Below are 144,179 nucleotides of genomic sequence, written 5' to 3'. Positions count from 1 at the left end.
CCTGCACGAGTACATGACAAAGACCTCCACTCAAGGAGTAAAGACAGATTTAAGGGCTTACCAGCTCTGTTCATGGTTGGTAGGGTCTAAGTTTGAGGCTTAGAGTCAAGGTCGATTGATGTGGCAACAATAGAGGACTCTCTAGTTTAGGAATCGGGTTCTAAATTGGCCTCAAAACTGAAGAGAAGCGAAGGGAATATGTGCAAAGCCCTCGAGGTGGGAAAAACCTGACAGGGTACAGCCAGAAGAAGGCAGCCATGACCAAGGGCATTTGCAAGGACAGAGCAGAGTAAGATGGCAAGAAGGGCAAAGGGCTTAGACTCATTCTGGTGACAATGGGAAGCCTTTGGAGGATCTCAAGGCAGGAAGTGGCCTGATCTTTTATAAGGCATCTTCTGGCTGCCTGTTGTAAGAAGGTAGCAGAGGGAGATGGTAAAGCAGGTGGGGCTGGGATGTCACTGAGCTAGACATGTAAGAGAGACAGCAAGAAGGAAAGATGCTCCCAGGTTTTAGGTTAGGTTGTTCAGGTGGCTGTCATCCTAGAGAAAGGGGGAGGATGGAGAGAACAAGGAATCAGAGCTTTAGTTGCAGATGTGGAGGCGAGTTAGAGGCATGATTATAGCAGATGTGCTGTTCTAGACAATGCATGGGCATACACCATCCAGCTGGGTCAGGTCAACTAGAGCAGGGGTCAGCAAACCCAGCCTGGCCACTGCTACAAGGGCAGAGTTGAGTAGTTGCAAGGCTGAAACTGTTTACTTATCTGGCCTGTTATAGGAAAAATTTGCCAACTCCTGATCTAGAGTGGGAGGAGGGCCAGGGACCAAGTCCTGGGGGCTCTAACATTCAGAAGTTAGGCAGAGCCTGCCAAGAAGACTGAGAAGAAACGGCCCATTTGGCAATAGAAAACCAGATTTGGTGTCACAGATATCAGGGAGGGCTTTTTCAAAAGGAAATGGCTGACTACTAAATAAGACTAGGAGGGACAGTAACTTTAGGGCTGAGAAGCAGTGGCTGAGTTTGATGACCTGGAAGGAGCTGATTGCCACCACTAACTACAAAGAAGTAGGGGCAGAAAACAGTGGCTTCAACACTTGGGAAGCTTTATCGTGTCACCAAACTTTTGAATCTAGAGGCAGGTTAGGAAGACACTGGTCCTCGAATAGAAGATCAGAAATATGGTGCTAACATGCCAGTAGAATTATAGATTCGTGGGAAGACCAAGTAACTCCTGCTTGATCTTTTTGTCAATGAAAGATAAATTAGGTCACCCATTGAGTACAGTGGGGGAGGACATTATCAAGCATACAAGGAAACTTCCATCTAACACTTGAATGTGGAATAGAAAGCTCATTCTGTGTCCCTAATACACTTCACTGCCTAGAACAAGTTTCTATTTGAAGCTCAAAAGCTTTGGTTCATGCTGATCAATAATATTGATCAGAGACGGTAAGAGCACGCTGCAGTTTGCGTTTTTTCTCCTTTACACCTCATGCTGGAAGCAATCTCCTTGTTATAGATCACGTTTCTGCGGAACATCACATGGACCTTGTCCAACCTGTGCCGAAACAAGAACCCGTACCCTTGCGAGAAGGCGGTGAAGCAAATGCTGCCCGTCCTCTTCTACCTCCTGCAGCACCAAGACAGCGAAATTCTGTCGGACACCTGCTGGGCCCTGTCCTACCTCACCGATGGCAGCAATGAGCGCATCAGCCAAGTAGTCAACACCGGGGTCCTGCCCAGGCTGGTAGAGCTCATGACCAGCTCAGAACTCAGTGTCTTGGTAAATGTCGTCCTGGGTCCTTCAGGTTAGAGTCTGAGTCACGTGCACTTTAGCAAGTTCTGTTCCCCTGACCCCAGATCTTCTGGAACAAAGCTTGTTATCTGCATTTCCCTTGTCTTTGCACTCTCTATCCAAACATTTGAATCTATTTTGATCTGAAATCCTAGTGGGTCTTGTTTTTCTTAATCTGATAACTAAAAAAATACAGAAAAGCAGCAAGTGCAATTGCCTATCATCCCACCATCCAGGGAACTAGTCTTACATCCTTTCCTTCTAGTGGTCTGTGAATGTAGCCTTTGACAAGTTGGCTTACGGGGGGTGTGTGTGTGTGTGTGTGTGTGTGTGTGTGTGTGTGTGTGTGTTGGGTATGTGCATAGAGCTCATCACATTCAACTTTCTTACCCAAGTATAAAAGAAAATTTTCTCTTGTCCTCTCCGCAGTTTACTCTCTTAGACTACCTCAGATAGAGGCGAAAAGCGAGGAAAACCATTATCAAACACTTTGCTAGATTATTCTACATGTTTCACCTAATAACACACTGCTTTGAAATGTGGGTATATTATATTGAAGATGCCTCCACTCTGCCTCCCTTGGTTTCTATGCCTAATATTGTATGTTGTGCACCCTTAGTGATCATCATCCTGAGATTAGCAGGGTATTTCACAGACATCAGGGTTGGTTTGAGGCTAGAGCTGGGGGGTTGGAAAGAGTGAAGAGAGTAAGAAAAACAGCGATCCAGGGTTCTGGGCCCAGTGAGGCCTCCTAGAGAGGCTGTGATTGGCCTATAGTTCCACTTCCATTCTCATGTGAGTAGCAGGTAGGTAGCCTAATAGACTAGGAACACTCTAGAACTGTTGATGGGCTTCCCTGGGGCTGCCACTACAGTGCGAAGAAACCCAAATAGACCCAGTCAGCCCTCCTAGGACAGGTGTCATTTTGAGCCCAAAGATAGACCCGTCCTGGGGACCTTGAGTTATTATGAAGGGGTTTGCGACTATACCAAGAAATACGATTGGGATCTCATTAGCTCCAATTAAATATGCACCAGAAACTCGGCACTGGTGCAAAATACAAAGTCAGTAGAAATCATCACATGATAAACGCTAATCAATTTAAACACTAATCAATTTAGCATTTCTTCCCAGTTGAAAGCATACAAAAAGGACAACAGTATATCTTGATAATGGTATCCCTTTGACCTCTAGCTTTCTTGAGCCAGAACTATTGGAAGCTGGCACATTAGCTTTAAACTACATAAAAACAGGGAAGGATGCATTGAATTAACAAGGATCATGGACATAATCGTTCCCAGGCTTGCAGAGAACCATTGGCATGGCGCGTCTAAGGTTGGGGAGGGCACAGAATTTGGTGTGATCGTCACCTTCTCCTGGGATAGATTTGCAACACTTAGACTTCTCACCTTGTTCTTCCAGACCCCCTCTCTCCGCACCGTGGGGAACATCGTCACGGGAACAGATCAGCAGACCCAGATGGCCATCGACGCGGGCATGCTGAAGGTGCTACCCCAGCTCCTGAGGCACGCTAGGCCCGCCATCCAGAAGGAGGCGGCCTGGGCCCTGAGCAACGTGGCCGCGGGGCCGCGCCAGCACATCCAGCAGCTGATTGCTCACGACATCCTACCTCCCTTGGTGGCTCTACTGAAAAATGTAAGTGGCACACTTGGCGTCCGTGACAAAAGGCTATTTTCCAATGGCCCTAGATTGAACTCCTGTAGGAATTCAGACATAGGCTAAGAAGCAAATTAATTGAGATCACAACAGAGCTATGAAACATTAGATTCCTAGCTCTGCCTGAGAAAAGGAAGGGGCATTTCATTCCAAAGAACCCACTATAGATTTGGAAGACTCAACAAGCTGTTCAATGAAAAGGTGACTCCCATGGTTCAAACATCCAGACAACTCTTGAGCTAGTAATATTGGCTCATTTCTAAGCAGTGTTCAAAGAATGTGCCATCTATTTTCTACCTGCCAAAAGAGGGTGGAGGTTTTGTTTTAGGAGGAGAAACACATCAGGCTATGGTGATGTCATAAACTAAAGAAAAGTGGCCTTTTCTGTGTATAAATTGATTAAGCTGGCAACATAAACAGAAAATCCACATATAAAATTAGAAATACAGTAAAGCTTCTGTCGCCTCCTGACTCCCACTCTGCCTCCCCAGAAGTAGTTACTATCATCAGCATTTCCTTTTGCCACCTTTTAATGAATGAGCCTTTTAAACCATCCACAATCAGGAGTGGTTACCTGGGGCTGTGGCCGGGGAGAGGGGTGGAGTAACGTGGGGAGGAGAAGCTGCTGGCGGCGCCTCTGTCCTCAGGTTGGATGGTGGTTCCCACGTGTGCATCAGGTATGAAAAGCCAGGCAAGGGGGAAAGACCAGGTGTGCAGCCCCAAACCACAGCATCTTCTGACCTACTTGGCACTTCCTATTCTGCATTCTACTGTGAGTCTGTGCATATTCTAATAAGACACATCCAGTTATAAATCAAAGAATATTCGTATTTCAAACTGTGCCTTTTGAACTATGACTTGCTGGGAGCCTTAAGTTTTGTTTTTTGGTTTTTACACTGAAGTCATAGTTTTCCCGAGCCATAAAATGGGAATAAGCCCTGCTCAGAGATGAAGGATGCGTGATAAATCAGTGCCATATCTCTGGGCCAAGAGCACTTTATAAACACAACAAATTCATTGTGTGATATTTCAATGTCCTCCTCTTTCCCCTATGGACTGGCTCAGACCCCTAGATCACATCTGTGTGCCAGCCTTATAGCTTCTCGTCCAGAGTTTTAGTGGGTCAGAAAGATTAGAAATGTAGGCATGGGCCATTCATTGTCATCTAAAACTCCAAGCCTAATTCCTAGTCTATGCAGATTACCTGGACTGGTTTATGTTCTATTTTTCCCCCATAGCCCGACATAGGGAAATGAGTCTATTTGATCTTATAACCTCCAAGACCCCATTTGAGTCTGCCTGCCAGCTTTTTAGCTTCTCAAAGATGCTGTCTTCTTATCAAGCACTAGAGGCAGGTCGTTAAGGCATTCTATGTAAATTGCACGCATGGTCCTGGCTGTCACCAGCCTCCCTACAGAGTGAACCAAGTTGGCATCTCTATAGTTAGGTTTTTCAGGATCTGTAGAGAATGTAAATGTTCTTGTCATGCAGGGAGAATTTAAAGTCCAGAAAGAGGCTGTCTGGACGGTTGCTAACTTCACAACTGGGGCCAACTTGGATCAGCTGATCCAGCTTGTCCACTCTGGAGTCTTGGAGCCACTGGTGAATCTGCTCACTGTCCCAGATGTTAAAATCGTTCTCATCATCCTCGACGTCTTCGCTTACATTCTCCAGGTGAGCTCTTCTGAACAGGTCAGTTTGTAAACAGCAGTGTCCAATGTGATGAGGACATTTAATTTGGTTCTTAAAACCCAAGTTGGATTCTCTTTCCTTCCCATTCTCCCCACCCTCCCCTGCCCATGCTTCCTGAGGATAAACACACAAAGCAGCATCTCAAAGAAGGACCATCGCTTTCATTTTCTCAAATGAATGTCTTTGTGCCAGGCACTTTTGGGGATGTTCACAAGATGACAGTGCAAAGTCCTTGCCCTAATGGAGCTTTATACAGGGAGGGAAGAGAGGGCACACACACCAGGTAGAGAGTTATGGATAAAGTCAATCAGATAAAGGCAGAGTCACTAATAGATCCAGGGGTGGGGTGTAGCTGTCTTATATATGCATTAGCCAGGAGAAGCTTCTCCAAAGAGGAACATTTAAGCAAAGATCTGAAAGGAGTCTTGTGGATCTCTGGGGAGGATCATTCTAGGCAAAAAGAACAGGGTGGGTGTGGTGGCTCCTGCCTGTAATCCCAGCACTCTGGGAGGCCAAGGTAGGAAGATTGCTTGAGGCCAGGAGTTCAAGACCAGCCTGAGCAAAATCAAGATTCTGTCTCTACAAAAAAATAGAACAAATTAGCTGGATGTGGTGGTACCTGCCTACAGTCCCAGCTACTCGGGAGGCTGAAGCAGGAGGATCACTTGAGCCCAGGAGTTTTAGGTTGCATTGAGCTATGATAATGGCACTGCAGGGTGACAGAGTGAGACCTTGTCTCAAAACAAAACAAACAAAAAATAGCAAGGAAGTGTAAGTATGGCCAGAACAGAGAAGAGGGATAGAAAATGCTGAGAGATGGAGCTTAAGGCAGGCAGGGACTGGATCACAGAATCTGTGAGAACTTTGACTTATTCTAGTGAGGCAGAGAAACCAATAGGTTTGAAGCAGGAAGAAAAAGCCAGGAGTCACGTGGTTTAGGCCAAAACACAGGATATTCTTCGAACAACGAGAGGTTAACAGGGATAGGTCTTGAGGGGCTGCTCTGAAGCTGTTTTGTTCAGCTGTATGGCTGGGGAAATGGACTACAAAGCGTTTTACTAGAATTCTAGAAAAGTCTTAGTTTTGAAATCAAAGTGAAACCAATATTTACGTACTGCTTATATGCCATATTGCTGTGTGACAGATGATCCCTTAGAGGCTTAAAACAAATATTTAGTATCACACGTCATTTCTGGGGTTAGGAATCTGGGTCTGGCTTAGCTGGATGCTTCTGACTTTAGGGTTAGATAAGGTGTGGTCAAGGTGTCACCGAGGACCGCCATCATCTGCCAGCTCAATGGGAGCTGAAGGATCAGCTTCCAAGGTGGCTTCCTCGATGGCTGGTAAGTCCCTCTTGCCACGAGGACCTCTCTGTGGGGCTGCTTGCGTGTCTTCACGTCACGACAGCTGGCTTCCTATGCGCCAAGTCACCTAAAAGCAAGGTGAAGGCCACAATGTCATTTATGACCTGATCTTGGAGGTCACACTCTGTCATTTCAGCAACATCCTGTTGGTTACACAGACTGGCCCTACGAGATATGAGGGGGAGCCACACAAGGGCAGTCAGTGACCACCAGGGCCAGCGTGGAGGCTGGCTATGTTCATTTGGTTAAAGTGTTTTCATAGGCAACTGTTTATAAAACTTCAAAGGAACACCAGGGAGCTCCTTTTCAAAGCCTACCTTAAATAATCCTTTTCACAGAACTGTCTTGGAAAGGACTGGCCTGAGTTGAGACCAGATTTGAAACCCAGCCCAATTACACCCTGAGACTTTGAGCAAATTGCCCAGAGAAAGAGCAGAGATTCTGCAGCTAATAGACAAAGTTGGACGTGACGAGTTTGTGAAGGCACACTTATGGGCTACAGAAATATGGCTTCATCTGCCTCTTTTGAATTCAACACTTGGGGTGTTGTCTTCAGAAAGACTGGCCAGATCCCATGAATGCCTGAAGCCCCTATATCCATAAAGGGCCAGGGGACAGCCAGTTATCAATCGGGGTCAAGGTGGGGTAGCTGGAAGCCTCAGGTGGGCAGCAGAGTGCCACTGAGGTCCTGTGAACTAACTTTTGGGCTGTTTGCTGTCCCGTCAAGGTCCAAAATCCTTCTCCAGGGTGCTGGCTGCCCTGGGTTGCCCCCTACTGCCCAGTTTTCTTTCTGAGGCTGACTTAGGACTTTGGTTCCTGCCTCGGTTGCTGTGCTCCAAGCCAGTAACTCATTTTGGACTCACAAATAGGACTAGAGGGTTTCAAGGCTTAGATACACAGTTCCAACTCTCACCAGCTAAACCATGTGGCTCAAGTCATATTTAATTTGATCTATAGGATGTTTTTTAAAATCACTGTTCACAAAATAACAGAGCTCTTCAGGATACGACGTCAAGTATAATACTGTCTCTCTCTCTCCACTTCCCCCAAATATGCTGTTTAGCTGAACTACTTCCTCTTTGAGTGATAGGCAACATTTGTATTCCTTCAAACCTTTGTCCTTGTTCCTTCTTTTGGGAATGCTATTATCCTATCCTGGCAAAGTACTATTCATTAAGAATCTGTGATACCTTCCAAGCCTTCCGTATCTATCTTCTATAATTTAAAACTGAGCATTCACAATATTGCATTTTTAATACTATAACAGTTACTTACTTGTCAGAGTTATGAAGAGACCTTCTCCAAATCTCATCTGTATCTCTGGTTCTGTGTGCCTTGCCCATAGCATTTGCACAAACATTTGAGTAAATGAATAGTCCTGGATGCCTAAACCAATGACTGGTGTTGAATTAAATCCACTGGTGGTATTTGTTCCCAGGGACTTCATTGTTTGCCACAGTGTGGCTTCTGAGACTGAAAGTCTCTTGTCTTATCACTTAAGGCTTTCCAGGTAGTGCAGGACCAGAACATTTGCATTTGCATGGCATTACTTGAACATTCTTTCAAATTATATTTAAAACAATTTCTGTTAATTAGAGAGGGCTATCTCCTAAATAATGATAGTGATATATTTGCAGGTGGTACTATGTTTAGCAAAATAATCCATCCCTTATAAGCTGATAGTCTAGAAGTATTATATTTTATACAATATATATAAAAATGAAATTTTATAATATAATATAAAAATTTATAAATATAAAATACAGTTATATTTTATATGAACATATTTATATATGATTTATATATGTATATATATATATGCATCTATGTCATAAATCTCAGAAATGGGAGGACGACCACATAGTTTTCAATCAATTTGGGAAAAGTGAAACTGCAGCTGCCCCTGCTGGAATGGTATGAGAGAAGCTCCCTGGAGGGCTGGCGGAGGTTCTACCTCCTAAGGGCTCCCGTCAGGGGTCTCATGTTCTCTTGAACTTGCTCACAGGCAGCAGAGAAACTATCTGAGAAGGAAAACCTGTGTCTTCTGATAGAAGAACTCGGTGGGATTGATAGAATTGAGGCTTTACAACTTCACGAGAACCATCAGATTGGCCAGACTGCCCTAAATATCATCGAGAAACACTTTGGCGAGGTAAGTGACTTCAGAGCGTGAAGGAGTGCCTGTGTGTCCTAGTGGGCCGCCTCAGTGGATGGTCACCTTTCGGGGCCTATCTAAGAGTTGGATGTGCCTCTGTCCTGTGGTGACCTCTGAACTTAGCTCCGAGGGGCTCCCATGTCTGTGCTGTATGGGCCGCCTGTGAACATCAGTTTCTGGGCACCTGAGAGCTGTTCTAGCCCCATGGGAGCTTGTCCTGCTGCCTCTGGCTTAAAACTCCACTTTACTGGCCTCCTTTTTTGGAAGGGTTTTGGGGAGGAAGAGGGTATGACACTAAAGTGACTTCCTGCCCAAGAACGCAAATGGTAAAGACAGCAGGCCTTTCTTTTATAAAAACCATTTTGCTACTTACTGAATTTTGTCTCTTTCCAGAATATAGTGTTTAGGGATGAACTGTACAAAAAACTTCTCTAAGATTTCTGCAGGAGCAGGAAATAATGATCAAATAGCATTAGACTTTTTTTTTTTTTTTTGAGACGGGTCTCACTCTGTTGCTCAGGCTAGAGTACAGTAATGTGATCGTTGCTCACTGCAGCCTTGAACTCCTGGACTCAAGTGATCCTTCTGCCTCAGCCTCCCAAGTAGCTGGGACTACAGGCCCACATCACCACACTTGGATAATTTTTCTTTCTTTTTTTAGAGATGGGATCTTACTATGTTGCCCAGGCTGGTCTGGAACTCCTGGCCTTAAAGTGATCCTCCAGCCTTGGCCTCCCAGAGTGCTAGGATTGCAGGCATGAGCCACCACTCCTGGCCCATATTAGGCATTTTTAAAAATTTTTTTTTGTGGTAAAATATATATAATATACAATTTACCACTTTAGCTATTTCAGTATAAATAGTCCAGTGGTGTTAAGTATGTTGACATTGCTGTGTAATCGTCATTGTCATCCATCTCCAGAACATTTTCACCCTCCCAAATGAAACACCACACTAACTCCATACTAACTCCCCATCACCCCTTCCCTCCAGCCCTTGTAACCACCATTCTACCTTCTGTCTCTGTGACTTTAACTACTCTAGGAACCTCATAAGTGAAATCATACAGTATTTGTCCTTTTGTGATCAACATATATCCACTTGGCTTGTCTTCAAGGTTCATCATGTTAATAGCATGTGTCAGAACTTCATTCCTTTTTAAGACTGAATAATATTCCATTGAATACATAGACCACATTTTGTTTATCCATTCATCCAGCCATAGACACCTGGGTTGCTTCTACCATTTGGCTATTGTGAATAATGTTGTAATGAACATGTGTGTGCAGATGTTTGTTACAGTCCCTGCTTCCAATCCTTTTGAGTTTATACCCAGAAGTAGAATTGATGAATCATATGGTAATTCTCTTTTTAATTTTTGAAGAACCCCGCTATACTGTTTTGCATAGCGGATGCACCATTTTGCATTCCCACCAACAATGTATGAGGGTTCCAGTTTCTTCAGTCTTGCCAACACTGTTTTTCAGTTTTTTCGATAATAGCCATCTTCATGGGTATGAAGTGGTATCTCATTGAGGCTTTAATTTGCATTTGCATTACACTTTTCATATGAGGAAGGAGAAGATCAGTTATTAAATGGCCAGCTAAATATGGGATTAGGAGTCTGTAGAGTGAGTGACACTTCTGTTAGATGTCAAACTTGAATTATCAGCAAAATCCACGACTATGTGGTCAATATGACCAGCTTGGTGGTTGTGGCTAACTGGAGGCAGCTAATCTTGATTTTGGAACAAGAAAATGTTCTCCAAAGCAGAAAAGATACAGAACAGTGAGTATTTTCTGGGTTTAACGGTTCTTTGAAAACCTCATAAATAGGAGACTCATCCCTTAAAGGGAGTTAGATCCCTGGGTCTTATCCAAGAGCTCCAGGTTAAAGACTTTTGATCTAGAAGTAACAGCTATACCCATTATATCCATACTCATTGTAAGGATTATGCTGCTCTATGTATATCAAAGCTGCATTTAAAAATAAGGCAGTCACAAAAGGACAAATACTGTATGATTCCACTAACATGTGGTACCCAGAATAGCTGAACTCAGACAGAAAAAGTAGAATGGTGGTTTCCAGGCTCTGGGTAGAGGGGAATGGGGAGCTATTGTTTAATAGGTATAGTTTCAGTTTTGCAAGATGAAAAAGTTCTAGAGTCGGGCAGTGATGATTATTGCACAACACTGTACTTAATGTACTTAAATGCCACTGAAATGTCTGCTGAAATGTGGTTAAGATGGTAGATTTTGTTACGTATATTTTACATAACATTCAAGGTCCATTCTGAGAAGTACTTCAACGCTCCTTTCAATCTCCTCTGAGGGAGCCTCAAGGCTGACTTAAAGCAAATTCTAATCCATAGAAGATGTTAGAGTCGGATGTGCAGTAATAACACACACTGAGAGCCTGGAAGTATAACAGTCTATTCTCCCCCAAAGGAAGAAGATGAGGGCATAATTTTACTGGACCAACTGCTGGACCAAGATAATGAATTTATAAACGCATCACAAAAAACTAGCAAAGCTCCACGACTTCTACACCAACCACCAAACACTCAAGGATAACTTATTGAGCACTCCTATATCTTAGTGTGTCACAAATGTAAAGCTTTTAAAACTTAATAAAATGTTCAACACTTCCACCTTTCTCTATCTAAAATTCAGTTAAACCACTTGCATCTCAAAACCATGTGGAAATTCATCTCTTAGGAACATTTGACTTAGTGATTACCTTGGAATATCATAAAGTAATAACTTCAAAACAGAGTAGAGGGGTCTGTAGCCATCTGGACAAATTTTGACTTGTAGATACAGTATCACTGGTTCTCAGTACTACAGGGACAGTGTGATGGCTTGGCTTTCTTTCCTCTGGCAATTAGTATTGTGACACAATGACAATGATCTAAGATAATTTTCCTAGAAACTCAAAATCTCTCTTCCTTCCTGGATAGTTCAAGTGTGAGATTATATATATATATATATATATATATATATATATATTAAATTTAAGCAACCATCTATAGTTTATGGCAGTGGTTCTCAAGCTTGGGTGTGCACCTGAATTCCTGGAGGGCTTGTTGGACCCCACTGCCAGAAGTGCTGATTCAGCAGGTTTAGAGTAAAGCCTGATAACTTACATTTCTAAGGAGTTCTCAGGTGACACTGTTGCTGCTGATCCAGGGACCACACTTTGAAAGCTACTAGTCTAGGGAGTGGTCAGAAAACTATGCCCTGTGGGCCAAATTTGCCTATTTTATAAATAAAGTTTTATTGGAACACAGCCATGACAATTTGTTCGCATAGTTCTAGATCATAGCATTTCATGCTACAGTAACAGAACTGAGTCGACGGAGACCATGTGGCCTTTGAGGCTGCTGAAAATATTTACTCTCTGGTTATTTACAATAAATGTTTGCTGGCCCCTGGTATCTGGAAGTAATGCATCAATGTACCTTCCTTCCCTGCTGGTTACTTAGGTATTTCACTTTTTAGAAAGAGTTTTATCATTTGCACACAAAATGTAGGTAGTTAAAGAGCTAAACTACGTGTTCAGATGTGATCATGAAGGATCCTATGGCTTGTGGCTTAATCTGTGCCCTGAGTTCTCTCCAGTTGTCTGTGATAGAGGCAGGAGTGCAGATGAGATCACAAAAGACAATCAAAAGCTCACCTCTGCTACTTTAAGCAGGCCAGAGAATGGGGAAGGACTTTTGAAATACTCAAAGTAAGATTTGCCACCTAACTAATAAAGCAGTGGCAAGATAGTTGGAAATCTGGCCTTGCCTCTGAAGGGGAAGGACTGTTAAATGAACAGTACATAAGCACTTAACCTCTCATTCCTAGTTTTGCATCAGAGCAATGCTCGTTCCCACTTAGTATCTCCGGAAGTTATTTCCCCTAGCAAAGTTAGTTCATCTACTGCTATCCCCATCCCATCCCTATACCTGGTTTAACAGGTATACCATGTTTGGATTTCTTATTGGTTATCTTTGTATATTTAAACAATATACTTGTCTCCCTACATTTCTTGCTCTATCAACTTTAGTTAGTATTTTACTTCATCTTGGTGGCAGATCAATTGTAAAAATGGCCCTAGTTCTCTATCCCTCCTCATATCCACAGTCTGCACACTGTGACTTTATAGCTCCCTCACGCCCCCAGCCCATCAAGAGGTGAAATCTGTTTCCCTACCCCTTCAAGCTGATCTTGGCTATGAACTTGCTTTGGCCAGTAGAATGTGGCTAAAGGATTAGTTCTAAGCCTAAGCCTCAAAGGTCTCACGGGCTGCTGCTCTCTGAGCTCTGCCACCGCCATTGCAGAGGCTGAAGCTCATGCTGGAGCATGAGGCACCATCCTAGACCAGCCAACAGCCAGCCAGCCCCCAAACAAGTATGAGTCCCACCAGCATCAGCAGAGCTGCCTCTGATACACAGAGGCGTGAAGGAGCCCAAATGAGGTGACAGTGATCTAGTTGACTCATGTACTTGTGAGCAATAATAAAGACTGACTTTAAGCCACTGGGTTTTATTATTATTCAATAGTGATTAATAATTAACTATTCAGCATCCTACCTCTCTACTTTTCTTCATCCCTGCTTCTCTCAGATGCTATTTTACTTGACTTTCATATTGTCACAGATAACTTAAAATCTGCTGTAGACCTCAACAAGGCTCTGGGCTCTTCAATATATTCAAATTGGAAAAAACTCCCCCAAACCCAGCATTTACGTAGTTACAATGGAACTGTCTGGTGCTAGATCTAGTAGTGCCTCTAGGATTAAACTTTCTCCTGTCTGAGTCCAGTGGTATGACTTTGGGTTGGCTTGAAAGAAAATGTTCCCAGTTTCAAAGTTAAAGGTCCCCCAGTGGCTTAAATCATGTAACTTTTTAAACGTTTTATGTTTAGACCATGACATTCTTATACAACTTTGTTTTCGTAATTTAAGTGAACTTTGATACAACTTACATAATACCATACAGAGCTATAGACTTCAAAGGAGAGGAAGAGCACAGCTGCCTCTTCCCACCTCCAGTCCACGTTGTTTGTCCCTAGAGGCCAGAACTTTCTATTTAGATCAATTTCTTCTAGTATTCACTTTCATAATTCTAAACATGCTTATGATGCATTTAAAGATTTTCAAATCTATAGGAGAGATATGTTTTTATACCACCTCCCTGTCTTCCTGTCATAGATATCCAATTTTTGTTAGCTTGATGTCAGTTTTTTTATCACGATTATGTAAATTCTATGCAGAATTGTGTTTTCCTTAGAATTAATACACATCTTTACTCATACGCTTTGTTTTCCTGGGACTTATCTTATGCCAAACTCTCGGCTACAAGTATAAACCTAATCCTGAATGTGTGCAGCACATCAGTAATCTATCAATGTCCTTGTCATCTACATGCACCGGAGAGCTCTCTTCCTGCTCCAGCCTACAGCAGCTGCCCATACCTCCAGCACACTGTCATCCTGGGGGCTCCTGGGTTGACTTCCCTGTTTCTTGGATCTCAGGTCTACCTTGACTTGTCGTCTTTTAGCAGTGAGCATTCTCAAGTAGCTTCTGAGACAGGGTTCATGGGAGGTTAAGTCTCAGACATTGCTCATCTGAAAACATGAATTTTATTTACTTTGACTCTTGTTTGATAATCTGGCTGGATATAGGTTCTAGATTGGAAACTCAGGGCTTCAGAATTTCACAGGCATAGCTCAATATCTTCTAGTTTTCAGTGTTGGGCTCAAAGTCTTCTACTCTGATCAATGATTATTTGTGTACAACTCCCCTCCCCACGCCCAGCACCACTGGCTGGTTTGTTGAGTTTGCTTTCAGCATGCTCAAATGTGCTGCAGCGACTATGTAGAAACCTATTTTCTATATATCCAAGTATATATAGAATTACATCCTGGCCAGGCGCAGTGGCTCATGTCTGTAATCCCAGCACTTTGGGAGGCCAAGGCGGGAGAATTGCTTCAGGTTAGGAGTTCGAGACTAGCCTGGGCAGCATAGTGAGACCCTGTCTCTATAACAAATGACAAAAATTAGCCAGATGTGATGGTGCTTGCCTGTAGTCCCAGCTACTTGGGAGGCTGAGGCAGGAGGATCACTTAAGCCCCGGAGTTTGAGGTTACAGTGAGCTATGATGACGCTGCTACACTCTAGCCAGGGTGACAGAGCAAGACCCTGTCTTAAAAAAATTACATCCTGCAATACTTTTTAAAAATAGAAAGAAAGAATTATTTCTCCACCTACTCCACCATTTTCTTTTCTGGAACTTCCATTCAGTTCTTGGCCTTCCTCAAACTGATTCTCAATTTTCTTGTCCCTTTCTCTCCTATTTTCCTTCTTTGTCTTTTACTTTCTGGGGTATTTATTCCACTTTACCTTATCTTTTCTTCCAGGCTTTTCATTCCTGCAGGCACTCAACTGGAGAAATTTTGTTTATATAGATTTCCCTTTTAAAGCCACCTCTATCATTAATGCAAAATCCCATCTCTGGAGCTACAGACACTAGCTTTGTTTGTGCATTGACTCTTTGAAAGGAGATCTCTGTTTTTAGTTTGGTATGACCATGGCAAAGGGTTCCTTCTAATGTCTATTGTCCTTGGCTCTCTGCTCCTGTTAGAAAGGTTCTCAGGCCAATTGGAGCTGTGAGTGGGACTTGTCATTGGTGACTGGTTATTGGTGGACTTGTAATTGGTGGACTTGCTCTTGCTCAGGCTGGTCTCCTGGCCTCAAGTGATCCTCCTACCTTAGCCTCCCAGGATGCTAGGATTATAGGCATGAACCACTGTTCCTGGCAACATTTAGAATTTTTATAATGTGAAAAATGTATAATACAAATTATATACATATAATAGTATATGTACATAAGATATGTATAATATATAAAATATTTATTAAAAATAAAATTAAGAATAGAAAAAAATGATGCTACTACTCCAATACACCAATTTGTATGTTTGCATTTCCCTTCTAACTTGAGTCTACATTTCGTTTCTAAAATCTGATTAGAATCAGATTGTTTTTCAACATTTTAAAGCATCCCTTTTTCCCTTATCAGTAGACTGAAGTTGAAGTTGAGGCAGAAGGTGAGATGGTTTACAAAACTATGATTTTGAGAAAAAAATATTTTTAACTAAGAAAGTTGGAAACCCTGTGGAGCTTAGTCACTGTTGCCCAAGTGGTCTAATCTTGTCGGCTCACCATACACGGAGGCTCTTTTTCTCTTCTTTCAGCCAACCATTCACTACCATAATTGCATAACAAACAAGCCTTTGTCAGTTTGAAGATACTGATACTAACTTGTCTAGCAAGGTTTTTAAAAAAGAAGCAATTTGCCTTTTGTACATGGCCTGGGTGCAAAGAGAGGGTGTTAGTCACCTTCTGGCTGGGTGCCATGTGCTTGGACTTGGCGTATTGGACTGACTGGCACAGGCAACAAAGAGAGGAAGGAAGGAGTGAATGGCTGTGGGTTGGCGTACAGTGTCAATGCTGAACTTGAAGAACTCTGACCTTGCATTTGCCCAAAATCTTTCATGTACCAGAGAGGAACGCAATTTTCTTGGGTAACCATGCACAATACATAATTTACCTGCTGACTGTTTTTTTTTTCCTGAAACATGGACTGTGTTAATGATAATAGCTTACATTATAATGTAGTACATGATACTTCAGGCACAGTAGGGAGAATAACTTGACTTGGAGCCACAAGCCCTGGGCTGTTCTTCCAAATAGTTAAAGCCTGGACAAGTCATGTCATTCCTCTGTCTGGTAAGTGCCCCATCCATCAATGCTTTCCTGTCAGTTTCTTTGGGCTTCAGTTTTTCCATCTGTAAAAGAAGGCATTCAAGTGTCAAGTCAGGTGATGCAAAAATAGTAATCCTCCATTTCCAAGTACAAAAACCGGCACTCAACGGTTAGCCAGCTTGCCCTGTATCTTTCAGTAAGTGACAGAGAAGGGACTTGGGAACAAAGCCCCATGAATTAGTTATTTATGATCTAACAAATTTTTCAGAAATGTAGCTTTAAAAAAATTACTGGGCATAGTTTCTGTGGGCCAAGAATCTGGGGATAGTTTGGGTGGGTGGTCCTGGTTCAAGGTCTTTTATCAGGTGGCACTCAAGCTGTTAGCCAGAATGTGGCCTCATCTGAAGGCTCAACTGGGAGAGGGCCTGCTTGTGAGGTCACTCATGTGGCTTCAGTTCCTCAGTGGCTATTGACTGGAGATTTCAGTTCCTGCCACAGAGGCCTCCCCATTGGCTGCCTGAATCTCCCCGAGCAAGCGATCTGAAAGAGAGAGAATGTGCACAGGAGAGAGAGTGCCTGAGACAGAAGCCACAGTCCTTTATAACCTAATCTTAGTGGTGACATACCATCGCTCTGCCATATGCTGTTGGTTACAGAGACTAACTCTGGCAAGGTATGGGAGGGGCTGCACAGGGCATGAAGAGCAGGAGACAGGGATCACTGGGAACCACCTCAGGTGCTGCCTACCCCACTCTTCCTCTCCACCATGTGTCTTCATCGGGAAAGACATCATTTAGATGATAACCTGGAGTCACTAAAGTCTTAGCAAAGAAATGGAAGAGATAAAGAAGGACCAGATTGGGGTGTGTATGTGTGTTTAAAAAAACAAGACAAATGGAAATGTTAGAGCTGAAAAATGCAATAGCTGAAATTAAAAATTTTATTGGATGGGCTCAGCAGCAGAAAGGAGGAGACAAGAAAGAATCAGTGAACTTGAAGATAAAACAAAAGGAAGAAGCAATTAAACCTCTAGATCCAGCTACTAGTTTATAAGAAATATAAAAGAGAAAAATGCCAAACTCCATTTCAGAGAAGCAATCAGCAAAATCCAAACCCTGAGAAACTCTGCAGGACAAATAGCTCAGTGCCGCCTTCTAATAAATTCCAGCTAAAAAATTGTTCTCTATAAATTTAGAGAGACTTAAAAGACACATTGGCCAGCTAGGATATGGGGATCTCATTTGTATTCTGACTCCAACAAACAACTGAGAAAACACATGTGACATTTATGAGATAATTGGAAACTTGCACATTGAATGGAAGTTTGATACTATTAAATAATTGTTTAGGTTTAATCATCGTATTGGGGGTTATTAATTAAAGTTAAAATCCTTTTAGAGAGGGAGGAGAGGAGATGAGCAAAAACCTACCTAACAGGTACAATGAACACTGTCTGGGTGATGGGCACACTTATAACCCTGACTCAAGCATTACAAAAGCAATCCATGTAACCAAAAACATTTGTAGCCCTGTAATATTTTGAAATAAAAATTATGGTTCCATTAAAAAAGTCCTTTTAGAGAAATGTACTAAGTGATCACAGATGACATATGATGTTTGGAATTTGTTTCGAGGTAATAAGGAATAAGGAGAGTGGAAGAGAGATGTGCGTGGAGCAGCATTGGCAATGTGATGATAGTTGGTGACTGGTCTGTGGGAGTTGTTATATGCCATTCTATTTCTTTCTGTGGATATTTGAAGTTCTTTATATATAATGTTAAAAAGAAAATAAAAAGACATTATATCCCCCTATTGCACGAAGCTGACTCAACTGCCCCTTCCCCACCCTGGCAGTAAACTAGAAGGCTATTCTCTTAATTGGGTATGAAGGGTGTCTGTATTGGAATACACTGGGCATGCCTGAAAGCAGATTTATGGTGCTGAATGCAAGGAGACTAAGTATACGAGCAATAGTGAGCCCCCCTCATCTGCACAACCCAACTGCTTCTCTCACTGGGTAACTGGAATGCTACCAGCCAGGCATATATTCTCCAGGCAGGAGACAGGAAGGTCCTTCTCTGACCATCCCAAGAGGAAAGATCTAGAGACACTGACATTATGGGTTCCATAGGAAATAACCCAGCTAGGCTACCCAAGGGTCTCATGGTTTCTGATCAGCTTTTTAATACCTCGCTGTTAAATGAACAGACCAATAGTCCAATAATCACCAGACACTTGAGGAAGACCTCTGACATAGTAAGCACAAAAAAAAACTGAAGATGGGGGGAGTTGGAAGTAAAGAAGCCACACAAGAAAAATGAAAACAAAATCCTAGTAGTAGTAGCACACTCAAGATATAAGAGAAGTCTGGGTGTGGTGGCTCATGCCTGTAAGCCTAGCACTCCAGGATGCCAAGGCGGGAGGATTGCTTAAGCTTAGGAGTTCAAGACCAGTTTGAGCAACATAACAAGACCCTGTCTCTACAAAAATTAGAAATATTAGCCGGGCATAGGGGCACAGGCCTGTAAAATAAAATTTAAAAATAAGAGAAGGCATTGATTTTATGAAGCAAAGAATAGGATGCTGTTAAAGTTCCATGAACAAAGAGGACTCCTGGAAATTACAAATATAAAATAGTAGAAATGAAAAACTCAACAGTAGGATTGGAAGATGATATTGAGGAAATTTCTCATAAAGTAGAGCAAAGTGACAAAAATAAAAAATAGAAAAGATGAGATTATATAATGTCCAGACCTAGAGGTCTAAAATCTGAACAGGGAGTTTCGAGAAATAGAGAATTAAAAAAAAAAAAATAGAAGAAAGGAAGTTATCAACAAATAATTCAAGAGCTTTTTCCAAAACAGAAGAAAACTGCTTTCCAAATTTAAAGGATTGAATGAATGGCCTGGAAAACTGGATGAAAACTGCATTACCAAAGCACATCACTGTGAAATTTCAAAATGCTGGTAAGATCCTACACATTTCCAGAAAGTAAAAGTCGTACCAAAGATCAAGAATCAAAATGGCTTTCTTTCTCACCTGCCAGTCAAGAAATCTTTTTTTTTTTTTTTGAGACAGAGTCTCACTTTGTTGCCTAGGCTAGAGTGAGTGCCATGGCGTCAGCCTAGCTCACAGCAACCTCAAACTCCTGGGCTCAAGCAATCCTTCTGTCTCAGCCTCCCAAGTAGCTGGGACTACAGGCATGAGCCACCATGCCCGGCTAATTTTTTCTATATATATTAGTTGGCCAATTAGTTTCTTTCTATTTATAGTAGAGACGGGGTCTCGCTCTTGCTCAGGCTGGTTTCGAACTCCTGACCTCGAGCAATCCACCCGCCTCGGCCTCCCAGAGAGCTAGGATTACAGGCGTGAGCCACCGCGCCCAGCCTAAGAAATCTTTTATCATCAATAGAGCATCCAGTCAGCTAATCTATTCATGGGAGAATCCTAATAAGAACAATAGTTGTGTGTAAACAAGAAACCTGAATGAATTGTCCAGAAAAATCAACCCATGCTCTCATTCTGAAATACAAATGATCAGACACAAGAAAACCTGCATGATGGAAGAGAATGCCCAAGGCAAGTGAACAAAACAACTGTCCCCGGAAGAAACAGTCATAATTCGGAAAAGCTGGGAGAATTCAAACAACCCTTTAATTTATATTCTCAACAGATTTGAGAAGATATCACAGCCATGAAACAAGAAGGTGCTATGAAAAAGGAACAATCTCAGAAGTTAAATGGTTGCCAGGAAAAAATTCAAGAGGAAGATTTGAAGTTAAGTTAAGGAAATCTTTCAGAACATAGACCAGAAACTTACAAAGAGATGAAAATTTTGGGAGAAAAATAAGAAACCTAGAAGTTCAGATCTGATCAGATTACCATCTGAGTAACTGGAGTTCCAGAAAAACGACAGAAAACACAGAGAAAGACATTATCGAAAAACTCATAAAAGAAAATTTATCAGAATTGAAGGAAATAAATCTCTAAGCTGAAAGGGCTCATTGAATGCCAGGCAGAATAAATGAAGAAAGATCAATCCCTGGATTCAAGGCAGTGTAATTTCAGAATAACAAGCATAAACAGAGGATCCTAAAAGTTTTCAGAGAGGAAAAATAGGTTACCTATAAAAGAATGAGAATCAAACTGACATCAGATTTCTCTTTAGGGACATTAAATGCTAGAAGATAATGGAATAATGCTTTCAAAGTTCTGAGGGAAAATTGTTCAGAACCTAGAATTCTACAGCCATATAAGGCATAATAATCATATTTTCAGATATAAACTGAGAAGGATTACCTTTCAAGTACTAAATTATTTGAGAATGGTACACCATCAAAAAAGGATGAAATAATTTATCCCCCTCCAAAAAAAGAGAAACACATACAGTGTGAGAAATATGGTGGAACCAACCTAGAAGTCCACTGAAAAGCACTCCCAGAGCAAGAGTGGTGCAGTTATTTTTCCCACAGTAGGACAGAGAGGCAGGGCGCTCCAGGTAGATGTCTGCAGGAGAAAGATTAAAATAGATTCCAAGAAATAGACAGAATGGCTCAGACACCAGATGATATTAATGATTTGATGAAGAAAACATAAGTCTGTTTCTTTTATCAGTAAGAAGAAAGGTAATTAGAAAAAATAGGAAAAAAAATTTATGCAAGAAACTCGAGATCCAAATGTGAAGCAAACTGAAATGTGGCTTGATTTTGGTCTCAATTCTAAAACAGTCAATTCATAGAATCAACAGACAAAACAGAAAAGACAGCTGTGCATCCTGAAGTGCATGTGAATGTTGTCATCCTTGATGCGGTCAACTTTCAGCTGACAGAGACAAAGGTGAGAGGAGATGTGGAACAGATTGTTGGGCACCAATATCGTTGTCTAACACAGAAGAAATCACAAGTTACAAGCTCTGATAGAAGAGGACATACAGATTCAAACAAAATATTTAAAAGTACAAATAGAAGAACTGAAAATAGTAACTATAAAAATGGAGGCAGGAGAAGGGAAGTGTTAGCTAACCCCTCATCTTTCATAATGGTGAAACAACAGTGTTTTAAATTGGTGAAATATATATATATATATATATATATATATATATATATATATATATATATATATGTCACACATAAATAATTTGTAAAAAATAGGATGCATCTGGTAGATATGTATAGAAAAAAATTCTGGAAACATGTTCACCAAATTGCTGGCTCCTGGCTGGGATATAGAATTGAGGAGGTATCTCCATTTTGTCATTGGTAGTTTTTTATTAATTAAAAATTTAAGAAAACTTCAAATACATTAGAGTTGTATAATCTCATGGTGTATTACATGAATATGGATTCAAAACCTAAGTTTCTGAAGCATATCTGCATGCAATGAAAGTCTGATAAATGACCTGGGAGTTACTTGGAATAAAAAGCCATTTCAGCGTGTGAGCTACTCTCCTGCAAAGTAAACACTCTTTTACTCACTTTGGGTTAATCATAAATGGGAAAATATTCTACATCCTTGAGTTACTTATCTTTGAGAAGTGTGATTATTTAGAAAACTTTTAAAGTGTTTTTTTTTTTTGAAGGGGGGAGAAGGATCATAACACTTAACAATTATTAAAATTATAGGAAATTTTATTATTTATAAAGGTCTTGTCACTATCTATATACCCAGTTGAGTAAATATATGAGGGAAACCGAAGTCTCTTTCTGGACACTTGCAGGTTACTCCGATGTCAAAAACTATCACTTGTATGACATTTTTAGAAAGAACTTCCACAGATGTCATCTTCTATATTATTAATAGTAATGTTTATGATCACATTATAGATGAGGAAATTGAATCTCAGAGATTTAAGAGAATCACCCAAGATCACTTTGTCAGCAAGTAGGAGAGCATTTAAGTCCATTCTGTTAATGCGAAATCGACTCCAGGTTACATTCCTAAAATGTAAATTGCCAGGGAATTAATTGCTCTGAGGTTCATCCTGGTTCTTATATGCCTTGAGTTTTTGGTTCTGCATGCATTTGGAGGGAAGAAAATTCTAATGTTTGTTGTATGCCTACTGTTGTTTGTGTACCGTAAACAGTTGGTGGTATGTCTCCAGTTTTGAGGAAAAGTAGGGAAATTAATGTTTGGGTGATCAAGAAATCATAATTCAAAGGAGGCATGAAAACCAGATTGTCTTCCAACAATGACAGTGAGTGACCTAGGGTCAAGGTAGCAACTTTTTCTTTTGATCTTCAGGCCAATTTTGTTTTTGATGGAACAACCTAATGCTATCCAAATACCATATTCTAGGCAAGTGGTAGGTTCATAGCTTTCCTAAGTCATTCATTGTTGGCATCAATCCTCCACCCACCCTCTTTCTCCTTCCACTTGTATAAAAATTATTCTGCAAAGAACTGCATTCAGGGAACAGAAATTCCTTCAGAGAAGGATGCGTTAGTCTAACAGGTTCCATGGAATATTCCTAATGTTACCCTGGCCACTTTCCAAGGTAAGCATTCTCCTAAGACCATCCCATTATCATCAAAATATTCCATTCAGATGTACGGTGGCTTGCAACAATTAACATTCAAGCCTTCTCTTAATTTTTGTCAATGAGTTGAAAGAATCCAACCATAATCCTTAAATTCAACTAAAGTGAGTACAGTCTTCCCTCTTAGCAGCAGTACTTTCCTTAGTGAAAATAAAACTGTTTTCTCATTTGATTCTGAGGACTCTTGCTTATTAAAGTGAGGCATGGTAGCCTTGGTCCTGTGCTCAGTTAAGACATCACAGACCTTGCTCTCTGAGCAGATTGTGGTGTCTAAAATGATTATACTTTTAAGTGACAACCCGAGATGAAAACCCACAGCAGAAATAGATGCAGCTTGTAGAGACAGTGCAAGCCTTTTAAAAAGCAAAGGTTGGGGGTTGTCTTACAAGAAATAAAGTTACCAAAGATACATCCCAAGTATATTTAAATTGGTGATGCTCCTGATTTAATCACTGCTAATTTTTGAATCTCTTTAGAAACTAAGATAAGCAGTACAAACACCCAGCGAGCATGTCACCGTCTGCATTGCACCCTGGAGAAATTTCCAAACTCTTCCTTTCCTCTACTGATACCCATGACATATTGGTGTCCACAGAGAAAGGGAAGGTATCAGTCTGGCTCTTCTGCCACATTTATACATTGTTTCAATGATCTGATTATGTGGTGGGCTCCACGACTAGATGTGAGCCACAAAATGCAGGGACTATACCTTGTCAACTGTTTAAAATTCCCTGCACATTAGTATACAGCCTGGTACACAGGAGGTTCTTAATAAATGTTTGCTTAATATTCTACAGTGCAACAAAGAGAGGAAAGATAAATTAACATTACTAACAGTTGCATACTAATGACAAAACTGTTTTCCCAAATATGGTTCCTGGGAAGAAAAAAATCAAAGTCTTAAAGCCATTGCACGGACCAAGTCCCATTATCCAGAGAGGTCCCCGGCAGAGATGAGATTGCTGTGGGTTATAGAGAAGTATAGATGGACAATGTGTTGGCTTTCAGCACACTAGAGGCACTGAAAAAAGAGGATGAACTTGGATTGGAGATATCCATCCCTGAAAATCTTTATCATGTTCCCTAAGTAGGAACAGTAGTGATTAATTATATAGCATGACTCCCTCACACAATCCAGATGCTATTAAACCCCAAATTAACTTGTTTATATTAATGCCTTTAAGTAATGAGGTACAGCTCCCACCCCTTTCTTGGTACTAGGGGAATCTTCATTACATTTATCTGTACTTGTTTCTAATTTTGCACAATCAGGGTAAGATTAGAGCCTCGCTGGGTTTCAGCAGAAAGATGAGTTTGATTTAAATACTCTGCAAATGCATAGAGCAATGATTTGGTTATTGGTGCAGCACGTCTGCTGGACTGGGGGAATTGGGTCACCTCCTTGCCAGCAGAAACTGTGGTTACTACTTGCCACAGCCGGAACTTACTGCGGTTCTTTTTGACAATTAGCGCAAGAGGATCTGATTAATGAATTTTCCAGTTTGTTTAAAATCACAGGCTCCTTCAGCCTTTCCTCTTGTTAGGCTGCCTCCATTTCTGTACTAGAGTTAGTGTCTGCTTGGGGAACCAAAAACTGGACTCTAATTTAAATGCTGGTATGAGTTTAATCCAACTATAGGAAATGTCAATCTGCTGCCCTCCTTCGCCCATCATGTAACTGAGGCAGACATAAGCCATTTGGGGACTATTCAGTCCCCTTCCTGTTTGGGGAAAAAAAGCCCACAGGGTGTATTTTTGGCAAGAGGTGGTGCTCCAGCTCCCACTGCAAAAGTAAAAGGGGCTCCGTCTTTGTTTCCAAATGTCCTCAGGCAGCCATGGGTGTTGGTATGTATTGATCAGTTTTCTAGCATAGAATCTAGCAAGGATCCTATGACCCACACCTGAAATTCTTCTAATATATTCCCATTTTTGCCTAAGTTACCTAGAGTTGTTGTTAACATCCTACCAAAATACCTTTGTTTTGGATTTTGTACATCACTGCTCTTTTTTTTTTAGTTAGACTAATGAAAAGGTAACTGTTTGCCTTTAACAGTGGTTCTCAATCCCAAGCCTGCATCAGAATTGCCTGAAGAATTTGTTAAAACACAGATTGCTGGGCCCCACCCCCCTCCTCCCTCTGACATAGTAAGTCTGGGGTGGGGCCTGAGAAATTGCATTTCTGATAGTTCCCAGGTAATACTGCTGGTACAACTATTCTGGTGACCATATATTATTTATTTATTTATTTTGAGGCAGAGTTTCACTTTGTCACCCCGGCAAGAGTGCGCTGCTGTCATCATAGCTCACTGCAGTCTCAAACTCCTCAAGCTATCCTCCTGTGTCAGCCACCCAAGTAGCTGGGACTGCAGGCACACACCACCATGTCTGGCTAATTTTGCTATTTTTTGTAGAGATGGGGTCTCACTCTTGCTCAGGCAGACTCAAACTCCTGATTTCAAGTGATCCTCCCACCTTGGCCTCCCAGTGTGCTAGGATTATAGGCATGAGCCACCTCACCCTGTCAATACTTTCAAGAATCATTGGCTTAAATGTAGCAGGTCTTCCTCCAACCCGGTCCAAAAAGCAGACAAATATTTAGCTAATAAACAATAATCCAGGGTCTCTCTTGGGATTTCTTTGGATTAGTTAATTTCCCTGGTTATTGTTGCTTTTATACTATTGATGAGATACAATGAATTTGGAGAGCTTTTTATCTTATTTTCCTGGACCAGTTAAGATTATAAAATCTTGAAGGAGTAGCCAAAGCCTGGACATGCCCTTTGTTTATTTACAATTATTATATTCTTAGTAGTGTTTTCATTATCTTTAGTAAGATAATCAATTTAATTGTTTAAAATACTACCCACCTCTGTGGGAACTATTCCATAAACAAAATCAAAATTTTAAATAAAGAACAGCAATTCAATGGTTTTCCTATTTTCACTCATGACCTTGGCTGCTTCTGAACATATACGGTGTGGTTCAATTAGGGTGTTTAAAGATAGACTTTGGAACTTTTTAAAAAAATGGCCTGTCATTTCCTGGCTGTATATATTTGAAGAAATACTTTGTATCTCAAATAATTTCATAACCATAAAACACAACAATGACACATGTATCAGGATGGCTAAAAATAAAAATAGTGACAAAACCAAATGCTGGCAAGGATGCTAGTGGGAAAAGAAAATGCTACAGCCACTCTGGAAAGGAGTTTGGCAGTTTCTTATAAAACTAAACATGCAGTTTCCCTATGACTCAGCAATTGCACTCTTGAGTACTTATCCCAAAGAAATGAAAACTCGTTCACATAAAACCTGTACATGAATGCTTACAGTAGTTTATTTGTGCTAGCCCAAAGCTGGAATGTCAACCCAGATGTCCTTCAAAGCATAAATGGTTAGACAAACTGTGTGATACATCCATATCATGGAATACTACTCAGCAGTAAAAACGAACCAACTATTTTTTCTTTTCTTTAAATGGAATCTTGCTCTGTTACCCAGGCTAGAGTACAGTGTTGTCATCATAGCTCACTGCAACCTCAAACTCCCGGGCTCAAGTGATAGTCCTGCCTCAGTCTCCTACCTGTTAGTAAATGTAATGACTCAGGTGAATTGCCAGGGACTTATGCTAAGTGGAAAAAAAAATCCTAAAAGATTATATCTTGTATGATTCCATTTATATAACATTTTTGAAATGTGTTAGAAACAAAGGACATTTCAAGTTTCGAGGAGCAAAAATCGATACAACTCCCCCCTCCCCCCAAAAAACACGAACAAAGGACAGATTAGTTGTTGGCACACGTTAGAGGGTGGGGTTATAAGAGAGCCATGGGAGGGGATTGGTGTGCTGTAGGAACTGCTCAGAATGTTGACTGTGGTGGTGAATAAATGAACATGTGTTAAAACCGTATAGAACTTAATAAACCCATTAGTATGAATAAAACTGGGCAAATCTGAGTAGGATAATTAGATTGTATCAATGTCAGTATCCTGGTTGTGATAATATTCTACAGTTTTGTAAAATGTTATCATTGAGGGAAACTGAGTGAAACATACAAGGGATCTCTCTGTTTTATTTCTTGTAACTGCATGTGGATCACAATGATCTCAATACAAATTTCAATTAAAAAATAATAAGCCTTACCAATGATAGTAATATAGCAAGACTCATATATTGGTAATATTTAGTTGAGGTTGTAATTTAGCGAAAGATTCCAAAGACCTCTAGGCATAAAAGAATAAAGAGATACACTAATTAATCCCACTTTTGTACATTTGATTGTTTAAAAAACTTAATGTTCAGGTGGAAAGCAAAAGGAGCCTAGATCCTAAATGTAGAAAAGACCTTAAAAGCTAATGTGACCCAGCCACTGGCCTCAGAGGCACCAGCTCAGTACAGAAAGGTGTTCTAGCTGTCCACCCCCATCAGGGATCCTCTGCACAGTGTCCCAAACGCATTTCCTCAGGGTAACAGCACTAGAAGATTTGGGAGCAAAGACTACCACACATATTTTACATGTACTGATAAGCACTACTATTTTTGGAGAGCCTGCTGTATTAGACAGCTAAATCTATCTCTGCGATTTGGTTTATGCCTCATCAATAACTTTCAGGGAGAGGTATTATCTCCGTTTTACAGATGAGCAAAATGAGGCTAGGTGAATTTCATTAATTTGCTCCAGCTGATGATGTGGTGGAGCCAGGTTAGAGTGTGGGTCTTCATGGGTCACAGATGCTGTGTTCACACCCCACTACCTTTACAAGGGGCTACCCCTGTCTTCCTTGCTCCTGCACACATACATATGGGATATTCCCAGTGTCATTTGCTTGATACTTTCCTTTAAATTCTTAGTCTAGGGACTATGGTTCCTTATAAGATCCACAAATTGGTTTCAGGAGGTCATAAACCCACTGAAATTGGATACAAATTTTGATATGTATTTGCACATATGAATTTTTCTGGGAGAAAGTTTCCATGAGCTTCTCAAAAGGGTTTGGGACTCAAAAACAGGTTAAGAACTATAGCAGTCAAAGAGATTTTTTTCCACTGGAAAATGTCTCAAATGCCCAATAACACCGACACTGGGAAGTGATACATTTGGGGGAAATAAAATCAGCTGCCAAATCCTACATAGAGAGGAGGGTCAAAACTGCTCTTTGTAAAGTCATTGCACAGAGGACACTTGAAGAGACTCACTGAGTTCCATCTGTTTCAGCAGAATTGTCTGACATTTTGTAACTATTTGTTTCAGATAGCTTTAGAAGATAGTATTTTTGACAAATTTGATACATGATGAAAGGATATCAAGGTACACCTTAAGTACTAAGTGCTGGACCACAGCTTTAGAACAAAATAGGGGCTAATGATTTTTAAGTGGACAAATACCTTTTGTTACTTTTGTCAACTTTTAATGGAGTAGAAGATATAAGCAGCTACAGACTGCAACTTTACATGGAAAACTGTGCTAGATGGAAAAGGCATGCGTTCAATCTCATGCCTTTGCGCAAGCTGTTCCCTCTATGATGTCTTTCCCCACCTAACTTCACCACTGCCTTTAAGCCCTAGATCAAGGTCCTCTGTGACTCTCTTGAGATGTCTCCATTTCTCTCTTTTAGGTGGAATTTTTCTGTAACATGTTCTAGCCTTCTGTAGACATGTCTATCACTGTACCACTGTCAGCTGTTCATGTCTGTTGCATCCAGGTATCTGAGCCTCTGAAATGCTGAAGCCATGACTGATTATTTTGTGTTCCTTGTTCCTAGCCATAGTAGGTGGCTGATGTTTACTGAATGAATAAAACATTAGCTTCTACATAGGGAGGTCTTCTTTGTACAGGCTGTGTTGAAAGACACTGTTAGGTGTATCTATTATAAATTATAACAGCAGCTACAGAGGGTTTATGGCTTAGAATGGTTAGATTTATGATTTTTTTGACTTTACAATGGTATGAAAGTGATGCACGCTCGGTAGAAACCATAGTTCAAATTTTGATGCAAAATTCTTTATAACAACTTTATTGTAAAATAGGCTTTGTGTTAGATGATTGTGTCCAACTCTCGGCTCATGTAAGTGTTTTAAGGTAGCTTAAACTACCAGGCTAAGCTATGATGTTCAGTAGGTGAGCAGCTGGGCATCAGAACAGGGGCCTGCACTCAGGTAAGCAGAGAGAGAGAGAGAAAGATGTTTAGTTTGGTTTAGAAAGAGGAGACTTCTTGCATACAGGAATAAAAAGGAGAGGAAATTCTAACCAGATTGACAGAAGAATGGGGATTACTTGGCAGCATCAGAGGCTATGGTTTTATTCAGACCCAAGGACTCTCTCTTCTTGGATATTTCACTAGAATTCTTGAAAGTCTGAGCCGAAAGGTGCCAGAGAAATGACCTAGGGCCATCCTTTTATTTTACAGAGAAGCCTTGAAGCCAGCCCAGGAGAGCCTCTGCTTTAAACCGGCTCAGCCTGAGGCAGGCAGCATGCCAGGTGCCTTAGGTAGATGGCTCCATTCTGAAGACTGTGACTTCCACAAAGGCCCAAGGCTGCAGGGGGATGGCAGCTGATGGCCCAGAGCCTGGTTGTGACACAAATCAAATAAAGATATTAAAAGAATTAGGTAGTGGGTCAGAATCACGTTTGGTAACTCCAGCTTTTCCTTTCTAATAACATTATTTCCTCTCTATAACTTCTTTGTTAACAAAGAAGTTTGTTTGCCGTAGAAAGCATCATGAGCTTTTAGTTCTAACCTGCAACTCAGGGAGGGGAAATTTAGCAGAAGGCAAGGAAACACAAACTGTAGGCTGCTTTCTGTCTGGTCAAATTGTATACAGACTGGATAGTAACAAACATCTCCCTCTCACCTTTATCCCTGTCTGTCATCTAGTTTACCTGTCCGTACATGGCACTTCCTGCGGTTCGGGCAACTTTGTTATGGGTCAACAGAGCACACCTAAGGGACTCTGTCTCTTTGAGAAGCCTCTCCCTTCAACTTGCAGGATCCGCAGCTCTTCAGCAAGAAAGGGCCCCGCACGAGGTGCCCGGCGTGGGAACAGGCCCTGCCTCCCGCAACCTTCTGAGTTACTCATCAGGAGCCGGAGCCTCGAGTCTGAGACCCGGAGAAGCAATGCGGATCTCGGGCCTGGGCGTCCGCATCTGCAAGTCGGTTCGCCCAGAGGTTGTGGCCAAGAGCGAGGGCGACTGCGAGCGGGCAGGGCCGTCCGGGTCGTCTCGGGTCCCCCCAGTCCCAGCCCGAGCGAGCGCCAAGCCCGCAGCCCGCCGCGTCCAAGTCCCGCGCGCCCGCGGCCCGCGGGCGACGTAGCGGCGCGCCCCGCCCAGACGTGCCTCCCGGACGCGCGCACGCACGCGGGGGGCGCACTGCGCGGACGCGCGCAGGGCCGGGCCCGCACGGCGGCGGGCGCGCGCGCGGCTCCGGGAGGCGGCGGCGGCGGAAGCGGCGAGGGCGGCGGGCGTCCGGCTCTGAGGTGGAGGCGGCGGCAGCAGCAGCAGCGGCAGCGGCTCGGGACTGGGCTCGGCTAGGAGGAGCGAGGGTCGGGGCGCCGCGGAGAGCGCCAATCCCCTGGCTCGACCCTCGGCCCGCCGCCCGGACGCCTGGGCCGCGGAGTTTGTGTCCCGGCTCGGACCCCGGCGCCCAGCCCGGAGCCGTAACCTTGAGGCGGCGGCGGCGGGGCCGGGCCGGGCCGGGCCGGGGGGCGGCGGCGCTGGATCCGCGGCTGCACGATCGCTGGCGGGAGATGTCGAACCCCGGGACGCGCAGGAACGGCTCCAGCATCAAGATCCGTCTGACAGGTACGGCCGGCGGGAGGCCCACCCGCCCCGCGGGCGCCCCTCGGACCCGCGCAGCCCCTCGCCAGCCCCGATTCCCCGCAGGGCGCCCTTGGAAGTGGCCCTCCCCCACGCCGGCCGTTGTCCGGGACCTCGTCACCCCCCTCGGCGTGTGCCCCTCGCTGCTCCCTCCCGGCCCCGCCCCCTCACCTCTCCGCGGCCCCGCCCCCTTGTGCTCCCCCCCCCGCTTCCCTCCCCCTCACACCTGCCCCCTCGCCGCTCTCCGGCCCCGCCCCTCACTTATCTCCCGGCCCCGCCCCCTCGCTTCTCCCCTTCGGCCCCGCCACCGTTTTTACCCCCTCCAGCCGCCTCCTCCCTCTCCCCCCACCTGCCCCCTCGCTTTTCCCTCCGGGCCCCGCCTCTCGCTATTTTCCCTGGTCCGGTCCCTTGCTTCTCACCATCTTCCCATCCACTCGCTTTCCTGTCTCTCCCCCTGCGTGCCCCCTTGCTTTTTCCTCCTGTTCCCACCCCTACCCCCGCTTCTGCCTTCTCCAACTTGCACTTGCCCCCTTTTGCTTCTCCACTCTTGTCCCCCACCACCGCTTCTCGCCCCCTCCTCTCTTCCATCCTCTCCCCCGCCCGCCGGTCTCCTTCCTTCTCCCTTCCTGGCCCCGCCCCCTGTTCCCACCAAGCCCCGCCCCTCGTTTCTACCTAGAGCCGTCCCTGCTTATCTCCAGCCCCGCCCCCTCGCTTCTGTGTTTGGGCCTCTACCCTTTCTTTCCTTATGCCTGGATTCATCGGTCCTACCCTGTAGCTTCTCCCAGTTCTGTTCTCCTCACTTCCCCTCTGGTCCAGACCTCTTCAGTCTGGTCCACTTCCTTGCTCTCTTGGGCCAGGCTACTATCTACTCTTAACTCTGCTTCTTCACTTCTTACCTTTCCTGCCTTGCACTTCGCCGTCACCCAGAACTCAACATCTTTGAGCCCCTGTTAGGCGTGATCCCCACCCACACACTCTGGAGACTTTGGCAGCTGCACAAATGCAGACGCCTTGTTTCACTCTCATTTCGCCTTCAATGAAATGCCCGTGTTTCCTAGGTGGCTCTGTAGTGCCACCTTCAAGGGTGAGCGCGACGCTCTGTTGTGGGCCTGCGGCTTGGTGGCCGTGTGTAGGAGAGATGTGAACTGTCTGCTGTAGGTGCCCCTCCCTAGCGGGCTCCAGAAATTCTGCATCCTCATCTTCCCTTTCTTATTCTCTGTGCTACAGTGCTGCCTCTTCTCCCAGTTCACCCTCCAGGTCTTGCCAGTTTAAATGCATCCCTAAAGCTGGATTGTAGTGTTGCAAATACAGTTCTGCTTTGGGACTTTCCAAACTCAAACATTCCCAGTTCTAGAAAGGAAATAAAAAGTTCAGTCTAACTTTGTCAAGGATTTTCCCCCGGAGTTTTCTGTTCAGTGGCCAGTTTGGTGAGAACTCCAAAGTCGGGGTCTGGTCAGGTCCTTTCAAAGAAAGAATGGGCATTCTGAACACTTTATGGCGGATGCATAACCATAAAGTCATCAGTAAACTCTGTGAAAACAATAGTAGATAATTTTTTTCAAACTAAAATTTACTTTGAAAGCCCATAATTGTTGCATGACTCACCTTTTGTTTTAAGAATTTTTTGTTTTTATACAAAGATGTCAGATAATGACTTAGACCCAAAACTCTCGTTTTGTAAAGTAACAGGTATATCCTCAGAATCTTTGCCTCTGGAGAAATGTACTTTATACCAGGTGGATAGAAAACACTTCTTACTGTGTAGATACAGTGTATATACATTGTTATTTTTGTGGTTACGTGAAAGTCACATTTTTTGACATTGTAATACTTATAAAACTTTAATTACTGACAATTTTAATTTGGTTCTGATTTACAGTGTAATCTATAGTTGACATCAGACTGGTTTTAGTTTTCTTGTTAAAAGCAGAAGTAACTGATTTTGTGAGTTTTGGTAGAAATGCGATTGTTTTTAGCAGGAATAGTTTTTAATTACAATATTTGTGTCAGGTGTATATATTAACCAGTTCTAGTTAGATATGGGTCTTTTCCTCGTGAAAGGGAGGACTTGGTTTGCCCTCCTCCCAAATTATTTTTGGATTCAGGAATTTGGATGTAATAAATGAAGGAATGCTTGAAGAGTTTTTGGATGGCATTTGATATGGAAGGATCAGGTGATGAGTGTTTTTTCTGAAACACCTTTTTTCTTCCCCCAACTCCCATAGATGTTATTAAGGATCTGAGAAATTCTGTGTTTGATCTCCCTACAGTAGGAGTGAGGTTTAGCAGTGGTTGTGTACACACGCAATGCCAGTACATAGAATTTATGTGGAAATGTTGCAACTAGAGATTTTGTTGACAGTGGAATAGGTTTTTGCCTTATCCTTATGGTGTGTTGGGTAGCAATCTTTCAAAAGTTGAATGCTTTTGTTATAGGTCTTACAGTTTATTTCCACATTTGCTGTTTGAAAAAAAATGACTCCTAAAAATAAGAGATATTCTAACCGTCAGTGAATATCACATAGAGCATAATTCAGTGCAAAGACAGTGAAGACATTGCAGCTATAAAAGAGCATTTAGAACTTTTGGGCCCATGATTGTGTTTAGTAGTGAATAAAACAATAGATGCAGAGTTAGGAGACTTGGATTCTGGTCAGATCTATCATTAATGGCATGATAGGAAACAAATTATTTAATCTTTCTGGGTCTCAGATTCTTTATGTATCAAATGAGATTTCAACTCCATTGTAACATTCTTTGATCCTCCTCCCCACAGGATGTATCAGTTTGGCTACCTACTTATTTCAAATTACTGTCAGGCACTTAAATGCTTTCTGTTGTTCTCAATCCTGATATTCAAAAATTTGTGTTAAAGCACAACCCTTGTGTTTGATTTATGCCAAGTATTAATGTTGTATATTGATTACTTTTAGGATTTTCCCCCCTTTGGGACTCTCTTTGATTTTGAAAACTGGTAATATGCTGAAGTGCTTTGGCAACCTGGTCTAAACAGAAGAATGTTTGAGTCTTTATATTTAAAATAGTATGATTTTAAGGAATGTCTTTGTGCTATTTTAATAGGAAAATAGTTTTTAAATGGTTTCAGTAGATTTGGGGTATAATATGTGCAAAATCAAGTGATCTTTGTTAAAGAGCATTATCTTGCAGACACTTTAGAGTTCACTGGCAAATCAAAGACTTTGGAAATATTTTGGTTCAAAAACAAGCAGGATTTGCAAAACTTTTGTTCTTATGTGCTAGACAAATGAATCCCTGATACAGTATTTAGACCACTTTGGGTAAAATAATGGAATTTTGAGCTCCAAGAGTTCCATAGTGCTCCTCAAGAAAATTAAATTTTACTCTAATTAGTTGAAATACCAAGTGCTTAAACTTTTTTGTGCTCTTGTGCCTTGAAATACCCTCATATCTCCTTGTGTTTTTATTAAATATATCTTTTGAAGCATGACTGCATATTGTGAAGAGGAAAAAATTGTAATTCCAAGTAGAGAGGGGGAAAGAGACCTTCCTTGATAGCATATGGAAATGTGAAGCTATTTTTAAAGTTGTAGCACATGTGATGTAAGGCTGGCTTGTGTTTGGTATTCAGATGATGCAAGTTGGAACAAAATAGTTGTAGTAATAGCTGGTAATAACTTTCATTGATCAATAACGGTTAGGTGACCCAATTGATTCAAAACAGTTAAGTTTCTCTTAAGAAAGATTAAGAAAACCGTTATGAGGGTTGACTCTATCAATTTGTACCAGCAAAGAACCTCACTTGTGGAAGGCAGGCAAAACTTTTTTTTTTTTTTTTGAGACAGAGTCTCACTTTGTTGTCCAGGCTAGAGTGAGTGCCGTGGCAGCAGCCTAGCTCACAGCAACCTCAAACTCCTGGGCTCAAGCGATCTTCCTGCCTCAGCCTCCCGAGTAGCTGGGACTACAGGCATGTGCCACTATGCCCGGCTAATTTTTTCTATATATATTAGTTGTCCAATTAATTTCTTTCTATTTATAGTAGAGACGGGGTCTTGCTCTTGCTTAGGCTGGTTTTGAACTCCTGACCTTGAGCAATACACCTGCCTCGGCCTCCCAGAGTGCTAGGATTACAGGCGTGAGCCACCGTGCCTGGCCCGGCAGGCAAAACTTTTAACAATCATAACACAGTTGAGATGGAATAAGTTGATCAGTTTCTAGCTATGCTCTGCATCTGAGTTCACATGACATTTTCCTTAGGGTCTGCCTCAAGTTTAAGAAGGGACAGTGAAGGCATTTCTTTGAGCTGAATTATCTAAAGGTATAGGATAGGTTAGATCAAATGCTGTTGCAAAACTTAAATTGCATTTATTCTTTAAGAGGAATCACATTCTGCCAAATACAGGTTCTGTCATTGTTTTTGTGATTTGATTACATTTGTGTTGTCTTTTTAAAAAACTTTTTCCAAATCCATTTTTCTCCTTTTAATCTTCTTGGCCCACCTAACTGACTTTAGACATGAAATCTTTCATATTCTTTCTTTCTTTTCTGTTTTGACAGGGTCTGTCTCTGTCACCCAGGCTGAGTGCAGTGGAGTCCTCATAGCTCACTGTAGCGTCCAATGCCTGAGCTCAAGTAATCCCCCTGCCTCAGCTTCCTGTCCTAGTAGCTGGGACAACAGGCACATGCCACTATGCCCGGCTACATATGCTTTATTTCTATCTGTATTTTTGCAGTAGTTGTGATTTATCAAACCAGAATTGTTTTACTTCAGGTCTGTTTGTCAGAGTTTAAGACTCTTATTTTTGCAACCATGAATGTCACTTCTCAATGTCAGGTTTTTCCTTCTCTTCCACAAATGTTCATTTTCTTGGTTCAGTCACAGCGGCAGGTTCTAGTGGGGAACATTGTGTGAAACAGAAAGAGTTTCTGGAGGCTGAGTTACTTAGGAAGAATTTCCTCATGAATTAAGAAGGAAGAAAGAAAAAAGAAAGACACATAAATTTCAACATCAGCTCCATGGTCCAGTTAACTAGACTGGCTGTTTTGTAACACATTTGTGGGCACTGGTTTAAAGTTAGAATAGCTGAATTGTGCATTTTGTTGAGTGGTTCAAAAAACCCCAAATGGATGAAATAATTTGTCATCTTCACAATGCTCTGATTTTCTGGTTGAGAAAGCCTAACTTTTAGGATTCTTATTTGGATCAAATTTTTATAATTTCAAGACCATTTTAGAGGTTAAATATTTTTAAACAAATGAGGAATACACATTTTTTTTTGTTATCGTATAACTTAAATTATTTTGCTTGTTTTGTGAATGAATTTGTAAATGAAAGCCCCCAGGACACTCTTGCTCTGACTAAAGTCCCTAAGGCCATTCTAGTTGAAGGAGAGCTGTGGAGCTGTTTAAAAAACAAAAGCACATAGTGAGGTGGATGTCTTCTTTTTAAAATGTTAGAATTACTGTTTTGTCTGCAGATGCAATTTAATCCATTTAGATATTTAAGCTAAATGGAATGTTGTTTTCGCATCTTTGGATTAAAGGGAAAAAAAACCTTTTATTGTTTTAAAACAAGGCTTAAATAATGTACAATCAATGCGTCTGGTGATGCACCCCACTCTATAATTCCAGCTGTGTTCACCTCCACTGCAGCTGAAAGGAATTCTAATTGGCTGAGGAATGTCGGCAACATCATGTATCACTGAGCATGAACCTATTATGCTGGCTGCCGGGTGATGCATTTCAGATGTTTTAAGCTCCTGAGTCCAACTTGGAGGTTGCTTTCAGGAGTCTGGAAGAGAATGTTGTGAAGCTGCGGGTTGTAGGTGGCAGCCTGCTTTCTTCTTTGTATGTTGGGCGTCTGCTGAGTTCTCTAAATGCCATGGTGCTTTCTTAAGGCTTAAACATTGGATCGAGAATCAGAAGGTCTAATTTTATTTCTCACTCACAAAAGTACCACAATAAAGACAGGGGTGCATAGAGTTATAACCTTTTCATGACTTAGTTTTCCTATATGTAATGTGAGAAATATGCCTTTTTATGTCACACAAGGACCTGATAAAGATGGATGAATTAAATATTTTAATGAGTAATGAATTATTTATGGGGTAACAAAATGTAAATGCAGCCATAGATTCCCATTATCTCTTATTCCTAAATAATGTGTAAATAAGAAAGCCAATGATGTACTTTGATGCTGAAGAAAATAGAACCAATTGATAAACATGGAAAAATAATACAATGAATTGGTAATTCTCTATGTGTTCAGAAAGTTCCTTAGAGAAATAGTGTTACAAACCAAAGCCACTATTGTCTTTAAATGGTGAAACCTTGGAAGCATTCCCTTTAAAATCAGGAACAATGCAGGGATGTACACTGCCAAAATTGTTATTAACTAGAGAAAGACATCAGAAAGCAAGAAACAAAATTGCTGTTATTTACAGGTGATATGATTATATATCTTTAAAAACCCAAAAGTTCAGGTGAAAGACAATTATAAGCAATAAAATACAGAATAAAGTAGCTGAATAGAAAATTTCTCCATGGTAAAAATAGGATAACATCAATATGCCAAGACAAACTGGGAAAAATATGCAATCACTATGAAAATGAAAGTCTGGTTTTCTTAATGTGCAAATAGCTTTTAAAATCAATTAGAAAAAGGCCAATAACCTAATAGGCAAAGATTATGGACAATTCCCAAAAAGAAAAGGAAAAATAGGTTTTAAATGCATCAAAAGATACTCAGCCCTATTTTCTCCCAAATATCCATTTTTTTCTTTTAAAAAAATATTTATTTTTAATTGACAATCAGCCCTATTCATACCAAACAAAACACAAATTAAAACTAAGTGTGAAACAGATTTTCATCTAGCAGATTGGCAGACCAAAGAGTTTGAAGATCTTCCGTGATGACAAGGGTGTGGGAAAGAAGGTCTTTCACTCTGTTGGTGGAGAATGGAAATTGATACCGTAGGTACTTTCTGTCATATAATAACTGTATATGCCCTTTGAGCTAGCAATTCTCAACCTAGAATTTTTTCTTACAGATATATTCACACATTTATGTAGTCTTCTGTGCAAAATAGTTGCAGCATGGTCTGAAATTACAGAAGACTGAAATCAACCTAAATGTGAATCAACAGAGAAATACTTCAATGAATTATGGTGTATCCCCAAGGATGTGTAGTTGTTTAAAAGAAAAAGATAGTGGTTTATATTCTGATATGGAATATTCTCTAAGATATATCATTGAGTAGGAAAAGAAAGCATGATTCAGAAGAGTAGATAGTATATGTATTACTATTTAAGTAATAAAACAATGTAAATAAAAGGGGAAATTCATAGATATATTCGTGTAGAATATCACTGGAAGGATAGAGTTGAAAACATTGTGATTTCCTCTGAGGAGAACTCAGGGCCTGGAGGAGAACTGGAGAGAGACTTCTTTTCTTTCTTTCTTTTTTTTTTTTTTGAGCCAGAGTCTCACTTTGTTGCCTAGGCTAGAGTGAGTGCCATGGCATCAGCCTAGCTCACAGCAACCTCAAACTCCTGGGCTCAAGTGATCCTCCTGCCTCAGCCTCCTGAATAGCTGGGACTACAGGCATGCACCACCATGCCTGGCTAATTTTTTGTACATATATTTTTAGTTGGTTGATTAATTTCTTTCTATTTTTGGTAGAGATGGGGTCTCGCTCAGGCTGGTTTCGAACTCCTGACCGAGCGATCTGCCCGCCTAGGCCTCCCAGAGTGCTAGGATTACAGGCGTGAGCCACCGCGCCCGGCCAAGACTTCTTTTCATTATATTCCTTTTGTATTGTTTAATTTTCTCCCTTCCTTCTACCTCTTGAGCATATATTACTTTTCAGCAATTAAAAACATTAAACAGTTCTTAAGGGAAAAGAGTTTCTTAGAGCAACTAGTAAGTACATTAACTGCCGATAATAACCATTGTTTAAAAATGTTAAGTATTCTGAAAATTCAAAATGATTGTGCTCAATGTATTTTAAAGGACTAAAATAGCATTTCAAAGCATATACCCATGTTTATAGGTATTTCCTTACCAGGAGGGTTCTTGGGTTCTACACAGTAAAATACTTTGGCATACTTGTCTTGTAGCTCTGAGCAAACTTATTTTCCCACAGAGTATGTTTATTCTGATACTAAGACTCCCTGCCCCCCAAGCCCCAAAAGGCTTGTTCTAGCATATTAAAGTAAGGTCAAATGATTCTTTCCAAGTTCAGAAATTTGGAGCTCCTTAGACCTAGTTCATATAGTGAATTCTTTGAAAAACTGTGGTCTTGATTCTGAATAATAGTGTTGGTTTATATAATTTATTGGAATGTCATTTGGGGTTATCTCTGACCTATTTTTGTAAAGTCTCATTCCTAAAGGGGGTGTAAAAATGCTCACTTGCATATGCCAGTAATAATAATTTTAGTATTTTTCCAAGTATTTGGAAATCAATATGTTTGCTGTAAACTTCAAAAGCTTGCTTTTAATTTTAGTATTTCCTAAAAAGGAAATGTTGACATTGGACTCTATTGAAGTAGAAAATATGGCAACCCCATGTAATATATTGCCTTTTTTTCCTCTTAGATCTTTGGGATAAAAAGTCCAAAGTTTTACTCAATTGTATTTCTATATATATTACCAACAAATTATAGATTTGAGAATTGCTCGATGCCTATTCTTATATGTCAGCCTTAGGTCTGTACAGTAAGTGTTTCATAGATTTTAGAGGGTTCTCATAAATAGTTTTTACTCACTTGAGTCAAGGCAACAAGCCAAGTTCAAAAAGCGCTTTTTTTTTGGTATGTGTATTTCTAGCTTAAAAAAATAGCATGCAATTTGTTTTATTCTTTAAGAACTCATTGTTCAGGAGAGAAAAGGATGGTTTTTCTTGTCCTAAATGGATAACCATCTCATGTGCAGGCATAAAAATACTTAAGAGGCACACATAATCCAACTATAATAAATTTATATGCTTTATAATAATCAATAGTTAAAGTGTAAGAAAAGGCCGAAATTTACTTATAGGACATTGATTGATTCACTAAAGCCTTCATAGGCTTTAGTGAAACAAGCTTTTCTGTCTCTCTTTTTTTTTGAGATAGCCTTTTTTCTGTGTAATTATGCAAGGTTAGAAATGTAACATTCCTCTCCCTAAGTAGTTGTCCTTAGCTTAACATGCTTAGTCAACTTAATCTTAACATGTCCAGAACAGTTTTCTTGCCCCCCACCCCACCCCCAGAAGCTGCCTTTTCTGGTCTTCCTCACTTCATTACATCTACCCAATTGCTCAAACCGAAAATTAGGACTCATTGGCATTCTTCATATCTAATTTATCTTCAGGTCCTCTTGTTTCTGCCACCAGAATTTATCTGGAATTTGTCTTCTCTTCATGTCTATTGCCCCCATCCTAGTTAAGCATGATCATCTTTTGCTTGGAGAGCTGCTTCTTGGCCTTTTTTATTTAGATGTTACTTGTGACCAAAACCATCCTGCTATAATGTTAGTTATTTCTCCATTTCAGAGATGTTTAAAAGATTAGTTATAGAAGTCCTTGTTTGGGCTAATTCTAAAGTAGAAATGAAAAGAGATTTGCTGCTAACATTGCCTTTTCTCCTGGCTAGTGGAGCTCCTTCACTGTCTGCTCCAGTGTTCTCTTTCTTTAGCCACAGCTCGGGAGCACGGTGAGGCTGGACAGTCATCCTTGACAGGATAAGATGGAGTTTCTCATGGTCTGATGACTTAGGGATGGCCAATAACAAATTTAATCATGTCCAATCCAAGACAGCATCGTATGATGATAGAGAGAGGCCAGCAAACCAAGTTGAAGACTAATATTTGAAAGAGTTGAGAATGGAAAACATATAGTCTTCTCTGGCCCAGAGCATATGTTACATTCTCTTGTATAAGAATAGCACAATGATTGCCTCCTGACAACTCATGGTTTTATCATCCCCACAATCTTTGCCCCAAGTGCTCTGACCCTTGTCTGTCTCATCTTAGTGAGTGATACTGTTAACCAGTAACTTGTTCAGTAACTTGTTCACCCAAAAAATTTGGTATCTTTGATTCTCTTCTCTCTCTTGCTCTCTCCCTACCTCATAAACCACATCCTGAATTTTTCTACTTTTCTCCATCTCCACTATTACCATTCTAGTCGTAAAAATTGTCACTGCTTGCTGTACACCTGCAATAGTCTCCTAAATGGTCTCCTTGCTTCTGTATATTGGAATATCGTACATATACAGAAAAGGGCAGTATATAGTTTGTTGATATTTTATAAACTGTACATACCTGTGTAACTAGCATCCAGATCAGTGGTTCTCAGGTGGGGGCAGTTTTACCCCCCAAGGAACATTTGGCAATATCTCGAGACATTTTTGATTGCCATGGCTTTGTGGGTACCACTGGCATCTAGTGGGTAGAGACCAGGGATGCTGCTAAACATCCTCTAATGCAGACTCCCATAACAAAGAATGATCCAGTCTGAAATGTCAATAGTGTTAGAGAAACCCTGGCCTAGATCAAGAAATAGAATGTAGCTGGAACCTGGAATGCTCTCACAATCCTGAGAATACCTCCTTCCTAGTTTCTACTCCCAACCCCCAGAGATAGTCACTATCCTGACTCATGACAGCCTGTTCTTGAACTTCATATTGGTGAAACCATACTGTATGCATTCGTGAAACTGGCTTCTTTTTGTTCAGTGTCACGTTTGTGATATTTATCTATAAAACCAGGAATTTGACCATTGACATTGATACAGTCCACAGAGCATATTCAGATTTCACCAGTTATATGTGCACGGTTTGTGTATGTGTGTACTATTCTATGTGTTTTTATCACATGTGCAGATTCATGTAACCACCACCACAATCAAGATGTGGTACCACAATGGTACCATGCTCCAAGTTCCTTTGCACTGTCCCGTTATAGCCACACCTGCCCCTCCCCTGGCCACTGAACTGTTTGCCATCTCTAAATCTTTTAAGAGCATAAATGAGATTGTGTCATTCTCTTCCTTAAAGCCCTCCAGTGGCATCTTACTCAGAATAAAATCAAACTATCCCTGTGATCCTGCCATATACCTCTCTGGCCTCTGTGTCACTCTCTGCCTTATTCTCTAGGCTACAGCCACCACCCTGCTCCTAAAACATGGAGAGCAAGGTCTTGCTTTAGTGCTTTTGCATGAATTATTTACCTTTTTTTTTTCCCCCCTTCCTCCCTTCCTAATGCTCTTTCTCTTGATTCTCTATGGCTTCTTCTGGTCCTTCAGGTTTCAGCCTAAATGTCACCACCTCAGGGAGACCCTCCCTGACCATCCCATCATAGCCACTCCCTCTGTCACTATCACTGAGCCTGTACTACTGTCTTCACAGCACTCATCACTTATGCACATCATCCATCTAGATGTCCAGTCCATTTTATTTTCTGTCTCTGTTCCTGGTATGTAAGTAATTTCCATGAAGCTAGGGGCCTTACTGTCTTGTTTGCTTCCTGTGTCCCCACTTCACACTGCTTGCCACATGCTGGTGTTAGGTGCTGGTTCACAAACACTTGTTGAATGAGGCAATTAACAACCTCCTTGCTGGTTGGGTCCTGTGGTTGCAGCTGAGCTGGGCACTGCTGCCCTGGAAACAGCCTCACACTTCTTGTTGATAGGAGGAGGTATTAGGGATTGGGTAACACAGGCTGTTGTTAGCCAGGCTTGGAGCTTCTTTGACTATATGACACACTAAAAACCTAATCTACTTTATCTGGGCTTCTGGACAATTCTAGGGGCTCAAACCAAAGCCTGAAATTTTCTAAAGTCTAGAATTTGGCCCATCTTCATAGCCTTTGGTTTTCTAGTCTTCTCCTTAGCCTCTCCCTCACATTTGTTGGGAATGACTGGTTGGAATGGAAGGACAGTATTCATTTGCCCCTTGCCCAAGCTTTGCAGTTGTATCTTGAACGATATTTCCCATTTTCAGGCTGAGAATACCTAACAGGAGTGTTTGGGAGAGGTGTTGGGGGCAGGGTACTTTTGCCCACCTTATACCCAAGTCATACCTCCTGCTAAGTCTACCACTTCCGTCCCTCTCTTCATCCTGGCTCTTGGTTCCCTTGGATTGTAATTTATAGCAGAAAGGGCCTCTTTTCCTCCATCTTCACTGCATTTCCTTATCTTGAATCTTTCCTACCAAGTCCCTTAGTGCTGCTGTAGTCTTAGTGGCCACATCAGACCACAGTCTGATTGTTTCTTTCTCAGGTAATAAAGATATTAATAGTTAAATTCTCAGCTGGCTTAGGAGGGTGTTCACTGACTTTACCTTGTCTCTTTTCTTCAGCCAATTCCACTGTCTTAGTTCTGTCTTTTATTTACAATACTGTACTTCCTGATACTGGTTTTTAAAAATTATTTTTAAAAAGCAGGATACTTCCAGATGTAAGTAGCTGAAAACTTAGCTTAAATTGGCACAACAGAGAGAATTTTAGCCAATTAGTTAACTGGAAAATCCAAAGTAGTTCCAATAGCCAGGCAAGGATTTGGCTTCTGTTTGTTTCTTTGTGCTGTGACCCCAGAGCCATTGTGACCATCTCTTCCCCTTATGCTTGCTCAAAAGGTGGCTGCCAGCAGCTCCCATGGCTCTTTGCATCTAGCTTTAAATTCAGCAAAAGTAGTTAAAAGTCCACTTCCCTTACCGCTCTGTCCTGGAGTTCATTCTTTCCTTTCTTGTCTGATTGGCCTAATTTGGGTCTAGTGTTCATCTCTGAACCAACCCCTGTGACTAGGACAATGGGTTGTGTTGGTTGGACAGTTAGGGTCCATCTTTGAATCTAGTCATGGGGTTAGTCCCACCTAAAATATAGGATTGAGACATTTGGGGGAATAGGAAAATAATCAACAAATAACTGGATGATACCAATTGTTTTCCTTTTTTTCCCCATAAAACTTTATTCTTTATTTTCCTATATTTGCTTGCTTTTTATTTTTATTTATTTATTTATTTTTAAAAATATGGAACACTTCACGAATTTGTGTGTCATCCTTGCACAGAGGCCATGCTAATCTTCTCTGTATCGTTCCAATTTTAGTATATGTGCTGCTGAAGCAAGCACTTTGCTTGCTTTTTATATCAGCCTTGATCCAAAGAGGATAAGAAACTGATAAAAAATAACTAAACAAATACATATTTTTAAAATGATAGAAATATTTTATTTTAAATACATATTTCAGGAACAATGGAAAAATATAGGTAGAAAAAATATAGGTAGAAAAAAACTGATAAAACCAGGTAAGTTAATTGCTATTTCATTTTCTGAAGCTCTGTGTGTGTGTGCGTGCGCCCGTGCATGTGCATGTATGTGTGTATATATATATTATTATTTCAAAATATGGGGTTACAAATGTTTTTGGTTACATGGATCATTTTTGTTATACTTGAGTCAGGGTTATAAGTGTGCCTATTACTCAGATGGTGTTCATTGTACCTGTTAGGTAGGTTTTTGCCCACCCCCATCCCCACCCCCCTCCTTGATTTCCACTGAGTTTTACTTCCCTCTGTGCACACATGTGCTCATCGGTTAGTTTCAATTTAATAGTGAGTAAATATGGTGTTTGCTTTTCCATTCTTCAGATACTTCATTTAGGATAATGGTATCCATTTCTATCCAAACTTTTGCAAAAGGCAGCATTCATCATACTTCCTGGCTGAGTAGTATTCCATGGTATACATATACCACCTTTTGTTAATCCATTCATGAATTGATGGGCACCTGGGTGGATTCCACATCTTTGCAATTGTGAATTGTGCTGCAATAAACATTTGAGTATAGGTATCTTTTTGATAAAATGACTTCTTTTCCTTTGGGCAAATATCCAGTAGTGGAATTGCTGGATCAAATGGTAGGTCTACTTATAGTTATTTGAATCTCCATACTGTTTTCCAAGGAGGTTGTACTAATTGACACCAAGAGTGTCAATTGTTTTCTTATAAATTTATGTTAGCTTTGTGTATGTTGAGTATAAGTAAGGTAAAGCTACTTCTGATAAAATGCACTTCTGATAAAGAACAAAAGATGTATTTTTATAAAAGTGCCAAGAACTTTTTGCCAAAGGAGGGTTGGGAATGGTACCTTTATATTTGGTGAACTTATCCCAATAAATTTCATTGTCAATTTATATTGTAGAATGTTCCTGGATTGTTGTATAATGTTGTTTTATTTGGGACTATTTTTAAACAAAATTCAGGTTCTGATTGTAGGAATACATTCTTAAATTATTTCTCTAGAGACAATAGGGCATTTTTAAGAAAGAAAAATATATGCTAATTATGTGATCAAATTCAGACTGTATAGAAAGAGCAAAATGTTTTTATGCGAGAATATAATTTTTATAAGATAAGTGATCACCAAACCTTCACCATAATAAATGCCTTGAATTAATGTCTATTCTTGATATTTGGAGCTCTGTTTTTTCACTCCTATTAGATGCTTGGCTGAAGTTTGAACTTCAGCTCCAAGGAATGATTGGCTCCCCTCAAACCCACGCTCTTCCATCTGTGGAGTCGGTGAGGCGGGTGGCGAAGGACTGGGCTAGAGCTTGCCTGTGCCTTTAGACAAGTGACCTCATTCCTTAGTTTTCTTGGCTATAAAAATAGGAGAAATAACTGGAACCACTTCAGAGTGTTGTTGTGAGTATTAAATGAAATAGTCCACATGCACTGTCTGGTACATAGTGCGTTCAATACATTTTAGCTAATATTAACACTGTCTTATTTTAGCAAATCTAAGATGACCTTGCTTGAAAGTCAAACCATTGTTTTACATACCACTAAAAAAGAAACACTACAACATGTGATTCATTTGAAGATTTCAGAGATGTTAAAATATGAAAAAATGTGTCTTAGAATCCATGATACATGGTATTATGGATGCCTCTGACTTGAAAGTTTCTGGAAATTGTTTGCATACCCACAAATTTATGCCATCTGTATTTGGTTTAAACATAATACACTGTGATCTAAAGTTTCTTTTCATTTTTGTTTTTGCCCTAAACTTAACATTGGATTTGCTCTCATGTGTTGCAGTATTGGAAATTTAATAATCACTAATTCACTCTGTAGGTTTAAATAATGGATTATGCAAGACCCAGGATAGGCTGGGCAACTTTAGTTATTTGCTTTTCTTCAGCGATTTAGAAAAAATATGAGATATGTTTTTGGAAGTCATTACTATTGGTTGAAAAAACCTGTTTGGAAGCTAAAGAGAGGTTAAGTGATAGTGCCTGTAACCTTTTAGAATAGCATGAATTATTGGCAGAAAGCCTGCTTAGGAAAATGCCTTGGATACACCCAAAAGCATTCAGTTTAGAAAGTATAATATTGATATTTGAAAGCAATGCCTGGTAGTTGATTTTCCACTAAAATTTAAATGTGGACAGTAGTATATTGTAGAGCTGGAGTCATAGTTACAGGATGTTTAAGTACCTACTTGGTATAGTAAACAGTTGCTATGTAGTATGCATAGCATAAATTTAGAAGTAGAATCTATAAGGATATCATATATAGCCTTGGTAGAGTGCCATTTTTCTTAGGAGCCTTGGTATTTAGAATGTTGTTAATCGGGTAGTATAAGCCTGTTTTTTTAAGGCCTGTTTTTTGATATTAATATTGAAATGAATTATGGAAGTCTTCTTGGGGGCTTGACCTATCTGTTTACTTATTGCATTATTTATGGCTTACCTCATCCGCTAAATGTTGGCAAGATTCTACTTTTAAGACAACCACACGAGAGGAACATATACCATTGGGTTACTTTACCATGAGCCCCAAAAGCTGTCGTCTTGCACATCTGGCACGTGAAGTATTTAGATATTATTTGAGGGTGTTGATTATAATTTTGTAAAAGACTGCATCCAGGTGCATTCTCTATTTTAAAGTATTTTAAAACAGCAATGTTGGGATTTTTGGGAAACCCTGGAGGGTTTATTTACTATTTTTTGTATAAGGTTCAGCTTAGTGGTACAAAAGATAAATTTTTATTTTAGAAAAGAAGTTTTATTTTAGAAAATGGTACCTGAATGGAAATAAAATTATTCCCAAAAGATATGGTTTATCAACTTAAGTACTTTCCATATTACCTGATTGTAATGCTGTTTATATTTAGAATAGACAGAAGCCAGTTCAAGACCTCTGAGCAAGGCTTTACAAAAGGGGTATTATTTTGTTATGGTTACTCCAGGTGTTTGATTTCAAGCAGTGTGAGTCAAGGATTTGGTGTTTCCTTATACTAGAATAGATTGGACTTTATTCAGAAAAGAAAAACTCATCAATTTGAAGCACACATCAAAGCCTAAAAATTATTTTAGGTAGTATTTTTATTTATTTATTTATTTATTTATTTATTTTTTGAGACAGAGTCTCGCTTTGTTGCCCAGGCTAGAGTGCCATGGTGTCAGCCTAGCTCACAGCAACCTCAAATTCCTGGGCTCAAGCAATCTTTCTGCCTCAGCCTCCTGAGTAGCTGGGACTACAGGCATGCGCCACCATGCCTGGCTAATTTTTTCTATATATATTAGTTGTCCAATTAATTTCTTTCTATTTATAGTAGAGATGGGGTCTCGCTCTTGCTCAGGCTGGTTTTGAACTCCTGACCTCGAGCAATACGCCCACCTGGGCCTACCAGAGTGCTAGGATTACAGGCGTGAGCCACCTCCCCGGACCTTAGGTAGTATTTTTAAATAGATAAGGCGTGCATATGGTATAAAAGGGTAGCCATTAAAAGTAAGTTTCCTTTTTTCTCTATCCTTTGTCAACCAGCTTGCCTCCAGAGAAGTAACCATTCTTATCATGGCATTATATTTCTTCTGTATTCCAGAGATTTTTCTGTGTTCCCTCCTTTTCTCCCTTTCTCCCTTTCTCTTTCTCTTCTAACACAGATAATAGCATAGTATGTGCATTGTGTACCTTGCTTTTTAAAATATTTTTATTTTTTATAATATAGATCAAGGATTGCTCCATTTTCCTATCTCCTGAGCTGCCTCTATGGCAGAGACATTCCCTACTCTATGACCATCCCTGTGCTTGTCATCTTTTCCCAGCAGTCTTGCATTAGGTGGAACCATGTGATTAGTTCTGGCTAGTGAACTGTGAGAAGTCACTTGTGCTGCTTTGGGGCTGAAGTATTAAGAACCTCCAGCTCTGCGGTGGAGCACCCTGAAGCTGTGTGTCATGTAGTGGAGGCTCTATCAGCCCGGGGCCCTGAATGATTATGTGGAATTGAGGATGCCCCTTCTTCTCTACCCCCCCCCCCCCAGCTATGCTACACCTGTGGGTAGAACAAGGAATAAACCTCTGTTATGTTAATTTACTTCTGCATAGAACCAGCCTTTCCTGATTGATAACAGCCTATTTCTTTTTAACAGCTGTGAAATGTACAACACTTTGAAGGAACCCTGTTCAAATTATCTGATACTTTGTTAAAGAACAAAAGAACATCTAATTAAAGAATGATAATTTTAAATAAACTCCAGACAAATGCATTTCACCCCAGTATATGACTATACAAATATAGCATGTATACATAGTTTTTAAAAAAGAAATATATACTCATTGAAAAATATAAAGGAGACATAGGTACTTCATTACTTAAATGAGGCTTAATTCTTTAACATTAAAGCTCATTTTTTGCATTAGAATTTGATATTCATTTTCTAGTAAAGTTATTTCTAAAGGAAGATAAACACCAAAGCCATATATATATATATATATATATATATATATATATGTTTTCTCATTATTGAGCATAGTGCTCAATAATTAGTATCACAGGATGAGAAGAGTATGGAAAAAAAGACACTCTCTACTAGGAGCTTAATAGTGCATAGGGAAACGAGACAGTCACTAGAAATAGTTCAGTAACAATAAAAAGGGCCCTGAAGATGTCTGGCTTCTGGGAAAGCCAAATTCGAATGGGCTCTGGAAAGACTGGCACAGGCAGAGGGACCGTTTATAACAGCACAAGCAAAAATGGAGTTGAACAAGCACCTGGCCATTTGGAAGATTAGACCAAAGTCAGAGGTGCCAGGGGAGTAGAGGAAAGAGAGGACACCTGGCTTCTGTGGCAGGGTGAGGGGTCTGGGCAAAAGTCTGGTAGCAGTGGTGAGAAGTTGGAGAGATTAGATCAGGAAATGAGATGATAAATTCTAATTTTAGAGATCTGCTGGGTGGAAAGAAAGGGCTTATTCTGTCATGCCCAGAGGGCAGCATGAGATCCAGTGAATGGAGTAGTGTGAACTAAGTAAGGGTCAGGCGCTGGAGACAATCAGCCTGGGTTCCAATCCTGGTTCAGCTACTTTACAGGCATGGAAGATGCTGGAAGGGTGCAGAGGGCAAGTTCAGAAGGGAATGAGAGTTGTGATGTCTTTGCTGTTGCTGCTATTTGGAAAGGAACTTGGTGAAGAGAGCGATAATGAGGGAATAAATTAAGCCCCCTCACAAAGTAATGTGTTCCTGTGTTTATGCAAATGCCAGATGATAGTCTTTCTAGGGTGTTTTACTAGGTGTTTTATTCCTTTATTGGGGCTAAGTTGGGACTAAATGGTTTACAGAGTTTCTTTTTTTTTTTTTTTTTTGAGACAGAGTCTTACTCTGTTGCCCAGGCTAGAGTGAGTGCCATGGCGTCAGCCTAGCTCACAGCAACCTCAAACTCCTGGGCTCAAGCGACCCTCCTGCCTCAGCCTCCCGAGTAGCTGAGACTACAGGCATGCACCACCATGCCTTGCTAATTTTATCTATATATATATTAGTTGTCCAATTAATTTCTTTCTATTTATAGTAGAGACGGGTCTCCCTCTTGCTCAGGCTGGTTTCGAACTCCTGACCTTGAGCAATCCGCCCACCTCGGCCTCCCAGAGTGCTAGGATTACAGGTGTGAATCACCGTGCCCGGCCCAGAGTTTCTTTTAAAAACATTCATTGAATAACTAGTATGTGCTAGGTTGCCTGGCAGGTACAATGCTGTGGGCATTATGAAGAGGGTAGAGACCAGAGGAAGGAAATGCTCACTGGTACCCTTTCTACGAATTGTTACAAAGTAAACATCAGGTTCCTATTTGGCACTTGTATAAAACCATTCTAAGTAGATAAGAAGTGCCTTTAAACAAGTTAAATATGGTAAGTACCAACTGGTATTGGACATCTTGATAAAATGGCCCTTCCTCTGATATACTCACTTTAGTATCTTGCTGGTTTATTGTAACAGACTTTCTTAAAACCTTCTTAGAAGTACTAATTGGAGCCCAACTGTGGCTTCTCCGGTCAATGGTAAGTTGGTACTTGTGTAGTGGTTTTCTTTTTGACACTGGGCCTACTTTCATTCACAATCAGGTACTGTTTAAAATCTTTTTGTGGGCAAAGTAGGTCAGAACTAAAGTACACAGGAGGGAATTACTTAGGTAGGGAGGCAGATCCTGTGGAAGCTACTGTCCCTTTTCCCTTCCCTTGGTTCTGCCCTGGAGCTGTACAACCTTCACACCAAAAGCTTTGAGTCTCTCCAAAAATATTCTAGAATGAGATTCTGCCAAGTGCTAGCTTTAAACCTTCAGCATTGGGACATAATTCTTTGGAGTGCTCCTTCTGTCCTTTGGCCTTTTTTATGGAAATCAGGTCATGTTGGCAAACTATACACTAGTATTGTAAAGCAAACACTGGTTAGAGTATGGGCTTTAGAGTGCAGTTAATCTGGGTTTCCACTCAGGCTCTACTGCTGGGTTAGCTAGGTGACTTTAGGTAACAATAATAAAGCTATGTGTCAATTATTGAAACTTTTACTATTTCCCAGGCAGCAACTACACTAAGCACTTTTCAGTTCTGTTTCCTTCTCTCCAACAAACTCACGTGGTATTCTTGTCCCCATTTTGGAGAGGGCAGAGTGCGAAGGAGTCAGTGACCTAGTTCCACCACATACCAGTTGCCGTGGCCAAATCATGCATTTCATCTTTAAGCTTAGACAGTATCTACCTCACCAGGTTGTTGTAAGGAGTAAATGAGGTAACTCAGCACCCAGATGTTCCCAGCACAGGGTAGGGGCTGGCTTGCCTAAGGCTTCACTGGGAGTATTTTGTAAGTGGACTAAAGTTTAACTGCTTTGGAAAATTGCATGCCTTCTCACTTTATAAGTTGTGGTAAAGATTGTTTCCGAATCTAGTTCTTTTCTTTTTTTTTCTCCAAATTAAACTCTTACCATCATTCAGTTAGGATCTCTGTGTTCAGTCAGCTTTCCCAGAAAATGGTCAGTTCAGGGGTTGTGTGGAGGGGAAATGGCTCCAGCTCTGTTGTGACACAGACGGGTAACAATATAAAAGAGAAAGAGAGGCCGGGTGCGGTGGCTCACACCTGTAATCCTAGCACTCTGGGAGGTCTAGGGGGGCAGATTGCTCGAGGTCAGGAGTTCGAAACCAGCCTGAGCAAGTACGAGACCCCGGCTCTACTAAAAGTAGAAAGAAATTAATTTGCCAACTAAAAATACATAGAAAAAATTAGCCGGGCATGGTGGCACATGCCTGTAGTCCCAGCTACTTGGGAGGCTGAGGCAGCAGGATTGCTTGAGCCCAGGAGTTTGAAGTTACTGTGAGCTAGGCTGATGCCATGGGCATCACTCTAGCCTGGGCAACAAAGCGAGACTTTGTCTCCAAAAAAAAAAAAGGTTAAAAGAGAAAGAGAGTATTTGTTCTCCCCAAATTTCTACCCTCTCTTACCATCCTAATATTTTTTATTGCCATTTATAACTTGGCCTATACCCCTACTAGTTATTTACTAAAAATCAGAGTAAACTTTGCCTTATTGTTGTTTATTGCATATGTATTTTTGAAATGTTACTCTGTAATTGCAGTTCCATGAAAAGGTAAATAAAGTTTCAGTGACTTCTAAAAGTTTGAAAATTCTTGGTTTAGGCTAGCTCTGTGCCTCGTTTCTATTTGGCTTGGTCCCCAGGCTTTCCCACTGTCCTCTCCATGAAAGAACTTTGCTTCACATTCTATTCAGTTTCATGAAACTGGTTGTCACTTTGAGATAGAGCATTTTGTGGTTCTGCTTAAACAGCCTTTGAACTCATGAACCAAGTTGAGGAGAGAATTTGCTAAAATAGAAAATTGTTGGATCCTAGAGACATTTTGAACAGTTCCCAAGTACAACGCCAGTAGTTGTCCAAAAGACACAAGAGAACTGATGTGAAATTATGATTATGTAAAAAGACAACACACACACACACTCTGGGGTATGATTGATGTCAGTGCGATTGAGTGAGCCTTTTAGTAGTGCAGAGTCAAGGACACTAACATTTCGAAAATACTGAAGCCAGGTTCTAGTTCTTTTCCTTGTTTCCAGCACTGTTTGCTGCTGACAGCATCAGGCAGCTAAGTGCAGTGAAGGTGACATGCATGGTGGTGCCAGGACTGTACACTGTCCCCTCCCCCCACTCCCCAATTCCTGCAGGGAGTCCTATTTGAGCTCCTCGGAGCAAGAGTTTTCCCCTGAAGTTTGAGGAGCTTGTCTTTGGGTGTGGTACTTCTCTCCACCATTTGTGTAGCTTCCAGACTGCTATGATTTTATCTCTCAGCAATGTTCCAGGAGGTTTTAGTGAAAATATAAAACCACCAAATCGCCTATCAAACTGAGTTTGAAAAGAGACCTCTTGGGAAAGGACAAACTAAGTATTCTAAGTGGTCTATGATCCAAAGCATTTCCTGGACTGTTTATCAAGGCTGAGCTTTACTTCCAAACCAAGCTTGAGAAGAATCTGGGAGTGTTTCCCAGCTGACTGGGGGTGGGGAAAGAGGAGGACACAAGTTTTAAAGAACAGAGAAAATATCACTCTCTTCTTTTTATCTTTTACATAGTTATCTGCTGAAATCTATCTACAGATAATGGCTTGCAAAATAGAAGTCACTTTGGAGTAGAAATTGGGTTGGTCTGGTAAATGTTAATTTAAAAATTATATATAATATTTTAATTTTACTTTGGGAATGGAACATTGGGTAAGATTAGCTTTTCAGTGGATCAGTCTTACTTGGCAAGGTTTAAAAATGCATAGAAAGTAGCATTATCTCCATGTTAATTATCATTAATCTCTAGTCATACCAGTTTTTTGCTTTGACTCTTATCATCTCAGACTTGAAGGTCTAAATTGGCACTTTGGGAAGAGCAGGGTGTTGAAGAAATAGTACTGGAAATAGTACTGGAAAGTAAGGAAATACTTGTAAGTAAGTAGATGGTTTTTCCCTCCCATCTGATTCAATGTTAGAGAGCTCTGTTTTAAACAATATTTTGATTGCAGTATCGATGCCTGATTTTATCATTATAGACAAGCTGCTATACATAGCAGTTTATTGCTCTCTTAATAGAATTCTTGTAAAGAAAAACTGTTTTCCTTATTTCACTGTTTCGTTCCCTAAAAGTTTTTGTATACTACAACTTATATCAAGAATTAAGATGTTGGTGATGCCAGAAAAAATACCTCTTTGGGTTGAGTAGTGCCAGCTTCACTTCCTTCAATGATAACACATTTATATGTTTTTTAACCTTGTTTTTTCTTCCTCCCCACTACACTGCTCTGCATGTGGGTTCCCTTGCTGAGAGGCTGGCATTGATGGTGAAAGACTTTAATCTAAATTTAGATTCTCTTCAGAGGTTTCGTAGAATACTTCCTTAAATTAAGTCACAGACTGCAAAAGCGGCTGCTAAGTGGGGCTTCCAGGTTAGTTATTCTTTTCAGTTCTAGAAATAAGGAAGACAGAGCAGGAAGGACTGGCTCTCACTTCCAGGTTTTTTGGGAGGTTCTTCCATTGTAGACAGAATCACTAGCAGCTTCGTGATGAACTGAAAGAGAGAGAATTTGGTGGTAATCTTACAGAAGTGGGAAACAAGCTCGAGCCCGAGGGAGTGTAGGTGTGTTTGGTTATCCTGTAGATTGTAGGTAGTAATGAGTAACGGGAGGTCTTCTATCTTTTTGTCTGACATCTGTAAATGTACCAGGGGACCTATAAGCCATGAGTTAAACCAGTACATTTAATTTTTAGGGACAGTGCTACAGTTGGAAGATCCTCAGAGTCAAGAGAAAGAGTTAAAAATGGGGTGTTGGAGCATAATCATGGATATTTTATATCATCTTTCAAATCATAGAAATGGCATGCTAAGGCTCCTTTTAGAATGCAGAGCTCCCTCACCTGTCAGTGCCTGAAGGCCTCAGACTGGAGAGGTCTGAAGTGGAAGGAGGAAGGAGGCAGTTGCCCAGGTTTCCCTGCCCCTAGAGAGTCATGGGTCCTGAGGATTGCTTGCTTGGGCAGGCCTGTTGCCACACATTCGCACAGCTTCCAGTTTCTGTTATGAAGCATCACACTGTATAATCTTGTATTTGGGAAAGTCCTAATTCTTAAAAATTACTCCAATATCTGCCACTGTTAGATAAACACATCTCGAATCTTAGTCCCAGTTTCCCCCCCCCCAGCATCGGTCAGCAACCTTCCCATGAGCATATTTTCATTATACAGCTACCCCTTTATTTAAATATTTACTCTCTTAAAAAGGTCAATTTGGTTTTTTGGGGAAAGGTGATATATGCACAGTGCAACATTTAAACTACAAGATGGCTTATTTGAAAAGGAAGTCTCTTCACACCTGGCCCTTACCTTCAAGTTCTCTTCCCCAGAGACAATCCACTGGTAACAACAGTTCTTGTATGTTTTGGCAAAGATAGGTTAGATTAAAATCCTTATATTCTTCCTCTACTTGTTCCCCTCCCCCTGCCTTTTAAGGGGATAGACATAGTTCTGTATTTGACTTTTTTCACTCAATGTGTCTTGGAGATCTTCCCATATCATTATAATATAAATCTGTGTCTTTTTAAAATTCAGGTAAAATTCACGCAACATGAAATTTACCGTGTATAATTCAGTGTCATTTTAGTACATTCCTAATTGTTGTACAACCATCACTACTACTTGACTCCAGAACATTTTCATCACCCTCAAAAGCAAGTCACTCTTCATTCTTCCAACCCTAGCCCTGGCAACTATTAATCTGCTTTCTATCTCTATAAATTTGCCTATTCTGGGCATTTCATAAAAATGAAATCATATACTATGTAGCTTTTTGTATCTAGCATCTTTCATTTGACATAATGTTTTCAAGTTTCATCTATGTTGTAATATATATCAATACTTCACTCCTTTTAATGGCTGAATAAAATTTCATTGTATAGATAGACCACATTTTGTTTATCCATTCATCAGGTGATTGACATTTGGGTTGTTTCCACTTTTTGTCTATTGTGAATAATGCTGCTATGAATATTTGTGGGCAAGTTTTTGTGTGAACATATGTTTTCAGTGCTCTTGGGTATATACCTAGGAGTGGAAATGCTGGGTCATATGGAATTCTATATTTAAATTTTGAGGAACTGCCAAACTGCTTTCCATGGTGGCTGCATCATTTCACCATCCCACTAGCACTGTACAAAAGTTTCTATTTTTCCATGTCCTAGCGAACACTTATTTTCCATTATTGGTTTTTTGTTTTGTTTTTTTTTTTTGCTTTTTAGTTATTATTATAGTCATCCTGCTGGGTATGAAGTGGTATCTTATTGTGGTTTTGATTTGCATTTCCCTAATGACTAATGAGGATGAGGATATTTTCATGTGCTTATTGGTCACCTGTATATCTTCTTTAGAGAAATGTCTATTAATTGGATTTGGATTTTTTGTTGTTGTTATAAGAGCTCTTATATATATTCTTGATACTAGATCCTTATCAGATACATGTTTACCAAATATTTTCTCCCATTCTGTAGTTTGTCTTTTCACTTTCTTAATAGTATCCTTTGATACACAAAAGTTTTAAATTTTAGTTTTAAATTTTGTTGTTTGTGCTTTTGGTGTCATATTGAAGAAACCATTACCTAATTCAAGGTAATGAATAATTAAGCTATATTTTCATCTAAGAGTTTTGTTAGGTCTTACATTTAGGTCTTCAATTATTTTAAATTTATTTTTATATATAGTGTGCATAAGGGGTCCAAATTCATCTTTTTGGTAGTGGATATCCAGTTGTTCCAGCAACATTTGTTGAAAAGATTATTTTTTGGAAAAGACTTTACCCCATTGAATGGTATTAGCACCCTCTTGAAAATCAGTTGACCATAAATGTATGGCTTTATTTCTGGACTTTCAATTATATCTTTTGATCTATAATGTTTCTCCTTATGCCAGTACCACATATTTTGATTATTGTTGTAGCAAGTTTTGAATAGGAAGTACAAATCTTTCAACCATGTTCTTTTCAAGATTATTTTGGCTATTTGGGATTTATTGTAGTTTCATATTAATTTTAGGATGAGCATGTCTATTTCTATTAAAAAAGGCAGTTGGGGTTTTGACAGAGATTGCTTTGAATGTGTAGATCAATTTGGGGAGTGTTGCCATCTTACTATTAAGTCTTACTGTTCATGAACATGGGATGTCTTTCTATTTGTTTGGGTCTTCTTTAATTTCTTTCAATAATGCATTATAGTTTTCAATGTATAAGTTTTGTACAGAGTCTCACTTTGTTGCCCAGGCTAGAGTGAGTGCTATGGCGTCAGCCTAGCTCACAGCAACCTCAAACTCCTGGGCTCAAGCAATCCTCCTGCCTCAGCCTCCCAAGTAGCTGGGACTACAGGCATGCGCCACCATGCCTGGCTAATTTTTTCTATATATATTAGTTGGCCAATTAATTTCTTTCTATTTATAGTAGAGACGGGGTCTCACTCTTGCTCAGGCTGATTTAGAATTTTTTTGATATATTTTTAGTTGTCTGGCTAATTTCTTTCTATTTTTAGTAGAGATGGGGTCTCGCTCTTGCTCAGGCTGCTGAAACTCCTGAGCTCAAATGATCCTCCTGCCTCCATCTCCTAGAGTGCTAGGATTACAGGTGTGAGCCACTGCGGCTGGACTATTTTGCAGTTTTGCAGAGCTCATTTATTAGCTGTAATAGCTTTTGTATAGATTCTTTAGGGTTTTTTATATATAAGATTTTTGAATATATATAGTGTTATTTTGTCGTTTCCAATCTGTATGTTTTTTAGTTGGCAAGAACAGGCATATTCCTTATTCCTGTTATTATGAGGGAAACCATCCATTCTTTCACCAGCAAGTATGATGCTATCTGTGGATTTTTTGTAGATGCCCTTTATGTAGTTGAGGGAGTTCCCTTCTATTCTTAGGTTGTTAAGTGTTTTTTATTATGAAAGAATGTTGAAATTTGTCAAATGTTTCCTTTGCATCAATTCAGATGATATTGTGGTTTTTCCCTCCCTTTATTCTATTAATATGGTATATTACATTGATTGATTTTTTTGTATGTTGAGCCATCCATGCATTCCTGGGATAAATCCTTTGATCATGGTGTTTTAATCCTTTTAATATGCATTTATATTCAATTTTCTGGTATTTCCTTGAGGATTATTTGCATCTGTATTCATAAGGGATATTGGTCTTGACATCTTTGGCTGGCTTTGGTATCAGGGTAATACTGGTCTCACAGAATTATTAATAGTTAAGAAGTGTTGTCTCCTCTTCTGTTTTTGTAAGAGTTTATGGAGGATTTTTGTTAATTAAAAAAAATGTTTCTTAAAACTTACCAGTAAAGCCATCTGGTCTTGTAGCTTTTCTAGTTGTTTAGGCATGGTTTTTGTTTTTAGCTCTTTAAGCACATTTAAGACCATTGATTTAAAGTCTTTGTCTAGTAAGTCCAATGTCTGGGTTTCCTCAGGGACAATTTCTGTTAAGTTCTTTTTTCTGTGTATATACCATACTTTCCTGTTGTTTTATGTTTCATAATTTTTTTTTGTTCTAAAGTGGACTTTTTGAATATTATAATGTGGTAACTCTGGAAATCAGATTCTCCTCCCCCCAGGGATTGCTTTTGTTTATTGTAGCTGTTTTTTGTTCATTTAGGGACTTTTCTGAACTAATTTCATAAAATCTATATTCTTTCTCATGTGTGACTACTGAAGCCTCTCTTCCACTAGCTTAGTGGTCAGCTAGTGAATCATCAGAGATTTATTTAAATGTTTGGAGAGACAACAACAGAAACCTCCCAGTCTTTGTGGATGGGCTGTGTGTGTGCATGTTGAGACATGCCTTTGACACTCAGCTAGGCAATTTATAGCTCTGCTTTAGTTTTCATTTCCTGCTTGCAAAGAGCCTGAAGGTGAGCCAGAGGTGAGAGTTTAGGGCCTTCTAAGGTCTTTTCTGAGCATGTACCCAGTCTCAGCATGCACGTTGCACATGTTCTTCTTGAGTCACAGGAATCTTCAAAGCCCATGTTCCCTAAAGTATCTTATTGCTCAGCCTTTCCTCCTAAGCTTTTACATTAGTCCATTGTTTGCACTCCCCCACCCAAGTTTAACCCTTGCTGCAGGTGATAGCAACTAATACATTTGCTTTTAAATGTTTGTAACAAATGCAGGACAACCCCCCTCCCAACCCCCTCTCCATCCCAGTCCTCTATCCCCATCCCTACATCTGTCTCAGCCATGGGAGAGTTCTGAGTTAGGCAAAAGAAAGGCAGGCTCTTTGAGCCAGTCCTTTAAGGAGCCACCAGACCAGTCAAAACCATCAACCACAATTCTTTGAGACTAAGATCTGTTCTGCTCCCTCTGGTACTAGGTACCTATACTGAAAATGTTAGTTATTGTCTTCAAGGCTGCTGCCAAGCTAGGGAATGGAATGGGACCAAGGTAAATAAAAATACCACAAAGCTCTCTTACTGAAATTCAGCTGTTTATTTTTGATTAAGTGTTCCCTTGCATGTCGTAATCTTTTGATTATTTTCCAGTGTTCTGTAACAGTTGATTTTGATAGTTTTTTTTGCCAGTTATTCATTATTTTTAATGGAGTGACTAGCTTTTGGAATTCTCTGCTGTCTTTGTGTGTTTTCTGCTGCTATAACAGAATACCATGGACTGGGTAATTTATAAAGAGAAGAAATTTATCTCTTACAGTTCTGGAGGCTGGGAAGTCCAAGAGCATGGCTCTGAAATCTGGCAAGGGCCTTTGTGTTGCATCATAACATGAAGTAAGGGCAAGTGATTGCCTGATACAGAGAGAAAATGGGAGCCAAACTTACTGTTTTATCAGGAGTCCGCTCCCATGATAACTCACACACTCCCACCCCACAATAACAGCATTAATCCATTTATGAGGGTAGAGTTTTCATGACCCAATCACTTCTTAAAGACCCCATCTCCCAATATTATTGCATTGGTAATTAAATTTCAACGTGAGTTTTGAAGGGAACATCCAAACTGTAGTACCTACTCTGGCATTTTCATACTTTTAAAATAATTCCTTAGCATTTCATTGCATAGATATATATTGTTTTAATCTGTCTTCTGTTGCTTATAACAAAACACCTGAAATTGGGTAATTTGTAAGAAATGAAATTTATTTCTTATAGTTCCAAAGGCTGGGAAGTCCAAGGTTGAGGGGGCGCATCTGATGAGAGCCTTTGTGCGGGAGGGGACTCTGTACAGAGTCCCAGGGCAGTGCAGGGCATCACATGGTGAGGGGGCTGAGCCTGCTAACATGCTATGCTCAAGTCTCTCTTCCTCTTCTTACTGCCATCAGTCCCACTCCTGTGATAACCCATTAATTCATAATCTTTCAGTCCATTAATCCATGAATGGATTAATCCATTCATGATGGCAGATGCCCTCATAACTAATTATCTCTCAAAGGCCCCAACTCTCTGTACTGCCACATTGGGGATTACATTTCAACATGAGTTTTGGAGGGGACATTCAAACCATAGCATGCATTAAATCAATTGGCCCTCTGTGATAGGCATGTGGGGTGTCTCTAATCTTATGCTTTTATATACAATGCTGCAGTGAATATCCTTGGATATATGTAATTTTACACATATGTAGGCATATCTGTGTATAAATTTCTACAACTGGAATTTGAGTCAAAAATTTTGTATATTTTTAATTTTAATTTATCATTTTGATAAATTTGACAAAATTAAATTTACTAAACAGCTCTTCATAGAGATTATTTTAATTTAGACTTATACCAGCAATATCTGCGAATGGCTGTTTCTATGCCCTCATCAACACTATGTGGTATCAAATTTCTTGTATGTGTGTGTGAATTTGTTTTTATTGGGGAATAAGACTTAGGCTGGGAAATGTCACCTTGGGGTAGTAGTCTGTGTATTACCAGAATTTACTCAACCAGTCCTGTGCTGCTGGACCAGTTGGGCTGTTTCAGGCTTTTGCTCCTCAGTGATGTACTGAGTAACTCCATGCATATGTCATTTCTGTACATGTGCCAGTTTGTCTATGGACTACATTCTCAGAGTAAGACTGCTGAGTTAAAAGGCATATATGTTTTTGTGTGTGTGTGTGTGAGACAGAGTCTCACTCCATTGCCTGGGCTAGAGCGCCATGGCGTCAGCCTAGCTCACAAGAACTTCAAACTCATGGGCTCAAGCAATTCTTCTGCCTCAGCCTCCTGAGTAGCTGAGACTACAGGCATGTACCACCATGCCCGGCTAATATATATAAATATATATATTTTTAGTTGTCCAGCTGATTTCCTTCTATTTTTTTAGTAGAGACAGAGTCTTGTTCTTGCTCAGGCTGGTCTGGAACTCCTAGCTCAAATGATGTGCCCGCCTCGGCCTCCCAGAGTGCTAGGATTACAGGCATGAGCCACCACACCCCCCAGCCCATATATGTTTTTAAAAATATCATAAATATGGCTAGATTTTCTGACATAGATATTGTACCCCTTTGCATTTGTTCTAGTCTGTTTCCCCACAGTCTTTTCAATAGATTGTCAAACTTGGATTTTTCCCAATCTGATAGATGAGGAATGGCATCTCAGTGTGGCTTAATCTGTATCTCTCTTGAGTGAGGTTGAGCATCTTTTCATATTCAAGGGCCATTTATATTTACTTTCTGTGAGCTTTCTGTTGAAAGCTCATTCTAATATCTAATATGAATATCTAATTCCCTATTTCTTCCCCAAGAAAAATCTCATTGATATTTTAAGAGGATAGCATTAAGTTTTTAGATTAATTTGGAAAGAACTGATGTTTATGTTGAATCTTTTTATCCTAGGACTTATGTTTTCCCACTTGTTCAACTCTTCATATACAAAACTTTCTTCATATAGTTTTCTTAGGTTTATTTATAGGAATTTCATCTTTTTTCACTGTAACTTTAAATGAGGTTTTCATCACATCCTGTACTGAGATTTTCTATATATACTAAGGCTATTGATTTCCATATTCTAATTATGTTCCCATTCATCTTGCTGAATTATTCGTATTCTTTATAGTAGTTTTTAGTTGATTCTCCTGATAAATATCATGTCGTTTGAAAATAAAACATGTCTAAGGACCTTATTGTTTATTTATAGCACTTTCTCTTATCCTGTTGAGTCATTAATGTCTCCCAAACACTCTTCAACAGTACAAGTAGTGTTGGTGGTGCTGGGGGATGTCCTTGTTTGCTCCTGACCATGATGGAAGTGTTTTCCCATGAAGCCTGATGTTAGTTTTTGACTTGAAATACTTATATTTTACTGTGTGAAGAAAGCATTTCTATCTTTGTCTTGTATTAAGTTTTTAAAAATCACGAATAGATGTGGAATTTTATCAGATGCTTTTTCTGTATCTTTGATGATTCAGTCAGAATCCAGTTAGAAAAACAAACTCCCCCAGGTATTTCAGACAGAAGGGATTGAATGCAAGGATTGGGTTATACACATGTTCAAACACAAAGTGGATGTTGTCCTTAGAGAGAGTGCAAACATTGTCACTTCCAGGGCTGGGGAAAAGTAAGAGATGGTGTTACCATAGCTGTGGAGCTTAGCACAGGGCTCCTGTGGGGCTGGTGGTCAGACTTCCAAGGGAGTCTCTACACAACTGGTATTCAGATGTTTGAGGATGTGGGTACAGCTCAGTGAGTGCCTGAGCCCCTAAGAGAGCTTGTGACTTGGTGGGTGCCAAGTCAACTGAGAAAGGTCCAATTTGGTCAGTGTGGAAAGTCAGCCAGTGTGTGGAAGTGAACATAGTACAGCCTGAGGACAGCCTGGGGTTAAGCCCTAGAGCTTTGATGTCTTTGAGGGATGTGTGTGGCAAGGCTGGTGCTAAGAGTGACAATGGAAGGTGGAGGCTGGAGCCAGCCACCTGTTGCTGCTGGAGAGATGCTGACACAAATGGGAAAAGAGGAAGGAAGCCCCTTTTTCTCTCCTCTCAACTTTCAGCCTCTCTCTAGAACTCCCTGTTGGCATAAGTTAACAGGGAGCCAGCCATCACAGGGTCTGGGAAACGTAGTTTGTAGCTCTAGCCCCAGCGTTACAGAGTATAGCAGAGTGGGCTTGGAGAAAAAAGAACATGGGTAAATAACTGCACATAAGAAATCATGCTGTTCCCCTAGCATGCCATTTGTAGGTGTACAGAGTGATTTTCAACATAGTGAATTAGCTTCTTAATATCATATTAGGAGAAATTTGGAAATCTCTTCCAAATTAAAGGTCACAGTACAAATTTGTTAATCTTATGAATACTGAATCCTACCCATGGCTCTTACTAACCTTCTTCCTTAATTTAAAGTGTGCATATTACTTTAGTGACTAAGTTGAAAAAGTGGCTCTGGAAAGTGCTGTGCATCTAGTGGGCAATGCTACTGTGTCTTTTTGAAATCTTGGAAAAGCAAGAATGCTGTCACTTCCTGCATTAGCTTATTGGAGGAACAGCGTATTTCAAGTCTTAGCTCTAACTTAACTTCCTTTTTTCCCCGAGTTCCTATTATACTTACATCATTAAATGGTATGTCTAATAGGTCAGTTATTATGTGTTTTGGCATCTATAGAACAGTAGAAATATCTCTTGGAAGTGGAAAAGAATTTTATCTGGTGGGCATATTCTAGGGTGAACATATTTTTTGCTTCTCCCTGGAATCCTTCAATTTTAAACCTGTTGTCCTGGCATAATTAATAATAGCACCCCTTCTTTTTAAAAGTACCCAGATTTGGTCACTTTACATAAAACCTAGCTGACTGATGTCCAGGCCATCTTCTCTGGTATAGGTCTATTTTTAGAAATTCTAAAAGTTAATCTCCCAGGTATTTAGCTATGTCCTCCATAGGTCACCATGTGAGGAAGCCATACAGAGAGAAGTTAAGTATGTGGTTGGGGTTGATACAAGGGCCTGTAACATCAGGTTGCATATGTATATATACAGACATATATGTACAGGATCTTCAGCATACATGCTTTCACGGGATGTATGCTCAGACATCCAAACACATGCACATCTCTAAAGAGTTTTTTTCCATCTTAAGTGTTATTATTCTTTAATAAAGGAATGATTCTTTTCAAGATGAGAGATCCCATTAATCTTTTAAAATTGCAAGCCTTGAGTGCATGGGCGTAACAGGGAATGCCTGGTATGGACCAGTTGTTAAGGCTCCACACAGCAACAATGGCCAAGTGTTCTTTAGGTTGTGAGTAGGTTGTGGGTCTCATTATGATTTGATTAAGTTTGCTCTGTTAGTGCTGTTCACATACTTTCAAGAGATTTTCTTCAACTTTTAAGTGAGTTTGGAGATATCTGTTATAGATGTGTTTTGAAGAAGAATGTCTTTTGAAAGTGTCCTCACATAGACAAATTAGGTTAACATCCTCATTTTTCATTTTTTTTCACACTTTTGGGATATTTGTCACATTTTCTGGGACAGGTGTGTGTATATGCAAACAGGCTTGCTGTTGAGGTAAACAATAAAATGTCTCAGTTACCCTGGTGTTGTTACTAATAATTCAGAAGAACAAGTTTGGGATTTCAGTAAAGGAACTTCTTTTCTCCAGGAATTCTGCTTGATGCAACTGTGGAATTGGCTTGGGAAGGCTGGGATAAGCTTAATGTTTCTTGCTTCCTGTAAGTGAATGCTCTTTGGTATAGGGCAGCCCTGCAACTAGAACACAAAGGTGGTTTCCTGTGAGAACTTCTAGAGGTTAATGCACAACTTTCTCTGTGTCCGAGAATAGTTGTTTCTTCATTTGTTAATTGTGTTAGGTCCAACGGATTTCTGGAACTCATAATGAATCTGGATCATAAGGAATCAACTAAGCACAGTCAGAAATATCTTAATGTCAGTTTCATATTTTTTAAAATGAAGCTTTAGTTTTCCTATAAGTATGTGTACCAAATTTGAGAGTCTTCCTATTTTGAGGGTTTCTTATCATGGCAGGGGAGTTGATGTGTAAGGCTATGAGAATAGTTTTCATTTGCACCCCCTTCATTCAGATGTTTGAGGGTATCCATCTGTCTGGTCCACAGGTGATGTGGGCAATGAATTGTCTCTGTTAAATTTTGTTTCTTCTGGTGACACAGGAATGTACCTTTACCAAAAATTTATCATAGAATCTACGGTATGTTATTTCCATTTGATTAATAATTACAACCACATTTTGATTTCTTCCTACCATCTTTCCACATGTACTTGGAGAAAATGCAAAGGGAATATTTCATCTTGACTGCAATAGTGCTGGTGATAAATGCAGTTATTAGCTGGTAACTGAAAAAGCAAAGATCTACTTAGCTTTGATTTAATCCTTAAATCACTTGAAGAAAACCAACTGAAAGGAAAAAAGAGGTTGCAGAAGGCAATGGAATTCTCAAAGTGAGAGGTTGGCCACCTGTCTGACTTGTCTGCAGTTACAACCCCTACTGCTTACTAAAATGGCAGCCAGAGTTTAGGCCCCTTCCCTTGTGGTTTCTTTGACCTTGTGTTCCAGTATTTACTGGATATTTTAAACAGTTTCCCCCAGAATTTACTGCTTTGTTTCACACAGTGTACACATTCAGGCTATAAAAGGACCTGTTGAGACAAATGTTACACTTTCGCAAATCACAGTGTATCTTCATGATGAGTTTTTAGATTTATATTTGCAGAGGGTTCGTAGTAGTTTAATAATAGGCTGGATTTTTCTAAGTCTTTGATATTTTCTGGTTTGCCTCCTTGGGATTGCATCTCGGTATAAAAGTCTTCAACATCCTGATTTTCTTAACTTCAGTAGTCATTAATTGAGCAACTATTTCTTGCAATAACCTTCTTCTATGCTGCAGAGAGTATCAGATTATCAGAGGTAGCCCCTGCTTCCAAGAATTTTACATTGGGAAAGGAAGGATGGGGAGGAAAAAGAGCAGATTATATTATATGCTTTCCTAGAAGTAAACAGAATCACAGGAGTATATAGCATTTGAATGAACTTGGCCTTGCAAGATTGTTGGAAATAGGCAGGTGGTGATGGGTTGGGGAAGGGCATTTTAAATATTGGAAATAGCTTGAGCAAAGGCTTAGAAGTAGCCTAGCACTTGACATTTGTTGGGAGTAGTCATTCTGTGGACCAGAATCCTATAGTCTTAGTGGGAGAAGCTATAGTAGAAGATGAGCTGTTTATTGGGGTCCAACTGTGTGGTAAACATCCTCTTGCCATTTAGGCCCCATCTGTGACACATGTTCATAAAAAGCTAATATATGATTAGAATGTAAAAATCTGTCATTATAAGACAGAAATGAAGAAGCAGTATATGTGGTGGTGAAGAGTACAGACTTGTAGCTGGATCGCCTGGATTCAAATCCTTGATAACTCTGTGGCCTTGGGCAAGTTACTCAGTCGCTCTGATGCCTCAGTTTCCTTGCATATAACATGGAGGTAATAATAGTCCCTATGACAGATTAATTGCGAGAACTGGATGGTTAGTATGAAAAGGATTACAGCAGTGTCTGGCATATAGGAGAGTGGTATATACGTGTTAGTCGTTCTAGTATTAGTATTTGGGTACAATGTATAATTTTATTTTTTTCCTCTGAAAAAATAGATTAGTCCTTCTGTAGCTTATATATTCTATATAATTTTGCTTTAGTGAAATTGTAGTGTCCAAGCTCATAAGTTCATGAAGGCTCTCACAGCAGAATTTTCATTGTGATAAAAATGTCTTCCTTTCAGAGAGTCTTCTTCCTTTCAGAGAGCCTTTGTGCTTTGCGTCGCAGCTGTGTAGCTTCACTGGCTGCTTCCTGGGACATGGCAGATTGTGAAGGTTGGTTGGTCATGTAGTTTATCATTCGTGTGTGTGTATGTGCACACATGTATACTTGTGAGTGTATTACAGATTTTCAGTGAGTCAATTTTGAAATTAATGGGATGGTATGTGAGAGAATGATATCTTGCCTATCAGTAGGGTGTTTTGGTTACAAGCAACAGAAACTGGCTTTGGCTAATTTAGGCATAAGAGAATTTATTGGAAGATTGTTGAGTGCCTAGAATGGCCCGAGGTTGGGTACCAAACTTGAGAAAAGGTGAGAAACAAGGTAGCTCAGGTGATCTAGAAGCATAGCAGACAAATAGCCTGGTCTGCATACAGCCCTTGCTGCTGTCTCTGTCCCTGCAATTTAGGATGTCCAGCTTCCAACCAGTTCTGTTCTCCTCATGTAACTGCCCCATTGTATTATAGCAAAAATTGGAAGCAGTTAAATGCCTAGCAATAGGGATCTTAATACTTTATGGAACAGCCATATAGTGGAAAACATTGTAATGCTTAAGTGTTTTATATAAGAGTATCTAATGACACAGAAACTGTTTATACCTTCTATTAAGTGAAAATGGCAGTTAGAAAACTCTATGGGCAGGATAATTACGTTTAAAAAATCCAGTGAAGTAGGTGCTATCACTATTTCTATTTTACAGATGAGGCTTAGAGATATTGACTCTTTTGCCCAAGGTCATATGGCTAGTAAGTGGAGGAGGAAGGTTTAAACTGGAAGGCTCTGGAACCAGGCACTTAGCCATTTCACTACCCTTTCTCATAGACAGAAAAGCTCTTATAAGCTGGGAGGTGAGATTCCGGATGCTTTTATTATTATTTATTTATTCTAATATCTATGATGAGCACATGTTACCTGTATAGTGACCAAAATGACTCTTAAGTTATTGTAAAAATAAAAAGTTTTAGAATACTTTTCTTCCAGTTGAAAAGTTATGTATCCAGAGATATCCATTGCAAAGGTTTTTTCATATGTAACAAGAAATCCCACGGCTGGGCATGGTGGCTCATGCCTGTAATCCTAGCACTCTGGGAGGCGGAGGCGGGAGGATCCTTTGAGCTCAGTAGTTCGAGACCAGCCTGAGCAAGAGTGAGACCCCATCTATACTAAAAATAGAAAAATTAGCTGGGTGTCGTGGCATGTGCCTGTAGTCCCAGCTACTCGGGGAGGCTGAGGCAGGAGCATCGCTTGAGCCCAAGAGTTTGAGGTTGCTGTGAACTAGGATGATGCCATGGCACTCTACTCAGGGCAACAGAGTGAGACTTTTTCTCAAAAAAGAAAAAAAAAGAAATCCCAATAATTATCTTCATTGACATATGAGTTTCTTCTTTGAACTTGTGTGTCATACAGTATGTTTATCATTGATAGGACAAGCAGTTACCATCATCAAGACCAGAAAATGTCATTGGAGTTTTAAATTCACTGTTGCTGTATTTTTGGAATTACATGAAAGCATTGATAAAATAGTTAGTACTTTAAATGGAAGGTTTAAATCTGTGGAGCTTTTTAAGATTTGTATTTGTCATGTCTTGGCACAAGTTTCTCGTTTGTAAAGTCTGGTTATGAAAAGACTCCGGGTTCCATATGTATATTTAAAATACTCTGAATCATGAATTCAAATGAGTAATTGACATATCTATATCAGATTTCTGCTTTATCATACCTCAACATGAAGGCAGTGTATATTTTACTATTTGCAATAATAAACACACATAATTGGCAAAATGATATTCATTTTAAATACTCTTCTGCAATGTCTTTTATAACTTCCCAGAAATTACTTTATTGGAATGAAAATTTGATTTCCCAGGGAGCTTAGGAAATGGGTCACAAGTGTAAATGCACACAGGCATGTGTACATAGTGCTGGAGATGGTGAATGCATAGGCATTTAGAGATTCGAAGCTCCACATTTCCATTTCTTCACTCTTTTTACTCAAATCTAAAGCCACATTTGATTGTAAGATGTGCAATTACATGTATCACTAAAAGAGAAAAAATACTATGAATTAAATGATGATAATGCTTTCTAAGTATCATTTTTATTTATACTATTGAAAGAGCCACTTATTTAAGTATAGATTCTTGTGCATATGTAATTTAAAAGTATAAGAAAAATAGATTAAAGAATTTCTAAAATATCTTCACATTCATTGTCCATCTATTCTGAATCCACTGTTTGACACAGAATCGGCAATATTTGTGTTTCCACATAACGTGCTATTAAAAGTGTTGATAATGCAACTTTTCTAGAATAGTGCTCTGTAAGTTTTTTTAAGCAGCTTTATTAAGATATAATTCACATACCATACAATTTGTTCCTTTAAAGTGTAAAAGTCAATGGTTTTAGGTATATTAATTACATTATTCATTTTGTAAATTTGGTAAACTATATATAATAAAATTTGCCATTTTAACCATTTTTAAGTTTACAATTGAGTGGCATTAATTACATTCAGAATGCTGTGCAACCATCACCACTGTCTACTAATATTTCCAAACCTTTTTTTATTCACCTCAAACAGAAACTCTGTAACCATTAAGTGGTAATTCTCCATTTATATAAATATCACATCTGCAGATTAGACCAGGGTATAGTCCCTGCTCCATTACTGAATGTCTACAAGACCTTGTTCTCCCTATCCCTTGGATTTTTAAACCAGTGAATCTAGGAATAATTACACATGCACACACCTACATTCTCTCTGCCATAATACCATGCCTTTGCCATAATATTTATATGACTATTAAGTGGATGAATTATCTTTCAAAACTCTTTTAGAGACTGGTGTATAGGATGTTAGTAAAATGTACCAAGAACAGCAAAATATTGATTTTCATAAAATGTTAGTAAGATTTTAGAATGTATAAAAATTCCAAGTTAATATTTATAAGATCATATTTTGCCATTTATAAATAGTACAAATTTAAGTGGGATCAAAATTCATAATCCTAGTATGCCCCTGTAAAAAGGTGGCCAATTTATGATGCTTTATCTTTTTACATTTCAAATGTATACCATAATATCACATTAATAGTATCTGAACTTGCCTAGACATGGAAATACAAAGTTAAGAAAAACTAAATTATTCTATATTTTTATATGTATCATTTTTTCCCTTTAGGTGAGATTGAAATGTCTAGACCTTTAGATGTGGAATTCCTACTTCCATTTACAAAAATTGATTACATATTGTATAATTAAATATATTTGTTGTATTTCAGTTTGCAATTTAATTGTGTGTCTCTTCTGGTATATATATTTTTTGCTATTTAACCTCTGCTCCAAATATGAGCCAGGAACACTGTATCTCAGGGGTTTTTTTGTTTTTGTTTTATTTTGAGTCTCACTCTGTTGCCCAGGCTAGAGTGCTGTGGCGTCAGCCTAGCTCACAGCAACCTGAAACTCCTGGGCTCAGGCAATCCTTCTGCCTCAGCCTCCCGAGTAGCTGGGACTACAGGCATACGCCACCATGCCTGGCTAATTTTTTCTATGTTTTTATTGGCCAATTAATTTCTTTCTATTTTTAGTAGAGATGGGGTCTCGCTCTTGCTCAGGGTGGTTTTGAACTCCTGACCTTGAGCAATCCTCCCGCCTTCACCTCCTCGAATGCTATGATTACAGGCATGAGCCTCCGCACCTGGCCTATATCTCAGTTTTTAAATTAGTGGAAACTGCATGTGACATTGATGGGACTTTCTTATCATTGCTCCCTAGCCCCTAGATTTTTTCAGAATTTAATAATAGCATTGCTTCTTATCAAGAATCAAGTTCATTGGTAGCTTTTTAGAATATTGGACCGAGTTGTAAAATGAAAAGAGATGGCTGGAAAATTTATTGAGTACAGTTAAAAATTTGGTCACCTTTTCCTCTGTTTTTAAAAAAGTCTCAAAATCACTTTATTATGCATGGTATTCTCTGCTCTGCCCTGTTTATCTCTGGGCCATTCTTTCTTGGATTCGGATTTAAAATTAAATAAAAATTATTTGTATCTCTTTTTGACTCTGAATATTCTTGTTCCTTCATGGGATGTGTAAGTCTAAATTTTATCTCTTCACTTGGCATCATGAAATTTTCCTTCTCTAGTCTTCTATTTCAAGTCTCAGTTTGATTATTGATAGAATGTTCTAGTATTAACTTATAAGCTATGACTTGAGTTAATTGTATTTTAACAAAGATACAAATTTATTCAAGTAAATCTTCTTTACACTAGTCACCTGGGAAAGCTGGGTATAGTTTCTATATTGGGCTCAGAACTTGGAACTGCATTTTTTAAACTGAGGTCAAGTGCTGGTTGCTAGTTTCCTAGTTTCTTACTAAGAAAAGTACAACATCTTTCCCAAACTAAAATCACAAATTTCCTCCCATCTGTCCTATTATCAATGTCAGTGTATACGAATGAATGTTTGAGTATTTATTATAAACCTAAATTATTGACAATGATTCTGGACCAGTTGTTTAAAACAAAAGGTAGAGTTTCTTTTAGATTCAGGCATAATTTGCTTCAAACCCTCTGAACACAGGAAATAAACACCTGTACTTCCTTTGGTTCCATCCCTATTGATTAAGTTGTTACAGCCTATGTATTTACTATGTACTTTTCCCCCTTTAGTGTTATTTGGCCTAGATGCCTGAAGATCTGTGGACTTTGTAAAAACAGGGACTGTTGATCAAACTAAAGACATGAACAGTTTAAAACAGACAGTTTAAAAACAGATCTTATCCTGTATGTTTAAGAAAATGAGAATATAACATGTTGGCTTTATTTAAGGTTAAAGATCCTTCATTGAGTGCTATCATTGTGCTTTGGTTCATCAGACCTTTGTGATAATTTTCTGGTTCAGTATTTTTTCCAAAAATGTTTACGTTGATTGTATAATAGAAGAAAAAAATTAACCTATGAATGTAGATGCCAATTTAGATAATAAACTATAGTTAGGTACCATTTTTAAAAAAATATATAACAGCTTTATTGAGATATAATTCACATACCATGAAATTCACCTTTTTAGAGTGTACAGTTCAGTGCCTTTTAGTATACTAATGGAGTTATGCAACCATTACCACTGTCTTATTTTAGAATATTTGTATCACTCTAAAGAGAAACTCCACACCCATTAGCAGTCACTCTGCATATCTGCTTCTGCCAACCCCTGATAACCACTAATCTACTTTCTGTCTCTAAGGATTTGCCTATTCTGGACATTTCATATTAGTGGAATCATACAGTATGTGCTCTTTTCTCTCACTTAGCATGTTTTCAAGGTTCATCCATGTTGTAGCATGTATCAATACTTCATTCCTTTTTATTGTTTGATGTTATTATATTACATTGTATTAATAGGTCACATTTTGTTTATCCACTCATCAGTTTATGGATAGTTGAAATGTTTCTACTTTTGGGCTATTATAAATAATGCTGCTAATAAGCATTTATGTGCAAATTTTTATGTAGACATATGTTTCCAATTCTCTTGGGTATACATCTAAGAATGGAGTTGATGGATTATATGGCAATTCTACGTTCAACATTTTGTTTGAAACTATTTTCAAACATGGCTTAACCATTTTATAATCCCCGAAGCAATATATAAGGGTTCTACTTTCTCCATATCTTCACCAATACTTGTAACTGTCATTTTTGCTTTAGCCATCCTCAGGGGTAGAAAGTAATATCTAACTGTGGCTTTGATTTGTATTTCCCTGGTGACTAGTAATGTTGAACATCTTTTCATGTGCTTATTGGTCATTTACCTATCTTTTGAGAAATGTCTCTTCAGATCTTTTGTCCATTTTTAAATTGGGTTGTCTTTTTGTTGATTTGTAATAGTGCTTTATAAATTCTGCATGCAAGTCTCTTATCCAGATATATGATTTGCAAATATTTTCTCCCATTCTGTGGATTGTCCTTTCACTTGATAGTATCCTCTGAAACATAAAAGTTTTAAATTTTAATACATTACAATTTATCTTTTTTTTGTCACTTATACTTTTAGTGTCATATCTAAGTAACCATTGCCTAACCCAAAGTCATAAAGACCCAATCCTATACTTTCTTCTGAGAGTATTATAGTTTTAGCTTTTACATGTAGGTATGTGATCCATTTTGAGTTAGTTTTTGTGTATGGTCTGAGGTCGTGCCCCAATTTCATTCTTTTGCAACTGAGTATTCACTTTTCCTAGCACCATTTGTTGAAAAGATTATTTTCTTTCCATTGAATTGTCTTGGCACTCTTGTCAAGAATCAGTTGACCATACATGTAAGGATTTGTTTGTGGACACTCAGTTCTGTTCCATCGATATATGTGTCTATCCTTATGCCAGTACCACACCATCTTGATTATCATAGCTTAGCAGTAAGTTTTGAAATTGGTATGAACTGTAACTTCTTTCTTTTCAAGATTGTTTTGGCTGTGAGCCCATTCAATTTCCATATGAATTTTAGGATCAGCTTGTCAATTCCTGCATAAAAGCAGCTGGAATTTTGATAGGGATTACATTAGATAGGTGCCATCTTATTTTAGTAGTCTCCCAAATCTCTACTATTGATTGCTTTCAACTTCTAGGGCAGGTCTCAGTTATTGGGAGTATGCATAGAAGCCCTACATCTCTCTCTGGATAAGTTAGTGCAAACTTAAAACTAGATTATTTCAGGAAACACTGTATTGCCACTATCTACATATTGAACACTTTGCTTAGTTTACATTGTTAAAAATATGTATTTGGCATCCTGTGGTTAGAGCATTTGTTTTGCAGCTTTTTGTTTTTGTTTTTACTTTTCCCAGTAAAGTTTTAAGATCAGTGTAAATGTGATGAAAAGATGACAAGGAAAATCTGTGAGAACCAGGATTCTACAGGGATTTGGCTGTATGTTAGAATGGCGTGAAACACATTAGTGGTTGTCTTAGTCTGTTTAGAGTTGCTATAACAGGCTACCTGAGACTGAATAGTTTATAAAGAAGAGAGGTGTATTTGGCATATGATTCTGGTGGCTAGGAAGTTCAAGATTGGGCAACTGCATCTGGTGAAGGCCTTGGGCTGCTTCAACTCATGTTGGAAAGTGGAAGGGGGAGATGGTGTGTGCAAAGAAATCACATGGTAAGAGAGAAAAACCAAGGAAGCCAGACTCTTCAACAACCCACTCTCTTGAGAACTAGTACATTCCTGTGAGAGCAATAACTCACCCACCCCTATGGGAGGGCGTTCGTCTATTCATGAGTGACCCCCCCCCCCATGACCCAAACACCTCCCACTAGTCCCCACCTCCCAACACTGCCACATTAAGGGTCAGATTTCAACATGAGTTTTGGCAAGGACAAACTGAACCATGGCAGTGGTCTTATCAGAGTGTACGTGATGTGCCCTGCCCACCCCCTACCTTTTTCTTATCCTGGGAAAGGAATTACTGCATACACCTTAAGAAGCAGGTAAACCACCCTATATGAAATTTAGGTATTTTCTTCTTAAAATCAGTTTAAAGTTATTGTTCTCTTTTATGTGTAAGGCCCAGTGTTAGATGCTGCAGGGTGAGGGCAAAGCAGTATAAAACCTTCTTAGACTATTGACACAGCCTCCAAGAGGTTAGCTTCCTGCCTCCTACCTCTCCCCATTCCTTCTGATTTTCTACTCCAATGCCAGAGTTTATAGCTTAAAAAAAAAATGAGTCTAGTCATGTTTGGCTTTTCATTGCCAAACAGGGCAAAGTCCAAATTCCTTAGCATTGCATATAAGACCTTCTCTAGTCTGATTCTAGCCTAGTCCTATTCCTGAACCAAACATTCCATGAAACCACTCATTTCCCCGAATTCCCTGTGTCTCTCGGACATGTCTTTTCACATGTTCCTTCTGTAGGATGATCTACTCCCTAGTGACTCCTTCTTGTCTTCCCATCACTGTGTCTTCATAATGCTATTCATATTATTTATTTCCTTGTCTCTGCGGCTGCTAAAGATGAGAGGCAGGATCTCAATCATCTCTGTTTTTCCAGTGGCCCAGGGCCTGGCACAAAGCAGTTATTAAATGTTGTTTTAAACGAATGAGGTAGAGTAGCTGCTTAAAAGAGCTGATAATCTAATGGGGAAGAAAGATGATCAGAAGGCTGAAAACCACTAATATGTAGATGAATGGAAAATGGTGTATTAATCAGCTAAGTTCTGTACTTTCTCTTGACCAAATATGGTACAAATATAAATCTATCCAGTTTCTCTTGGTCTCATAGCTTAGTATTCTGTACATTTATCAGTGCACTGTGTTATTTTCTTTCTTTCTTTTTCCCCTCTCGTCATCCAGCCCAAAATGTCAGACTGTGTTGTTGTTTTCTGTGTTGCTGTCCTTTGTCAGTAAAGCTCCAGACAGAGTGCCTGTGAATAGGGGGCTGATATTATGGTGAAACAGGGCAGAAATATGAATCAATTAGTGATGAAAATGAGAAAATACACTGTTCTGCATTATAGGCATGATCTTGTCAGATTGAAAAAAAAGTCTCTCTACCTTGTGAGACCACGTGGCATTCTGTGTTTTGTTATTATCTAGGTACTTCTCTTTCTTTGATAAGTGATTTTTTTGTCTTGCAGCAAGTTGTTCATAGACAGAAGTTAGAATTCAGTCACCTCTTGTAATGTCCATAAGAAGATGTTCATTTTAGGATTAAAATCTTATTGTCTCTCCTTGCTCCCACCGCAGTTTCTTTACCTTACCAGAAAATTAAATAATTATATTATCTAATTTATATTTAAATTATACTGTTATATTTAAAATTTGAGGATCAGATTTAACTCTTTTTTAAAAATTTTATTTATTTTTTTTATTTCGGCATATTATGGGGGTACAATTTTTAAGGTTTCAATAAATGCCCTTTCCCCTCCTCCCCCCACAAGTCTGATTTTCCAGCATGACCATCCCCTAGATTTAACTCTTGAATATAAGGAGAGTATTGTTTATTCTTATAGTAAATTTAGCTTTATTATATAATTACCTTTTTTTTGTTTTTGAGATGAGGTCTTGTTGTGCTGCCCAGGCTGGTCTTGAACTTCTGGGCTCAAGCAGTTCTCTCACCTCAGTCTCCTGAGTAGTTGGGATTACAGGCACACGCCATTGCACTCATCTTATTGTATAATTACTTTATAAAATTTCACTGGTTGGGAATTTTTTGTTTTGTTGTTTTATGTATTTTAAGTAAAAGCAACTCTTAATGTTAAGCAGCTCTTAAAAATTTTGTTCTTGGCTAACTTGGGTTTTTTCTGTGTGAAAAGATCTTTATTTTATCCTGATTCGTGAAAGCTAGGTTTGCCGGGTAGAGAATTCTAAGTTAGCAGTTATTTACTTGAAGATATTCCACTGTCTTCTGATCTCCACTGTTGCTTTTGAGAAGTTCATCATCAGTACTTGGAAAATAGTCTTTCCCTTTTTTTTGTGTGGCTGTTTTTAAGATTTTTCTCTTTGCCCTTCATTTTCTGCAGTTTCACTGTAATGTAGCCAGGTATATATTTCTTTTTATTTATTCTGCTTGGGACTTTTTGAAATTATAGGCTGATGTTTTTCATCACTGTCTTGGTTCATTTTGTGTTGCTGTAGCAGTACCATAGACTGGATAATTTATAAAGAAAAGAAATTTATTTCTCACAGTTCTAGAGGCTGGGAAGTCCAACATCAAGGTGCCAGCATCTGGTGAGGCCTTCTTGCAGCATCATTCCATGGCAGAAGGTGGAAGGGCAAGAAAGCACTTCCTCCAGAGAGCAAGAGGTTGGACACATAGCCTCAAGCCCTTTTTATTTATTTATTCATTCATCCATCTATCTATCTATAGATCAATTAATTGATTGATTGATTGATTGATTGAGACAGAGTCTCACTTTGTTGCTCAAGCTAGAATGAGTGCCGTGGCATCAGCCTAGCTCACGGCAACCTCAAACTCCTGGGTTCAAGCGATCCTACTGCCTCAGCCTCCCGAGTAGCTGGGTCTATAGGCATGTGCCACCATACCCGGCTAATTTTTTGTATATATATTTTTAGTTGGTCAATTAATTTCAATTTTTGGTAGAGATGGGGTCTTGCTAGGCTGGTCGAACTCCTGACCTCCAGTGATCTGCCCGCCTCAGCCTCCCAGCGTGCTCAAGCCCCTTTATAATCAGCATTAATCCATTCATGAGGGTGGAGCCTTTGTGACCTGAAGGGCTTAGGCCCACCTCCCAACATTGCTACATTGGAGATTAGGTTTCCAACATGTGGTTTTTGGGGGACATGGTTCAAACTATAACAATCAGTTCTTGAAAATTCCCAGCCACAATCTATTTCATTGTTGCTTTTGCCCCATTCCCTCTCTCTCCTCTCTTTCTGGTATTCCAGTGAAACCTAGTTTAGAGTTTCTTTCTTTTTTTTGAGACAGAATCTCTCTCTGTTGCTCTAAGTACTGTGGCATCAGCCTAGCTCACAGCAATTTCAACTATAACAGCTTATTCTGCTTTTGATTTTTAATTTCTTTTTTTAAATTTTTATTTCTTAAGACAAAAGCTTAGACTTTTGATTTGTGACATTTTTCTTTTCTAATAAAAACATTTAACCTTATAAATTTCATTCTAAGTACTGAGCTAGCTGAATCTCACAAATTTTTATTTTATTTTTTTCATCTTTTAGTTCAAAATACTCTCTAATGACCCATGGATCATTTAGAAGTGTGATGTTTAACTTCCAAGTGTTTGAAGATTTTCCTGTTATCTTTTCATATTGCTTTCTAGTTTAATTCCATTATAGTCAGAGAACATGCATTGTATAATTTCAGTTCGTTTCAGTTTGCTAAGACTGGTTTTATGAGTGTTCCATGTTTCACTTGAAAAGAATGTATTCTCCTGTGGTTGAATGGCTATGTCAATTTGATCCAACTTGTTAATGGTGTTCAGTTCTTCTGTATATCCTTGCTGATTGTCTCCTAGCTCTCTCAACTGTTGATTATAGTTTTCACATATCTCCAGCTGTAATTTTAGATTTGTCTGTTTCTCTTTCAATTCTGTCAGTTTTTGCTTTATGTATTTTGATGCTCTGTTAGTGCATACACACTGAGGATTATTATATCTTGTTGGTGAATTGACCCTTTAAAAATATTATTGTATAATATCCTTTTTTATATTATTTTAATTTTTTTAAGAGATGGGGTCTGTGTTGCCCCAGCTGGACTTGAACTCCTGGGTTTAAGAGATCCTCCTGCCTCAGTAATTCTCTCTCTCTGAAGTTTACTTTGTCTAATATTAATGTAGCTGTTTAAGCTTTCTTATGAATAGAGTCTGCATGATAAATCTTTTCCCCACATGAGTTGTGATTTCCCTGATTCTTTGTATGCTGAATAATTTTGGATTATATCCTTGACATTTTGATTATTATGTTATGAAATTCTGTGTCTTGCATAAACACTATGGAGAATATTGATGTATTTGTTTTAGCAGGCATTGTCCTGGTTGAGTTTAGGGCATGTGTTCTAACCAGCCTTCTGTGGGTTGTGGTTTCAATGTCAGTTCTGTTTTCAAAACCCTTGCAGTTCCATTTGTGCCGAACCTTCCTGTCTTCTACCAAGTGGCCACCTAGAGCCTGATCAGTGGTTTAGGTATGCTGGTCATTTGTATTTGGAAGTTGTTCATAGAAGTCCAGAACCGAGGCTGAGATTTTCTTGGCCACCCAGCTGATGTGAAGCCTGGCTACTGTCTGAACGTTCACCTCCAGGGTGCTACCCTTTTGAGTGCTAGCCCAAACTGAGAGAATTCACCAAGACCCCATCTTGACAGTTAAAGGATTCCAGCCCTCATCCTCTAAACCCTGAAAGGACATGTCTTAGCAAATGACCGTAGGGCAAAAGCAGCTGCACTTCTAGGTTTTCTTCAGGTTCAGGTACTGATCTTGAACTTCTAGCCTTCAGAACTGTGAGACAATACCTTTCTGTTTTTTAAGCTACTCAGTAGATGGTACTTAGTTATGATAGCCCTAGCAACTAAGTACTCATTACTCACTTCCTCCCATGGTTAAATTGAGATCTTTAAGAAAACATATTCTCTTAGATCCTTAAGTTTAAGTACCTAGCCCATTGCCTGTACATAGTAGGTAAGCACTTGATAAATATTTATGGGTATATATGCTATAATGGAATATTTATATTTATTTTCTGAAAAACCTTGCATTCTTCACAGTAGTGCCCTGAAACTACTAAGTATTTTGTGGGAAAAGTAAAAGTACAGCAGATCTTTCAAAATCAGTGCAACTTGGTAACTACTAGCAAAACCAATAATTGGTACCTCAAAAGATTACCTGGACTCAGGCAGGCATCTCAGTGTGGCTGGATATTGCTAAAATGAATACTAAAGATATGCAAAAACCAGCAAAGTGGAAATTCTGGTGATGCTTGAATTGGTACATGGGTAGTGGATATGAAACAGTACAAATAGAAGTGAAGCTCTGAGCTGATGGCACTTCTGTTATGGTGGCCATTCATGGAAGCCAGCATAACCAGCCAAGCTGAGGGAGGCTCTGCCTGGCAGTGGGTACGCCCTTCTGGGGGAGTGAGACCCAGCTGCAGGCTCTTTGACAGCATTCTGAAAGCACAGCTTCTTGCTAAGGCCAAGTTAGGTAAGGGTTTTTTTCCTTTCTTGCCTAAGATTTTCATTCCATTCCCTCCAATTCTTTGCTTAGGAAACTCTCAAATGAATCTATGTGACTTCTGTGCCATAATGACATCATTACCACTTCCCAATCAAACATGTGCTCATCTATGTTACAGAAACACGTAATGGAACAGATGGCATTCAAATTGAATTGAATTCCCTTTTGTACTCCTTGGGTTCACTTGTTAGTCTCCTATGCTTATGATACATTCAAGTGACTTCAAATTTATGAAGTTAACCAGAGTTGTATATTTAAAATTACCTGTGGAGTTATTTAAAAATTAAGTTGATACATATTGCTATATTGCCCTAAACTTGTTTTGTTTTAACAATGTTTTTCAATTAATAGGAGATACATTCTCTTTATGATATATAAAGCTATTCCTTGTTCCTAAAAAGGAGTTATTTATGAATGTTTAGTTTGATCCCAATTGTATTTCTAATAGTTTTTTTTTTTTTTTTTTTGAGACAGAGTCTCGCTTTCTTGCCCAGGCTAGAGTGAGTGCCGTGGCGTCAGCCTCGCTCACAGCAACCTCAGACTCCTGGGCTCAAGCAATCCTCCTGCCTCAGCCTCCTGAGTAGCTGGGACTACAGGCACGAGCCACCATGCCCGGCTGATTTTTTATATTATATATATTAGTTGGCCAATTAATTTCTTTCTATTTTTATGGTAGAGACGGGGTCTCGCTCAGGCTGGTTTTGAACTCCTGACCTTGAGCAATCCGCCCGCCTCGGCCTCCCAGAGTGCTAGGATTACAGGCGTGAGCCACCGCGCCCGGCCTATATTTCTAATAGTTTTAGTTTGCTTCCCTGAAATATTTAAGGTTACTTTTAGGTAACAATTACTGGATTTTAATTTTGAGACTATATATATAGTGTGTGTGTATATATATGATTATGTACATATATATATACACATATGGTTTCAAATGATTTTCATCTTTTAATTGCTTTTAGTTTTATTAATTTTGTACATAAATTTCAACTGAGCTATTAATGAAACTATTTGACTTTCATTATATGTTATTTTTGAAAATTCAAATTAATATGACATACAAAGTATCAAATCTTTAATATTTAAACTGTTAAGCTTTTTATTTGAGGAAATTTACTTGTAATGAATTCATAATTGAAAATTTGGCTTCCTATCTCAATTCAACCTGGTGTATATAGTTTTTGTTAATTGAAATATACATATAGAAAAGTACATATACAGAGTGACATACTTTGTAGTAGGTTAGTTTTTCTAAATAAGGAAGTCTTTCTTAAAGCCCAGCCCTTTATATGAAAAGAAAATAAGTTATAAATTCTATTTAGCTTGGCATAAAATGATTTTTTGCATGAAAATTTTAGGCATGAAATTGCAAAAATTGCTTAGGACTGGGTGCCATTTCTATAAGGCTCTGGCAATTTGGCAATAACTTTAATATGATTATAGGGTGGTTGCTTTGTTGTATTTTATTGAATTTTTGGCAGTAAATTTCAGGAGAATCTTTATTTTCCAGGACAAAACTCAGTATGGTGATAATTCTTTCCATATTCTTACCTCATTGTATGGCTAGAGCTGAAAGCAGAGTAGGAGAGTAGCTTTGAAAAAGGAGGAAAGGAAATTTGAAAATTATCAAGAATGCCAGGCCAGGCACGGCAACTTACACCTGTAATCCTAGTACTCTGGGAGGCTGAGTGGAAGAATTGCTTGAGTTCAGGAGTTTGAGACCAGCCTGAGCAAGAGTGAGAGCCCATCTCTACTAAAAATAGAAAAATTAGCTGGGCATTGTGGCAGCACCTGTAGTCCAAGCTACTCAGGAGGCTGAGGGAGGAGGATCGCTTGAGCCCAGGAGTTGGAGGTTGCAGTGAGCTATGATGATGCCACTGCACTCTAGCCAGAGGGATAGAGTGAGACTCTGTCTCAAAAAAAAAAAAAAAAAAGCCAGACTGAAGGCAGCTTTTAATTTGATTAATTAATTTGCAATTCATTTTTTGGGAACCATTTCCTAAATATAACAATTTCAGAGAACACCAAACCTTCTTATAATTCTGGAAGTAGGAAGGAGGGAAGAGGAACAGTGTGTGTTTTTAGTGTGCATTCTCTCTTTCCAGGGTTTTGAGCAGTGCAAGATGATTGGAATGTCACATTTACTCTCTACTTCCCCTACCCCATCAGTGTGTCTCATGGGTCGTGTGATATGAGAGTGAAAACTGCTGGCTAGTGTGAGCCTGTGTACAGTACTTGAGATGTGGAGAATACCAGCCCTGACAGTCTTAATGGAAAGATGACTTACACAGTCAATACCTGTTATTCACAGTAGGTATGTTCTATAAAATCGCCACACACACTGTTAGCAAATCCTGAATTGTTGCTCCTAGGGAAACACAGGGTTAGGGTCCTCTGAGCCTCAAGTCAGAACACTTTTGTCAGCTGATTAATACATAACCTTGTTTTCTGCATGCTTCTGTTTAAAGACACCTTATTTCCTATGTATTGTTGATTTGTTAACAGTGATTGAACTCACGGCCAACAGCACTATCACTCATGCCTGAACAAAATTTATCTAACACGTGTATCTTCTCTGCAAGGCACATCACAGTCTTGTGCTTAGGAACACTAGACAGCACTTCAGCTCTGTGTTTGAGGGCCATTTTAAACAGCAAAATCACCAGCACAAAGCACAAACATGTGAAAAACATGGCACCAAGTAGACCATGGAGACTGTTTATTTACAGTATGAGGCTGAAACCAGAAGGCAGTGCGTTGCTTGTTTGACCTCAGCTGGGAACATGTACTTTGGATGACTCAGTTTTTTGCTGTTCTGCACACATCTGTGAGTGACCAGGGAAGTGCCACAAGTATTGATTTCGGGGTTACAAATACATTTTAGCAAGGAGATGAGTTCACAAATACAGAATCCATGAATAATGAGGATCAGCCATACTTGAAAGACTAGGATTGGAATCCTGATTACTCCACTTCCTAGGTGTATTAAGTGAGTTACTTAACCTGTCTGTTTCCATTTTATAAAATGGGGCTAAATATTACATACAACAGAAGTTTGTGAATATTCATAAAGTTTAAATGAGTAATGATGCTATCACATTGCCAGGCATTTGAGTGTTTAATAAGTGGTGTTGGTGTTAGTAGTAATCATTAAGACAAGTTAAAAGTAATAGCTATCTTTATTGAGTACCTATTCTGATGCTTATAATAACTCTGAAAAGTAAGAAGTAAAGGCCCAGAGAGGTTGAGTAATTTGCCCCATCACCCATTTGGTAAATAGTCGAACTGGAATTTGAACCCAGGACTTGATGATTTCAAAATCCATGCACATCTTTTGGCCTGGTGTAGTGAAGAAGGATATGGCTTTAGGTCCCAGATGATCAAGTTGGACTTATCATTCTGCCAGGTGAGGGTAGAATGTGGTTAGGGAGAGAGTGATACATGGTTGGGGGAGGGAGGTTATACTTGCTGCCTAGAGTTGGAGAAATTAGGGCAGAGTGATCCAAGCGACCAATCTTGGGATGCAAAGACATAAAACTATTAATTAACTTATTGGACTGGGGTAGAAGCGGGGGGGGGGGGGGGGGCTGGAAAGAGAATAGAGGTTGTAGCTAGGGACCGGCTGGAAAGAGGACCTGGGCAAGGAATGTTTTATATTTGAGGGAGGTAATGAATTTGAGGCTCTTGGTATCAGATTCTTCTGTTGGTTATCTTTGTAGCTGTCCAAAACTGAACTTGTAAAAATAGTAATGATAATTGCTTTCCTATATGTGTTTCTGACCTTTTTGTCTTCACATCCACAGGAAAGTTAGCATTTTGTGAAAGCTCTTTGTTTCTCAAGTACTCAGAATGACTGGCATAAGAATGCTATTTTTATCCAAGTCTTAGTCCAGAGATGGGTCCTTTCTTTGGGTGGTTTTGGAGAAGGACTTCTTGTACTCACAGTTAGTGTTTGTAGGTGAAGTGAACCATCCCATTTCTCATGCAGCCCTGAGCCTCGTCCTTGGGTAAATAAAGGCCTCATAAAAGGCCTTTTCTCCTCCCCCTCCCAACCGTTGCACGGAGATTTTTCCGAGCCAAGGCTGAGCAGAGTGTTGTGAATGCCCAAACCCTGAGAGACACATGGAAATTTTCTATCATTTTCTACTTGCTATTCTGCAAATATTTTTCAGTAAACTACAACATAGCAGTTTGAGAGGAATGCTCCATGGTGTTCTTGTGGAATGGTTATTTCTTACATCTGGTTCAAGTTTGATGAGTATGCATTGCATGAATTTTACCAAATTGTGTGTGTTTCAAATCCATGTAAATAAATGAATACATAGTCAAAAGCCAGAGTAGTGTTTTCTACCTTTCATGGGTCCCCAACAAGTTTGTCCATTGAGGTTATGTATATACGGTCACTACTACTGTGTTTTCCCGAAAATAAGACAGGGTCTTTTTTTTTTTTTTGAGACAGAGTCTCACTTTGTTGCCCAGGCTAGAGTGAGTGCCGTGGCGTCAGCCTGGCTCACAGCAACCTCAATCTCCGGGGCTCAGCGATCCTTCTGCCTCAGCCTCCCGAGTAGCTGGGACTACAGGCATGTGCCACCATGCCCGGCTAATTTTTTTTTTTGTATATATATTTTTAGTTGGTCAATTAATTTCTTTCTATTTTTATGGTAGAGACGGGGTCTCGCTCAGGCTGGTTTCGAACTCCTGACCTTGAGCAATCCGCCCGCCTCGGCCTCCCAGAGTGCTAGGATTACAGGCGTGAGCCACCGCGCCCGGCCAAGACAGGGTCTTATATTTATTTTTCCACAAGAAGACACCTTAGGGCTTATTTTCAGTGGATGCATTGTTTTTTTTAAGTATGGTACAACAATCTACATTTATTCATATATAGTTAAGTTGTCGTCTTCTGGAACATCATAACTCTCCAAACCCCGAATTCCATCCTGAATTTCTTGTGATTCTATTTCCTTTAGAACCATTGGCCCAATCTCTCATGTTGAGCAGTAGAGCTATCATGGGGCAGATGAGAAGGGCTGCTCATCATATTTTCCACTCCGCGATGAAATGCATGCTCTGAGATGAAATGCATGGGTTGTGCAGATATGCTGCGTAGCCATGCCCATCACTAGGTCTTATTTTCGGGGTAGGATTTATATTGCGCAAATGCTTAGAAATCCTGCTAGGGCTTATTTTACGGGTAGGTCTTATTTTTCGGGGAAACATGGTACTATACATCTGGAGCAGGGGCTGGCAAACTTCTGAAAGGCCCTAATAGTAAATATTTTAAGCTTTGCCGGCCATGTGATCACTGTTGCAACTACTCAGCCCTGCTGTTGTAGCCATAAATACTAAGTAAACTGATGAGCGTGGCTATGTTCCAATAAAACTTTATTTACAAACACAGGCAGTAGTTTGCCAACTAGAGCGTAACTGTCTCTTGGAGACCCGTACAGCTTCTTTATAGGGTTAAACCCTTGCAGGTTCTGTATTTGCAGCATTTTAAAGTTTGCATTATTACCTTGTGGGTAGGGCAGTGAAAGTAATGTTATATAGAAAAGTTATCATTGCCTCTGAATTTTAAGAAAAAGATTGTAATATCAAAGTATTAAGTTTGTTGAACATTTTTTTATTGGTGGTTGGAAAGGAAAGTTGAATTTACATACAGGAACTCCAACAGCTTGCTCATACTAGTTTTTTTCCTAGTACAAATTGATCATTTAATGATAAATGTGGAGATATTTAATATTTTAGAACAGAAGGCAGAGAGTGTTAACTACATATATTTTTTCCCCTCATATGTAATGCATTCTCTCTCTCTCTCCCCTTCACTCCTTTCCCTTCCTTCCCTTTCTCTCCTTGTCTGTCCCTCTTCTGGGATAGGGAAGTTGACTGTAAGCAGGTATGGATTTATGTGGCAGGAAGAGGCAAGGGGCTTCTGACGAAAGATGCCCCTACCTCCACCCTGACATCCTGTAAGGTGTAGGGGAAAGGAAGAGGCAGATTTACAGCTCTCAACCCATGATCAACTTGTTTGACCACTATGATTGTTTGATCACGGTCAGTTAGTAGAGGATCCATTTCTAAAAAAGTTTGTTTAACACATCCTTCTCCAAACACCATAGATTACACCCAGTACCTCGGGCCATCTGCTCTAGGCCACAGAAGACAAACATTTTTTGTCACAGTGTTTGTGTGTAGCTTCTGCTGGAGAAAAGTAGTGCATAGTGAGAAGCATCAACAGTTATCCACCTGTTTACTCACCATCCTTTTCCACACTAACTTTTACTAATTCATCTTCATGAAAATATGTTTTTCTACAGTTGCCAGTCTTCATAAATGTATTGGGTTTTTCTTCTAGGAAGTAAATCCTTTTCTTTTAAATGCTGTCATATGCAGGCTATACATGCTTTGAGCATTTGTGATATTGTTTTTAGTATGAAGATTGAGCCTCTTTGTATCCTCCCTCCTCATACTATCTATTCGGAGGTTTAAATTAAGTGAGCATAAAATAGTAGCATGATAGAAGATCCATGGAGGTGGGTTTGCAGAAAAGTTTGTGCAAGATCCTATTATAGGTAAGGTAACAGGTTTAGACTTCTGACTGTGCTGATATGATTTACTTTCCAATGCTATTTTTATGAATAGAGTAGCATTTTAAAACCAACTGTATTTTAAAGATTGAATTTGTATCTGTATCTAGATCCAGGCTAAGGCATTTAAGCCATTGACACATGGACCTGGGCATGTGCTGTGCTCCCCAAGCCTGTCCCTCTGATTCCTGACAATACAACCTCTTGATGTATGTAAACCTTTGAAACACCCTTTGAAACTCAGAACACACAAAACCCACAAAACAACAACAAAACAAAACAAACAGAAAACTTTCCTAATCTTCCCTGCAGTGACATTCTGCTTTTCTGAATTCTTGTAATCTGCCTGACAGCTCATGGTGAAATTTGATTCGCTGTGTCAGTCTTGTGTTAGATTTACCCCTATCCCCAGCATGGACCATACTTTCAATGAGTTTAAAATCTGTTCAGAGAGTTATATAAGTAACTAATAAAAGATGGAAGTAACTTTGCAAGGCAGTAGAGGACTGATGACGGATGATGGACGAAGGGAGACTGGAACCTGGCCTGGAAGCAGAGATCTGGCTGGGGGTATAGGAGGCACAGGGTCTTGAGCAAAGGAGCACATAAAAAAATGTGAGGGACAGTCTGACTGGAGTGTATGATGGGCTAAGACCAGAAAGGGAGTAGGTTAGGGTTATGAAAGTTTTAAGTGTTAGATGCTAGGCATTTATGTATATATCTTAAAGAAATTCATATTTTATTTTGTAAGTGGTACTGAGCTCAGAGGTTTATGTGTGTGGGGTTATATAATGGAGAATATTTTATTTATCCAACAAATAATTATTTCATGATTAAAATGAATTAGAGAAAAGAGATGCCAGAGCCTATTGTAATAATCCAGACATGAGATAAGAGTTGCCTGGAACTGAGCAGTAGCAGCAGGACTGGAAAGAATAGACTTAAAGGATAGGACAAAAGATGAATTGATAGGGCCCAAGAAGTCATTGAATGTGGTTAGCAAAAGTGATCTGCTTTGCACTATTTTTGGTTTTCTTGTTGGTACAATTTTATCTGTCTGGCTAAACTGTAAACTCTTATGGGCTGACACTGTATTTTATATTCCTTTTATAATAGGTGCCCATTGTCTTTTTATTTCTGTTTAAAGAATTTGTTTAACACCTGTTATTCCACACAGCGTGGCATTTTAAACATTGACTTATAACCCCCTAGTAAGATAACATTAAGACTGACAAATACTTCTAAGAAACAAATACCACTTATATTAGTTTCCAAATCACTATTGCTTTTTTTAAATTGAGATATAATTATCATACTATAAAGTTCACCCTTTAAATTGTACAATTCAGTATTTTTAATATATTTACAAAGTTGTACACCATCATCTTGTAATTTCAGAATATTTTCATCACTCCAGAAAGGAACCCCATATATGTTAGCAGTCACACTCTAATCTTATTCTCAGCCCCTGGTAAACCACTAATCTACTTTCTGTCTCTATAGATTTGCCTACTCTGGCCATTTCCTATAAATGGAATTGTGCAATATGTGGTCCTTTATATCTAACTTAGCACAGTATGTTCAGAGTGTATCCATGTTGTAGGATGAATAGATACTTCATTCTGAATAATATTCAATTGTATGGATTTGCCACATTTTGTTTATCCATGCACCAGATGAAAGACATTTGGGTTGTTTCTACATTTTTGCTACTATTAATAATCTGCTATGAACATTCATGTACAAGATTTTGTTTGGTCATATATTTTCAATTCACTTGGGTGTTCTACATAGAGGTAGAATTGCTGGGTCATATGCAAACTCTACGTTCAACATTTTGAGGAGCTGCCAAACTATTTTCCAAAGCAACAGCACCATTTTACATCTCCACCAACAATGTATGAGTGTTCCAGTTTCTCCACATCCTTGCCTTTGCATTATCCATTGGTTTAATTTTAACTATTGTGGGTGTGAAGTGGTATTTCACTGTAGTTTTGATTTGCATCTACCTGGTGGCTAATGATGTTGCCATCTTTTCTGAGTTTATTGGCCATTTGTATATCTTTGGAGAAATGTCTTTTCAGATCCTTTGCCCATATTTTAATTGGTTTATTTGTCTTTTTATTACTGATTTGTAAGAATTCTCAGTGAAAAGAATCAATCTGAAAAGGCTACACACTATATGAATCCTGCTTTATGACATTCTGGAAAAGGCAAAACTGTAGAGACAGTTAAAAGATCACTGGTTGCCAAGGGTTTTGGGGGAAGGAGGGATGAATAGGCAGAGCACACAGGAGTTTTAGGGCAGTGAAACTATTTTGTATGATAGTATAAGGGTAGGTATATGTTATCATACATTCATCAAAACCCATGTACAACACCAAGAATGTACAACACCGAGAATGAACTCTAATGTAAACTATGGACTTTGTATGATATTGATGTGTCAATGTAGGTTCATGGATTATAACAAATACAGCACTCTAGTGTGTGATGTTGATAGCGGGGGAAGCTGTGTGTGTGGGGGGCAGTGGGTATATGGGAACTCTGTGTACCTTCTGCTCAATTTCCTTGTGAACCTAAAACTGCTCTAAGAATGAAGACTACTTAAAAAATAATTTAAGGTAGTATACATTTATATCTCAAAGGCAGGAAGTACTTTAGCAGTTTAGAGAAAGGAGAAATCATTATTGGCCCTGGAAATGAGGGAAGAGATAGGATTTGAGCTGCAACCTGAAGAATGAACAGGATTTTAGGCAGCAGACAGTGGATCAGTAGGAGCAGCCTTGGTAAGTAACCTCTCAGACCCTTCATTTCTTCATAGGGTTTGTGGAGGTAAAACAGGAGATAACATAGGTGAGGTGCTCAGCACAGTGTCTAGCATAAATAACAAGTAGAGTTCTTCAGCAAATACTGAGTGCCTACTATGTGCTATGTACTATTGTTGAGTCCACATTCTAGCTCAAGAAATATTGGTTAGATGTCATAGAAATGGGACAACATGCAACATGAAGAAAAACCCTGAGATAAAAATTGCTATGCTGTGGTCTGTGAACTATTAAATAAATTGCATTTGGATGATAAAGTTGGTAAAGTAGATCAAGAGAAATTGAGTTTTGTGCTTTGAATTCCAGAGAGCAGTTTGTAGGCAGTGGTGTTTTTTTAAAAATCAAGAAGGATTTTGATAATGTGGAATTATAAGAATAATTTGTATTTGAACCAAAATAGGAAGCAGGGATTTTAGTTGAGAAACTGTTTCAGTTATTTTGAAATCATTGCCCAAGATTTCAGCTGGTTTGTTTAATGGGTAAGTTATTTATTTGTCAACCCAAAGGTACTTGATCGACATTCCATTTAATAATTTACAAAAGTAAACAGCAGAGGTTTGTGTTTTTTCTTCCTCTAGTTTGATATTATGGCAATCATCAAACTCTGTTTCAGACTAATTTAACAGGAGTTAATATTTACAAGTAAATCACTAGTGTCTAAACATGTCTTTTTGATATTGGCCTGAGAAAATGGAACTTCTTTCTTATTGAAGAGATTGAAACAGTACAAAATGCTAAGAGTTTGTTTCATCTATTCAACAAGGTAACATCTTTATTGAGATAATTCATGTACTATAAAATTCTCCCTTTCAAGTGCACCATTCAGTGGTTTATATTCAGAGTTGTTCAGCCATCACCACAATCAATTATAGAATATTATCATCACCCCAAAAAGGAACCCTGTGTCCCTTAGCTGTCACCCCAAGTCCCGTCATTCTCTATCCCCTCATTATCCTATGCAACCCCTACTCAACTTAAAATGAAAAAAAATTTTAAAAATCAATTTCAAATAGCATCAGAAAGAATTAATACTTAGGAATAAATTGAATAAAAGAAGTATAAGACTTTACACTAAAAACTATGAAACTAAAACATTGTGGAAAGAAATTAAAGAAGAACTAAACAAATAGAAAGCCCATGTTCATGGATTAAAAGACTTAATATTGTTAAGATGGCAGTGCTCTCTAAACTGATCTACAGATGCAGTGTAGTACCTATCAAAACACAGGAGGTTTGTTTTTTATTTGTTTTTTGGATTTGTTTGTGTTTTTTGTAGAATTTGACAAGCTGATTACAATTCATATGGAAATACAAGAGATCTAGAATAGCCAAAATAATCTTGAAAAACAAGAACAAAGTTAGAGACTATTGTGTCCTAATTAAAACCTGCTACAAAGCTAAGATAATTAAGATAGATTGGTACGATAGAGTAGGTACAGAGCTCAATGGAATAGAATTCAGAATCTCAAAATAAGCCCTTATATTTATGGTCAGTTGATTTTTCAACAGTGACAATGAGATATTCATAATTAAATCGGGGAAAGAAGAGTCTTTTCAACAAATGGTACTGGGACAACTGGATATCTATATGCAGAAGAATGAAGTTGGACTCCTACCTCAAACTCTATCCAAAATTAACTCAAAATGAGTCATAGATCTCTATGAAAGAGTTTAAACTATAAAATTCTTAGGAGAAAACATAGGAGTAAATCTTTGAGACTTTGGACCAGGGATGAAATCTTAGCTACAACAACAAAAAGCACAAGCAAGAAAAGAAAAAATAGATAAATTTGATTTCACCAAAATTAAAAGCTTTTGGCTAGGCAGCTGTGACCTACACCTATAATCCCAGCACTCTGAGAAGTTGAGGCAGGATGATTGCTTAAGCTGAGGTTACAGTGAGCTATGATCTTGCCACTGTACTTCAGCCTGGGTAGGTGACAGAGTAGGACCATGTCTTTTAAAAAAAAAAAATTGAAAGCTTTTGTGTTTCAGAGGATACCTGAAGAAAATGAAAAGATAACCCACAGATTGGGATAAAATATTTGCAAATTATATGTTTGATAAGGATCTTGTATCCAGAATATATAAAGAACTCTTACAACTCCACAGTGAAAAAACAAATAATTAATTGAAAACAATGGGCATAGGATCTAAATAAACACTTCTCCAAAGAAGGTATACCGGTGGCCAATGAGCACATGAAAAGATGCTCAACATCAGAGTCATCAGAGACATGCAAATCAAAACTATAATGAGGCCGGCCCAGTGGCTCACGCCTGTGATCCTAGCACTCTGGGAGACTGCAGTGGGCTGATACTTTGAGCTCAGGAGTTCCAGAGCAGCCTGAGCAAGAGTGAGACCCCATCTCTACTAAAAATAGAAAGAAATTAATTGGCCAACTAAAAACATATATAGAAAAAATTAGCCGGGCATGGTGGCACATGCCTGTAGTCCCAGCTACTCAGGAGGCTGAGGCAGAGGATGCTTGAGCCCAGAAGTTTGAGGTTGCTGTGAGGTAGGCTGATGCCTAGCCTGGCACTCTGGCCCAGGCAACAGAGTGAGACTCTGTCTCAAAAAGCAAACAAACAAAAAACACAACATAATGGAAAACCACTTATATCCACTAGGATGGCTAAAATAAAAAAGATAACAATAAGTGGTGACAAGTATGTGGAAAAATTGTAAACTTTATGTATTGCTGATGAGAATGTAAAATCGGGCAGCCGCTTTGGAAAGCAGTTTGGCAACTCCCAAAATGTTGAACATAGAGTAACCATGTGACCTAGCACCTCTAGTTCTAGGTGGAATTACATAGATGTCTACACAAAACCTTGTTACATGAATGTTCATTAGCAGCATTATTCAGTGTACCAAAACATGGTTATGACTGAAACGTCCATCACCTGATGAATGGATAAACAAAATGTGGTGTATTGACATAATGAAATCTATTTGGCAACAAAAAGGAATAAAATTCTGATACATGCAATACCGTGAATGAACCTTAAAAATATTATGCTAAGTGAAAGAAGCCAGACATAAAAGATCACATACTGTATGATTCTGTTTACATGAAATATCCAGAATAGGCAATTACACAGAGACAGAAAGTAGATTAGTGGTTGCCAGGGGCTGGGGGAAGGGAGGAAATAGGGAGTGGCTGCTTTGGGTTTGGGACTTCTTTTGGGGATTATGAAAATGTTGTGAAATTAGATGGCAGTGATGGTTATATACCTCTGTGAGTATATTAAAAACCATTGAATTGTACATTTTAAAAATGAGTTTTATAGTTTTGAATTACATCTTAACAAGCTGTTATATTTAAAAATGTATATTTAATAAGGTACTACTGATTTACAATTTTTTTCATTCTCTAGTTAGAGGCAGGACCTAGCAGAGCTCCCTTTTTATTTTTTTAAGTCATACTTGTTTACTTTTTTAAAAATATGTTTCTCTAGGGCATTCTGGCTCCCTTATGTTGTATGTCAATTTGTCACCATAATTATAGCTTTTCACAAACACTGTATATAGTACAGTATAGAACTTGGGCCCAGAGTCAGACAGGCTTAAGGTTTTCCTCTCACAAGTTGTGTGGTCTTGGGCAAGTAAAAGTCTCACCAGCCTTGGTGCCCTGATCTGTTGTATTATTAGGTACAGTATGGTCTGCAAAGTACTATTAATAGTTTTTGGCACATAATAAGCTCTCAATAAATATTGGCAATTATTATTGTTAGTTTTATAGTTAATAATTATTAAATCTACCTCTAGACATTTCTATACATACTGGGGACATTGCTTCCTACAGAACCAAACCTAGACTTTTAAAAAAAATACATCTATCATGTTTATTTTCCCATTGGTTTAAAAAGAAGATAACCCTTGAGGGGTGGGGGAAGCACTAATATATAGTTTAGACTGTCTCATATCTATTAAAAGTGGCATTTCTAGAGTGCTTCCAATCCAAGATTTTGCAAATACTGTGAGATTTTTCTGCAGATCTTAAATTTTAGATGAATTTCTGTCTTTTCCCTCTTTAACCTGCCCTCTCCTCTCTGTTCTCTTTTTTCTTTGCTCTTTTCTTGGACTGATGAGATTTATTCTTAATTAAGAAGCAATATATAAATGCATTCTTCTTGTAGGAAGACAAAACACAATGGAATGACAAAAATGTCAGGCAAAGGCCCCCTTGTCCACCAGTTCCTTGGTTGGTGATTTCCCTGCAACATTCCCTCACCCTCTACCCCGTGATTTAATTTTTCACATGTTCATTATGAGTCAGTGGGGGCTGTTTTCCATATGGTCATTCACATATCAAAGCTGATAGAGGATCTAAAGTTCCACCATCCCGGGTGGTGGCTTTAGGCTTCGTGAAGGCTGGGAGATCTCTTACCTGCTATCCTATATGATGGCCCAGAAGTGACACACAGCACTTTTGCTAAAAGCACTGCAGTCACACAGTCCCAGATAACTGCAAGACATCTGGGACTTATAGTCTTCCACTCTCCTGGAAGGAGAGGAAAACTAAATATTGGAACTCTTGTGGTATTTACCACACCCTATAATTTTACTTTCTTTTGTTGGAGATTCCTAGTTTCAGTGTCAGCCTCATCAACTCAGTTGGGGTAGCTTCTCTTACTGTTTTTCTACATAAGGTGAGATCAATTTGTACTTTGAAATCTTGATAAAATTTTCCTGTAAAACCATCTGGGTTCAATGCCTTGTTTCTGTGGCACATTTTCAATTACCATTTTAACATCTATGGTTGATGGTCAGAGTTTTACTACTTATTGGGCCAATTAGGGGCAATTTATATGTTCCTAAAAAAATCTTTCATTCTAGCCATTGGTTTAAATTTATGCCTGTAGTGTACTCTTATGATATACTTATAATGTACTCTTCTTGCAATTTTATCTCCTCCTTTTTGTCTTCATGTGGGGCATTTGTACATTTTTTCTTTTTTCTTGAGCTTATTTACAAAGCTTTTTTTTTTTTTAACTCATCTTTAAAAGAACTGGCTTCTAGTTTTATTGACAATTATCTCGTTTTCTTTTTGTGTGCTATTATCTTTATTAGTTCCTTGTTCCTGCTTTATTTGGATTTATTTTATTTATTCATCCTTCTTGAGTTAGAAGCATAGTTTATTTCCAGTCTTTCTGGGTTTTTAAATGAATGAATTAAAGTCTATGCATTTTAATATAGCACATTTTTGTTTTCATTTGATTCTGAATATTCTCATTTCCACGTTGACTTTCTCTTTAATCCAAAAGTTATTTAAAACTGTTTTAAACTGTCCAGATGTGTAGATTTATTTAGGATATATATTTGGTGTGGAATTTTAAAATCATATTTGCTGAATGGATGAAGATTGTTTATCAATTTGTGAGATTTGTTAAAGTTTCTTTTGTAGCTTAGTATGTAGTCAGATTTTCCAAATTATGTATGTGTTTGTAAAGAATGTGTATCCTTTGTTTTGGGAGAAGAATACTTTTATTGAGTTAATTTTTCCTTTCTTTCCTTCTTAATTTTTTTTTTTTTTTGAGACAGAGTCTGGCTCTGTTGTCCAGGCTGGAGTGCAGTGGTGTCATCATAGTTCACTGCAACCTCAAACTCCTGGGCTAAAGCGATCCTCCCCCCTCAGCCTCTCAGAGTGCTAGGATTACAGGCATGAGCCACTGCGCCTGGCCTATTTTTTTCTTTCATGATGTGACTTCCTATAAACATTTAGTGATTCTTAGTTCTGTGTTTTTTCTTACAGCTGGGATTTCCTGCTTCTCAGTTAAGGAGAACTTAGAGGAGATGAGATAGAGGTATGCTGAAGGAGGGGCTGGTATTCTGTGTACTGGTCACATACTTCTTCAGTCACCTGTTGCTTGCCCAGAACACTGCCCTGTGTCCTAGAACTGAGCTTCCATACCCACTGTTGCAGCTGGAGACAGAGCCTCACCCCAGGTCACTGCCCCCAACTGGGGGATGGGAATGGCTAAGCAACTGCACTTGCTATGGCAGCTCACATGCCATGAGTCACCATTCTAGTGGCCTCTTATCAGTCTAGGGGACCCTCTTAGACCTCAACTTCCTGACTCCCCACCTGGGAATGCCACAAGTGTTGTTTCCACCTTCAGCAGTCATAGTTGCCTCCTGGTTTGCTTTCCATCTTTTAGAGATTCCTTTTAATTTGTGAGCATGTTTATTTTTATCTTTAAATATCTGTTGTGTTATTCCTATTTGTCTTGTGCATGTGTTCAGTCTGTCAGTCTGGAGACCTAATAATCTGTCAATTTTATTCAAGTTGGAAGTGTGAAATTATCAATTTGGTGCTGCTGTTTTTTTTTTTTAAATAAAGAAATGAAAAGCCACATGATTTCAGATAGCAAAGCAATTAGCAGAGTAATAGAATAAAAGGCTTTTAGGGCTCTTTGAAAACTATTTTGTTTTTGAATTAATTTTTGAAAAATTTTGTCCTCGGGACAATCTTCAAAGCTTTAAACTTTTATGCTGTTACTCACTTTAGTGATGTTTCTTTTTAATTTAGCTCTTGTGTCCTCTAACATATTTATATACCAACCTGTAAAAATGTCATGTCCAGCCCTTTTGAGTTGCCTGATGGTAAAAAAATCACAAAGGACAGAAAGTAGAAGCAGATGTAGTATCAGTGACTGTGCTGAGAAGTGGATTAAGAACCCTACCTGTTGTCATTACAATCTTTTGTACAAAGTCACTAAGATCTTAATTTAAAAGTAAGATTTTATTTTCCCTCATAAATGTTTTTCATATAATCATTCTTTGTAGAAAATTTTAAGGTTACAGCCAAGCAAAAAGAAAGAAATAAATTATACCATATTAGTTTGTATCATTCCAGACTTTTAAATACTCATTACATACACAGACACACACACACACAATTTTACCACAAAAGGGGTCACATTGTACCTACTTTATGACCTTTTTTGTGTTTTAGTTCTATTAATAGACTTTATCTTTTAGAACAATTTTAGCTTTGCAGAATTATTGCAAAGATAGTACAGAGTTCCCCTATTATGCCGCACAAATACACACACGCACACACACACACACACACACACACACATTCGCACAGTTTCCCCAATTATTAACATCAGATATTTGTTACAATCAATGAACCAATATTAATACATTGTTATTAACTGAAGTCTACATTCTCAGATTTCCTTAGTTTTTACCTAATGACTTCTTCTGTTCTAGGTCCTGTCCTGGATATAACCTTACATTTAGTTGTCATGTCTCCTTAGGCTCCTCTTGGCTGTGGCAGTTTCTCAGACTTTCCTTGTTTTTGACCTTGACAGTTTTGAGAAGTACCGATGAGGTATTTTGTAGAATGTTGCTCAGATGGAATTTGTCTGAGCTTGACTCATGATTAGACTGGGGTTCTGCATCTTGGGGAGGAAGATCAGAGAAGTAAAATGCCATTCTCATAACATCACATCGAAAGTATTAATACATACTGTCAACATGACTTGTCACTGATGATGTTCACTTTGATCACCTGGCTGAGGGAGTGTTAGGTTTCTCCACTGTCTCTTTGGAAGAAAGTCACTGTGCGCAGCCCACACAGGGACTGGGGAGTGTGCTGCACCTCCTTTAGGGTGGAGCATCTCCATCATTTATGTGGAGTTATTCTACACATTAGATTTGTCTCTTCTGCCGCATTATTAATTTACTCAGTCATTTATTAATATCATTTATTAATAATGGACTCATGGAGATTGATTTCTTTAGTTTAGGGTCTAACCCAGTACTGCTTTGTTTTGCTGCTCAGAATATTCCAGCTTTGGCCACTGGATGCTCTGCCAGTTGGCTCCTGTGCCCCTTTGCCATACCCCCAGCCATGTGGTGGGGTTTTTTCTTGTGAGCCTTCATCACCTTCTGTAATGAAGATGCTTATCTACAAAATGCTCATCTTGTATATCTCCTGTCCCAGTCCTAGAATCTGCCATTTCTCCATAAAGTGCCATTTCCTTTTGATGGAGAAATGTAATCTTTTTTTTTTAAAAAACTGAATATGCTAATTAACATCCTATGATATTATATATTCATGTACAGAGCTGTGTTTTTTTTTAAGATGTTTAGAAAGTTTTAATATGTTCCTAATAACTCATCAGTTAAAGAGGGACTCATAATAGAAATTACAAAATATTTAGAACAAAATGATAATTAGGTTATATCAAAATATTTTATTATATCAGAACATGTGGCATAAAGCCAAAGTAGATCTTAGAGAGAAATTTGGAGCATATATATATATATATATATCCATTTTTAAAAAGAGGAGGACAAGGAGGAAGAGAAGGAGGAGGATTGAAAATAAACAAGAATTCAACTTCGAAGTTAAAGAACAACAGAGTAAACCCAAAGAGAGTGAAAGGTAAAAAAATGTATCAGAAATGAATAAAATAGAAAATAAAGAAAAAGTAGATCAACCAAACCAAAAATTGGTTCTCTCAAAGCAAAAACTAATAAATTCATAACTCATAATTTTTAAAATGATTCTTACAGTTGTCTGGTAAACTCTTTTCATAACAAAATGCTAATCCCATCTTTCTTCATATTGTCAGGTAGTGTATAACATAGCCCACGTTGTTGGACCAATAAAAGTTTCCATTTGATATCAAGAGGAAAATGTGAAATGTGTGTACTTGGGTAATTAAAATGGAATATTTGTCGGTTTAAATTAGCATCTATATATGTTTGAAGCAATATTCCTGCTAATGTATATATTACAGATGATCAAAATAAATTTGGCTGGGAGTCTCAGAAACCAATAATGAATTTCTCAGGACAGGAAAATTTTGCATTCCTGTATCTACTTTCAGATCCTGAAAAGAAAGTCAAACTTATTGGCACAAATTTGCTTTTATCTTATGATTTCTCTTCCTCCTTTCCCTCCTTTCGCAAACCCTGCTTCCTCATTGTTTTCTATTGAGGTTTTCTTCTTATCCTTTACTGTCCTGGTAACCACCAATAAAACATTTCTTTCCCATTCCCATAGCGTGGTCTTTTCCAATAGTCTTTTTCTTCAAGCACCTAATAGCTCTCCACCTCCTTTGTTCCAACTTGACCTTCCCTTTCCATTTTCCCATTTTCAGGTTTTTCTCTCAGCTCCTACCTTGTCTTTTCTCCTTTCCGTCACTGTAGTCAGAAAAGTAGTAGGATTTTCTCATTTATATTTCCTGGGGAGCCTGAGATAGATTCACTCCAGAAGATAGAAACCTTATTTCCTTTGTCAATGTCTAGTTTTATACTTTGACCATATGAATGCAAAGAAAACAGAAAATCCCATTTGGCCAACTGTATTCTTCTATGTGTTTCTTTAATCCCAAGAAAGGTGATATAAACTGCTTACTGAAGGGTTTCAGGATTTTCCCTGAAATACTAAAGGCACTACATCTCACATATCAATGAGACCCAAGAGTGTTTACTTCAAATAAAAGTAATTAAATATGCTAATGTATATCTCAGTATCAGAGAGATTTACTAATAAAAAGAACTTTATTAACTCTTTTTCTGGATGGAATTATGACTAATATGAAAAGGTCAAATGCTTTATTTAATTGCTGTCATCTTTCCTCCAGATGTGGGATTTGTTTTTGACATTGCACAAACCCAGTGGCAATACTTAATTTAACAAAATTCTAAAGGCACCAAGTGGATTTCAGATGTTATATTTTTACATGAAATAAGCCTTAAACACTTAAGTATTTAATACAAGTTATGTATTCTTGTCATCTGCCTTCCACTTCCTGATTTGATCAGATCTACTGACTTTTATTTTTTTTATTTTTTTTTATTTTTATTTCGGCATATTATGGGGGTACAGATTTTAAGGTTTCAATAACTGCCCATTTCCCCCCCTCCCCCTACAAGTCTGAGTCTCCAGCATGACCATCTCACAGATGGTGCACATCTCACTCATTACATATGTATATACCCGCCCCCCTCCCCCCTGCCCAATACCCTATTACTGCAGTACCTATGTAACCACTTAGGTGCTGTTCAATTAATACCAATTTGCTGGTGAGTATATGTGGTGCTTGTTTTTCCATTCTTGGGAAACTTCACTTAATAGTATGGGTTCCAGCTCTAACCAGGAAAATATGAGATGTGCTATATCACCATTGTTTCTTAGAGCTGAATAGTAGTACTCCATGGTATACATATACCACATTTTATTAATCCATTCTTGGATTGATGGGCACTTGGGCTGTTTCCACAGCCTTGCAATTATGAATTGTGCTGCTATAAACATTCGAGTGCAGGTGTCTTTTTTGTAGAGTGTCACTGGATCTTTTGGGTAGATGCCCAGCAATGGGATTGCTGGATCAAATGGTAGATTCACTTGTATCACTTTAAGGTATCTCCATATTGCTTTCCACAGAGGTTGAACTAATTTGAAGTCCCACCAGCAGTGTAGGAGTATAGAATTTTTTTATTTCCATCTTGATTTCTTCATTTATGAAGTAATCATTTAGTAGGAGGTTGTTTAATTTCCACGTTTTTGTGTAGAAATGTGAGTTTCTGTTAGGGTTGATTTCTACTTTTATTCCACTGAGATCTGAGAAGGTACATGGTATGATTTCTATTTTTTTAAATTTCTTGAGATTTACTTTGTGTAAATCTCTAGGATATGGTCAATCTTAGAGAATGTCCCGTGAGCTGATGAGAAGAACGTATATTTAGTGGATTTTGGGTAGAATGTTCTGTAGGTGTCAGTCAGACCCAGTTGTTCCAGGGTTTTGTTTTAAGTCCATTATTTCTTTATTAATTTTCTGTTTGGAGGATCTGTCTTGTGCCGTCAGTGGGGTGTTGAAATCTCCAGTGATTATGGAGTTGCTATTAATCCTTTTGCTCAGATCCAGTAAGGTTTGCTTTATGAAACTGGGTGCACCTAAGTTGGGTGCATATATATTTAAAATTGTTATCTCTTCTTGTTGAAGTGTGCCCTTCACCATTATATAATGACCCTCTTTGTCTTTCACTACTTTTGTTGGTTTAAAAACTAAATCGTCTGAAATTAGAACTGCCACGCCAGCCTTCTTTTGGCTTCCACTTGCCTGGAATACTGATCTCCACCCTTTCACTTTTAGCCTATATGCATCCTTGCAGGTTAGATGTGTTTCCTGAAGACAGCATAGACTTGGCCTGTATTTTCTTATCCATTCAGCCAGCCTATGTCTCTTGAGTGGAGAGTTTAAGCCATTCACATTTATTGAGAGAACTGATAGGTAAGGTAGATTACTGTTTATTCTGTTGGGTTGGATGTTGTTGCTTTGATTTCTCTCTTGAGCCATTGTATTATCTGGCCTTTAGTCTTTGGGTTTTGGTTGTTTTTATATTTGTGAGTTTTTATTATGTTGTTCCGTGCATAGCACTGTTTTGAGTACTTCTTGTAGGGCTGGTCTTGTCTTGGTGAATTCTCTGAGACTTTGCTTGTCTGAGAATGTCTTTATTTCTCCTTCATATATGAAGCTTAGTTTTGCAGGGAAGAAGATTCTAGGCTGGGCATTGTTTTGTTTCAGAAGAGTAAGAATGGGGCCCCAGTCTCTCCTTGCTTGTAAAGTCTCATTAGAGAAGTCTGGTGTTATTCGAATTGGCTTTCCCTTGTATGTCACTTGCTCCTTCCGTCTTACAGCTCTTAGAAGGGCCTCTTTGGTTGATATTTTGGTCAGTCTGATGACTGCATGTCGTGACGTCTTCCTGTTTGCATTGAATCTCCCAGGGGTCCTCTGAGCTTCTTGAACTTGTATATAGAGATTTTGAGCAAGGCCTGGGAAATTTTCCTCTATTATATCTTCAAATAGCTTGTCCAACCCCAGGGTGTTGTCTTCTTCCCCTTCTGGTAACCCTATGACCCTCACATTAGGTTTCTTCACATAATCCCACATCTCTTGTAGGCTTTGCTCTTTTCTCTTGTTTCTCTGCTCTATCTCCGTGATGGTTTTATTTAGTTGGAGGGTGTTATCTTCAAGCTCTGAGATTCTTTCTTCTGATTGATCTACCCTGTTCTTGAGACTTTCCACTGTATTTTGTAGTTCCCTGAATTGATTCTTCATTTCCAGGAGTTCGGTTAACCTTTTCTTCATTGTGTCCATTTCTTTTTCCAGATCCTGGAGGCTTTTTGTGGTTTCTTTGTGTTGGTTATTGAGTTGTTGTTGCAGCTCGGTGAGTGTTCTTATGATCCACATACGGAATTCCTCTTCTGTCATTTTGGTTGCCTGATTTGGGTTGGTGTCCGTTTCTAGGGGGCTGGTGCTCCTCCTTTGGGGGTGTGTTTTCCGTTTGGTTCTTCATATTTCCTGAGTTCCTTCGCTGATTTCTTCCCATGTAGATCAGTTGTTGTTTCTTTCCTTTAGGTTTTTGTTTGGATATTCACACGCCTTGTTTAGCTTCTGAGCCGTTAGGTGGTGTCTGTGGGTGAGATTCGACCACTCCCTGTATAATGAGTCAGTGGGTGCCGTGATAAGGCTGTGCAGGATGCCGTCCCTGTCAGTAGGTGGCGCTTGCTTGGAGGAACAGGCTATGCTGTTGTTTTTGTGTCCTGTTATCAGCTCTTGTTCTGGGCGGAGCTGGGTTGGGTAAGCCTGCCCTCAGGCACCACCAGTGCCGTTAGCAGGGGTCAAAGTTCTGTTCTCTGCTTCCAGGAAAAGCTGTCAGGGCAGGGCTGGAATGGTCCCTGCTCAGCCAGAAAGTCTGCTTGTGGGGGTAGGACTGTCTGAGACCCGCAGTCTAGAGCGGGCCTCGCTTCTTTCCACCCTCCCCAACTCCGCAGCTACTCCTGGGCCTCTGCCAGCAGGCCAGACCACACGTCACCAGGCCTCCCAGGATTGTGATGCCTGCGGGGAGGTTCCCTGGGCAGAAATGCTGCCTGGGCTGGGCGCACGGCCTCCCTTTGGTGGGAGGGTTGCCCTCTAGGATGCTGATCTGCCCCTGGAGGCACACACACCTCCACAGGCTGTTCACAAATATCCCTTCTGTGACCCGGGCAATGCTAGCCCTCGGTGCAGGGGATCTGGTCTGCAGGTCCGACCTCTGGGTCCCAGAGTTCAAACTGTATCCCCACCAGGGAGAGGGTTTCCGGTCCCAATTCACCCACAGGGAGCCCAAGCTGTGTCTGTGTCTCTCAGCCTCTGAGTCAGCACCGTTCTCCTGGGAACACCATGCCAGCAGCACCTGGGAGGGCTGGCGGGTAGGGAGCTCACAGTCTGAGTTCCCCTTAGTCAGCTGTAGGGTCCCAAAAGGGAAGGTCCCGTTCCCTGGAGGTGCCTCCGGCTGGTGGCTATATTGTCTCTCTGGGCAGCCGCAGGTAGGGTCGGCGGAGGGGAGAAGGAGGCAATATGGCGCCTGCCAGGCGGCTCGGGTCTGTGCACACGGAGGTGCACAGGGATTTGGGAGTCTGGTGCCGTGTCCGCTACAGGCTCACCGCTAGCTGGCAGCGGCTGTCTCTGGGCTGGTGTCCGCAGGTCTCTCCACCCGCTGGGGAGCCCACCAGCAGTCCCAAATGCAGGGGAGGGGAAAGGTGATTTATCCACCTACCCTTCCCGCTGTTCTCCGGGCTGCTCCAGCGGTCTCAGCTTCCAGTTCTGCTCCGAAGCCTCCTCCCGTGGAGTCTCCCAGGGTCTCAGGTACCCCCTCCTTCTGGCCCTCGTCTGCTGTATGCTCGCCTTCTTGCTTCTTTTTTCTTTTCTTTTTCTTTTTTTTTTTTTTTGAGACAGAGTCTCACTTTGTTGCCCAGGCTAGAGTGAGTGCCGTGGCGTCAGCCTAGCTCACAGCAACCTCAATCTCCTGGGCTCAGCGATCCTACTGCCTCAGCCTCCCGAGTAGCTGGGACTACAGGCATGCGCCACCATGCCCGGCTAATTTTTTGTATATATATTTTTAGTTGGTCAATTAGTTACTTTCTATTTTTGGTAGAGACGGGGTCTCGCTCAGGCTGGTTTCGAACTCCTGACCTTGAGCGATCCGCCCGCCTCGGCCTCCCAAAGTGCTAGGATTACAGGAGTGAGCCACCGCGCCCGGCTTCTTTTTTCTAATTTCTGCTAGAATCTGTCATTTCTGCAGAGACACTCTTTCTGGCGGTGTTTCTTGTCCGCCATCTTGATCCTCCCTCCAGAGCTGTGTTTTTGTTAACTTTTTAAATCAACTTGATGGAAGTATAATTTATCTATGTACTCATTTTAAGTGTATAGTTCAATGAGTTTTGACAAATGTATGATCCTTATGTAACCACTGTCCTGTTAAAACATTCCCATCACTCCAGAAAGTCCCTCTTGACCTTCTGTAGTCATTCTTCCCACACCACCCCTGGATCTTCAGCCTGTGATCTGCATTTTATTACTGTTGATTAGTTTTGCCTGTTCTAAAGTTTCACATGTGTGCAATGTGCAGTCATGTAGTATGTACTTTTAAGTGTTTCTTAATGCTTCTGAGATTTATCCATGTTGTTGCATGTATCAGGAGTTCATTCTTTTCACTGCATTTATTCATTATGTGACTATACCACTGAACTATTCTTGCTTTTAACACTTAGACACCAAATGTTTGGGGTTTTTTTCACACCAAAACCAGTTCTGATACTAACAGGGTATCCTACAATTCAGTTCAGTTCTGAGACTAACTTCCCAGAGTTAGCACTGACTTCGCAGGCCTCAGTCCCACAAGACTACTCCTGTTTTATATGCCAGTTGCAAGTCAAAGGTTGTAACTATATTTCTGACTAATAAATAAATCAGGGTTCCCTTTGCAGGTTCAGTAATTGCTAGAATGCTTACAGGACTCAGAAAAATGCTACTTATGATTACTGGTTTATTATAAAAGATACAACTCAGGAACAGGCAAATGGAAGAGATGCATAGAGCAAGGTATGGGGAAGGGACACAAAGCTTCTCTGTGCTCTCTGGGCATGCCAGCACCTCGATGCCTTCACCAACACAGAAGCTCTACAAACCTTATTGTTCAGAAATTTTTATGGATGTCTCACTTTAGGCATGACTGGTTAAATCATTAGCCATTGGTGATTAAGTGCAATCTCAAGTTCTTTCCTGGAGGTCTAACACTCTAATCTCACCTTGATCTTTCTGGTGACCAGCCTCCATCCTGAAACTATGTAGGGTTGTCAGCCACAAGTCATCTCATTAATATACAAAATACACTCTTATCACTGGAGATTCCAAGTGTTTTAGGAACTATGTGCCAACAACCAAGGACAAAGAAACAAATGCATATTATCCCATAACCTTTCTTTATCCATTCATTTGTGGGTGGACATTGGGTTATAGTTTTTGGCCATTATGAATAAAGCTGCTATGACCTTTCATGCACAAGTGTTTTTGTGGACATACGTTTTCATTTCTTCAGGTAAAAACCTAGGAGTAGAATTACTACACCATAGTAGGGTAGATATGGCTGCTAAAACGTTCTCCTTAGTAACAGTTCCATTTTATATTTTCACAGGCAATGTTCAAGAGTCATAGCAACTCCACATCCCTTCCAACTTAGTATTGCCAATCTTTTTAATTTTAGTAATTCTGGTGAGTGTGGAGTGGTACCTTATTGTGGTTTTCATTTGGATTTTACTGACAATTAGTGATACTGAGCATGTTTTCATGTGCTTACTGGCCATGTGATGTCTTCTTTGGTAAAGTGTCCAGTTTTTAATTGGGCTGTTTTTGTTTTGATTATTGAGTGGTAAGAGTTCTTTATTCTGGATACACATTTGTTATCAGACATATATAGTGAGTATTTTCTAACAGTCTGTCTCTTGTCTTTTCCTTTCTTAATGGTATCTAATTTTTGTGTTATAGTAATTAATTTTTGTTGAAAAAATTAATTACTCATTTCAAGTCAGTTTTTGTGTATGATGTGAGTAATGGTTAAGCTTATTGTTATTTTTTTCCATAAAGATATCTCATTTATTCTGGCTGGATATTCTATTTTCTAGTCTGGAAAAGACAACTCCCCCCTTTGCCCCCGCCCCATTGAATTATTTTGACAGCTTTGATGAACATCAGTTGATTGACCTGTGAGTCTATATTTGAATTTTCTATTCTGTTCCGTGGAAGTTCATGATGGATTTGTAAATATTTAAGTGTACTACTCACTGAATTCTCACAAACTGACTGAACACATGTGTGCAAGCAGCACCCAGATCAAGAAGTAGAGCATAGGCCAGTCTCCCAAGTGCCTTCTGCATGAGTCCTTCCATTCCTTACCTTATACTGCTAAAGGATAATCGCTAGCCTGACTTTAACAGCATATATTAGGTCTGCCTATTTTTGTACTTTATATTAATATCAATGGCATCATGCAGTATGTATTACCTTGTGTTTTTCACTGAATATATTTGTAAGATTTATAAATGTATAGTATGCTGTTTTCATTGCTGTGTAGTAGTCCATTTTGTGACTACCACAACTTCTTTATTCATTGTACTGTTGATGGATATCCTAACAGTTCTCAGTCTTTGGCTATTACAAACCGTGCTGCTGTGATCCTTCATGGTGAACATATGTGTATGTGCATTTCCATTGAGTATATACTTAAAGGTAAATTGCTGGGTTATAATTGATTTTTTTAAGTTTTCAATGATTTTATGAATCCATTGTTGGCCACATTGATTTGAAAATTTTAATGTCACAACTTGTTTTATTCTCAATGCTCAGTTATCTGATGAAGCGGCATAATTCAGTGAACTGTGGTTTTCATTCATGAGATGGATCAATTCTTATCCTCATCACTAATTTTTCGAGGTCACCTTGAACAGTTGCTTTATCTCTTGGAGCTTCTATTTTTCTCCACTAAATTGAACATGATTTCATCCAGACTTATACTGTGAGGTGAATAATGATTAGCCAAATAATTATAAAAGCTTTTATGATAAAACCATGCAAAATAATGCCATTAAATACTTGGTGTTATAGAACCTAGCACTGTAAAATGATAAATAGGAAAGAAGTTATAAGGGACTTTGTTTTAGAAGATTGTGTATCTTCTGAGTTTTCCATAACAGTGTGGGATTCTGCAGGGTGTTACCTGGCTACACCTTCGGATTTTCTGTTGACCTTTTTCAGCACACCAGGTTAATACTGCCTCATTTGGTGGTATAGTAACTGGGAGAGAAAATGCGACACTGCTCTCTTGCTGTTGTTTATGATTACTTTTTTCCCTTGCCTATTTGTAGACGAGCTTGCTTAATTCTAGCTTCCTTCCCACAAAATCCCTCTATTCCCCTGTACTCTCAATATTTATCACTGTGTTTAAAATGGCTTCATCAAAAGATCATTATTGTCCGGGCGCAGTGGCTCACACCTGTAATCCAAGCACTCTGGGAGGCCGAGGAGGGCGGATTGCTTGAGGTCAGGAGTTCGAAACCAGCCTGAGCAAGAGCGAGACCCGTCTCCACTATAAATAGAAAGAAATTAATTGGCCAACTAATATACAGAGAAAAAATTAGCCGGGCATAGTGGTGCATGCCTGTAGTCTCAGCTACTCAGGAAGCTGAGGCAGCAGGATTGCTTGAGCCTAGGAGTCTGAGGTTGCTGTGAGCTAGGCTGACGCCAGCACTCACTCTAGCCTGGACAACAAAGCGAGACTCTGTCTCAAAAAAAAAAAAGATCATTATTAATATAAATGATCACAGCTTCCTTTATATTAATAGGTCTTCAAAAGTGAGTTGGGTGAGGATGTGTTTGGATTTATGTGGGTTCTTTCCCCATTAACCCAGGATGGAGTTAATTCACTTACCTTCTAAGGAGGCAATCAAATCCAATTTAACAATGACAGGTTTTTTGGGGTTAAAATTCATTTTCCTCCTGAAAGGTTTAGTTTTATACTATATGGTCTTAGGAGGATATTCTAAGTTTAAGAAGTCAATTTTAAGCAATTGTTAAAAAAAAAAAAAGATGATATTAGTTTACTTTCTTTCCTTAAAAGTCAAACCCTTAGGCAAGGGAAGAACCCTCAGAACAAGCACCATTCGTTCATCTTGGTATCTTGGTATCCTCAGTCCTTAGAACAGTGCTTGGCGTATGTGGTGTGTGGTCTGTGATCAGTAAATGTTGGTTAAATGGATAAATGGATTCACTTCTCAGAAGCACCTTTTCCTAACTGTGACTTTGGTTGGTCAAGTTATTTAATCTTTTAAGCCTCAATTTTCTCATCAGTAAAATGAATATAATAACAGTAACTGTCTCGTGGAATCCTGATGTGAAGTATATTCAACCCTGCATGTCAGATATTTAGTATAGTGTCTAGGTACACTGTAAGCATTCTATGACTTTTAGCTTCTGTTATTAGTTATCCTAAAGGGAATTAGATTGTACTTTTAAAGTTTCACAAAACAAAGACAAAGTTTCCAAACTATACACTGTGATTCCATTGACAGTTTCATCAAATGTCTGTGGAAGATGTGTCAGTCAGGTGGTTGCCTGGGAGACAGTCTGCTTCCCAGCCTGGTGCTCAAAGTCAAGTTGCAAACTGCTCATTAGTTCTTGGTTGTAAAATTACCATGAGCCTTTCAGGTGGTGAGATAGTAGACATTGAGGTCTGAAGTTTGGAATTAGTAAACATTGGCTTATATATGGCATTCAAGTAAGGGACATTTGGAAATAAAAGTAAACATGTTTAGGGAGACAGCATTGAATAATTAACCGATCTAAGAACTGATTACTTTTGGATTATAACTTTAAGTATTTAGACAAGACTTTCTCTAATGATAACTCTCAATTTCCTATGGTCAAAGGCAAGGAGATTCGCTTCTGTCTGTAAAATCACCTTGACTTGCAATGCCCTTGTTCTGCTTGGACACGTTTGAAACACCTTCCATTGGGTTTATTTAAGAAAGAAATGGGATCTGGAGATATAAATTGTCCTAGAGAGATAGACTTTAAATGAGATTCTTTTCTTACCTTCCAAACCAAAGTGTCTAGCCTATGATACTTGGGAAGAAACCAAACAAAAGAAAACAGTAGCTTTGGAAATTGCTTCCTGGAAGGCCTGTCTTCTTTCTTCTCCCAGGAAGAAGTCAGCCTGGCCTGCCTCAGGGACTGCAGATTCTGCATGGCAGATCCAGGGTATTAGAAAAAATGACATTTGAAAGTTAAAAGTAAAAAATCAAGTATGTACATCAGTTGTAGATTTTCTTGGAATGTAATGGTGTAACAAATCCTTGGAGATCATCCCTTAAGATGCAAAAATGACTATTCTTTCATAAGGGCTTTGTTCAAATAAAAAGTTCTAAGTGCTTTCCAGACTTTATTACTTCTTTTTGACTTGTACTTTATTTCTTCCTCATTGTAGTATTACTTCTGCTTTGAAACTGCAGAACATTTTCTTTTCTCAGTGCCAACCAAATGTTACTGACAATATTGTAAGAAATGGCATAAACTTGTTCTGAAGAACATGATCTATCAGGTGGCAGTGTGCAAAGCAGCTAAGCCCTGGACTCCTCATGGAGTACAGGGTGGGAGTCAGACACATCACAGTGGTGGCTCTTGCAAAACTATTGTATTCATTCATTCAGTAAAGCAGTTATTCATTTATTACAATAAACATTCATTGAGCACTAACTTATGCCAGGTCCTGTGTTCTGTGCTAGGAATGTCATGGTTCAGAAGATCATCTCTGCCTTCTTGCTGCTTATATTCTACTGGGTTAGTTACATAGTTTTAAAAAAGTAAGGTTATTATCTAATTCATTTATTCAGCAAATATTTCAAAAGTAACCTGTGTGTGCCAGACACTGTTTCAGGCTCTAGACATATGGTGGTGAATAAGAAAGATACAGTCCTTATTCCAGTGCAGCTAGATGTTAGCAGTATACAAATAAATACAAGATTTAATTTCAGACTCTGCCAAGAGCTACAGTGCTGCTGCGCTAGTGTAGAGTGGGCTGGGGTGGAGTGGAGAGAAATGTGTGAAAAAGAGCTTTTCAGACTAGAAAGAATCACACAAATGGTATTAGTATTTGCTGCTGGTGGAGACCTAGGGGGACAGGCAGAGGAGTAGGCACATCACCACCCCTTCTTCGGAGCTGAGCTTTGCCTCATGGGCCAGGGGGGCATTTTCTGCTAGAGCAGCCCCGCCTCACCCTGCAAGGTCTGGGGGTGTGATTGAACTATCACACTTCCGATTTCAAATGATTCATGTGATTTTGTCATTTATTTTTAATTTAATGCATTTATATAAAATGAACTATAACATCTATATTTTAAGCAGCAAGGTGTTTTGAAAACCCATCTCAGGAGTGTCTGTATACTAGAGATTCACCCCTACCTCCAAAACTAATAGGGATGGCTGATGGTTGCTAAGACATGTTTTGTTAACTTAGAAAATTTTCCCTGCAAAGAAAAAGTCATTTTATCATCTAGTGGTATCTGAATAGTGGAAATGTATTTGTGTGTTGTGTATATATATAAACTTATTGAAAAGGATTGGAAAAAAGTGTTTGTTTCAGTAAGCAAATAATGGAATATAGAGTTTAGTTCTATTGTATAGGCTTAAAATTTTTGGCATTTTGAGTCTGTTTACATAACTGAAATTTATTTTTTTCTCTTAATACAAATTTGAAGGTTTCCTAAATTTGTATCAGATCTGATAGATTGGGGGCTCTGGTACAGTGGAGTGGTGAAACACACTGACCAGAGAACTTACTCATTGCCTTTAACAGGGATTCTGTTTTTACCTTTTTTTGTAGCTTAAATGTTTTTTCCCAGGGAAAATTTTAAAAAGTGAGTTTTAGATCTAAAAGTTAGTTGAAATAGATAGCTAAAACATGTTGGCAGCTATTCTAGGTGGTAAGTTATATTTTCTAACAAATGAAAATTTTACTTAGATGTTTTAAACTATTGAAATGATGGCTTTAATTTTCTGTTTTTAGCACTCTACCTCTCCTTGGCTTACTTTTTGTTTCTTGTTCTTCACAAGGTCTGTGTTGCGTGCCTGTCGTGTGGCCAAGCACCACATTTAGCCCATGTCTAAAGGGATGGAGACGGAGTTCCTCCTTCAGGGGGGCTTAACTTAGCTGAGGGGACAGAGCAGCTCTTAAGGAAAGTAACTGAGTACTAAACTATCTGGTTCTTAAAGTAGAAAGATTAAAAACAGAGGCTAGATTGTTGATGCTTAGAGTAGTAATTCCAAGATCAGTTAAAACATTTATGTAAATGTGGGCATCAACACAATGTTGCCCAGTTTTTATTCTGCCAAGTCACTGGTAAGACTATTACCAGCTTTTGTTACCTCCTTTCACTAAAGAAAGGACATTTTAACATGAAAAAAGCAGAAAAGGCAATATCAGAACAAGGAACAGCCGTTTAAAATTAATTAGTTCAGTTTTGTGAAAACCCCACTATGTTGTCCTTCTTTTTTTCATTTTGGCACTAGTGAAAATGTCATCACAGAGTGATGTTTGGGAAACACTGGCCTGAATGAGGCTTCACCGAGAAAGTACCTGGCCTAGATCCTGAAGACAGAGCCCGCGGGCAGAGAGGGATGGTCAAATGGTCTGCTGGGGGAGAATAAACTCCTGGAGGTAGTCAGAGTTGGGTGGCCGGGAGGGGGTAATGGACCAAGCTATACTTTGAGGAATAGTGGGAAATAAAAGTGATTTTGGTGAATGGGAAACCTTAAAACCCAGGGAGAAATTTAGATTTGCAGTAAAATATTAATATAATGCAGAGCCATTAAAGTGTTTGGGCCCTAAGAACATGAAAATGGCATTTCAAAAGCTTAATCTGGTGCTAAGTGTCTTGTGGGCTGGGGAGGCTTTAGTAAGGGTGGGTGCTGTTGTGTGTAGGTGAAGCCAAGAATAGGAGAGTGGGTATAAAAATAGAGGAAGAGACAAATCCAAAAGACATTTAGAAGAAGGAAATGATAGGACGTGGTGACACATATAAGAGGAAGAGAGGAGTAAAAAAAAATTGCAGCTGACTGGGTGCAGTGGCTCCCACCTATAATCCCAACACTTTAGGAGGCCTAGGTGGGAGGATTGCTTGAGGCCAGGAGTTCAAGGCCAGCCTTGACAACATAGCAAGACCCTATCTCTAAAAAAAAAAAATCAGCTGGGCCTGGTGGTCCACACCTATAGTTCCAGCTACTTGGGAGCTGAGGTAGGAGGATCACGTAAGCCCAGGAGTTGGAGGCTGCGGTAGTAAGCTATGATCATGGCACTGCCCTCTAGGCTGGGTTACAGAGCAAGACTCTGTCTTCAAAAAAAAAAAAAAAAAAATTGCAGCAGAAATTTCTAGCTTCCAAGGAGAGAAGTATAGTGGAAGTATTGATACAAATTAGAAAATCTCTCAAGATAGAATAATGTAATAGATTTGTGTTGTTATAGCTCATCCTGGAGTGAGTAAAAACACAAACAGTATTTTTATGACCTTAGTTTTTGTCAGAGACCTGGTAAGGAAGCTTGTCTTACTAACTGAATGTACCTCACTTCCTTTCCATGTTTTCTAATGCTTAGTGAACATTATGTAATTTGCTTTGACCATATCTCCAACATTAGGACAACTGTGGTGTGTGATTAGGAAATTATGGGATGTCTGAGACATGATCTGGCTCCGGTAATAGTTCCAAGTTAGAATTGAAGCAACCATGTAGGGGTCTACACTGAAAAATACGCTCAGTTTTGTGTAAGAGTAAATGTCTTTTATTCATTGTTGTATCCCCAGAACCTCACTCATAATTGGTTCATAAACATATTTTTAACAAATGAGTGATAGATCTAGATAGAGTAGGGTTTTATGCTGTGTAATAAATGACTTCATATATCTCATAGAGTGGGCAAAGAGAATGCCACTGCAAGATCACAAAATTATTTTAGTAGGAGAAATCATATGCCATTAACTAAACTGGATTCAGAATGACCCTAAATGATCCGTACACAAAATTGAGGCAACATTTAATTTGTGCTAACACTACTAAGACCTTTTCCACTTTATGATGTAACCAAATTCCACTGAAATGAGCGTTAAATTAAAACATTGCAGCCTTGTAAATTGAACAAAGATTAATATTTTTGAGATATGTGACCAACATTATTCCATTCAGAAGCAGTCTAGCACCAGCACCTCAGAAAACTAGAGCCCAGAATTGCTGGCTACTATTTGAGGCTGGGGAGGTGGGGGGGGGCATCAGAGTCTCACAGGCCTGCGGTTTTGCAGTGGGAAACTCCTGGAGAATTTTCAAAGGCAGAGACAGAGGAGATTTAAGACATGAGGAGAGACATGGTTTGAAACTGCAGAACATTTTTTTTTCTCAGTGCCAACCAAATGTTGAGGCAGAGACATGAGGAGATTTAAGTCTTGAAAAGATCACTTTGTCATAGCTGACGCTGGGAGCTTGGACAAGGGAGATGCTGAGAAGTCGACACAGTCGAGGGACATTGTGAGGCAAAAGAACAACATGTAGGCCGGGCGCTGTGGCTCACACCTGTAATCCTAGCTCTTGGGAGGCCGAGGCGGGCGGATTGCTCAAGGTCAGGAGTTCAAAACCAGCCTGAGCAAGAGCGAGACCCCGTCTCTACTATAAATAGAAAGAAATTAATTGGCCAACTGATATATGTATAAAAAATTAGCCGGGCATGGTGGCACATGCCTGTAGTCCCAGCTACCAGGGAGGCTGAGGCAGAAGGATCACTCGAGCCCAGGAGTTTGAGGTTGCTGTGAGCTAGGCTGACGCCACGGCACTCACTCTAGCCTGGGCAACAAAGCGAGACTCTGTCTCAAAAAAAAAAAAAAAAAAAAAAGAACAACATGTAGGTGTGTGGTTTGTGCAGTTGATAGGTCCTGCCGATGTTACCTAAAGTAACTCATCCCGGGAGAGGACCAGGTTTCTACTCAGAGGGGAAGGACCTCAACCTCAGTTTTGGACTCTTTGTGTTTTATATGAGAGCTGTTGAGATATTGAAAGCTTTGGGAAAGAAAAGGGAAGCTGAAGGAAACAAAACATAGCAGGCCCACATGGGGAGAGTTCAAATGGTTGATTTAAAATTAATGTAAGAAAATTAATAGTTCTCCTATATCCAGATAATAATTAGAAAACACAACGAAAGGATTCCCATTCACAGTAGTAATAAAAACCAAAATACTTAAGAGTAAGCCCAAATAGAAATGTGTAAGATTTACCACTAGATCTACCAGATAGACCAGGTAGATCCACTAGATCTAGATCTATCACTCATTTATATAAAAGTAAAGTATTTTATGAAATACTTTAAAACTTCACTTAAGGGCATTGAAGAACTCAAGAAAGGGATAAATATACTACAATCAAGAATGAGAATGCTCAATATTATAAAGAGGTAAAAATTCTCCTCAAATTTACTTATGAAGTCATTTTTAAAAACTTGTTCAAAATGATTCTGAAATTTAGTGGGGAAAAACAAGCATGTGAGACCAGCCAGGTAAATGCTGAACAAAAAGTAATGATGAGGTTCTGGGGGCATGTATTTTCTATTTATACATTTCCATACTTTCAAGTACATATTACTTTTGTAATTAGAGAAACAAGCAATAAAAACACCAATGGGAACTGTAATAAATTATGATGTATCCACTAAAAAGACTGAGGTGGAAAGGAAGGCTGTGAAGATTACATTACACTGATGAAGAAATATTATTGCTGAAATAGAAACAGAAAACATTATTAGGGAATACTATGAACAACTGTATGCCAACAAATAGATAACTTAGGTGAAATCACCAAATTTCTAGGATAAGGACAAGGATTCCCACCACTTGTATCCAAACTACCAAAGCTGATTGAAGAAGAAATGGAAAAATCTGAATAGACCTATAAAAAATAAGGAGATTGGATTAGTAATTTAAAACACCTCCCATAAAGCAAAGCCCAGGTCTAGATGGCTTCACTGGTGAATTCTTCCAAATGTTAAAGAAGAATTAATACCAATTCTTCACAAACACTTCCCCAAAAAAGAAGAGGAAGAGGAGGGAACATTTCCCATCTCATTTTCTGAGGCCAGTATTACTCTGATACCAAAACTAGACAAAGACTATAAAGAAAAGGAAAGCTACAGCCCAACAGCCCTTATGAATATAGTCATAAAATTCCTCAACAAAATACTAGCAAACCAAATATAATGGTATATTAAAAGGATTGTGCATCGTGACCAAGTGGAATTTATCTCAGAATGCAGGATTGGTTTAGCATCTGAAAATCAAGTAATATGATACACCATATCAGTATAGAAAGGGCAAACACCAAATGAGCATCTCAATACATGTAGAAAAAAGTGTTTGACAAAATCTAACACCACTTCATGATAAAAACACTTAATACTTAAACTAGGAATAGAAGGAAACTTCCTCAACCTAATAAAGTACATCTATAAAAAACCCACAACTTAATGGCTGAAAGACTGAATGCTTTCCCTCTAAGATCAGGAACAAGACAAGGATTCCCATCACTTGTATTCAGTATTGTACTGAAGGTACTAGGCAATTAGGCAAGAAAAAGAAATAAAAGACATTCAGATTAGAAAAGAAGAAGTAAAACTATATTTGCGGATGACATGATCTTATATAGAGAAAATTCAAAGGAATCCACAAAAAAGTATTATAGTTCAGCAATGTTGCAAGATATGAGTATACAAAAATCAATTGTATTTTTGTACACTGTCAATGAACAATCTGAAAATAAAATTAAGAAAATAATTCTATTTGCAATAGCATCAAAGAGAATAAAATAGGAATAGATTTAATAGAAGCAGCATAAAATTTATACTCTGAAAACTACAAAACAAAGTTGATTAAATTTAAAGAAGACCTAAATAAGTGGAAGGACATCTCATGTTTGTGGATTAGACAATTTAATATTATTAAAATTGCAGTATTCCCCAAATTCACCTATGGATTCAGTACAATCCCCATCAAATCCAGACTGGCTTTTGTTGCAGAAATTGACAAGCTGATCCTAAAATTCATATGGAAATTTAAGAGATCCAGAATAGCCAAAAAAGTCTTGAAAAAGAACAGGGTTGGAAGACTCTTGCTTCCTGATTTCAAAACTTACTATAAATCCATGGTAATCAAGATAGGGTGGTCAAGGCACGCGGAGAGACATATGGATTAATGGAATAGAATTGAGAGACCACAAACAAGTTCTTGCATTTATAGTGAATTGGTTATCAACAAGGGTGCCAAGACAAGTCAGTGGGGAAGAATAGTCTTTTCAACAAATGGTGATGGGAAGCTGGATATCCACTTGCAATACACAAAAAAAATTAACTCAGAACAGAGCACAGACCTAAATGTATTTTTAAGAGGTAAAAGTGTAAAATTCTTATAAGGAAATATAGGAGTAAATCCTCAAGACCTGGGGTTATACAAAGCCTTCTAAGATATGACACCAAAGAAAATAGATAAATTGGACTTCATTAAAATTGAAAACTTTGGTGCTTCAAAGGACACTATCAAGAAAGTAAAAAGACAACCCACAGAATGGGAGAAAATATTTGCAAATCATATACCTGATGAGGGTATTTAGAATATATAAAGAATTCTCACAAGTCAATAGTAAAAAAATAAATAACCCAATGTAAAAGTGGGAAAACGATTGGAAACGAAATTTCTTCAAAGAAGATACACTAATAGCTAATAAGCACATGAAAAGATGCTCAAAGCCTTTAGTCATCAGAGAAATGCAAATCAGAACCACAGAGGTATAAAATCACAGAAAATAATGAGTATTAATGAGGATGAGGAGAAATTGAAACCCTCATACACTACTAGTGGGAATATAAAATGGTACCAATGCTGTGGAACACAGCCTGGAGGGTCCTCAAAATGTTAAACAGTTACCTTATGACTCAGCAATTTCACTCATAGTTTTATAATGAAAAGAAATAAAATATATGTCTGCATAACAACATGTACAGGATTATTTATAATAGCCCTAAAGTAGAAACAACCCTAAAGTTCATCAATTAATGAATGGAAAAAGAAAATGTGGTATATCCATACAATGGACTATTACTCAGTTATAAAAAGGGGTAAGTCTTGATTCATTCTACAACATGGATGAACCTTGAATACATTATGCTAAGTGGAAGAAGCCAGTCATAAAGGACCACATATTACAGGATTCCATTTATATGAAATGTCTAGAATAGGCAAATCCTTAGAGATGGAAAGTAGATTAGTGGTTTCCTAGGACTGGGAAATTTGAGGTTAAATGAGGAGTGAGTGCTAATGGATATGATATTTCTTTTTGGGATGACAAAAGTGTTCTAAAATTGATAGTGATGATAATTGTCCAACCTCATGAGTATACTATTAATAAAAACCACTGAGTTGTACACTTTAAAAGGGTGAATTTTACGGTACATTATATCTTGATAATGGTGTTATATAAAAAATACTAAGTGCAAGTTTGCAGAACAATACATAATAGGTGAACATAGTTTTATAAAGTAAGTTCTTAATAGAACATATTCTTAAAAATTAGCAAAATTTGTGAAGCAGTACAAAAGAAAATAGTGTATTTTCTCTTGACATAGTAACTTTTATTGTGTAGCAAGCAGGTTTGGTGACAAAATTTCTTAATAATCGATATCACCTTATTAATAAAATAACAATAGCATTAATTGCTTTCTTTATATATACCAACACTGCTGAATTCATAACATGCATTTTTGTCATTTGTTTTTCACAACACCCTGAGGATGGCCCCATATTTTCTACCACTCTCCCCTTTCTACAAAGTTTACGCTTATAAAGTTGTATTATTTGTCAGAATATAAAAAATACATAGTTCCTTTTGATGTTGTTGTTAGCAGTAGCTATAGGGGTATAAATACTTCAAGTCTCTTTATTTGAATTGGTTTTTATGTGATCCTTTGCAGTTTGAGAGTATATTGATAAATCCATGTGTATATGCTTAAGATTCTAAGTTTACACTAAAGCATTTTGGATTTGTTATAGTTGATCTCCAATTTGAGGAGAAAATGCTTTTTAGATAGTTGGTGGTTTTTTATTTAATGTGATACTAAATTTGAAAGACAAATCATTGGCAAAGATAATTTTAAGAGTCTTTATTTTTCTTCTGTAAATATCAACCAGCTATGTGGAAATCTTGTCCATAAATGTTAACCTTAGTAATTTTTATTTGTTTTTAGTATTATGTGCCAAGAACCTTGCAAAGAAAGACTTCTTCAGTAAGTAAACACTCATTTTTGCTCTTAAAATTAATATTATTCATATATTTCTGAAATTTTAAACATTTAAAAAAATCTAGGTATGTTTTCATAGAAGTCCTGCCCTTTATTGAATGGGACTCCAGATTTGGACAAACTTTATTTCCTAGTTGCTACATCACTGGGACTCCTTAGCTCAAAGGCACAGAATTTATAAATCATTCCTCAAGCCTGTCTCATGCCCCATTCCAGCCACATCCTGTTTTTTCTGCCCACTCCCCCAGTCCCCCAATTAGGATATTTCTTTCTGCTGGGTGAAGTATTCTCAGCTTAAATACAAATGGGATTTTTTTTAATCAAATAGCTGGGTTTGAGTAAAGTTGGTAATCAAATTTTATAAATTAAATCACATTTTTAAAGCTCTGTAATTAAAGGAATTGTAAAAAAATAGAGAATCATTTTGTAAAGGAAATAAAACACTCTGTAACGTAAGAAATTCACCTATTATAAAGTAGTTGCCTGCAGCATTAAGTTCTTTACACACTTTCTGATCTTCATAAGAATGCTGTACGGCTCTTAAGTGGTATTATTCACACTTTAAGATGAAGAAACTTAGGCTCTAAGGCTTTCTCCAAACAGCTAGAAGCTCCAGCGGGTGGCTCACACCCAGTTCTGTCTCCAAAAAACCCTTACACGTTGCCACCTATGTAATAAACCTGTCTGACTCATACTCCAGCATTTAGGGATTTACCAAATTAAGACTTGATGAATAAGATAGGCAAAGATCAGTAAACAAGATTTCTGGGCATTATTATTTTTTAGAAAGTATAAATGCAATTAATTTCTGATAGCTTTTCTTCCATTTCATTAGCCCCACTTAGTGATCAGAAATGGAAATTTGAATTTAAGCCTATATTTATAGTTTTATTTTTTTCTGTCCTTAAAATCTGAGAGTGGAGGCATACTAAGTTGTCTTTCTTAGAAACATAAATAGAAATGACTTATTTTGCTGATTGAAACTATCTTTAAATTAGAGAAGAAAATGTCTAAGAGTCATCTTCTTTACCAAATTAGATGATCTTGAAGCTCCCTGTAGCCTGATAGACTGTGTTCTGTGTCACGTTGATAGATCTGTAGTCTCATCTGGGTATGGCTGTCTTCCCTCCTCTAGGACTCCCTGACCCCTTTGCAAAGATTGTCGTGGACGGGTCTGGGCAGTGCCACTCAACCGACACTGTGAAAAACACATTGGACCCAAAGTGGAACCAGCACTATGATCTGTGAGTTGTACATTCTGTAAGCCATTTGGGGAATGGCAGAGAAGTAGGTGTCTAGATTTTAAGACAAATATTTAAGGGGAAAAAAAGGATTACTATTTATTGATAACAAAAGTAGATGGCCAAATGAATACACATTGCCGAATTTTAGAACTCACATACTTGGAAGTTCTTGTGTTTGGCATTTTGATAGATTTTTATGGTTTGGTTCTGTAACTGTGATCCTCAAACTTTTCAGTCTCCTGGCCATTTTGGCAGAGAACAGGCCATGGTTCACATAATCTATATGCTACTGTTTTTCAGTAAAACCCTAAGCCTATTGGTAGTTTTTACCTAAAAAATGCATTATTATGATTACATATTTCTGTTGACTTTTAAGATTTAGTACAAAGTACTAAAGTACAAATACACTTTCTGTAAGAGAAAATACAGTTCTGCATGTTCGAATTATATAATCCATTAGACAATTTCTTATATTCCTTCAAAACATGGACTGTATATTGAAAACTACTATTTTATGTGCACCTATGTTTTCATATTCCTGCTAAGAAATTTTCATGAAAGTAACCAAAAGATTATTATTATTATTTTAATTAACACAAATTGTACTGTATTAGGTGGGGTTTTAGTAGCTATATTTGAAGACTCAGTCTCAGTTACACTGAGGTTCTACTTGGGGCTTGGAATGTGGTTGTCAATTCTTGTCCTGAAAGTTCCTCTCTCTCTATGGTTGACTTGCACTAAGAATAAGTGGGGATTTAATGACTTAGTATCTTTTTGAGTACTTTGAATGGATCTATGGGTTTATAAGTAGTCCCTTGTTGCAAACTATCATCTTATATTAAGCTTAATTGCTGGGAAGTTATGAATCATGTCATTATCCTATGGAACTATTAAAATATAGTAAATCTCTGTTATGAGATTATTATTATCACGTGGTTATCTACATTTGCTCTTTATATAACTGGTTGTACTTCTTTTTCCAAGCCCATTGAAATGAGTAGATGTATATTTATTGAATGCCTGTTACATGTGGAATATAGAGCCAACATTATTTTGTAAGGCTTCTTAAGTCAATCAGATAAAATCTCAATGAGGTACATAACTCAGAAATACAATTAAAAACGAGTTTGCATGTTCTTTCCAGATATGTAGGGAAAACTGATTCTATAACCATCAGTGTGTGGAACCACAAGAAAATTCACAAGAAGCAGGGAGCTGGCTTCCTCGGCTGTGTGCGGCTACTCTCCAATGCCATCAGCAGATTAAAAGATACGGGATGTAAGACGCAAATGTTTTTCTGCCTTTTAATGCAACCGAAGAAAGCTTATGAGGCCTCTTTTTTTTTTTTTTTAATGCTGAATACAGAATTCCTGCCTTCCTTCCTAGTTAACATTCTTTGGGTTAAGTTTTGAATTGTTTGTTTGCAGACCAGCGTTTGGATCTATGCAAACTAAATCCCTCAGATACTGATGCAGTTCGTGGCCAAATAGTGGGTAAGAACTTTCTCATCTGTATAAAGAGATGCTTTTACAGAACTTAACATTCAACTCTTCATCGCTGAGAAAACACACGGGCACTGGCAGTGCTGACATACTTCAAAGAACAAACTACATTCAGGGGCCATCTCTTCAACACTAAAAAGTTTTTTGTCTTGTGTGGTTTTTATTATTTTATTTAATTCCCTTCATCTAGTCACTTAAAGTTGAGTTAAAATGACTTGGGTACAGAAAGATTTAGGGCTATAATTTTAAATGTAATTTTAATTATCACGTTATTGGGCAATGAATTTGTCATCGTATTATCCAAGGGTAGATGATAAGAACGGTGGCCACATATGCAAGAATTGGGAAATAGTTTCTTCTGGAAAACCCATCATATGTGTAAAAAGCAAAGATGATCTGTAAACAATTCATATAATATGACTTGTAGAGACAGAGGATTATAGTATTTAGAGTGAAAAATTAAAATTTGGTATTGTTACAAAGTGTTGGTTAGAGGCAATCCATTGGAAGTGATTTATCTGTTAAATAACTATTGTCCACCCTTTTTCATTAGTATTTTAGCGTATCTCAACTGTCAATTGTAAGCATTGCAAGGAATCAAAGAAAACAGTGTCTCTGCAGCACACTGGAATAATTTTGTGATTCCAAATCTTTTAGGTATTGTCTTATGTAGACCCAACCTGAGATAAATGAACAGTGGGTATTCATGCTGAAAGCTGTCGTAATGAGAAAGTTCTCATTTAATGCTTTCCCATTTGTAATTTCTTCTTTTCTTTGTGGAGGGATATGCCAGGGGAAAAAAACAAAAAAATGGAAAACAACTTTATAAATGTCTTATTCATGGTAAAGATAGGTGATAAATATTTAGATTCATCTAGACTTTGATGATACCGAAAGTGCTCTCTGTGTCCTTATGGAGCCTAAGTCAAAATCTTCTTAAAAAATAAGGTACCTTAGAGGGACCTACTATATATTGCCTAATTTTAGAACTCACATACTTGGAAATTGCATTGTTGTTTTTATGGAGACCACGAGAAACAGCACCCTTTTCTGCTCCTTGTTTACAAGGAGTATTGCAGGCGGCACGTGGTTGTGGATGCAGCTACTGGGTAAGGTGCTTCATACTTGCAGGCGCAGGACTGTATATGTGTATGTACACACATAGGCCTCCTCATTTCTTAGGATGTTGTACACAAATTATACATTTGCAATGGCTCGCTGTATTACAATTGTGTAAAACACCACTGGATTTTAACGCAAGCCATTCTTCTGTTTTAGTCAGTTTACAGACACGAGACAGGATAGGTACCGGGGGCCCGGTGGTGGACTGCAGAGGACTGTTAGAAAATGAAGGGTACGTATCACTGCGTGTTGCACTCCGGGTTCTCTGCCACTTTGGCCTCTGATCATTGTGGCTGGGCAGTGGGTCCCAGGGGCTTCATTGTGCTAGTCTCCAAATCTTATGCAGAGATTTTATAATTTTCAGTTTAAGAGATTTTTTTTAAAAAGTATTTGCTTATAAGTGAAAATAGCCTATTAAGGTAAATTGTCTTCAAATTGCTCAGGGGTAAAGATTGATGTTTAAAAAGTACTTACTTAAAGGCATGATTGTATTTTATATAACCAGTAGTTCCATTATAGAGTAAAATAACAAGGAAAATGGAGTATTCGGATTTGATTTTAAATCAAGAAAAATGAAAGCTCATTTCATGAGCTCCTTGTAGTGCAAGGCTAGTTTTTCCAGGCATTCTGCTCTATCTGGGGTGGCCTTGTGATGCTTTAAGTATGGCTCCCCTTGGCTGTCTCTTCCTCTTGAAAGAGTCTTTCTTTTTGAGTGGGACGTGCTGAATTTACAAAACCAAGCCATTGGAACACTCTTAATTGTTGAAGGAAAGCAAAGTGAGCGTGTGCTATGTCCCCTGGGAGCCTAAGCGCGGGCTGGCGTTGCCATGCCTACTTGCCCTTCTGCCTCTCAGAACCGTGTATGAAGACTCGGGGCCCGGAAGGCCGCTCAGCTGCTTCATGGAGGAGCCAGCCCCTTACACAGACAGTACTGGTGCTGCTGCTGGCGGAGGGAACTGCAGGTTCGTGGAGTCCCCAAGTCAAGATCAAAGACTTCAGGTGCAGCGACTTCGAAATCCCGAGGTGCGAGGTTCACTACAGACACCTCAGAACCGACCACACGGCCACCAGTCACCGGAACTGCCTGAAGGCTATGGTGAGAGAATTCACCCTGCCGTGGCCAGTGTCATCTGCGCTATTTCAGAGATCTTTAGTTTTTTAACCCTTTCTTAGTTACCTGCACACGCCATAAATGCTGAAGGGCAGGTGGCTGTGCCCATCGATGGGTCGACGGTGTAAAAACAACTGGAAAAAGATGGTGATAAATCTTGCTGGTCATGAATTTTCAGCAAGTGCTCCCATCTCCCGGTTTAGAAATCATGTGAAAATTTTAGGCAAATGAATACAAAAGAGCACCCTGATGCCACGTAGGCTAGAGGAGGGTGTTTGTAGTGGTCTGGAAAGGACAGTGTGGGGTATGAGTGAGAGGGGGTCATTTGACAGCCTCAGAGAGAAGAACCGGAATGACAGGGGAGTGTGATTTGGATATGTCAGGTAATACCAGCAGTATTGGAGAATGGAGAATTGGTTGCAAACTCTCCTAGGAAATGGATTTATCTAATTGTATTCCCTCATTTCTTGTGCAGAACAAAGAACCACAGTACAGGGGCAAGTTTACTTTTTGCACACACAGACTGGAGTCAGCACATGGCACGACCCCAGGATACCCAGGTAGGTTTCCTAAAGTGCACAGCATCAAAGCTTTTTCCAGCAGTTGACTTGAAAAGCCAGTACCCTTCAAGATGTGTTGCTCTCATTTTTAAACTAAAAATATCACTGAATGAAATGATACGATGTCTGGGATTCGCTTCAGATAAGTTTGGGTGGGAGGTGAACAGGGGTATGTTTGAAACAAGCTTGACTGGCAGTTGATTATTATTGAAGTTGGTTACATGGCAATTCGTTATGGTCTCTCTCTAGTTTTTTGTATGCTTAAAAATTTCCATAATAAAAAGTTAAAAAGGAAATATAAAGACTCTATTACCCTTTCTCTCTTCTACTTTACTGTCCCTATTGCCTCAGTCCCTTGGGGACCATTCCTGGGGGAGATGAAGCTTTTCTATACGAATTCCTTCTACAAGGCCATACATCCGAGCCCAGGTCAGAGAGACCCCCACCCCACCCTGTAACGGAGTTAAGTTTCTTTTTTGCTTTGCTTTGCTTTTTTCTTTTAGAATAGCATTACTACCTAATAAGATTTTTAGTAATGCTTATTTCCTTTTGATTCATAATTTGTTTCATCTGAGAATAAGCTTCCTGTCTTTGATTTTCCAAGTCTATGTTGAATTTATGATTCATTATCTATAATTAGAATGGAAATATTACCTGCAAATGAATGAGGTGTCTCTTTAGTACCCACTGTAAGAAATGACAGGCTTTTGTGTTAATTAGAAAAGCAGCTTGGTCAGTAATGCTGTGCTCCCATCTGACTGTGGGTTGTATTGAAATAATTCATCAAGAGCTGAGAATGTAAAATACTTGCTTAACAAAAGCCAACTTGAAAATGAGAATGCCCCATCCTGGTGCAACTGTTTAGAATTGGCGAGTTTCAAATGCATTTTAATACATCCCCCTCAGCCTTGTAAAACTTGGTGCTGTCTGGAAGCTTTTTCAATGAAGCCACCTTTCTGACCTTGAGCATTTAACTTGTGGATTCAGACAGTTTTCCGATAGCACTAAGATACTTCCTCCGATCTGGGCCCTCTTACCTGGTGTTCCCTAGGTAGACCCTGTTTCTTATCATGGTTATAAGCTCTGAAAGTTCTATTTTTACCTGTCAGATGTTACTGCTGTTTGCAGCAGGTAGGCCTGGACTGAGTGGGGGTTTGGCGTAAGTAGCACCATGGCTGTCCATGTTGGCAGAACAGGGACACAGACACTTTGATAAGGAACCCCTGTGGCTCCTGTTGCTGAAGTTTGGGTCTTATTCCTGCATACTGAGCTGGAAAACCTCTCTGTATCTTCCATTTTGGTAGAGACCTTAACAGTGTGAATTGTGATGAACTCGGACCACTGCCACCAGGCTGGGAAGTCAGAAGCACAGTTTCTGGGAGAATATATTTTGTAGATCATAATAACCGAACTACCCAGTTTACAGACCCAAGGTTACACCACATCATGAAGTAAGCCTCAAAAAAATTTTTTGTTTACCTCTTTCATTTACAATTGAATGTTTTTTTGTGCTAATATTTTTCTTATCTACTGCATTGCTTGTTGAATAATAAGCATGAGCAAAATAATGATAAATATTTGGTGGACAATTGCGTTTTTTCAACTCTTAAATTAGCTGTGAAGAGTACTGAAGCCACATGTTGTCACCACCCTTTTCTTACATGCAGCCTGAATAAGTTTCACCGAGATGACAGGATTAGGCAGCTTCTCATTAGGGAAGCTTCCGCAGGCAGCACCCTTAGATTGAGTAGTAGAGCAGTGCAGTTTTTTCCTAGCGCCTGCGTGCTCTGGAAGGGCAACCATAGCGGAGACTGCTGCCTGCCGGAGCCCGTCCCTGTGCTTGTGGTTCCCAGGTAACTTGGGACTGGGAATTGCCTTAGATCCCATACTCAGCGTTCCAGGTTTGTTGTGTTCTCAGAACAAAATATCCCACATAGCTCTTGTAACCGACAGCTCTGTGTCACATTAGTGGCAAAACTTGAGCAAATGCCACTTTGGCACCTACTAGTCTTAGTCCTTTTATTTTACTGAAATTTGGCTTCTAATGAGTGGGCTTAGAAATCTCATGGTGACAAAAATGAGGAATGGTTATCGTCAGATGCCACTCGAATTGTTTACTCTTGTGCATGTTGCTTCCCTCCACTGTTACCTCCTTTTTAATTTTCCCCATTGACTCTGTTTCCTTCTCTTAGGGTGCATCTAATGGTGTGTCAGTCAGTCTTGTGGGTACGTGATAGGTGCATGATAAATGATAGCATTTTTTCTCTATAGTAAGACTGTATGAAATGAGTGGTTGCTTGGAATTGGGGTATCTCCTTTATTGGACCCTAGACCTATATTTAGGCTAACAGTAGCCATCAGCATTTTCCCATAGCTAGGTACATATTTATGTCATCAGGGAAACAAATTCTGCCTGAAGTTTTGTGCAGTGAACTGTCCCCAGTCCCTGCTGTGTGGGGGCATTGCTCACAGCTGCCACAGCAGTGGCTTCTGGGATGACTTTCTGCTTGTCTTCTTCTCAAGTCACCAGTGCCAACTCAAGGAGCCCAGCCAGCCGCTGCCCCTGCCCAGCGAAGGCTCTCTGGAAGACGAGGAGCTTCCTGCCCAGAGATATGAACGAGATTTAGTCCAGAAGCTAAAGGTCCTCAGACATGAACTGTCACTTCAGCAGCCCCAGGCTGGGCATTGCCGCATCGAAGTATCCAGAGAAGAAATCTTTGAGGTATAGAATTCAGTGCCTCTGACAGTCAGGCATAGGCTGTTCAGCCCTGTTAGTGAGGCCGGTCAGCCAGAGGCATTGCTTCCTGAGAACACTCCTTTGTCTTAAAGGGGGCTGCTCCAAACAAACTGCTCTGTGGGGGATTTCTGCATTTCAGTGAGCTCTCCTTTCTGTTTGGCATTTCAGGTATTGATTTAGTTACTAAGTGAAATGCAGGGCTTATCAGGACCCAAAGAGGGAACTGTATTCCCTTCTATGGTAAAAGTTCAAAAACTAGATAGCTTCTGAGGCGAGACTCTAGAGGTTTGCACAGAAACTGGTACTACAGAACAGTGGGAGTCCCTTTACCTGCATCGCACAGGTTACACGATCCCGCAGCCTGCACCTTTCCCTTCCGAACCAATCAGTCCCCTCCTGTCTCCCTGCATGGACTGTGACCAAGTGGCATGTCTCAGAGCAGCACAGTGGCTGGTGGCTGCCCTGCCTGGGGGAACAGGAGGAGCCGGTGGCTCCAGGAAGAGCTCTGCCCTTATGCTGTTGCCCTGCTGGAGCAAGTCCCTAAACAGACTGGGCCCTTGGCTCTTAAGAAACACGATCATAAGGTAAAACCTCCGCTGTCTTGGGCCAAATCCTGCCCTCCCTTGTGGAGATATTGGCAGAAATGATCAAGTGAGATGGGGCAAGAAGTGAGCACAGATTCTCGCTGGGCTGTGGCCTCGAGGGAGCCGTGGAGGGCCATGCGCTGTCCCCCCAGTGAGGGCTGGGCCTGAGTGTTGGACACATGGATCAGCCGCTGTGCCCAGTTCTGCCCACTGAGCAGTCTGTACTGGCTGCCATGGATAGAAGAGAACTGAATTATTGACATTTTGCTGCTAGATCATTTCCCCTTCCCTCTTGGGATGCTAGAGTTTGAACTGCATTAAATTTAAAGGATGTAAAAGTTCTTAAGTGCATTATCACAGAAAACATCTACAGACATTTAGCTACTTCCACTTAAAATGCTGAACCTTAGGGAATATTAGACTGACCACATGTTTTCCATGCTCTGGGTAAGCTACTTTATGTCTGTCTTAAACTTTTTTTTTTGCTTTTTGACTCAGTGGGAAATCATGTGCCATTTTTCACTTAGATAGGAAAACAGGCTCAGAATTCTTTAACGTTCAGACTCTAATGACATCTTCATTTTGGTTAAACTACATGAACTGTTTATAGGGTGCACTGAAATTATTTTGTGTAGAGAAAATCAACTCTAGTGAGGAGATTCTTCCCTAAGTCCTTAGTGATTGTATTGAAGACAGATATGTTTTGTGCAAATGTAGTGTTACCTGGCACTGTGCGTGCCTCTGAGGGAGAAACTGTGAGAGGATAGATGATAGAATATACTAGATGTAGCAGCCAAATAAACATTCAGAATAGGAACGAGATAAAACTCGCATGAGAATGAGTGCTTATTTTTAATCAGACTCCATAACCAATAACTTTTAAACTATGCCTTGAAGGATAAGAAATGTTCTTCTCTCTGAAACTGTAATTTTGATACATAGGAGTCTTATCGTCAGATAATGAAGATGCGACCGAAAGACTTGAAAAAACGTCTCATGGTAAAATTCCGAGGAGAAGAAGGTTTGGATTATGGTGGTGTGGCCAGGTGAGGTGCTAATTTATTCAGCCTCTCTGCTGTGTGAATTTCAGCATAACTGTTAACAGTCTTTTCCGAGAGAAAAGTCATCTTTTTCTCCTTAGAGGATTTTTTGCAGGGAAGTGGGCAGCGGGGTGGGAGGGCATGTAAATTGCATTTGTGTCAAAGGAATTTTGTAAGATAAAATTTTGGTCAAAATAATTTAAGCAAATGATGTAAAAAAACAGAATTGAATATGATAATGAAAAGCTACTATTTCCTGTCCTGCCTTTTTTCACCTTTGAGACGACTGTATCTTTGTTAGCTGTTTCTTCTAATAGGTATCTTTATATCACTCAATTGATGGAGTTCAGATTTTTATCTCATTATGATCATAGACACAAGATAGATAGGATCTAATTAATACTCTTTCCAGTTTTATAATATCAATTTTTTTAGTTCTATTGTTTGTAACTATGTAATGTGATTTCACCTTTATTTTTTGATTTGTCAGCTAGAGACATCATCTCCTGACCTCATTTTCATAAGAAAAGGATATTAATACTTGTAACTTTCTTTTTAGCATTCCTTTTACCTTCTACCTCTTAAAATCTCATTTGTAACGTTACTTTTATGTTATGAAGATTGAAAATTTACATTCTGCTGTGTAAACAAAATTAAATCTGTCTCCTGAGCTTCCCCACCTGCTATTTCTAAGGGTTGAAAATCAACACATTGTTTATATTATCATGACAATGAAAATACTGTTCACTAAGGGGTAAGATAGTATTCTATAATTTATCTTTTTGAACAAATTTTAATTTTTCCACTTTCTTCTTTTTTAAAAATCTAGGCTTTATTGTTTTTATTGTCCCCTTAAATTTCAAAGTCCTCTAGGTGTCTTTGGACATTCCCCTCATATGCATCCATCTTGGAGCCACCTATGGGCTGGGCCTGTGGCCCAGCCTAATGACAATACTCTGTAGCTCTTGTGCACCTGGCTGTCATGAGACATCTCTGCTTTTCTGGGTTAGGTCTGTTGCTTGGAGATCCCATAGCTTCCGCTTTCTTGCTCCTTCCCTTGTGTCACTGTCACCCCCTGACGGGGTGTGTGATGTCTACTTTCTTGTCTGCATCTCCCAACCCACTCAAATTGCACGTGGTTGGGAACAATCCCCAGTTCCCAGAATAGCACCTAGCACATAGTGAGCACTCGGCTCCATAAATATATACTGAATGAATGATTTTTACTTTTCAATGATTTCCTCTTCTCTATTTCCTTTCTTTGGTCTTTTTGAAGTGCCCGTTGCTCAGCCATTGGAGTCCCTAGATTGATCCTCTACGTTGCTCATCTTTCCCCCCTTGCTTTCTGGGGGATTTCCTCAATTTGTCTTCCATTGCTTCCAATTTTTTTAGCCTTATTTTTTTAAATCGCATTAACCTACTCATTTATGGATTCCATTATAATAAAATATAAAATGAAAGAACTTAATGTATCTATCACATGATTGAATTTTATTACAGAGGAGCACCCCTATAATTTGTATGCTTCTGTGAGAATTGGGTTTATTCATTAACCATGAAATACTGAGATACTCTACTGTGTATTGGCTACAATAGTGAGCAAAATGACATGTTCTCTCTCCCACCCCCATGCAAAGGAGTTCTCAGTCTGATGAGGTACAGGCATCAATCAAAGGACTATGCAAGTAAATATAAAACTACAACTCTTGTGGTTGCCACAAAGGAGGGCCCACCTTCCCATGAGGACTGTAATAGTGGCCCCATCTTGGGAAGTCAGGATAGGAGAGCCTGACACTTCACCATTTAGAAAACACAGAGTCTCAGCTCTATGGCAGTTACCTCAACTTTCTTCCTTGATCTTCTCAATGTTGATTCTAGAAACCATCTTTTTTTTGTTTTTGGTAAAAAATGTAACTTCTGTTTGCCCTTGACAACACTAAATCTGTTTCCTGGCAAGAGGTTTAGGCTTTCTGTCCTCCCTTTTCACGTGAGAATTTTCCTACTTAGTCATTCATGTTTGTTTATTCTAACAATTCAAATCAAAACTACTTCCATGTTCTTGTCTATGATTTTTCTTTTATAGGTTCAAGATGTCTCAAGAGTTCAGTACCTCAAACTGTTCCAGTTTACCATTATTCTTTCGCATTGGTGGTATTATATATTCCTGGGCATGGATGTGAATAGCACGGTTTGGTTTGGTAGGAGTGATACTCCTTCTGCATTTTCCATAGTTCTCCAATCGTCCATGTAGAGATGAGTCTTTGTGGAGCTCCCTTGATTAACGTGGTGCCGGGGTAGAAAGAGCTTTTCTACCTCCAGTTTGGTCTTGCATTGTTACTTTACCCCGTTGTCTTCCTTGTGTCTAAATGGGATCACACCTATCTCAGAGTGCAGAGAGATTTCAATTATACATGTATCACACACATGCACGTATGCATTCGTTATCTGGTCTGTGAGAGTCAGGCTCACTGATTTTCCCTGTGTTTGGCCCTGAAGCCATTCCTGCAGCCTCTCTTGCCTATGGTTAGCTCTTCCCTTACCACTTCCAGAACAGACCTAATTGTATCTTGCCTATGGCTCAGTTGGAATGTTTGCCTGTATTTTAATCACTTCCTGTCTAGACAATTGTGGGTCCTTGGCTTTTTCAAAGATTCTTATCAAATTTCAACTCTAAAACTTGGGGTGAATAAAAGCTAAGCGATGTTGTTTTTCTGGTAAAGAAACTTTGTAAGACTCAGAGTCTCATCTCCTCTGGCAGTTCCTTTCTGGGATTCTGAGTGTGATACATAACTGTCTTGGTCTGATCATTTTCTGTGTATTCTCACAGTTTTCTTGGACAGATTATTTGCATTTGAATTTATCCTTCCCTATTCTGTCTCATTTCTGTTTGAAAGAGTAAGAAATTCTAGAATAAAATTTGGAGCTGCGGTCTTAATGAGATTTATGCATTTGAAAGGAGTTTTCAATAGAAAGAATAAAAGGTTATTTGTAGAACTGCACAGGTGTTTGAATAAGGGTCCTCTCTATACCTGGGCTTATCACAACCTGACCATAGCAACTGAATCATACAATTTCTATTTAAAGTGCTTTTTTTGTTGGACTGGTTTTGATTTTGGATTTTTTAAAAATAATAAAATGATAAAGGAATTCAGAAAATAATATAACTCATTCTTACATACCCCATCCAGATTTTAAAACTCTTAGAGTTAATGTTTTTAAGATTTTTTTTTTTTTGAGACAGAGTCTCACTTTGTTGCCTAGGCTAGAGTGAGTGCCGTGGCGTCAGCCTAGCTCACAGCAACCTCAAACTCCTGGCTCAAGCAATACTTCTGCCTCAGCCTCCCAAGTAGCTGGGACTACAGGCATGCACCCCCATGCCCGGCTAATTTTTTCTATATATATTAGTTGGCCAATTAATTTATTTCTATTTATAGTAGAGACGGGGTCTCGCTCTTGCTCGGGCTGGTTTCGAACTCCTGACCTCGAGCAATCCGCCCGCCTTGGCCTCCGAGAGAGCTAGGATTACAGGCATGAGCCACCGCGCCCGGCTGGCTGTTTTTAAGATTTAAACTGTAAAGTTATTAAAGTGATAAGTGTTTGTGGTAAAAAAAAAAAAAAATAAGACTTTGACAAAAAATTATGAAGGGCAAAAGTCATTCTTTTTTTGTGTGGTGGACAGGGTCTTGCTCTGTTGCCCCAAAAGTCATTCTTAAATAACCACTCTTCTACTTCCCTAGACTTTGAAACATTTAAAACTTAAAATTTAAAAACAAAAATTTAAATTTAGAAACTAGAAATTAGCAAAAGAAAAATGAAAATGACCCAGAATCCTAATACTCAAGTCCCCTACTGTTAAAGTAGGATCAAACTACTTTTTTGTTTATTTGTTTTTTGTCTTTGTTTTTATTTCAGCGTGTTATGAGGGTACAAATATTAAGGTTACATATAGTGCCCCTGCCTCCCCCCGCCCCCCCCACCTGACACCCGATAAATGTTATTCCTATATGTCCACTTAAGTGTTGATCCATTAATACCAATTTGCTGGTGAGTACATGTGGTGCTTATTTTTCCATTTTGAGATACATCACTTAGTAGAATGGCAAACTACTTTTTAATTACACTTTTGCAAATTAATACCACATCATTAACATCATTACCTGAGATTTTGATCACAGCATCTGAATCATACAATTTTGATCTTTGTGAAGTATCAGAGAAAAACTTAGGTGAGGTGTAGGGAAGCTGAAAAGTGAACTTCAGCGGAGAACACTGCCTTCCATAGTTGCGCTAATTCTAGTTCGTTCTCAGCTGCAGATGTGTTATTGGAGTTGTGGTCATTTTGTGGTGAGGAATAAGAGTTGGGTATTCGTGAGTTGCTCTGGGTGCTCTTCCGGACACTGCTTTCCCAACCTGTACGATGCATCCTCTCAGACCTGGTGCCCTGACCAATTGCCCATCTCACGTTATACTAGTTTGGTCTTCAAAAGCATAATGAATCAGTGCTGTTAAGATCTAGAACTAGGAATTCGAGCACATTTTTGTTGTTCCTAGGGAGTGGCTTTATTTGCTGTGCCATGAGATGTTGAATCCGTATTATGGACTCTTCCAGTATTCTACGGACAATATTTACATGTTGCAAATCAATCCAGATTCTTCAATCAACCCTGTAAGTATGAATGAATAAAGAGGTGGGGATTTAGCTGGAGAGTTTTTAAGATGGATTTTCAGTTTCAGTCCCAATTCTTGGTTTATTCATTGTAGACTTAATCAAAGACAATGGTAAATAGAACATTGAAAGGTAGAGTGAGGAGGGAGTGAAGATGGAGGATTTCCATCCTGCATGTCAGCATCGGGTCATTGGGGATTTGTTTCGAAGGAGGATAGGTAGGGTGAGATTGAGCTGTTCACTCGCTCAGAACACTTCATTGCTGTTTGAGGGAACTCCGGTACGATGGCCATATTTGTTAAGGTGTCATTCTGAGAAGTGGGTTACAAAGTCCATCCCCTTCCTAGTCAAAATTCGAATATTTCCATACTTGGCTTTTAAAACCACAAATGCTGACATCCTTAGCATGCTTGTTTTAAAGGTGAGGAAATAAATGTGAAGGTGGCAGCTGGCCAATGGAGGACTCCTCAGTGGGCCCACGTCCGTCCTCAGTGCTGTGTACAGACCACCAAGGCGAAGTCGGGGACAAGCTCTATTGAACATTCAAATGTGAAAGAGCCTGTTACCAACATGGAAGCAAAGTCTTGACTAGTTTTCTGAGATGATTATAATTCAAACCTGAAAGTAGAAATGTGAGGCTCCTTAGTTAAAAACCAGAACAGCTTTGGTTCTAGGATGGTTCTTTTACTCATTTTCCTTTGTGTTCCTTGCCCTGCCACCCTTTAGGATTTCTTCTTTCTTTTGGGATGGGGACTGGGAGGGAGGGGGAGGAAGGAGGGGAACTGCCCTTTTCTTTTGGGTGGAAAGGGAAGGAAAAACAAGCCAGCTTCCCAGGCATGCAATCTGCACAAGGCTGTGCCCCACCACTGCGAAGGCCCCCATGCTTGGTTTGATTCTCTGCTGTCACTGGGTTGAATTTCTCAATCATTTTTGAACAAAGGGCTTCACATTTTCATTTCGCACTGGGCCCAGCAAGTTTTCCAGCAGTTCTGAGGAGAAGGTGCTGCACCCAAGAACATACAAGCTGCTGTCCAGCTAGTCCATACAAAAGATGTGCTCTAAAGTTTGACTGCCCAAGCAGCTGTCTTCCATCTGGTCATGAGAAGAGCCTATAGGAAACTGAGTCAGAGTCTGGTTGGCTCTGAGACAGCTCTGCAAGGAGCTTGGAGAAAGCACAAGACGCCGCATTGGCCAGGCCCGTTTCTAACGAACTCGTGTTCTCTGGTGCCGCCTACAGGACCACTTGTCTTACTTCCACTTCGTGGGTCGGATCATGGGCCTGGCTGTGTTCCACGGACACTACATCAACGGGGGCTTCACCGTGCCCTTCTATAAGCAGCTGCTGGGGAAGCCCATCCAGCTCTCGGATTTGGAATCGGTGGACCCCGAGCTCCATAAGAGCTTAGTGTGGATTCTGTAAGTACCGAGTCACCGCTCAGTTCATTGAAAATGCACGTGCGAGTCCACTACGTTTGTTGCTTATTGGGGATGGGTGAGAAACAGACCATTATATTATAACCAGAAACAAAAAAGCAGATTTAACAAATATTTGACTTATTTTTTCTCATGACATTGGGCCAGTTTCTATAGTCATTTCCTTGAATTATTGAGGTAAGATCACAATGTTACCAGGCGGATCCCGAGGCCTGGCGGGGAGGCGAGTGTGTGAGAGATGGACACTCTAGAGTGTCTCCAGTTAATCTATAGAGGGGCCAAGAGAGTATCAAAACAAAATTAATATTTAGTTCCATTTGCTTTAGAATTATTCTAACCAGAGCTCTTTTAAAAGCAGTTGGCACAGTGATGAGATGTACCAAGGTGTCACAGATCCTTATGAAAGAGCTGACTGCGCAGGAAGCAATATCCTGGCTGCGGCCAGGGGAAGGGACAAGGACGAGCTGAGCCGAACAGGGGCTTCCAGCTGTGCCGAGTTCACATGTTCCAGTGCGGGAGTTGGCCTTCATGGCATAGAAAACCTTTCACTCTGCCTAGGTTTCCAGAAAAACAGCAGATTAAAGAGCCAGTTTCAAGGGCTTTTGTGTTCCAACCGCTGCGTGTGACAGGCTGCCTCAGGGGGAGGCAGCGCTTCCTTGGCGCGGCGCTCTCAGTTGTTCCCTTTGACTTCGCTGCCTCGTCCACATTTCCTCCTCCTGCTCCCAGCCTCGGCTTACAAAGCAAGTGGGCTGCAGTCTCATAAAATCACAGAACGGTAGAGCGACTGTCACCCTCCTTCTATAAGTGAGAAAGCCAAGAGCGGGGGACATCTGGAGCAGAGCTGTCTCCCGGTCCCAGGCGCTGTCCCGCCCACATGTGGGCTGAGTCCACCGAGGTGTCCTCTTCTCCCCTCACAGCCTTGGGTCTGGCAGTCTGTAAACACTGTGTTTCTCTCCCCGCCACTCCCTGACCGTGCCACATAATGTTCCCTTCCTTGCTGGGTGGTAGCAAAGCTTTAACAGGCCTTGTCTTCTGCCCTCCTTCGACAGAGAGAACGACATCACCCCCGTGCTGGACCACACGTTCTGCGTGGAGCACAATGCTTTTGGGCGCATCCTTCAGCACGAACTGAAGCCCAACGGTAGAAATGTGCCCGTCACGGAGGAAAACAAGAAAGAATATGTCCGGTAATGTCCTGGGCAGCCTCAGGGGTCGCCGGAGGGGAACAGCCAGCTGCCTGGGGCCATCCTGGCATCAGGTTTAGATTCTTGTAGCTCCTTTGCTGTGTGAGGCCTCCCTGTCCCTGATAGCACTTGTGACCAAGTCACATTAAGGGAGGTGACTTTCAGAAACCGTCAGGCTCAGCAGCAGCAGTGGGGGAGCTGCTGGGGGCCCTGAGCAGTCCAGGGCTGGCCTGTCAAAGGGACAGAGCCCAGGCGAGGGAGGGACTTTGAAGTGACCACTGGATTCTGAGTACAGAGATGGGGAGCGCAGGAGACAGCAGCCGGGAGGGTCCTTGGGCTCGGTCGAGGACGCTACTCCACAGTCTCTTTGTCGCCTCCCACTCAAGGCGATTCCACACCAGGGACTGGGTGCAGTTGAGAAGCGTGAGGGCACGTCTGTGCTCGGACTGACACGTGATCTCACGCCGTCCCTTGTGGTCCTTTCACATATACTTTCAAATTACAGCAGTTGCTGTAACAGGTTAAAGCTCACTGTTTTTAGTAAAGAATCAGAAAGCACAGCATATTCCAGTTCATTTTTAACTCGACGCTAAGGCTCAGCATTGCCTGCGATGGGGAGGGCTGGAGGGGGCCAGTGTCAGCTCTGCGGGTCTGTCTGCGTCGTGTTCATGCATTTGTTGGATTGTGATATCAAAACCTGCTAATGGGGAGAAATCTGTGTGGTACTGCTTCCAACCTGCGAGTTTTTCTTCCAGGTTGTATGTAAATTGGAGGTTTATGAGAGGAATTGAAGCCCAGTTCTTAGCTCTTCAGAAAGGGTTCAATGAACTCATTCCCCAGCACCTACTGAAGCCTTTCGACCAGAAGGAACTAGAGGTAGGTGTGTGGCGTGAAGAGTCAACTCAGGGAATTCAAGGGTTCTGGTGGGGCCAGAGTTTGCTGTTTTCGATCACTGCTGCAGAGTGAGGCTTGCGCTCTCCCCGGTAGGCCCGGCAGCCTGCCAGGGTTCCCAGAACACAGGGAAGGGCAAGGGTGTTGGTGCCCGTGCGTTAACAGGTGCGGTGTCCCCTTGGCGGCAGTAAACCCGAACCACTCTCGGGAAGTTGTTCCTGGCATTTGTGGCCTCTCCTATTCCAGGCTGTCTAGCGGGGGGCAGTCTAGCCTGCTCCCGTGTAGTCATCTCTGATCAGGGGAATTATCTCATATATAACCAAGTTCTCCAACAGTGTCAACGTTTTGTTTTTATTTTGGTTAGTACCAGACTAAGAACAAACTGTTATTGTCTTCTCTAGTCAGACTTCGTGTACTTGAACATAGTGATTCATTCATCCCTCAGCCATCGCTGTCTGGTACTAAATAGCTCAGCGTTCCAGATTGTTCTTGTAGTCTTTTTGCTACCAGCGAGGCACCAAGAGCTTGTAGGCCAAGGCAAGCTCCCTTGGATGGAGCGGTAGTTCTGGGGTGTACTTTTCCAACAAGTTGCAGAAACATGCTCCGTCTACCCCGATCCCAGACTTGAAACTCCACCTGTCCTGGAGTGTCTCGAAGAGGCCACCGTGCCCTTTGCGGTTAGCTCCGTTCAGTCTTGCCGGTTGCTTCTTTGATCCTTCCTCCCCTGCAGTGCAGACAAACACACCGACTTTGCTTATAAGGTAGCATGGTATCGGTAGCTGTGCCCCGAGGTGCTCAGGTTGAAGGCCAGCCTGGAGGAGGCAGGAAGACAGGCTTGGTGCCTCAGGCTTACTGTGAATTTATAGCTTCTTCCCACGTCAGCTCTGTGTAGTGTACTTGGACATAGCTGCTGCTTTGCTTGGGAACAAAGTTTTTAACTCCTTTCGTATAGTGGGAACCCAGGAGGCATAGCAGGACATTGGCTTATACATTCTGGAAGTAACTCTTCTGTTGTCACCTTCGCAGTTGATAATAGGCGGCCTGGATAAAATCGACCTGAACGACTGGAAGTCGAACACGCGGCTGAAGCACTGTGTGGCTGACAGCAACATCGTCAGGTGGTTCTGGCAGGCGGTGGAGACGTTTGATGAAGAAAGGAGGGCCCGGCTCCTGCAGTTTGTGACTGGGTCCACAAGAGTCCCTCTCCAAGGCTTCAAGGCTTTGCAAGGTGACTGACGTGGAGGCAGGGCTATTCAATCAAGCGTCTGCACTGGGCATGCTCTGTGCTAGGCTGGTCCAGAAAGATGGTTGGGATGTTTTTCTGAAACATCCACTAGAAAATGACGGGAACGAATGCTCAGCACCACACGGGGTCCCGCAGCAGGTGCTGTGTCGTCTGTGAGCAGGTGCGGAGGCCCCACTGAGGAAAGACCGTGGAGCCATTCAGGGGCACGGGGGTTCCCACCTCCTCCCTGCTTCCAAAACGCCAAGAAGGGTTTGACCAGCAGGGGCCTTTTGGGTGTCTGGTGAGGCCGTCACTATGCGCCTCTGCGAGGCCAGCTTGGACCCCAGGACCCAGGTTGGAGGGTTGTGGGTGGCCACCCATGTCTCGGTGGTCCCACAGCTTGAGGCTGTAGATAAACTCCTGTTTAGCCATGAACCACACTGAAGGAGGATGTCACATTCACTCTGTTTAAGCCACCGATGTCACTGTATGTGGGATGGAATTCCATAGGAAAGGTCCAAAAGTGCCTGTTAGGGACACGTTAGGTAGGCGGCCTAACATGTCATCTCTTGCACTTAGGAGTGTTGCTGGAAGGAGTAAGGTGAAGGTTAACATAGTGAACTTTAGATGCTATGAGACGTATAGATATATTGCAGATACAGTGCTGCCTCTGGCTCTGGAGAACCTTGTTGGATAAAAGGAGGTTAATCCCATTTCCCTTGGCTTTGGTCCTGAGGATACTCATGTGTTTTCCATAGTGACTTCTGCCTGTGGGATTTCTGCAGGGGGCTCTGCAAGCATCACAGAGGGTTCTAGATGAGAACCTCCCAGCCTGTATGTGGGCCAGCTGCTCTTAGGGCCCTTTCTCGTTCAGTCTCCTCCAGCCCAGAGTGCCTGTCTGAGCAGGGATTCTTCTCTCCATGACATGGATGAAGAAACTGAGACTCACTGAGGTCATAGGATTTATTTTTGCCCCCAGGAAGAAGCAGTAGGGTGGTGAGCGGAGAGCCAGGGCAGGGAACCAGGTCTTGTGACTCTGAGTCTTGCTTGTCTGATGACATCACACCGTCTTTCCCACAGTGGCCCTCTTGCTAAACATTCCTGTTTAGAAAACACCCCTATGACTAAGGATCTTAACAATATCTTGGCAACATCCTCCACAATTGGACAGACGTTAGCTAAGTGTCCCTGTAGTCTCCAGGAGGTAGGTCAGCCCATATGAGGGGTCCAGTGTGACTAGGGGTCACCTGATAGGAAAGGGACTGGATGCTGCAGGATAGGGCGGGAGACTGCCTCCTCGATTCCAAGAAATCTAAGTGCAGGGATACAGACCAGGCGGCCAGGGACCAGCGGAATATCTCCCTGGGAGATGGGCCTCAGGGTGTGGCCTGAGAGGGAGGAGCTGCTTCTCCCTACTCCTCGCCTAGGTGCCCAGGGCCGAGGGGGCTGGACTTACCTCCCAGCGGCCAGAGACCCTCTCCACTCCATAAAGATGGTGGTCTCTGCTTGCCGCCTTCTCTCCTGGCCTCCAGTCCTACTGCTGACCTGTGTCCCAGTTGAACATCTGTAAAAGTGTAGGAGCGAATGTCAGCAAGACAGAGGCCAGCGGCCTCCGTAACCCACCTTGCCCTGTGTCTGGCAGCCCTCAGCCAGCAGGCAGGGCGCGGCCAGGGTTGGCCCCGTCTTTGCAGCAGCAGTGGTGGCTGCTGGCCAGCTTGGTGTCCACTCGGAGCTGAAGAGATCTGAGCAAGGAAGGGCACAGTGGAGCCCGACGCCCACCCTTGCCCTATAGAATCGGTCTGCAAGTCCTCTAGTCCAAGAAGGGTGGGTACAAATAAGTTTGGCCCCCAGTTACCCCCACTGGAGGGGCTCATGGTCAGGGTGTATTTAGGAGAGTTCCTAGCAGTCTTTGCTCTGCCCCTGTGATGTTCTCAAATGTCAGAATTTTGTCCCTTGATGGCCATTACAGACATATCCTAAAACTGTGCACGTGAACTCCACTGCCCCCTGGCAGGATGCCTGCCTGGGCGGTGGGGCTGAGAATGTGGTCCAGAGGGACCCTGGCTTACGGGAGCTGTGTGGCTGGAAAGCCCCATGGCTCCGCCTCTGAAGTGCATTAACTAGAATGTTGTCTTGTAAGGTTCTACAGGCGCGGCAGGGCCCCGGCTGTTCACCATCCACCTCATAGACGCGAACACAGACAACCTTCCGAAGGCCCACACCTGGTAAGAACCGTGCTCCCGAGTCCTGAGTGCGTGTCTCTGGTGCACATGGTCATTCGTGTTATTTTTTAAAGCTATTTTCTTATCTGTAGGACTTTAGGTGCAGTTTCATTTATGCAAAGGCTCAGATAATGACTGGCAATAGCATTTGTGTCAACAGGGTGAATACTTGGCAGTATGTCACAGATGAAGGGTATCAGAAGTCTCTTTTATAAAACTAATTTTGTTGTGAGCCGTGTAATTGATTGGTGTTTCAGCAACAGCCTGTGGCTACCACTCCACCAAGCTCAAGTCTTCATCCTTGCTGGGTGTTGGTGCATAGATACGTGTGCTCGTACACCCGTCGGTAGGGAAAACTGTGCAGTTATAGTTGGGATTTATTGGTCTTTATCTGACATTTCTGGGTCCCCATTTTCCTTCTGGGAACTTTGCCTATGACAGATATGCCTTGTCCATTGAAAAATTTTTTTCCCTAAATTTAAAAAATTAATATCCATAGCGGATTATTTCCTTTATGGTTTAAAAATCCAATCACCTACATACACTTTGTCTTGGAACAATTTGTTGAGAAGAGCAGCACGTCTACTCCAGGAGAACCGGTTCCAAATGTCGCTGAGATGTAGCACAATGCCATAGAAGGTTCCTCACTTGGAACCTAAGGGTGTAGGTTCAGTGCTGGCTCTGACACGTCTAACTTGGTTTTCCACACCTGCGAAACAGGTGGTCTGGACTGTAGTGGGTACCAAGGCCCCGCCCTGAGTGGGGCTATGGTGTCTGTTACAGAAACCCGCCACACTGACGCATGGCGGCTGTGCTCCTCATAAAGCTTTTGTCCTTTAATAGTTCAGCGCTGGGAGTAATGGCTGTGAAAAATATCCTCTGATGCTAAAGCTCCAGAAGAAGAGCGCCTGCCATCAAACCAGTTCTTTCTCGACACAGACCACCCTCAATTACTTACCCTCTACTCATTTAGTAGTACACGAAATGTCCTCTGGGTCACAATTTTGTATTTCTTGATTTGTTGTAAGATAATAGCTTCCTAAAGGATAACTTTTTCTTTGCACAAATACTAGAAATGAATTTCCCCTTGGAAATACCGAGTCAGAAGTTTAGTGTTTGTTTCATCTTTCAGAGACTTGACATTTTATTAGTTTTAAGATCTAGCTTGTTTTTGCAGGGAATTTTCCAGACTGCCTCATTTTGGTCTCAGATCAAGTCCCAGAGGAATAGACAGATACACAATCAGTTGTTAGTGCTGACTTGACTGACGGCCTGTCTGGATCCCAGGAGTCTGTCAAGGGGGTATTCCCGATATAGAGGAGTAGTTAATAATTTCTTCCAAAGACAAAGAAGTTGATAGCGTTGTCCTAATATAAGCAATAAATAGTAATTTGGTTCTATTTTGGTTTTCAAGGTCTTAAGATTTATTTTGCTATGTGTTGATTAAAAACTCTTAGCATTAGAGGCAGAAGAGCAATGGGAAAGTGGAGGACTCACTTCCACCCCCTGCCCTGCAAACCGGGCAATGAGATGCTTAGACGCTACCCCTCTCGTTGCCCCTCATCCACGCATCTCCCACACACTGCTAGAGCTGCCTGTCCTTGATCTTGAAGCCGGTCCTAGGGGTGGACTGACTCTTGCTCCTTGGTCCTTCTCCAGCTTTAACCGGATCGACATCCCACCTTATGAATCCTATGAGAAGCTCTATGAGAAGCTGCTGACAGCCGTGGAGGAGACCTGTGGGTTTGCTGTAGAGTGAAGAGCAACCAAAGGCAACAGAGTCTAGCTCACGACCACCAGACCAAAAGCATACAGCTTCTGCGTGCCTCCCGCGAAGCTGGCTGAGGCCCTGGAATTCCGGATCACCTGAGGGAAAAGGGTTGTCTCCCTCCTTTTCATTGGGGGAGGGGGACAGGAGACTTTCATTGGTGGCTCCCACCCATATATCCCTCCTTTATTATAGTACTCCCAACCCCCTTCCATCACCCATCCAATAAAATGCAGCCAGGTTTAGCCTTTGGCCTTGGTCACACAGGATATTCTGCGGTGGTTGCAGCCCACGTGGTGATAAGGCTCATGGCCCCGTGCGCTTTACAGGAGCATCAACCAACCCACAGATGGGGGACTGAGCTGGGCTTCTTGAGGGCTTGGAGCTGGTAGCGATACCAATTATTCCATCTCAAACAGCCTCGAGGCCCCTTTCCACATCCCGCAGCTGCTGGAAATCTTACCAGAGCTCAGATTCCAAATTTCACATCCTCTACGCCTGTTCTGGGTAGCAGATTAATTTCTAACTGAACAATATATGCTTATTGGAATTCTGCCACAGCAGGAAGCCTGAGTCAAAACGTGTTTCCCCTTTGAAAGGTGAAGGAATTGGAGCAGCTTTCACTGGAGGCCCAGGGTATTTTATTTTCAGGGTATCCTGGCTGAAAATTTTGTTTTGCACAAAGAAAAATGATCTTTCCTTTTAAGAGTCCCTTTTGCTGCATTATCTGAAATTTTTCCAGAGAAAACATCACTTAACAGAGCTTATAAAAGAACAGACCCAAACCAGCCCCAGAGCCAACCAGTCAGTCCCAAAGTTGTGACTCCTATGCCACCGTTGTATGTAGAGGAACATTGAGTATGTCACTTAAAAATATTAACAAACTATGATGTGGTAATTGCTGAGAGCTAAACTAACAAATCAATATCGTGTTATCATAGCTGCTGCCTTGATGTGCACTAGCTTAAAAGCAAGGGGGAAAGGGTGACCTCGGTGACATAAATCCTCCCAAAGTGTTCTTGTTTTATAAAAAGTAGGGCATGGATGCAAACCTGTGGCCGCAGAGGGAACAACACACTGACTCATTTGGCCCTTTCCCCAGTGGCAGATGGCGACACTAACAACTGCTATTCGATACACTTGCCTAAGTGTCTTTGTATGACGAGCAAGGCCAAAGCAAGCCTAGACTCAAAGTTTCTAACACCATTTCCAATTTGCATAAAAGTTCAAACAGTATTTTATCTTAAAGTGGCTTGATTTCAGATAGCTAAATTTCAGTGAAAAACAGCAGCAGCGACAAATTTTCCTGTATGGTTTGTTGTTTTGTTTGGGGGTGGGGGCGAGTACAGGGTAATCCTCTAGCGAGACATTTCACTGCTGCCAAAGTCTTGGAGTTGAGCATTGGGCTCCAGCTGTGGGTCTGAGGTGGCCTAGGAAGGACCTTTTGGACGACTGTTTTATCTGTTCTTTTTTGTTACTGTTACCTGTAGACCGTGGTGGTGGCTTTGGAGGGACACTTGCCCTCCTGCATCCTGCTGTGGCTCCGTTCCCTGCCCCAGAAGTGGTTTGGGGTTGATGTGGGGCTGCTCAGCGCTGCAGGTCACAGACTCTCCCCCGAACGAGAGGTCTGCCCCCTTTGCTGTGCCGCCGGCTCCGAGAGCTGCAAGAGAGCCACACCTCTGCGCTGCTGAGCTTCTAGAATAGAAGGGACGCCAAGTGGGACTTGCTGCAGGAGGAAAGTCTAATCCATTCAAAAAGTCCAGGCCAAATTGCAGGCTCAGTCTCTTCCACAAACTCTGCCTTGCCCCGGGCTTACCTGGTGTGTCACTCACAGTGACGCTTTCTGAGGGTGTTCTAGAAACTGGTTCCCCAGTGAGACTATCCAGTCTTCCCTTAATCTTCCTCTTGAAGGTGAGGAAATGAAAATTCCAGACCTCCCCCCGAGATTCTGCTCCCAAACAGATTCTGCTCCCAAACACGAGCCTACACCGAGGGAGGCAGAAAGAAGCTATCAGAGAACTGACTTGGAGGCGCCGCCTGGTGGTGTCGCCCCAGATCTGCAGTCATTAGGAAGGAAACCAGGGTCTCGTGGCTTAAAGACTTTGAAGCAGGAATGTTGCATTTGACGCCTTTAAAACTACCTTCTTGCTGTTGGGAGGAGTAGGGGCGAGCCTTAGAAGCCACATCCACCAGCCCCATGCCGGTCGGTGCTGCCTCTCGTGGGTCAGGTGTCGCTTGTGCCTAGAGAGGCCTCCTCTCTGGCCTGGCAGACACAAGTCCCCGTCCCGCACAGGCCTCGTCTCTGCTTTTCTACTTGCACTTGCGCGTGGGTTTGCCGCCCCCTTCTCGGGCACCGCCATAGCTGTGTGAGTGTCACAGACCTTTTCAGAGCTCCAGTTCACTCTTCCCAAGCAGGCCTCTCCGTCGGTGGCATTGCACTTCCAGAACCTTAAATACCTACAACGGTTTGGTCTTTTTAAACCACCCCAAAGAACACAAGGTGGCAAGCAAGGGGTCAGAGCTCCTGACTGCTCCACTTTGGGTCTGCGTGAAGCCCATTCATGCGTGATCTCGTTTGTCGCCCCTCTCAGTGGTCCCAGACGACCCACCCACTCCCCCTGCCCCTCTGCCTCGATGCTTCAGGGGCGCGACTTTGCAGGCTTGTCCTCACCAGCGGTCATCAGCCGACACTCAGGGACGTAGCAAACCACCCCTCTGCCAGTGCTTCCGTAGGAAAGGCCAGGGCTGCCTGGGGCGCGTGGGGTGACAGGGAACAGCTCTCCTGAGTTCTGAAGGAGTATCTGCCACCAGATCGAGTTTTGACCCCTCAGCTTATTCAGCCGTGTGGTCCAAATTCAGGCTAGGCGGTCAGCAAGTCTGACATGATAGGAATGGCCTTCTGCAGAGAAGACGCCGCCCCCATCCCACCTGCAGCCAGGTGTGTGCCGCACGGCAGCCTTCCCGAAACATAGTATGAATTTTTAAGATTTGTTTATTTTTGTTTCTCAACCACTTTATAATGTATTTTTTAATTTATTTTGTAATGTCTTGTTTTTAAGTATTGCTGCTATCCTTGTTATTCTTCCCACTGTTTTTATTGCTGATTTATTTTGTGAAAGTTGTACACTAATGTTGTTTTATGTCAAAAATCAAAAGTATTTAAAGAAATACTAGTTCTATTTAACATGGTTATGGAACCAGCTGGAAACACAAAACAAACAGTGATTGTACAGCAGGCTGGACCCGGGAGGTCAGGTTCATTTTGTTACATATGCAATAAACTCACAACTTTACATTTTGGGTGTGTGTTATTTTGGTGTGGAAATGAGAGTCCAGTTTCTTTACCATCCCAGAGAGGAAGTCAGTGGTCAGAAATACCATTGACTAGTTTGCTGAGTTTATTCTAAAGGCCAGAATTTCAGTCATATTATACCATTTGGTCAGAAATACCAAATACCAGGGGCCATCTGAGGAAAAAGGACAAAGTTAGCGATAGAATTGTTAATAGAAAGTGTTGGGAATATGGTAGTCAGTTGAAAGCATTCTATCAAGCAGTAACTTGTGGGATTGAAAAGTTTAGAATTGTTGACTTCTCTTTGTACATTAGTCATATTTGTTGGTTTGAAGGTTTTTAAAAAATATTTTATCATAGTAAAAATACAGTCAGCTGTCCATATCCATGGGTTCTGCATCCATGGATCCAAGCAAGGACCAAAAATATTAAAAAAGAAATGGATTATGTGTGTACTGAACATGTATTGAGTTTTTTCTTGTCATTCCCTAAACAGTACAGTTCAATAGCTATTTACATAGCATTTATGATGTATTAGGTTTTATAAGTAACTAGAAGTGATTTACAGTATACAGGAGGACGTACATAGTTTTATGCAAATACTACCACCATTTTATATAAGGGACTTGAGCATCTGTGGATTTTGGTCTCCATAGGAAGTCCTGAAAAAAGTCCTCCATGATACTGAGGGATGACTGTATACATAATATCATGAACTGAACCACTGGAAAGTGTACCATTTGGTGGCATTAAATACATCCACAGTGTTGTGTAACTATCCCTACTGTCTGTACCAAAAACATTTGCATCATCCCCAAATAAACACTGTACTCATTAACCAATAGCTTCCTCTTCCCACTTCCCTAAGCCTTTGATAACCTCCTCCTACTTTCTGTCTCTATGAATTTGCCAATTCATGTCTTTTGTCAAATTTAAGACATTTTCTGCCCCACATGTCCCTTTGGTTTTTGTTTGTCTTCATTTTTTTTCTTTTTGTTTCATAGATTCAATAGTTTTAACAGCCCTATCTTCAAATACATTGAGTCTTCCTTCTGCCTGCTTCAATATGCTTTTGAAGCACTCTAGGGAATTTTTCATTTTGGTTATTATACTTTCCAGCTTCAGAATTTTGTTTCCTTTTATAATTTATTGATATTCTCATTTTATTCATAAATTGTTTTCTTGTGTTGGTGTCTTCCTTTAGCTCCTTCAGCATCTTTTAAATAATTGTTTTAAAGTCTTTGTCTAGTAAATCTGCTGTCAGGGCTTCTTCAGTGATAGTTTCTGTTGATTTGTTTCTTTGTGCCATACTTTCCTATTTCTTTGTATGCCTTGTGGGTTTTTTGTTGTTCAAAAATCAACATTTTAATCTCATAATGTAACTCTAGAAATTAAGATTCTCCTCTTTCCCAGT

At 40.0% G+C, this 144,179-nt stretch overlaps 2 protein-coding genes and 1 non-coding gene across 7 annotated transcripts in view; 2 read left to right on the top strand and 1 right to left on the bottom strand.

Moving 5' to 3' along the window:
• KPNA7 (karyopherin subunit alpha 7) overlaps positions 1–11,257 on the top strand; it is a 24,118-nt gene extending 12,861 nt beyond the window's left edge. The window contains exons 6-10 of the mRNA XM_012759035.2: positions 1,520–1,783; positions 3,218–3,451; positions 4,964–5,146; positions 8,534–8,680; positions 11,132–11,257. Of these exons, the coding sequence (XP_012614489.1) occupies positions 1,520–1,783; positions 3,218–3,451; positions 4,964–5,146; positions 8,534–8,680; positions 11,132–11,257 (954 nt within the window). The remainder of the gene's footprint in view (positions 1–1,519; positions 1,784–3,217; positions 3,452–4,963; positions 5,147–8,533; positions 8,681–11,131) is intronic.
• Positions 11,258–30,343: 19,086 nt separating this feature from the next.
• SMURF1 (SMAD specific E3 ubiquitin protein ligase 1) lies at positions 30,344–142,766 on the top strand. Of its 5 annotated transcripts, none has more exons than XM_012758976.3 (19): positions 30,344–30,775; positions 116,130–116,168; positions 117,319–117,427; positions 118,572–118,705; positions 118,855–118,920; positions 120,208–120,283; positions 120,906–121,147; positions 121,638–121,722; positions 122,074–122,151; positions 123,027–123,173; positions 124,246–124,444; positions 125,986–126,089; positions 130,635–130,749; positions 131,987–132,165; positions 133,233–133,370; positions 134,123–134,243; positions 135,285–135,486; positions 137,633–137,708; positions 139,365–142,766. In XM_012758976.3, the coding sequence occupies exons 1-19, from the start codon at positions 30,721–30,723 to the stop codon at positions 139,462–139,464; spliced, it is 2,265 nt and encodes a 754-aa protein (XP_012614430.1). In that variant the 5' UTR covers positions 30,344–30,720; the 3' UTR covers positions 139,465–142,766. The 5 variants fall into 5 exon arrangements, with proteins under 5 accessions (XP_012614430.1, XP_012614429.1, XP_012614431.1 ...); XM_012758975.3 differs by having other exon boundaries at positions 137,624–137,708; XM_012758977.3 differs by lacking the exon at positions 118,855–118,920 and having other exon boundaries at positions 137,624–137,708.
• LOC142862542 (U6 spliceosomal RNA) lies at positions 43,776–43,882 on the bottom strand. Its single transcript, XR_012913616.1, has one exon. It is a non-coding gene; the product is annotated as a U6 spliceosomal RNA (small nuclear RNA).
• Positions 142,767–144,179: the final 1,413 nt, after the last annotated feature.

Source organism: Microcebus murinus, chromosome 19 (genome assembly GCF_040939455.1).
Source record: "Microcebus murinus isolate Inina chromosome 19, M.murinus_Inina_mat1.0, whole genome shotgun sequence".
Taxonomy (NCBI): Eukaryota; Metazoa; Chordata; class Mammalia; order Primates; family Cheirogaleidae; genus Microcebus; species Microcebus murinus.
Note: the sequence above shows the minus strand (reverse complement) of the source record. Positions and strands in the feature narration are given on the sequence as shown.

Excerpts from the sequence above, each read along its gene's own strand:
- SMURF1 (XM_012758975.3), top strand. The coding sequence starts at position 30,721 with ATGTCGAACCCCGGGACGCGCAGGAACGGCTCCAGCATCAAGATCCGT. Across the intron at positions 30,776-116,129 it reads CATCAAGATCCGTCTGACAG|TATTATGTGCCAAGAACCTT; the intron begins GTACGGCCGGCG and ends ATTTGTTTTTAG. Across the intron at positions 132,166-133,232 it reads AAGAGCTTAGTGTGGATTCT|AGAGAACGACATCACCCCCG; the intron begins GTAAGTACCGAG and ends CTCCTTCGACAG.